This window comes from Euleptes europaea, chromosome 1, assembly GCF_029931775.1.
Source record: "Euleptes europaea isolate rEulEur1 chromosome 1, rEulEur1.hap1, whole genome shotgun sequence".
Classification (NCBI taxonomy): domain Eukaryota; kingdom Metazoa; phylum Chordata; class Lepidosauria; order Squamata; family Sphaerodactylidae; genus Euleptes; species Euleptes europaea.
In genome coordinates, this window is record NC_079312.1 from 134437825 (window position 1) to 134580876 (window position 143052).

Sequence of the window (143052 nt, forward strand, 5' to 3'; positions counted from 1 at the left end):
CAGGGGCGTGATGCGCGCGCAGGCAGGCAATGGCAAACTGCCCCTGAAGGTCTCTCGCCTTTGAAAACCCTACGGGGTCGCCGTCAGTCAGCTGGGACTTGACGGCAGACAAGCAAACATAAAGGGAGCAGCGGGCAGAATGGGTCACATGACTGGTTGCTCACGTGACCGTTCCGGAATCTTTGAACGCGGCTGTTCCGTGCGGGTCGCGGGAGGAGCCGAGCCCAGGTCGCCGGGGGGGGGGGGAGGAGTCTCGCAGTGACGTCAAGGACGCCGCCTCCTTTAGGCTCGCTTCCTGAGGATTTCCTGCTCTGAAACCCCGATGCTCACATTTCCCAAAGAATAGCATACGGAAAAGAAATGTGAGTTTCCAAGGGTTGCGAACTTTAGAGAACTGTGGAGTCTCTGTACCTTTAACAGCTGCATGGTAATTCCCAGTGGGTAGCCGTGTTAGTCTGTCTGCAGCTGTAGAAAAGGGCAAGAGTCCAGGAGCACCTGAAAGACTGACACAAATATTTTCTGGTAGGGTAGGAGCTTTCGTGAGCCGCAGGCTCACGAAAGCTCCTACCCTGCCAGAAAATATTTGTGTCAGTCTTTCAGGTGCTCCTGGACTCTTGCCCTTTTCTACAGCTGCACGGTAGACAGAAATTCAAAAGAGGAAACTTTTCTTATTGTATTTCCCTGCTGAGAAAACCTGCGCCTGCCGGTTTCCCCCCAGTCTGCCGAATGTATTTGAAATATGTACCATGCCCCGCTTTTCCTCCGATGCCAAGTCCTAAAAAGCACCGAGCTCCGCGGAAAAAAAACAGGTAGCCGATCCAGGAACTGGCGCTTGGAGTCGGTGACATGCACAATAAGGCCAGTTCCCTTTTCTGTGGCGCGGACAAAGCGGAAGAAGAGAGCAAGAGGAACCGACCGAGGCTCAGTTAGAGAAGGGTTCCATTCTAATGTAATTATATGTTTTGGGGGGTCGCCGAATGAATCCGAACGCGCTGAGACCGTGCAGTGGCTTTTAGGGTGCTTTAATAGGGACAACTAAGGGATGCGAAGCAGGGGAAGGGGGATTCTGGGTATGGTGTAGGGTCGCCTTGGCCATTTTTGCCTGGTAATTAGCGGCGCGTTCCCGGCTCGATGGTTTTGCATTTTGCACGCGGAACCGGCGCAGGCCTGCTTCGCATTGCAAAAGAGCCCACTTAACTGGACCGTTTGTCTGTGCTCCGCCGCCGCCGCGAAGAATAGCCAGAGGGAGCCATGCAAAACAACAGCGGCGCGTTAGCCGTGCACACGCTGATGGCTCTGCAAACGCACGAAGGAGCAGGCGAGTGGAGGGTGGGTGGGATTTCTCCTTTTGCATCGGAATAGCCTCTTTTTTAAGCCTCATTTTTAAGAAGCGCTTTGAGCGAGCATCAAAACTGACCGTGCGTAAATGGCCCATGAGTCGGAGGCGACCTGACGGCACTTCATGCATGCACAAACACGTATGTATGGCTGGCCTATTGAATCCTGATCTCAGAAGAAAAAGCTGAAATGGTGAGAAGCTGCCATGGGTCCCAGGCATACAGATAACGGGCAGCGCTATCTTGATGATCGGACCCTTGAGCAATTGAGTTGTTTGTCTGCAGAGCCAAACAAGGCTGAAGATGGTTTGCAGTTCCTATTTCCTTATTTGATAAATCCAACTGTAAATATTGATGATGAAGAAGAGTTGGTTTTTATATGCTGCCTTTTGCTACCACTTTAAGGAAGAATCAAACTGGCTTACAATCCCCTTCCCCTTCCCACAACAGACATCCTGTGAGGTAAGTGGGGCTGAGAGAGCTCTAAGAGAGCTGTGACTAGCCCAAGGTCACCCAGCTGGCTTTGTGTGTAGGGGAAACAACCCGGTTCACCAGATTTGTGTCTGCCACTCAAACCCAGTCTTCCAGATTAGAGTCCACTGCTCCAAACCAACACTCTTAACCACTATGCCATGCTGTGATGATGCTAACAGTATCTGAACCCCAAAATAGGCTTTGGACCACCACAAATAATACATTCCCCATGTTCAGGTGACTGTTCCTTACAAAGAGACCTATTCTGTTTCCCTGATCCAAAGCCTTTTATTTTATTGCTCACTGCTCCCATGTGGGTTGCCCCCAGGAAAGAGGAAGACACTGTGGGCAAAATAAGCTTTGGCCACCCTAAGCCATACACCCCCAGACTTTGGGGACTGTGCCCTACAAGATGACACATACTGGTGCCCAGTCCAAAGACTGGTTTTGCTTTCAATTGAGTTCCCTCTGGGAAGCCTACGTTATTATACTGCGAAGATGCACTGAATGAACAGCAAGGACTTCAAACTCTGGGGCTGTATGATTTGAGGGAGCAGAAGGGGTGCAACTGTCCCACTTACTTATTCAGGACATCTTAGAGAATGCTGGAGGTACCCAATTTTCAAGCCCTGGAGCTGGAAACCAGACTTTGGGCTGTCATACAGTCTGCATCCTCTTTCAGGACACTGTCCCCATAGTCTGTGGGTATATGATTAGGGGTAATCCAAAGCTTTTTGGGGGGGGCACTCCACTTTGGAGCAGTTAGCACAGAAACCAGGCTTTGGACCAAGGAATGGTATAGATCTCCTTGTAGGGCAGAGTCCCCTGAACGTGGGGAAATATGATTTCTAGCAATCTAAAGTTGGGGTGCAGAATTTTTAAAGTCTTATCAGTATTTGTGTTTGGACTCAGAAATAAGGCACTAGGAACTGCTGATAAGGAACTGAGAACCAGCTCCGTGAGCCTTTGTGCCTTATGTGTCTATTTCTGCCTTTTGTCTGCAGCTGGCTGCATAGATAAGTCCCACACCTGTTGAAGAGGGCGCGCTTGTCTTCTCCTTGCTGGTTGCAATGGCAGTGATTGACAAGACTGAGCAGAAGAGGCTCTGCATGATCATGAAGGTTTTGGCTGTCGTTGCAGCGGTTACTGTGCTCAGTGTACATGGCGCCCGTGGCATTGCTTTGGCAATCATGAGCCCTACGGCCGCTTCCCAGGTACAGGATGTTTACAGGGGTGAAAACAAAGGCAGAGAGGAAGCAGTGCAAGAAGAGGAATTTGTAGAGCGGCGAGAATCCTCCAAGGGCTCTGTCTTGCCCCCTACAACCTGTGACATCCCTCCAGATAGGCGCTTTGACTGTTCCCCGGAAAAGCTGATCTCTCAAGAAGAATGTCGGGCTCGGGGCTGCTGTTATGTCCCTGTTTCTCGCCAGGATTCTGCCATTGGGAGGCCGTGGTGCTTTTTCCCTCCCAGCTACCCTAGTTACAAGATGAAGAACCTGACTGCCACTGAAACGGGCTATACTGCCCACTTGACCCGTGACACGCCCACTTTTTTCCCAGATGACATAATGAACTTACAACTGGATGTGATGTTTGAGACGGAGGGTAGACTTCGCTTCACGGTGAGTATTTTGTTTATATCCCTTCTTTCTTCCCTGTGGTTACCCAAAGCAGCTTACATTGTTCCCCTGCCTCCTGTTTTATCCTCACAACACCCCTGTGAGGCAGGTTAGGCTCAGTGTGTGCGAATGGGTCCAAGGCCACTCAGCAGATTTCTGTCGCGCAGTGGGGATTCAAACCTGGGTGTCCCAGATCCTAATCCAACCTGGGACTCTGCCTCAGAAACAATAACACCAAGACAGTCTGTTATTCTGCTGTATAGCAGGCTCTATGTATCCTAGCTTAAGCCCCATTCATATGGAGCGGAGCTTGCTCATGGGCCAAGCAGTCCACCATAACTTCTTTGGGAAATGCAGAAAAACACAGAATGTGATTCTGAGCACCGGACAGCTTCTTAAGAACCCTGTTTGTATTGTTTTAAAACATTTTCGGCCACTATGGCTGCGAAGATAGGTTCCAGATTGTATGTGCGGTAGCTGCTGAAATCTCAACAGCTAAAGGAGTAGCCAAATAAAAATTTCCACTGGTGGGGAAGGTTGTCGTGTCTTGCGTACACAAAACCAAAATAAACTTATGCAAACAGGAAAAACTGCAGAAAAGACAAGCGCATTAGGCACACTCTCTAAAGAAGCATAGTTTATGTAGGTTGTAAAGTTCAGCCTTAACTGGCATAGAGCAGGGTGTTGCCTGGCCGTAGCAATGAAGGTTGCAAGGCTGTACATGAGAAAGTCCCACTGATCTCACTTCCAAGGAAGCATGTGTAGGATCAGGATGCAAGCACATGAAAGCTGTATATCAATCCTTGATTATCCTTCTGCTCCACGTATTCTTTAACAGCATTTTTCTTGGGAGAGGACCTATTAGTCCACAAAAACATTGAGCTGAATTGGCCTGAGTATCTTTGGTCCTAGCTACATCAAGGATCTCCTTCTTTGAAGGACTTTCTGTCTGGATCCTGAAGAAGAAGAAGAGTTGGTTTTCATATGCCGACTTTATCTACCACTTAAGGGAGAATCAAACTGGCTTACAATCATCTTCCCTCCCCACAACAGACACCCTGTGAGGGAGGTGGGACTGAGAGAGCTCTAAGAGAGCTGTGACTAGCCCAAGGTCACCCAACTAGCTTCATGTGTTGGAGTGGGGAAACCAATCCAGTTCACCAGATTAGTGTCCGCCGCTCTTGTGGAGGAGTGGGGAATCAAACCCCGTTCTCTAGATTAGAGACCACCGCTCTTTACCACTACACCATGCTGGTTCTCTGAGTCTGTGGAAGCCTGACTTGAGTTCTTTGATGTACAGCATCTGCGTTGGTGAGCTAGGAATATCTCTGTAGACCCCATCTGACTCTGAAATTATCTCCCCCCATTTCTGTTTGGTTTTTTTTGGCCTTTTCACCACAGCTTAAAGATCCAGCCAGCAAGCGCTTTGAAGTCCCTTTGGAAACTCCCCAAATGAGCAGTAAGACATCCTCAACTCTCTACTCTGTTCAGTTCTCTGCTGATCCCTTTGGCCTTGTTGTTGTTCGGAAATCTAGTGGACAAGTACTGTAAGTGGCTCCTGATTTCCTATAGCTAAATGTTCTTGCCTTCTGGCGTATGGGTCTAAGCAACGCAGAAAAGATATATGAAGTTCCTAGAGTGAGAATGTCTAGGGTCGACTACTTCATCAGAGCCCTGCACATCTTTCTAATGTGTTCCAGATGTATGAGGATCATTCCACACATTACATGCCAGTGAATCCAAATTCATGTCCAAGTATACACCAGGCAGTTTGCTAATAGCGGTACTGGAAGTCTAATGATCCATATGATGCACATTTCCAAACATGTATTTGTCTCAGTCACACATTCTGTTTTTGAGCATAGTTTAAAGAATCTTAGATGTACATCTTAAAAATTTAATAAGTGGAGCAGGTTCCAGTATTCAAGGTTGTAGCCTGTAATTCTGAACACCCAGTTTAATCCCATCCTTAATCATGGGCTGTAATTATAGCTCTGAACTAAAGGTGCTTACTCCTTTTGGCTTTCTTTGTCCTACTGATAGTATGAGCAGAATAGTGTTTTTCTACATCTGTTGTGTATGTAGCAAAATCAACAACTGACCATAGATGTGCCTTTGTTGTGGCCTCCACCTTATGGAATGGCCTGCCTGAGGAGGTCAGAAAGGCTCCCACTCTCCTGGCTTTCTACAAACTATGAAAACCTGAATTATTCAAGAGGGCTTTTCTATGGAAGGTTGTGTGTGTGTAAAGTGCTGTCAAGTTGCAGCCGACTTATGGTGACCCCTTTTTGGAGTTTTCATGGCAAGAGACTAACAGAGGTGGTTTGCCAGTGCCTTCCTCTGCACAGCAACGCTGGTATTCCTTGATGGTCTCCCATCCAAATACTAACCAGGGCTGACCCTGCTTAGCTTCTGAGATCTGACGAGATCAGGCTAGCCTGGGCCATCCAGGTCAGGGCGCATGCAAGGTTACACTGTACAAAATTATTCACAAAATTACTTGGATAAATTAGGGATTGTAGTTTGTTCTACTATGTATAGCATGCAAGGTTACACTGTACAAAATTATTCACAAAATTACTTGGATAAATTAGGGATTGTAGTTTGTTCTACTATGTATAGCTTGCTGTAAGTAGGATGTGTGTGTAAAGTGACCTCAAATTGCAGCTGACTTATGGCAACCCAGTAGGGTTTTCAAGGCAAGTAATTAAGAAGAGGTGCTTTGCCATTGCCTTCGTCTGCTAAACAACCCTGATATTCCTTGGCGGTCTCCCATCCAAATACTAACCAGGGCTGACCCTGCTTAACTTCTGAGATCTGACAAGATTAGGCTAGCCTGGCCTATCCAGGTCAGGGCAAGAAGGATCCTACTATGTAATTTTTTGCATCATTTAATGTGTCATGTTAAGTTTTACTTCAGTTCTGTTTTTAGATTTCTGGTTGGTTCCACAACCCTAATCCTATTGTATTATTTATTGATTGCCCCATCCTATTGATTGTGTTGACTTGCTCTCTGTAATCCACCTTGAGTTCAAGTGAGAAAGGCAGACTATAAATAACATAAATAAAGCTGCACATTTGGAGGTGTAGTAGAGAAATGGGAACTGGAGATGTAAAAAAGGGCATAGTTCCCTTTCCCCTCTTTAGTTGGAAAACCAGATTCACAGGCTCTTTTCTCTTTGGATGATTATAGTAAATTTAAACAATCAGTTGTCACTTACAACGCACCCATGTAGGAAACTGACCAGAAGCTGAAGAGGAGGGCGGTGAAGCTGGGGTATAAAAACAGAGGAAGGGGAAATGGCAGGCTGGCAGGAAAAGAAGAAAGGGGAGGTAGGAGGCAGGCTGCAGTGTTGTTGGTCTTCTCCTGTGTGTGATGTAGTGTAACCCATGGGTAGGTAAAGTGAACCACGGCCCCATCCAAAAATCACCATTTGCCCGAGTTTCACTTTAAAACAGCTTATTAAAGATTTGGAGTACCAGCGAGTTTTACCGGACGCTCTAGGTCGGATCAAACCAGGAAGTATTCCGGAAGTTGATTTCGCCGCGGACCTTCTACCGCCTCTTCTCGATGGTTGTTTCCTTCAGGAATTGTTTCTATGTTACTCGAGTGCGACGTGTATCCGGTCCTACGACTTACTTCCTGTTGTTGTGGATCAGATGATGGAGAGGGTGGTATAGAGGGTCTTCCGGTCCAAGGGGTCCCTTGTTATGCAAACGTGGCAGGAAGTGCTTTTTCACCGGAAAATCAGAAAGTAATTCTCCCTCCCCTTCCCTCAAAGTTGCTTCTCATTGGTAAAGATTTTAGTCCATCTCATAAGCGTCCTTCTAACTCTTTGTTTTGATTTAAGCTGATCAACTTGATAAGGCTCCTGTCTCCAATCCTGGTGGATTTTGTAAGTCAAACTTATCCGATTCAGTTAAGGGAGGAGTAAGGGTACTGGGAATATCTTCATCTACCCCCCCGGTTATTCGGTACGCCAGTAAGAAACGAAGGATTCTTGTGTACTCACTTGGGCATCTAGAGGTGAGGTTCTTATCTTAAAGTAGTCCTTATGTTGGTTATAAGGTGGTGGAGGGTAGAGTCTTATGCCGAAGTTGCGTTTTGGCGATTTCTTTCCCTCAGTGCCCAGGCAGGACCGGCATCCAAAACTCCGGGGGACTTATAAAAGCTCCCTCGGAGTATTTAGGAGGTCAAACTGCAAAAATGGGCTGCAGGGAGTTCCTGCTATCCAACCCACTTGCAAGGGTCGGGTTGGGGTATATAAAACACCCCAAGGTTAACGCAAACTTGGATTTCCCCCAGGAGAGCCTGGGGAAACGTGGCACTCACCCCAGCAGCACCACCAGAAGCCTCTAAAGTTAGAGGAGGTTTAGCATTACCTAATTTTCAACTTTATGCTGAAGCGGCCGCTTTAGTATGGCTAAAGGACTGGATGAACTTATCTAACTCGCGTTTGTTAGATCTGGAAGGTTTTAACAATATAAGTGGATGGCATGGCTATTTGTGGTATGGTAAAATCAAGATACAAGCATCATTTCGTAACCATATAATCAGGTCCTCCTTATTTCATATTTGGATGAGATATAAACATATTCTTGAACCAGTAACACCGATGTGGATATCACCTCAAGAAATGTTGACATTACGCCCCCTTAGACTGGACAAATTTATCACCTACCAAGAGTTAATTAACTGGGAAGGAATGCTCACTAAAAGACTTTCAGTTACTTAAAGACGATTTACAATGGCTTCAATATCATCAAATTAAATCAGTATTTACACAGATATGAAGAATGGATTTTCTAAAGAAAAATCGCCTTTTCACAGGATGTTATTAGCTAATAATACTCAACTGATCTCTAAAATGTATAATCTTCTTTTAACAATATATTGTGAGCAGGAAATAATTAAACCAACAATGATTAACTGGGCTCAAACTGTGGGACATGATATTGCCTTAAACAAATGGGAAAGATTATGGTCGAAAGACCTGAAAGGAATAAATGTGCAGTCAATTCGAGAAAATATATATAAAATGATGTATAGATGGCATTTAACACCTAAGAAGATTGCAAGGATTTATAAAGTGACATCCCCTAAATGTTGGAAATGTAATAAAGAAATTGGTTCTTTTTATCATATGTGGTGGACCTGTGATAAAGCTAAGGAGTTTTGGGATATGATTTATAATGAAGTAAGACTGATAGTACAAAAAAATATACCCAAAACACCAGAAATGATGCTACTAAGCATGATACCTGATGACTTGTTAACACAAAGGACTTTTCTGATTTATGCTACAACAGCGGCAAGATTGCTCTTTGCAGCGAAATGGAAAGGGGCAGAAATCCCAGGGAAAAAAGACTGGATTATGAAAATGTTTGAACTGGTGGAAATGGCAAAACTTACAGCCATTTTAAATCAAAAAGACAATGCATGATTTACGGGGGAATGTGAGGCTTGGATGAAATATTGTGAATATGAATTAGGACTGGGGAAAATGGAAGATTACCTTTTAATCTGATCTAAATGATACTATTAATATCAAGAACTATAATTAATTACATTAATAGAATATGCTATATGAAATTTAACTGAGTTATAAGAATAATTAAGATCAGACCAATCACGACGGGTTAGAATACTTTATCAAGAGGCGGACGGAGGTGATGGGGAAGTCGAAGAATTTTCCGTTATTTGGTAGTTTATAATGTATATAAGAAATTACAACAACATCTAGTTAGGATTTAGAATTACATGTTACCATTATTGTTGTTTGTTAATATGGAAAATTTGTATTATAAAATCCAATAAAATTTTAAAAAAAATCACCATTTGCCCGGTGGGGGGGAGCAGTGTTCCAGCGCTAGCTGCCGGCCTTTTCCAAAGAGATATGTCTGATAACTGGGCTCCCATTCTAAGCCTTTATGGGACCCAGCTGACAAATAAGGATGTGAGGCTTTATACAAGGAGATCTTGGGGGCAGATGCCACCATTTAAAGCAATATTTTGCAATGCCTACACCATGTGGTGGGGTGGCAATGTTTATCATCCAATCAGGCTGTTAAGCAGATGTTTCTCCTCTTTCTGCTTATAAGGATTTCTGAGGCCCCCTTCATTGAGGTCGACCAAACTGTAGGAGCTGTTTTGCTGTGGTCCTGTGCTCCCCAGCTGTTGGGTGTGTGGATTACTTGGGTCTTCCCATCTAGTGGCTCTCTGTCTTGCCCATATGGTTGCGCATATCAGTCACATAGGAGAGCATTACAGGGAACCGGCACCCAAATGATAACATGAAGGAGATCTGTAGAGTAATGGTAACAATACAGAATCTGCTATATGACTGGGTACTTGCAGATAACCTCACATGGTAAATTTTAAAATTATTATTATACAACTGCTGGTCATGTGAACCCACCTTTAAGTGTCCAAAAGTTCCTACATAATAATTGCAATTTGTTTGCTGGGATCGTGTGCTTTCTCCCCGACAGGCTCAATACCACAGTGGCTCCCTTGTTCTACGCTGACCAGTTCCTGCAGATCTCCACCTCCCTGCCATCAGGTTTTATCTCTGGACTGGGTGAACATTTGACCTCGCTCATCCTTAATGTTAGCTGGACCAAGATCACCCTCTGGAATCGGGACATAGCACCTGTGGTAAGGGGTAGGAAATGGTAGTTTTGTGCACTGCCGTTTCCAGAAGTGTTGTGGCTCATAGGTGCTCTGTTAACCGGCTTGTCTATCTGCTAAAGACTGAACCATCATGAAATCAGCAGAGGCCAATACTATTGCCTGATTTCAAAGGACATACTCCATGTTGTGCCAAACACTGACCTGCCTGCCACAGAACCATCAAATCCTTAATCTATTTATTTATGTATTTACAAAATGTACATCCTGCCTTTCTGCCCTTACCTGTGTGTGTGTAAAGTGCCGTCAAGTCGCAGCTGACTTACGGCGACCCCTTTGGGGAGTTTTCATGGCAAGAGACTAACAGAGGTGGTTTGCCAGTGCCTTCCTCTGCACAGCAACCCTGGTATTCCTTGGTGGTCTCCCATCCAAATACTAACCAGGGCTGACCCTGCTTAGCTTCTGAGATCTGATGAGATCAGGCTAGCCTGGGCCATCCAGGTCATTCCCTTACCTATCTAAGCTTAAATCTATAAAAGTTTTATTCCTTGTAAACTAAGCATCTGCCAGTCACATGCATGATTCTTACTCCCTGTCCATGTCACATGGTGTTTGTAGAGAAAGTATTAGGGTGTTCTTCATAGTGATCTCTAGACATTCTTGTGCTCTTCAAGCAAGATTGACTTAGAAGTTACTATGGGAGAGAAGAGCGAGGGAAATCCTAGAGGATTCCCCCACCCCTTTTCAAACTCTCTTAGCTTGGCTCTGGTTTACCCCTTAGTTCAACCTTTAAATGGGGATGTTGAGAAGCGTTATTAAGACAGGAGTATCACCATGAAGCAACAGAATAGTGGCTTTCCATCCTCCAGGTGTGTTCCCCTAGCTATAAATGAATACCCCTGAGTTATGAACAGTTGACCTTTTCTGCTGACAGGTGAATAAAGGCAATGCAGTGGTAAAGGTATGGAGCATTTGTTTATTATTTTATTTATGTAATTGTTCATTTATTAACATCTTTAAAAGATACCGTGTTCTAGAATTGATCTGAAAAGTCTTGGGAGGGGGTTGTTTTTTGTTATTTAAGTAAAGGGAAGTGTATGAATACTTCTCTGAACATAATCATACCTCTTTAGTTGTGTGCACAGCTTTGTCCTCCCCCATGCAATTAAAATTCAGCACCTCGACTCCACCCACCTCTGTGACCATATCACAGAATGTGTTTTTCACCTATTCTTATTTCTCGGGGGGGGGGGGAGGGAGAAAAGGTAACTCCATGCACCTCCTTAGCAAAATGCTTTCCTGGAGTTCAGTCTCTGTGTGGACTGCAGCATCTCAGCAGTGGTGCTCCCACCACTCGGTTGTGTTTCCTCATTGTTGCCCACCTGCAGCTATTTAATTTTGTTTCCCCTGGGTGTGCCCAGGCTGACCACCTTGAAAAGCACCTAAGTGCAAGGGAAGGCATAGTGACCTTCACTGAACGTTTTCATGTTTCTGTCTACACAGCCATTCCACAGGCTTAAACTGATTCTTTTACTAATTCCTGTCTTGCCAGAAAACTTTGGGAATTACAGTTCTGTGATGAGATCTAGGGATCTCTGGCAGAGAATCCCCAGCACCCTCAACAAGCTACCATTTCCAAGAATCTTTGACAAAATGTGACAAATTGGTATACTTTTGAAAAAGGTTTGTAGAGTTGATAGGACATCTCAGTCTAAATCTGGGGAACAGTGATGGTCAAATTGTTTTCTAGACTCAACTGCTGATGAGATGACACTTGAAGTTTTTCTCCTGATTATTGAGAACAGGATGCCATGTTGGAAGAATCGTTCGTTTTATCTGGTTTGGCAATGATCTTTATTACTCCATGTCCCAAGCGTGGACTCTTTGCTGTAGTCGTCTGCCTAACTATACTATGCTTGAGTGTGAAATACGACCTTGACTTTGTGTATTCACACTGTGTTTTCAGCCCTCCGCGAATCTATATGGCTCACACCCTTTCTACTTGATGTTGGAAGAGGGTGGCTTGGCCCATGGAGTCTTTTTGTTGAACAGCAATGCCATGGGTAGGTGTCCTTTATTCCGTTTTCCACAAAGCCAACATGAATGTAATACAATACCCCTAGCATCAGGCTGCGCACACTCCAGCAATAAGCACAGTGTACTCTAACCTGAAGTTGGATTCTTTGCTGTTACGACACAAATTCTGTTCTCAGAATGCAAATTACTTTAAATGGGCATTGTTCCTGAAAGCCTTTGAAGCACTGTACAGAAATCTATTTTGATATACGTTAAGGTTTTAAAAATGACATATGTTCAATGAGGGAGAGAGGCAACATTTTGGTATATCATAAAATGTAAGAGCTACTATGCTGGATCAGACCAGCGGTCCGTCTAGTCCAGCATCTTTCTTTTTCACAGTGACCAGCCAGATTCCTCTCAAAAGCCTGCATGTAGGGCAAAGAGTTCAAAGTCCATATTGTTGCCCCCCAGCACTGGTATTCAGGGGTTACTGCCTCTGAACATGGAGTCATCATCATGACTAATAGCCACTGATGGATCTAGCTCCTCTGGACTTATCTAATCCTGTTTTAGAGCCAATTAAACTAGTAGCCCTCCCCACCCACCATGACAGTAACTTCCACTAGTCTGAGTGAAGAAGTGCTTCCTTTAGATAGTTCTTTCTAGTATCCAACAAATTTATCCTCGACTTTTTTTCCTCAAAGGACTGAAGAGTCAAATGCATGTAGCAATACAGATTATTTCAAAAATAGTGAAACAAGTGGGTGGCTGCAATCTGATATTGTTGGCTAAATTATAATCTAGAGAGGGGAGAGTTATTGGTGAGGCAATGTGTGGGCTTAAATGAAAACTCTTTATTTCTATGGCTTTACAGATGTGATACTGCAGCCCAGTCCAGCCATAACATGGAGAACAACTGGGGGTATCCTGGATTTCTATATCTTTCTGGGCCCAGATCCAAAGAGTGTGGTGGGCCAATATATGGATGTCATTGGTAGGCACTTACATTCTTCCCTGTGAGATGGTAGCCAATAACTCAGTGAAGTGCTTTCTCCCCAATGCCAGCCTTGTCAAGAAGACTGCCTTGGCGATCATTTGTGGCCATCAGTCAGGATCTGTGCTTTGTTCTTCATGCCTCAGACCAGCAGCGTCCAGTGTTGGCGTTGAAAGCAGTTCTACTAGCGTGGTGTAGTGGTTAAGAGTGGTGGTTTGGAGTGGTGGAGTCTGATCTGGAGAACCGGGTTTGATTCCCCACTCCTCCACATGAGTGGCGGATGCTAATCTGGTGAACTGGATTTGTTTCCCCACTCCTCCACACGAAGCCAGCTGGGTGACCTTGAGCAAGTCACATTCTCTCAGTTCACCTATCTCACAGAGTGTCTGTTGTGGGGAGGGGAAGGGAAGGTGATTGTAAGCTGGTTTGAGTCTCCCTTAAGTGGTAGAGAAAGTCGGCATATAAAAACCAACTCTTCTATCTAAGCCTGTTCTCTGCCTTGGGCCTGTGCCACTGCTTAGGGCTAGAAAAATGTTGCACAGGGCAATTTATATCCATGTAAAAAGTGTGTCCAGCCGAACTCTTGTAGGAATATATTTGGGGGGTGGAGGGGCTTCCTTCTTAGCTGCACCCACCAAAACTTTGTCCTTGAGAAAAAGAGAGAGATCTATGTGATCTAATTTTAAGCCACCATTTTAGGGTAGACTTTACTAATTGTGAATGAAGTTTGGGTTGGAAAAAATGCACCTTTTTAGAAACAACATGCTGAGTGTGGAATTTTATCCGGGTTGGGAGCTTCAGGAGCTTGCAGGAGGGCCTTTGAAGCAATTTTTTTTTTCTTCCCTCAGGGTACCCCTTCATGCCCCCATATTGGGCTCTGGGATTTCATCTCTGTCGCTGGGGCTACATCTCCACTGCTGTGACCCAGGAAGTGGTCAAGAACATGACAGCGGCACAGTTTCCCCTGGTAGATGGTTTCTTTCCCATTTTATCCAGGGCAAAGCTTCTCTTTGATGCCTGGGAGGTGTGACTAGCTGAATAAAGGTGGGGAACAGAAAGGGACCTGAACCCTCACTGATGCCACATTCTTGGGCCCAGCAGGATGTGCAGTGGAACGACCTGGATTATGCTGATGCAAAGAGGGATTTTACCTTCGATAAGGATCGGTTCCAAGGTATGCCAGACATGGTACATGATTTCCATCGTGATGGCCGGAGGTACGTCATGATCGTGGTAAGTTAGTGAAGCCTGAATTCTTTCTGAGCCTGCAGAGCCCCCTTCACTTCACTGTAAATCGTTGGAAATATTGCATTACAGCGGCTAATCCCTTGTTGATCCGCCCTACGTGCATTAAAGGATAGGTCTCCTGTGTCTTTAGCAGTCATGGAGGAATGCCAAAATCTGGATTCCCTGCATCTAAATAAAACATCCTCTGTCTGCTCTGCCCCGTATGGCATTTGGTCTAGTAAATTTGAAACTCTTCCAAAGGGAGGATAAAGCGGTTGCTGAGAAACTAAATGAATTCTTGTCATCTGTCTTCACTGTTGAAGATACAGGGCAGATACCTTCTCCTGAACAGATGTTTTGGGGAGAATGGGGAGTTGGGGCAAATAGTGGTAACAAGGCAGGAAGTTCTAGAACGTCTAGACAAACTTCAAACTATCAAGTCACAGGGACCAGACAGTATTCATCCTAGAGTTCTTCAAGAACTCAAACGGGTAATTGCTGCACTTCTAACGATATGTAACATGAGCCTTCGATCAGCCTCTGTACCAGAGGACTGGACAAATCCTCTTATGGATTGAGAGCTGGCTGAAAAATAGGAAGCAGAGAATAGCAATCAATGGTCAGTTGTCACAATGGAGGGATGGGAGCAGTGAGGTCCCTCAGGGATTTGTGCTGGGACCGGTGTTTTTCAACCTGTTTATCAATGACCTGGAGTTGAGGATGAAAAGCAAGGTGGCCAAATTTGCAGATTACACCAAATTTAGGGTGGTTAAAACAAAATCAGACTGTGAAGAGCTCCAAACTGAAGGAATGGGCATTAAAATGGCAAATGAGATTCAATGTGAGCAAGTGCAAAGTGAAGCATATTGGGGCAAAAAATGCCAACTTCACACATACACTGATGGGCTCTGTGCTGGCAGCGACAGACCAAGAAAAGGATCTTGGGGTGGTAGTGGATAGCTCGATGAAGATGTCAACCCAGTGTGTGGCTGCTGTGAAAATTCCATGCTACCATAATTAGACGAGGAATAGAGAGTAAAACTGCTGCTATCATACTGCCCTTGTACAAATCTATGGTGAAACCACACTTGGAATACTGTGTACAGTTCTGGTCACCACACCTAAAAAGGGATATTGCAGAGCTTGAGAAGGTGCAGAAAAGAGCAACCAAAATGATTAGGGGACTAGAGCAACTGTCCTATGGGGAGCTGTTAAAACGCTTAGGGCTGTTTAGCTTGGAAAAAAGGTGGTTAAGGGGAGACATGATAGAGGTCTATAAAATTATGCAGAATGCAGGGTCATCAGCTGAAATAGGTGAAAGATTCAAAACAAATAAAAGGAAGTATTTCTGCGCACAATACATAGTTAAATTGTGGAACTCCCTGCCCCAGGATGTGGTAATGGCTGCCAACTTGGAAGGCTTTAAGAGGGAAGTGGACATGTTCATGGAGGATAGGGCTGTCCACAGCTAATAGTTAAAATGGATACTAGTTATGATGCATACCTATTCTCTCCAGTATTGGGGAGCATGCCTATTATACTAGGTGCTGTGGAACGCAGGCAGGATGCTGCTGCAGTCGTCGTCTTTGTGGCTTCCTAGAGGCACCAGTTTGGCCACTGTGTGAACAGAATGCTGGACACAATGATCCTTGGTCTGATACAGCATGGCCTTTCTTATATTCTTATGAGGACTCTTCACTGTGTTATTGTTCTTTGCCTTTTTGTCCCCTGTCAGATCCATTACATCTGAGTATCTCTCTCCTGCTTGCATCCCTTTTAGGACCCTGGTATCAGCAGTTCCAGCCCCCCTGGCAGTTACAAACCCTATGATGAAGGCCTGAAACAAGGTGTCTTCATCTTAAATGCAACAGGGCAACCTCTGATGGGGAAGGTGAGTCCTGACTTCAAATTGTCAGCCTTGGAAGATAGTTCAACAGCCATTAGCTGAAACCATAATCCCAATTGTAGTAGTTCTTGAGCTGAGTTGTCCAAGAAAAGTAGATCGAGTTAGATGAGTATCCATGTGTTAGTCTGCAGAAGCGAAATAAAACCGGTCCAGGGACATTTAAAAACCCGATAAAGCCTGTTTTAGCATGAATTTTTGAGATTCAGAGCTTGCTTCAGCAGATGCATGAAGTATACGTCCACAGAGCTGCTGAATTTATATTAAAGGCTGCAAAACAGAGAGGTTGGTGGGAGAGGAGGGAGATGTTACTAAGAGGCCAATTTGAAGCAAGATGTAATCAATACACTAAGAATGGATGAAGACCACTCCCAACTGTTGCATTTTCTCCTTTGTAGAATAGTGACTTTTGGATCAGCAACAGAATATTCAGATTGGAATGTTGTTCCAGGCAGTGTTCTTGTATCACACACACATACCTCAAGCTATGCATCTTAGTCTTCCAGTAGGCCAGACAATGCCATCTTTTGATTTTGGGTTCCAGCCTCAGTTTGTAGTCCCAGCTATACCCTGAAGCATGCATTTTTATAACTTGTTTTATTGGGAAGAAATATAAACATTGAGAACCAACAGAAAAACAATATACAGGAAAATACATTCTGAATGTGCCCAGAACATTTGTTGCCCCACCTTTGAATTGGTATCTAGAAATTAGGGAGGATTTTACTTTCTCACAAGACTGGCTGTGCTTCTTTAGTTTCTTATTTTTCCTCTTATCCCATCTTCCCTGAAACCATAAACAAAGTGTGTTCTAAACATAGATAATAAATACAGCCTACTGGCACACTAGGAACCCTGTGGCGCAGAGTGGTAAGCTGCAGTATTGCAGTCCAAAGCTTTGCTCACGACCTGAGTTCAATCCCAACGGAAGTTGGTTTCAGGTAGCCGGCTCAAGGTTGACTCAGCCTTCCATCCTTCCTAGGTCGGTAAAATGAGTACCCAGCTTGCTGGGGGTAAAGGGAAGATGACTGGGGAAGGCACTGGCAAACCACCCCGTAAACAAAGTCTGCGTAGTAAACATCAGGATGTGACGTCACCCCATGGGTCAAGAATGACCCGGTGCTTGCACAGGGGACCTTTACCTTTTTTACTGGCACACTGGCGTTTCTTGAAGGCTTTGGCCCTTTCTCTTTCAGGTTTGGCCCGGCCCCACTGCCTTCCCTGACTTCACCAACCCACAGGCCCAGCAGTGGTGGCACGACATGGTGAAGGATTTCCATAACCAAGTGCCGTTTGATGGCATGTGGATTGTGAGTCTCTCTCTCATGCTGGGAGGTGGTGCTGCTGTCCACAGCTACTCTTGCAAAAGAGATAAAGCACACAATTCCTTTGTTCCTGCCAGGACATCAGAATTCTCATATGTCACCTGCCCCCCTTTTCTTTTTCTAGGACATGAATGAGCCGTCCAATTTTGTGGAAGGTTCCTTGGATGGCTGTCCAGACAACAATCTTGAGAACCCCCCTTATGTGCCAGGTAAGAAACAGTAGCCAAAACATGGGCTGTTGGGGAAAATATGAAATTAATCTTGTATTGGGATGAGACAATTGAGGAACTTGTGTATCTTAGGAATTTAAAAAATGGCCATCAGTCCATACTGTTTGGATCCATTCTCTAGTATTAACTCAGCTATTTTAACAAAAGTGTAACTTAATTCCCTAGCCAATACTCTTTAATAACATTCAAGCTGAAGTAGGATGTTTAAGAATGTTTTCTAAAAACATTCCTAGATCTATAGGAGCCCTCCTCCATCTTGCTATAGGAGTCCTGTGCCTCCCGATATATACGTGTAGCATTGTACAGAGACCAGGGCCATAGCTGGGGTGGGGGGCAGCTTCCACCCTTGTGGCATGCAGAGAGGGCGGCAGAACTGCCTTTCCTACCCAGCTGGCTCCTCCTGTAGAAGAGGCAACTCTGCCGCCCTCTCTGCATGCCACAAGGGCAATAGCTGCCCTCCCCCCACAGCTATGACCCTGACAGCAAACACTCCTTACCAGTTGACTTCACAGTTATCCTTTGGGTTGCCAACCTCCAGGTACTAGCTGGAGATCTCCTGCTATTACAGTTGATCTCCAGCTGATAGAGATCAGATCACCTGGAGAAAATGGCCACTTTGGCTATTGGATTCTATGGCATTGAAGTCCCTCCCCTCCCCAAACCCTGCCCTTCTCAAGCTCCACCCCCAAAACCTTTCGCCAGTGGCGAAGAGGGACCTGGGCAACCCTAGTTATCCTACAGACTCCAAGCCCTGGAAATGTGGATCAGCATTTTGACTCCGTGAGAATAGAATAATTTAATGGATTACTTCGGAACCAACTGTGAAGGTATTTTTCTAGTAGCATGGAAATTCTGCCAGTTATTAGAGCAGTAGCAGTACTTCACAAATTAGCAGCTAAAGCTATGAAGGAAAGAGGAGCAAGCCCTGAAGTCTTTTGATGGAATTTATGCATTTTGTGCCAGCAATTCACAGCATTTTTTTATTTTCTGGGTTATGCCTGAGAAGTAACCATATGGTTAGCACTCATTTACCTTAACCATTTCAAATTGTGTGCATGATTGCATGATGGCCGTCACAACCTCTCCAAAAAGAGCAACTATCGATTAGGGAGGGAGCTTGCTTGAAATTTCCCCCCCCCCCAGTTCCGTTCAACAGTTCCTTGAGTAAGAATTCACAATCTTTGAATTAGCATTTTCGTAAGCATTTTTAATTCAGCTATTGGGGGCTCAGTTATATTGGTGATGAGTAATGAAGAACAACCAGGTGAGGCTAGCTGAATGCTCTTGGTGTAGTTTGGGTGCTCTGATAGAAGGCCTGAAATTGACTCCTCTGTGACAGACCAGAAGCATAGAAATTTATAGAAGACTCTGAATATAGAAGATATTGGCTTGGATCCTATGCAGTGCAAGCAGAGTCATACTGCATGAACAGAGAATTTTTCACTTGTCATCCCCCACCCCTGAAATCGGGCTCCTGTGGGTCAGTGCTTCCCTCAGAAACATCATGGGGGTCAAAGTAGAGGGCTGCAGTGAGAGGGAGGAGATTGGCAAAAATTGGCCCCCTCCTCTTCCACATGTGCAAGGGCCAACCGTGAGTGGAAAGGGCTGTTAGAATCCAAGCCGTTGCTTTTACTGTGCCCTGAAGAGCAACTAGTGATTCCAGTAGCCTTGAGACCCAGAATGTTCATTGCGGCAATCCTGCACTCATCACCAGACATCTTTGTCCGCACATTTCCATTCACCCTTCCCGTTACAGGTGTTCTGGGGGGCTCCCTGAAGACACACACAATCTGTGCTTCCAGTAAGCAATATCTGTCCTCCCACTACAACCTGCACAATCTGTATGGGCTGATGGAGGCCATTGCTTCACACGAGTGAGTATGCTGTGGAGCAGTGCAGGCTGAGCCATTCTCCCTTGGCAGCCCTGCGCAGAAGGCAGAGTGCACCTTGGAGATGGACATTGGGGTCTTCCTGGTTTATGAGGGCTTGTCTTGGGTGTTAAGATGGAACACTAGTGCAGGCTGGCAAATCATGTTCTAATTGTGAGTACGTTCTACAGAGCAGAACATCATTTTCACAATGTACAGCCTAGTATTTATCAGGTTCAGCCCTGGTTAGTATTTGAATGGGGGACCACCAAGGAATACCAGGGCTGATATGCAGAGGAAGGCACTGGCAAACCACCTCTGTTCGTCTCTTGCCTTGAAAACCCCATAAGGGGTCGCCATAAGTAGGCTGCGACTTGACGGCACTTTACACGCAAACATTTATCAGGTTGCTCTTTCACAAAAGCTGTGTACTTGGGAGCTTGAAAAACTCAGTCCCTTCCTGACCATCACTGACTTTCCTCTCTCCTGTTACCAGTGCTTTAGTGAGAGTGCGAGGGAAGCGCCCATTTGTGATTTCCCGTTCCACCTTTGCAAGCCATGGTCGCTATGCTGGCCACTGGACTGGAGATATTGCAAGCACCTGGGAACATTTGTACTACACCATACCAGGTACAGATATTTGCAGAACCAACCCTGGAAGCCTCTCTAAATTCTGCTTTGCTTGAGTTACTGTGTTACTTTTGTGTCTCCATGAGAAGAGAATAATGCAAGCCGGAGAAGTGGGAATTCTCTAGCAGAGGACAATCCTGCCATGACCACCAGATTCCTCCAACACCCAATTGTAGAATCTGTCATGATCTGTCTTTGGACTTGCTTATTAGTGTTGTTCAGAGCCAGTTCATTCCATGTATCTTACCTTCTCTGCCTCCAGCGGTGCTGCTCTTTAACCTCTATGGCGTGCCATTGGTTGGTGCTGACGTCTGTGGCTTTGTGGGTGACACTTCGGAAGAGCTGTGTGTCCGCTGGACCCAACTGGGTGCCTTCTATCCCTTCATGCGAAATCACAATGACCATGGAAACAGGGTAAGGTGATGGCAGCTGGGCAGGCTTGCAATTAATATAGAACGGGAGTGGTGAGGTAGGACTGTGATTCAATAGTTCCCGGGGATTTTTATTACTGTCACCCCTCTTGCAAAGCCTGAAGGCCAGTATTCCCCCTGTGTGGTTGTAAAAACAAGAAAATAGTGCTTGTTTGGAAGTTTTGGCTTCATGCCATTAAAAGAAGCAGTTTCAATGTGTGGTGTTCTTTTCCTCTTTATTCAATGTTGAACAGGAGCTAAAGGTTAAAGTTTCCTCCTAACTTAATTGGAACTGTTCCCTGATCCAGTTGTGCACATAGGAAGGGAAGTGAAAAAAGTGCCGGTGTGCAGTGCTGTAGGAGTTAAACCTCTGGCCAAGACTTTCCTTAAGAGTGAGGTTTAGGGCACTTTCCAAGTAGAAAAGACAGGAAGTGCAGTTCTGAGTTGCTCAACAAGGGTCAGCACAGTTGTGTTTCTGCTATTGTGTGAGAGGCAGTGGAGGCCTTTAAAGCCTGTGTATTATAACATAACATATCTGTAAATCCTTCATTTATTGCCCACCTTTCTTCCTTCATGGAATTCATGATAGTTTACATGCAATTCTAAGGAGATCTCCTATCCAGACAGTGGCCAGATTCAGACCTCCTTAACTTCAGTAAGGCTGGTGTATCTATTATGTGTCCTTTATCCATACATATTGCGCAGAGTATCCTTATTGTGCAAAGAGAAAAGCTTGATTCTGTGTTAATATAAATTAACACAGGGGAGGGGCTGTGGCTCACTGGTAGAGCATCTGCTTGGCATGCAGAAGGTCCCAGGTTCAATCCCCGGCATCTCCAGTTGAAGGGACTGGGCAAGTAGGTGATGTTAAAGATCTCTACCTGAGACCCCGGAGAGCTGCTACCAGTCTGACTAGACAATACTGACTTGGATGGACCGAGGGTCTGATTTAGTATACAGCAAATTCTCTAAGGTGTTCACTCCCACTGATGGCAGTTCCACTCCTTAGAATGTGATTGGGTTCCAGAGAAAGAAGGAACACGGGAGTGATCCCTGGAAGTTGGGGAGTCAAGCGTAGTTTTCTGAATCCATCCTTGGCAAACTTGGGGGGGGGGGGCAATGCACTTTCTGGTGCAAGAGCTCTGCAACGTGGCGTGCCTTTCTGTTTTGCAGCCCCAGGAGCCGTACTCCTTCAGTCAGGGAGCCCAGAAGGCCATGAGGAAAGCCCTTCTCCTGCGCTACTCACTTCTTCCCTACCTCTACACTCTCTTCCACAAGGCCCACTCTGCAGGGGAGACGGTTGCCCGCCCTCTTTACCTGGAGTAAGTCAGAGAGCTGAGTGGACTGTGGTGATTCAGGCAGGGTTTCATCGGGCATTTGACTTGGGGCTTTGGAGCAGGGGCTGCTCCAGAATTGGGAATCTCTACAATCTTGGACTTCCATAGTCTTCCATCAGATGGAGACTGAGCACTACGTTTTCCATGTGATCTGCTGGCCTAGCACAAGAAAGTGGAAGGCACAGACTCAGCTTTGTAATAGCATGTATGAAGACGATAGCTGACTCAACACAGCATCCCTGGACTGGGAATATGGATGCAGTATTTAATTTAGTATACAGATGCATCATTTACTTTAGAAAATGTATATGCCGCCTCTCCCAAAGCTAGTAAAAAGATTAAAACTCTAAATTAATGTAACAATTCAATTAAAACTAACCTCCTTAGCAATATAACCATCATAACCTAACAGTTGTAAAACAAACGGTCCTTCAACAGCATAAAGCAACATAAAAGCAAGCCAAACGTCAAAATAGGCAGCATACGGGCCATAACATCAGAGAATAGTACTAAAATGGACAGCTATAATGTGGGTTTAAACTTCTTCGCTTGAATACCTGGGCAAACAGTAATATTGTAGCCTGGCATCTAAGTGTTAGGCAGGCCTCAGTGGCAGGGTGCCCCTACTGAGAAAGCCCTGTCTCTAGTTGCCATCCACCTTACCTCAATGTGCGGGAGCACAGAGAACAGGGCTTGGGAGGACAATCTTAACTGGAGGGCTGTGCTGTACAAGAGGAGACATGCAATTTTGCTTTCTTCAGTTTTAGAGAATGCAGTAGGAGCAGGTGCACTGGATGTGCATCCAGCTCTTGTAAAGCGGCCCATGCCAATGTACCATTAGTAAAGTACCCAAAGAGGCTGTATTCTAAATTTAGATCTGTGTGTGTTTTGGACGTGGATTCAAATCCATGCTCAGCCACACAACAGATTTCTGCGATTGCTCAGTCTAATCTACCCTTCAGAATTGTTGTGAGGGTAAAGCGAAGGAGAAAGTCAGATGTGTCATCCTGAGCTCCACAGAGGAAAGACAGGATACAGCTGTGGCCATTAAGCAGTTGAAAGACTCGTTCTGTTTGCTGTGGTCTTTGCCCAAGAGCCCTGATATCCTTCCCAGTGTCAGCTGAAGGAAGATGCTCTGAAGCTGGAGAATGTGTTCGATGTGGTGGATGAGAGGGAGGGCTTCCTGACCAAAACCAAAGCTTTGAACCAAAGCGTGGGCTGGATCCAGCAGTAAATTTCTGCTGATGGAAGAGTGGAGCAGATTTTTGCTGATTTCTCCCTGCTACTACAAACCCCCAATTTGCTCCTCGAGGAGGTTCCTTGTCCCTCAGGAACAGCATTTTCAGAAGCATTTCAGGCTGCATAGGGGCGTGGGTGGAGAACAAAGTCCCATTCCATTGACAGAAATCCCTCCCATCAGCAGAAGCAATAGCTGAATCCAATCAATTGTATGAATGCCTTCTTTGCAGGTTCCCCGAAGACCCCAATACGTGGAACATTGACCGGCAGCTCATGTGGGGAGCAGCACTTCTTATCACCCCTGTACTGGAGGCAGGGAAGACAAAAGTCAGCGGCTACTTCCCTTTGGGCACATGGTACAACCCAATGGCTGTGAGTGTTGCTGCTTCCTCTGGTAAAGATTCAGATTGGGTCTGTGTGGTCATTTGACAGAAGGACAGTCTGTAACTGTGTGTGTTAAGTGCTGTCAAGTCGCTTCCGACTCATGGTGACCCTATGAATCAGTGTCCTCCAAAACGTCCTATCATTAATAGCCTTGCTCAGGTCTTGCAAGCTGAGGGCCGTGGCTTCCTTTACAGAGTCAATCCAGCTCTTGTTGGGTCTTCCTCTTTTCCTGCTGCCTTCAACTTTTCCTAGCATGATTGTCTTTTCCCTTAACTAGTGGCTGCCATTTATTTAAATATGCATTGTCTGCTTTTCTCCCCAATGGGGGCCCAAAGCAGCTTACAACACTGTTCTCTCCTCCTCTGTTTTACCCTCATAATATCAGCCCTGTGAGGTAGGTTAGGCTGTGTATGTGACTGACCCAAGGATGCCCACAAGCTTCCATGGCAGAGTGGGGATTTGAACCTGAGTCTCCCAAATCCTTTTCTGACACTCTAACCATTATACCACACTGGATGTCCCCTTTTCATCTCTGACAAATGCAGCTTTCCACATCATGCCAGCGTTCCTAGATCAAAAGCACATCCCTCTGTTAGATGTCTGTAAATTTTGAATTCAGACGGGACACTGGTCATGGCCTGGTTGCCATTTTGTTGGCATATGGGTGCCCCCTGCATTTCTTTCCTCCCCAGGTTTTTGGTTCCCTTTGCAAGGAGACTAGTAGTTCGCTGGTACTTGAAGCTCTTCCATGTTTACGGGTCCCAGAGATTGTCCCAGTCCCATGCGTGTACCCTCTTTGCTGCTGAAGGTGAAATGTTATTGTTTTAAAGTGGCAGTGATCTGAATCATCCAGTTTTAAGCTAACATGATGTAATCTGAAGTTAACATGGGTTTTGAAGGTAGCAGGACATGCTTAAATTAGCAGGAGTTTGCTAACGTTCATATTTATTTTTAATACAAAACATTGGCTGAACCTTACTAAATAGCGGCTTGTTGCCTACAAGCTCCAACAGTGCGCTGTTCTTCCATTCCCGCACATAAGCAGAAAGGAAGGAATAATTAAGGGGTAGTGAGTCATCTAGAGGACAGGTTCCTTTGGTGACCAATTTGGCCTGAATATTGGGCATCTTTTGTGTGTTCTTTCGGTCTGTCCCCTCCCAGCAAGCACATCCCATAGTGTATCTATTTTTCCTGCATCTTTTCAGGGATCCACCATTCACAGCAAGGGGCAGTGGATTCTCTTACCAGCTCCACTTGACACAATCAATGTCCACATACGTGCAGGATACATCTTACCATTGCAGGTGAGTCACCTCTACTGATTTCTCTTGCACATCATCACTACTACATGCATGCACATAATACCCACTCAGAGACTTTGCTGGTAGAACTGGGGGGGGGGGGGGAATCTTCAGGATTCTCTTGATGAGGGTATCTTGGTTGGTGTGTGTATGCGTATTACTAAAGAGGAACTAAGACTTTGATGCTAGGATGTATCTTCTTTCTTCAGGAGCCTGCCTTAACAACCACAGAGTCCCGCAAAAAGGGGATGACCCTGGTGGTGGCTTTGACACCAGAAGGGGTGGCTAGAGGTGACCTATTCTGGGATGATGGTGAAGGACTACTGACTTTTGAGAAGGGTGACTATACACAGATCCTCTTTCTGGCGAGAAATGTGAGTTTCTGGAAAAAACAAATCTGATCCAAAGAATGGAGCAGTAGTAGTAAAGAGATTAGCCTTTAGCTACGCCTTTTATAACATTTGCCTTTTGATCATTTGTTATCTACCTTGAGTCTCTGGGAAGGAGCAAGTTCTAAAGTCAAATAAGACCCATCAAATGGGGGGGAATAGGGCTGATCTTAAGAGAATACTGCTAGATCCCTTGAACAGTGGTATGTGGCCTAATTATTACTGTAGATCTGTGAAGAAAAGGCACACTTTGTCTTCCTCTCCCCCCCCCACCCCCTGGGCAAGATGTCGTAAAACGGAGGGCAGCCAGTGCGTCAGGACAAGGAATTCAGTTTCATAAAATTAATCCAGATTGGTCTAAGCAAGTAAACCCATGTGATACAATCAAAGATGAACACAGTCCCCAAGTGTACTGGTCCATCTGTCCTAAGAGCAAACATTACCAATTGTTTGGCCTTGAGTAGTAAAGGAATGGCTATCCAATGTGCCCCATCTTCAAATTGGAAGGCTACCCAAGAGATAGTCCAGTGGTTCCCAAACTATGCTGCACAGAGCACTTGGTGCTCCTCGAAACATCTCCTAGTGCTCCGTGAAGAGATTGAAAAGAAAAATACTACTGTCATTCAGGTCAGTGTATGGGTGCTAGGTGAAAATTAGTGCTCTGTGACGAATTTCTCTCCTGAAAAGTGCTCCATGACTCAAAAAGTTTGGGAACCGCTGATTTAGTCCATTTCTTCCCACCCAGAAGTATTCCTTGAAAGAAAAGAAGATCAAAGAAAGAGGTCCAACAACCTCCCTAGGTAGTTCAAACAATCAATACAATAAAGAATATTTACATAGTATTTAATCTGTGTATTTCTATCAATTTAAAACCATGCCCTTTGCTCTACCATCACTGAACAATTGTGCCCTTTATTCTTTCCCCCAGAGATTGTTTTGATTATTTAAATGCTCTTAGTTCCCCTCTCCCTAATTGTCTTTTCACCAGGCTGTACTGATTCAGTTCCTTTCTCCTGTTTCCAGGGAGATTTGTCTTGCCAACTTTTTAGTGCATCTGTAGCTCTCCCCTCATATCCTTGCCTTTTGTACTGGCTAGACCAAAACTCAGTGCATCAAATAAGACCTTGCAGGTGTAGAGTAGCAAAATGCTATTCCTCTGCCATAATCTTGGCATTGGTACAATGCAAAATGGTCTTCTGTTAAGAAAATGCTGTAGCCCATTTGAACAAGTATCCAGCCCACTCAATATCTAGCTATGGCTTGTCTCTGCTGTCCTGTGATGCCCCTTTATGTTAACAAAATGTTGTACAGAATGTAAGTTCTGATAGCAGTTCTGATAGCACCACAGGATCTCCTGAATGTACAGGTCACCCCTTTGTGGAATGTGACTGCGAGGAGACCGGGTCTGCTCTCCAGCAGGCCGGTTCCTCTTTAGTTCAAAGTCACCAAATGTTTTCCTAAGAAAACCCAAGTTCCTTACTGAGCTCCCGGATTCCCCCGTTGAGCGCAATACAGGTATATTGCCACCAGCTCTCAATTCCAAAAGGCTGGCTTTCCGGGGATGAGCTGAGAGCTACTCTTCCCCAGCCAGTTTCCCAAAAGTCAAAAGAGGCAAAAACCGTCCCTGCAGAGTAGAGCTTCTGCCAGGGGAGGCTTGTTGCCACAAAACACTAAGGTAGGTGGTTTCCCACACACACACACACACTCAGGCACTTGGATTTAGCCCTGAGACCCAAAAAAGGTTTCTCAGACTTCAATATAAAGTCTATAAGTTTATTTTAATAAAATGTGCTCGTTACAGAAAGGAAATTATTCGTGAGACAGGTAGCATAAAACAAGAAATCTTAGCAATCTCTAACTTCACAGTAATTCTTTAAGTTTCAGGCAAAATAGGCAAAGTTTCCAAGAGAGTAACAAATACAAGGTTTTAGTTGATTTATAGTTACCAAGAACCAGGTTTGGTCCTAACACGCAGAGTGTCAGTCCTTCATGGTTGCCAAAAGGTGATGATAGCTCGGGGACATGGCCAGCATGTCCCCCTCCCAAGCTTCATGATTAGAACAGAGTCCATATTTATCTCTCCCATCTCATCAGGTTATGGCCATTCGCCCTATGAGATGTTGAGAATGCAATAAACTTGTAAGATTTTTGGCATGACACCTCTAGGCCTTTTGAAGTTAAGGATGTATTTGCATTTCTGCAGCAATGCAAAACATCTGGGCTCTTTCAAGCTTTTGAGATGTCAGGCTTCTAACAGGATTGTCACCAAAAGAACAGATAGCTGATTTACAATAGGAAGGCATTGAAATGGAGGTGCTTTGAAGTGGAGGTGATGGTGCCTCCGGTCTCCACACCTTTCTCCCCAAAGTGAAGTGGCTTCCCATGGGAAATGGGAATGGTTTCTCACGGGAATGGTTTGTGAGAGAGCTGGTCATCAGCTCCCAGAGTCTGATTTCAAGACATTGAAGACATAGAAGGCCGCAGCCTGAACCAAAGTTTGGTGATCAGAAGAAGAGCAAGGCTGCTTTTCTTCAGTGACAATTACCTGTTATGCATTCCAGACTGACCCACAGAAAAACACTTGGTGGTTTCCTCTGAGCCCTTTCACCATGTGAGAATTGGAAGGTGGAAGCCCTTGCTGAGTATTCACAGAAAATGTATGGATAAATTCCCATTTCTCAGTTCAAAACCGAAAAACATTTGAAAATTCAAGTTGCTTTAATTAATTAATTATACATTTTTGAAAGAAGTTTCTGATTATCCTACAAATAACTCAGATTTACTAAGCACTTTGTTTCTTCTTTTTTTCTAAGGATGTGAAACTACATATTTGGAAATAATCAAATATTTTAAAATTCTAGCTTGTAGAAATATCCTAGGAAATAACCTCATTGTGTGTGGATTAAGTGCTGTCAAGTTGCTTTGCTTCTGACATGGTGACCCTATGAATTAATGATCTCCAAAACATCCTGTCATTAACAGCCTTACTCAGGTCTTGCAAACTGAGGGCCAGGGCTTCCTTAATTGAGTCAATTTGGGTTTTTTCCTCAGAAGATCCTTTTTTCTTTCTTTTGGCTTGCTGCACTGGCTGTTAGGAATGAGCTGTTAGTCTCAGACTTTAAGAGGGGGACTGGAGAGAGAGAGAGATGAGTCAGACCCTGAACATTCTTCCGTTCTGCTGCTCTCATGCTATCCCATTGATGTGTAGATTGCTACACAGGGAATTGTCCTTCCTTCCAGCTGACACCTTCTCTCAACACATTCTTCTCCATCTTGGCACCATGGGAGCAGAGCATGCCTCGTGCATCTCCATCCATTCTGGTTAGTTAGACTAGATTAGACTCTTCTCTCTACTGCATCCTGTCTGGAATGGAGTTCCTTACAATAAAGGACTCATATTAGTTTTGCAAAGATAAAAAGGCCCTCTGTGTAACCACACCAGGTAAACTCTGCTGTGACATGTGCCTTGAGCACTCTGCTAACTCAATATTCCTTCATTGTTGAGGCATGCTTAATTTGGTTACATCCAAACCGCCATGATGTCCAACTGCTCACATCCTTCCTCTGTTTCAGAGCATGCTGGTAAATGAGATTGTGAGGCTCAATGGCCAAGTCGATGGGCTGTTGCTTCAGGTAGTGTCTGTGTTGGGTGTTTCCAGCCCTCCTCATCACGTCCTGGCAAATGGCATCCCAGTTGCAGACTTCTCTTACCGCCTAGACACAAAGGTAAAGTTGTCTCTGGACACAGAGGGTGAGGCATGTTTCTGTTTGCATTACAAAAAGCTATTCCTTGAGACCAGCATACAAGAAAATATGGAGAAACTTCAGTTGTTTCAGCAAGGAAGCATACAGTATATTTTGTAAAGACTCAGAAGACCAAGGTCATTTATGCATGGGTACGTACACTCACGTTTGCCTCTGGTCTGTCTCGGTTGTTCCTTGGAGTTATGCATGAGTTTTCCATCCATTAGAGATGACTTCGCTGCCAGCCCTCACAAATCCCGTTCCTTTGTTAACCCAATTCTTCCTTCGCCCCTAAGCTCAGCCTGGGTGAAATCTCCATGCATAAGGCAAAGTGTGGGACATGGAAGCTTGGTTTCTCTCACAGCCAATTACAAAGCAGCATGTAAAGAGGCGGGGATTCAAATGCTTCCTGTTTCCTCTGAGCTCTTTCTGAGGAGAAGAAAGGCTTTTTAAAACTGAGGCTTGGATTTCTCCCTCCCCCCCTCCTTTCAGATTTCTCCATTTTTTGTTTTTGTTCTTAAAATGCTTTTTTATGCAGCAATTGGGTTTTTTTGGGGGGGATTTTCTCTCACAGTAAGCTCTACAAAGTAAGCCAATTACAAAGCAGCGTTTTAAGGGGTGGGGACTTGATTTGAGCTTGAAGACTGCTGGTGCATAGATTTCCAACAGGAAAGTGTGGGTCCAGGGAGCAACGAACCTCAGGTAAAACTCCCATGCATAAACGACCAAAGATGGTCAGGGAGTAGGGAGTAGCTCTGAAAGGTTGAGTCTAACAATCCATCAGTAGAAAGCACTGACTGTCACAGGTCTTTCCTGCATCCCCTCCCTGTGGTCCTTTCAGACTGTGGGAAAGCTTATTCCTGGGGTCATGGGACCTGCACGGACAAACAGCCATGCAGGTGTGGAGGCTGCAGGAGGAAGGGGATGAGATTGGCCTTTCTGCCACTTCTGTCAATGCAGCTCCACTGACGGAAGAGGGAGGAGAGGGGCAACGTCTCTCCTTTCCTCCTCCCCACTGCAGCCTCCCTATGCACATGGCGATTAGACCACACGGGTTCTACAATCTTGAGAAATAAACTTTGCAGGGCTCGGAAAGAACTGCTGTGGGGAGTGGAATCAGGGAAAGATCTGCAGTCTTTGCATTCGTGTATTGCTGGAGCCAACCCAAAGTGTCCAGCTCTACTCCTTCTTCACTCCCATCATGCTCAATATTTGTTCCATTGTTATCTCTCTTTCCTGTCTTTCTTCTGAGGAGCTTAGACCAGTATACATGAGTCTTCTTTCCATTTCATCTTCACAACAATCCTGTTCGGTAGGTAAGACTGAGACTGAATAACTAGCATAAAATCAGCTGGTGAGCTTCATGGCCAACTAGAAATTTCTCCTAAATCAAGTCTGATACTGTAGCCAGTCCCACAACACTGCCCTTCTGCTGATACTTTCCAAATTATGTAAAAATACAGATAAGGGGAACTTGTGCATCTTGCCATAATTCTTGATACTTGGTGCAAAAATCTTGTGGTAGTTCAGTTTTAAACATGGGTTTAATCAGGAAAATATTTAGAGACTCTTTCTGTGTGGAGCATGTATGATCGCTTCTTCTAATGCCTGAAACAAATGCAGTTATGTACCTAAACCAATGATACTCACTCAGCGTCTCTTTGACATGCCACCTGTGGCTCCTTTCAGCACTGTTCCCCAATGTGCCACCTGCCCCGTTTCTGGAATGTGAGCAAGGCCCTTGGCTGGTGGGACTTCTGACTGACAGGTAGTTCCCATCTTAAAACAGCTGGTGCCAGAGGAACAGGTGAATTGTGAGCCTCCCTGAGGTGCAGGCCTCTCACCAAAGAAGAAAGTAAATGTGACTCTTTTGGTTGATGATAACTGTGAATGTGGCTGTGAGTGGTGGAGAGAGTACCAGCAATCTAAAAAAGAAAAGCAGGCTCCTGCTGCCACTTGCACCTGGGGTTTGGGCAGCTGGCTTCTAGCAGCAGTGGTGGCTCCTGCCCACCTTGCATGGAGTGAAGGCCACTCCTTGCTTGGCCCTGGTCAGAGAGGGTTGGCAGTGATTCTGGAGCCCCATTCTGGACATTTGCCCTGGGCCCCAGAATCACTAGGAATGCCCCTGATCTCAGCGACCACATGTATAGAAACCCCCCCCCCCCAAAGACAAGACAGTTCATACAATTTGTGCCTCCATCTCTTGGGCTGTGAGCCCACCTGCATCCTCTTATGCTCCAACAGGTGATACCATCTGAACTAGTCCATCGTCCCTCATTGTGATTCCTGACTGTTGACTGAGAAGCTGTCGCTAACGGTCTGTTGTTCCTCCCTCAGATCCTTAACATCTCCCTCTCTCTGCTGATGGGGGAGCAATTTGTCATCACCTGGTCCTGACCCTAGAAGGGAAGCTCATCGGTTTTGCAGAACCATAATGAGAAATGGGAAAACTAGTGATGAATGCTCGTGTTGTCTTGATGGTTTATCTAAGAATGGTTCCCTTAGAAGAAGCTGTTTCTTCTGGAGAAAGAGGAGGACCCTGAAGTTTTCATTTAAGAAAGATGCTTGACCACTCTTGCTCTGAATGAGACTGAGCTGTTCTATCGTGACACTGTTTTCCTGTGTCATTTTTGTAATGTTCTTACTTTCCCGGAGGAGAAAAATTGTGGAAAAGGAAGATGGCTGCTGTTTGGGTGTGATGAGCGCTCCCCTAATGATACTCCCAGATGTAGGATTAAGCCTGCACAGGTGTTGAAGCAGGAGGGAGTCATCTTCATGTGTACCATTTTAGTTACCATGCTCCATACCTCTTGGAATCAAGGCCCACTCTCCCAGTGGCTAGAATAATCCTGGATGGAGCTCTGAAGCATTAAGGGAAATGTAAGTGACGCTGTTTTGGAGCAGGCATGGAAATGCTCAGGGAAAGACTGCAATGTTTCAGAGCAGTCGAATCACACATCTCACAGCTATATTTTTCATTTTCAACTTGTTAGTGCAGCTGGGGCAGGGGGCAGCCAAAGGCATGCCTTTGATACAGTTTGTGCCAAATATCCCTGTTTTCAGAAACGGGCTTCAGGGGTGGAAGTGGGTTATGCTGCAAGAGCAATTCTCACAAAGGAAAAAAAAAACACCCTCTGTTGGGACAGATACAAGGTGGAAAGAGCCAGTTGCAGAGGAACTTAGGGAGGGCAGGGCGCATCTTTGCTTTTGAAATTTGCAATGTGTCTTCAATCTGATCAAAAATGGAGTGTTTTTCCAATAAAGATTTGTCCTGAATATTGTACGGTTATCTTAAATGGTGTTGGAGCTACTTCATAAATAGGAGAAGGATATGGCAGTGCTCTGGTACAGGAACCAATGGCAGAACATGAATCTTGATTATCTCACTTTTGCTCTTTTACTTCTTAATTCATTGCACTCACCTTCCCTCTAAGAATCTGGGAACAGGCCAAGTATTTTCCCATCTCAGTGCTGGCCCAGTTTAAACAGGTTTAGCTTTATTCCCGGAACTAGGATGAGGTGCATTCAGACCATTCCTTTGTTGACTCAGCAATTATTACCAGCAGTCAAATGATTAGTGATCAAAACACCTAAATCTGTTTTTTTTTAATAATCCTGTGCTGTTACCCTTTGAATTACACACATACAAAAGAATAATGATCAGGAAGTAGGAAGACAGAACAATAGTAATAAAAGCTATACAATTATGCTAGATGCAGTGATCATGTTAAAAGAAGGGGCAAAATAGAATTACAGCTACTGCCGTGCTAAGGTTCTACTATTAATTCCTAATAGATAGAACTTTAACAGGAAAGGAGGAGTGATGTGTACCTAGTGATACTGGAGGGGGGCATAGGAAATAAATACTGTGGCTAGCATGTAAGAGGGAAATGCAGGCTTGATTGAGTGTATATATATATCCCTCCTTTTGTTGAAGACCTATTTACTTTTAAGATTTAAAGATTAATGCTATACAGGACAGAATGATGTAGTCCTCATAGGGTATTTGATGAAGATCTAGTTGTAGGCATGGATTATTGATTATGTATAAGGGGTGTGTGTTGTGTGTTGTATGTGTTGTTTTATGTTGTCTGGAAAATAACAATTTTTTTTTTTTAAGGAAATGCAGGCTTGTCACTTCCAGGGTGGGGGGGTTATATTCTTCAGAAAAGCATGCATTTCTAAACGTTAAACTAAAGTTAAATGTAAATATTGTCCACATTGCTAAAATAGGTAGAAGCTAGCAAAGCATAATAAAAGGGGTCACAAAATTGAACTATCCCATAGTAATCAAAACCTGTTGAGGTCTCTTGCTTGAGAGCCCATGTGGTATAGTAGTTAGAATGAAAGACCATCATCTGGGAGACCTGAGTTCAGTTCTCCACTCTCCCATGGAAATGTGTCGGGTGACCTTGGCCAGGCTCACACATTTACCATAACCTATCACTCAGGGTTGTGTGGATAAAATGTAGGAGAGGAGACTTGTGTAAGTCACTTGGGGCTTCTGTTGGGGAGAAAGGTGGGGGTGTGACTGAAGTAAATCAACAATGCCCAAATACGGGATGGTAGCCTAGAGAGCATAAAATTGATCTGGGTCCCTCTGCCCTTGAGATTAAAACTCCTTCACACATGAAAGGTAAAAACAGATGAGGGGACTGAGAGAGACTACTCTTCCTCTAATGAGTTCTCTTTTCATGCTTTCACATAATAACATAAATTAACATTGCTGTGGCTCTCAAGCTAGAGCTAGCAATTAGAACTGTGTGTTAGATTAGAACCCTCATAGCAGGTGGCTAACCCCTTTGCCCTGGACAGCCCTGCCTGTACAAGTAACTCTATTTGCCTCTAGTTCCACTGGGTTTTGTTGCCGCCTTCTTTTATCTGTATGCAATCATGGGCTTCCAGTAACTTAACTCACCTTCAGGCTGGGTGGTGCTTCAGACTGGGTTTTCCGGTATGTTGACAGGGACTTCCCTGTTTAATATTTGTGGCAATTGCTATCAAAGAATAGGCAAATTCGAAGTGTGCTGGTGACATTCTAACAAAACACACAAGCAATTGAGCGCCAGTGTGGCGTATTGATGGTGTTTGACTAGGACTGGGGAAAACGATCTTCAAATCCCTACTTGGTCAGTCAGTTTAACAAACAGTAAGGAGAATGGGAAGGGAGGCCAGCTATGTTGGAAACCGTTGCAGTAGGGTTGCCAGGTCCCTCTTCGCCATCGGTGGGAGGTTTTTGGGGCAGAGCCTGAGGAGGACAGGGTTTGGGGAGGGACTTCGATGCCATAGAGTCCAATTGCCAAAGCGTTAGGTCCCACATGGCCTTGGTCTCATTGGAGAGGGAGTTCCACCAGGCCAGGGCCAGAAAGGCCCTGACCCTGGTTGAGGACAGCCGGACACTCTTTGGGCTGGGGACCACCAGCAAGTTGGTATGTGCTGAGCATAACGCTCTCTTGGGGGCGTACCAGGAGAGATGGTTCCGCAGATACGATATGTGATTTATGTTTATGCATGTGTGATTTATGTTTATTTATCCAAACCCACCTGAACTAGGCACCGTATGTTGTGGTAGGACATTTCATAATACATGGCACAACAAAGCAATCTGTCTTTTTCTGTCCCAAACCTACTGCTAGTCAACATCATGACCACACTGTATTCTAGTAACTTGAGAGGAAGGGAGAGAAATGCCCCTCTGTTCACTCTCTCCATAGAGCCTGAAGTAAAATTTTAACAGTGTTTTGTTATCATGGTTTAATTAGAACTTAAAACAAATGAGAAGTCTAGAAGTCTGAGGGCTTGCATTGTTTCTAATACACACTTTTCTAATACACACTTTTCTGTTTCATAAGGCCCTGCAAGTCTGATTACCGTTAGTGGCCATTGATTTCTATAGCACTAAAACTTATCCTCATTCCGTTGTCTTAAATGCCTTTACTTAGGAGTTAGTTCCATTGATTTAAATAACCAGTTACTTCATAGCAATCATGCTTAACATTATAATTATTTGATGTCTATTGTGACCTTCTTTCAAGAAGCTCAGAATGACAAAAATGGTTCTTTTCTCCCCCATTTTATCTTCACAGCAGCCCTGTGGGGTACGTAAGGTTGAAAGAGAGTGGCTGGATCAAAGTGACTCAATGAATTTCTTGGCAGAGTAGGGATTTGAACCCAGACCTCCACAGTTGTAGCCAAGCAGTAATCATTGACTCCAGACCAGCTTAACGTTTCCCACAATTACTGTCAGGTATTGATATTCTACACACTGTAGAGGGGATAAATATATCCACATTTTGTCATTCCATTCACAGTTGGGAAACTGAGTTTGGACGACAATCACTTCCCAAAGACTGCCTGAAGGTGTATTTGAACCCAAGGCTCCTAAATGTCAGCCATGGGGCAGAGTCTTGAAGGAGATCTGAGTTGCCAGGTAGCAATGCCTTGCTGTGCTGGAACACAGCCAGACACCTCTCCTGGGTTAATGTGTCTTTAGACCTGGCAAAGTGCCCAGGAGGAAGAACTACTGTTACATTAAAATCTCCCTGGCACACACAGAGAGCGAGAGCTGGGCCTCCTGAAAAACTTGTTTAGCTGCACTCTTCAGAGATCACCGTCGCCTTCCAAGACATGCAGCATCAATATCCGCTCAACATTCTCCGCTGCTGATCAACAGGGACAGGTAAGCCAAGCAAGTGGGAAGTCTTCTTTTGCTTTCAGGTTTTTGCTCAGGGCAATAGATTGGTCTGAAGGGGAAGGGCTGTTATCATTTTTGTGAGAGAAACCTTAGGCCTCCATCATTTTGTCCAGGGTAAAAGAGCTCAGGATGGTGGTGGTGGTGAGGCAAGGTCAGAAACTGATGCGTTTTTCGCCCCTTTCTCACCAAGGTTCCTGATCCCACAGTTATAGAATCCTGGACTTCTTGTTTCCTACCTTATCTGCAAATGTAACCTCCACTTTGTGTCTTTTTTTCTTTGTTTTATTTTGAACTTGTCCATAGAAACATCATTTCAGTCTTTCTAAATCCAGTCTTCAGTCTTCATTCCCAGCTGCAACAGTCAACATATGTGTAACTGCGTATGTTCTCAATTATTCCTTGTTAACCCTTCATCTCTTCCCTCCACCTTTCCAACCTCAATCTTATTTTAAATTGCAAGCTCCTTGGGAGAGGAGCTTCTTGTTTTCATTTGAGCTATAAAGGCGTAGCATACATTGATATCATTTGTATGAATGAATTATCAAATGTGAAAAGAAACCTGACGTCTTGATTCCCAGCTCCCACGTCACCCTGCTCCCCCCCTCATTGTCCTCTGTTAGCTAGAGAGATAAAATCAGAATTCTGGCTTCTAGCGACTGCCCCCTTCCCACCAAGCTTCTGGGGGTATTAGACCTAATTTATATATCACATGATCAGCAAGAAGAACTGACCTGATGAATGGTATATCTTATCAACCACTTTATTTTGCTGTGTTCGCACATGCAAGAGAATGAGGTGGCAAGGAGGTGGTAGAATAGATTGCCGGGTCCAGATTGCAGCTTTGTTTGTTCCTTGGCATAGAGGGGAAAACTCCCTGGGAACAGAAAACTAGCAGAGAAGACAGTTTTTGCTTCACTTGTGGCGCTGTTTTGCTATTTATGGGATTTTAAAAAAAACTCAGGGAATACATTGTCCTCCAGGATCTCCGCCTCTTATGCAGTGCAGTCCATCCTACCACCTAAGGTAGGGATGCCAGCCTCCAGGTGGGCCCTTGGAATCTCCCAGAATTACAGATCATTTCTAGACTACAGAGATCAGTTTCCCTGGAGAAAATGGATGCTCTGGAGGGAGATCAGTTGTAATAGCGAGAGGTTGGCAACCCTACCTCCCTCCTTCCAGGAGGAGGGCATGAGGTGGAGTCTGGGGGTGGGCTTTGGTGAGGGAAGGGAGTTCAGCGGGGACGTGATGCCATACAGCCCATACTCCAAAGCTGCCATTTTCTCCAGGGGCACAGATTTCTCTAGTTTGGAGATCAGTTGTAATTCCAGGAGATCTCCAGGCCCCACCTGGAGGTTGGCAACCCTAGTTGTGATGGGGCTTTCCTGGGCCAGTTTTGGCAACACTAGCTGTGATGGGGCTTTCCAGGACCAGTTTTGGCCTCCCAGTCTGCCCCACCTCCCTCCCTCTCAATCTCTGGGCCTTGATGAAAGATCCAGTTATTATGGACTACACAGGTTATTGTAGATCAAACTGTCAGGAGGAGGAAATTGAGTGTTATTTGTTTTGATTTATGTAGCACAGGAAGGCAGATTAAGATTTGCGCCCAGGTGTGGATAGACTTTGTCCTGTCAGGCAGCACAGATTTCTATTCAGCTTCTTGCGCAATATTACATTTTCCCAGCTAGCTAAGAACTTCAGGGCATGCGAGGGATGTGTTTACTGGCGAGACTGCTTGCCCAGCTGTACTTTCCTTGCTTGGCAAGTTTAGCAAAGGTGTTGCTCTCTGCCACTTCCTTCTAGGTGGGAAACCAAATCTGATAGGTTGAAACTGTCAGAGTATCAAGTTGATTGTAATAATCTGACAAGTAACAGCTGTGTGAGAGCTGTCAGATTTTGGAGATCTGAGAGGCCAAAGATGATGTCAGCAGAAGCCATAGCCTTGCTGGTACCAAAGGGAACTGCAGTAATCTGGATCTGGGCAGTTTGCTGATGTAATGCTTGGAAAGGTCCACAGGTGGCCTAATGCAGATCAGGTGCAGTGGTTGTATATAAGGCTATGTAACTGTGCTTCTGTAACTCACTCAAATACAAATCAATTACAGCCTGGAAGTAGTAGTGGAGAAGTGTACGTGATGGTATGTTTTATCTGTGCACTGTAAATAAAGGACACTGTTTCTTATAAAGCAAGACTGCTGGTGGTTATGTCCTGGAGGAACTCCTAAACCACTTGCTTCCACGTCAGAAACATGGAGGAAGGAAGAAATGTGTGTGTGTGTGTTGTGTCTGGATAGGATAATGCTCTCATCCCTGCATTCTCATGGAGTTTTCTTGCCAGTGTGGTGCAGTTGCTAGAGTGGTGGACCAGGCTCTGAAAAACCTGCGTTTGAATTACCACACTGCAATGGAAGTTGTTGGACGGCCATGGTCCAGTCGCTCTCTTTAGGCCTCAGTTCTGCAGGGTTACCATCCTCCCCAGTGGGGCCTGGAGTTCTCCCAGAATTACCCATGATCGCCAGACTACAGAGATACGTTTCCATGGGAAAAGGGCAGCTTCAGAGGGTGGAGTATATGGCATCACATCACCGCTGAGTTGCCTCCCCTCCTCAGGCTCCTCCCTCCCTCAGCGCTGCCACCAAATATTGCAGAATTTCTCAAACTGGAGTTGGAAACCCTACCTCATAAGGCGATTGTTGTGAGAACAAAATGGGGGAAGACAGAATGAGTTTGTAAGCTATTTTGAGTTTCTGCTGAAGAAAAGATGAGGTAAAAATCTAAACACATAAATTTTGCCTTGATTTACCTCTAGTGTTATTGCCTCTGGGCATACAGGGGAAGGATGTCTCCCTATGGGCAACGGGAGGATTATTTTTGTCGAAAAACTCAGTATAGTGTGGAGGTTAGTGAATTGGTCTAGAACTGGGCAGATCTGGGCTCCAGTCAACAGTGAAGGTTTTGGGATGCCTTTGGGCCAGTCATACTCTTTCAGCCTAACCTACCTCACAGGATTGTTGAGATGATCAAATGGGGGAGGAGAAAACCATCGATGCTGCCCTGACCTACATCATAAGAACTGTATGATGATAAAAGGAGTAGACTATAAACTTCTTGAAAGGAGAGTGTGGTAAAGACGCGATAGATAGATGTTGTTCTTACATAACTATATATGTATTTATTTGTTTAATTTTGCATTAAAATATTCCAACCCAGACTCCTCTTTCCAGAAAAAGGAGACTCAAGGCAGCTTTAAAATATAGCTTAAAAGATATACTAAAAAATTTCAGCAACATCAGGACACTACTCTTAAATGAACACAAAACTGACATGATCCCTGAAGACATGAAGTTTCATTATTAATATAAATGTCCGGCCTTCAGTCATGAAAGATGCAGTGCAGAGTTCTGCAGCACAGATGGCCTATAAAAATTATTTCAGAGGCCTTTCTTCTGAACCTGGCAAAAGCATATATTGTAAATGTGAAGGAGTATACAGGTGGCTTACATTTAAAATAAAAAAGATACATTCCTATAGATTACATTCCTATAGATTACCTCCTAAATTTATGTAGTGCATGGGAATGGTTTTAGTAAACTATTCCCTGTGCTCTGTAGGCATTTATAGCACATTTGTTTGTGTTCTGTTTATAATGCACTATAATCAAGTCTCTGTGTTTTCTACATTAAAAAAGAATTGAGACAAAATCATTGAATTATATGCAGATTTGTTTGTTATATAATTAGCCTGTACAAAGTATCCAAACTTCGTATATAATTGCATACCTGGTTGTTTCTGCATAGGGAGGATAAAGCGTGAGAGGACAATAAAGTGCTGTACCACTAGATAGTTTATCTGGATGCCCTTCTGAAGTTTCCCTAGGGATTATTTTCACAATTTCAGGGCTACTTTAAATTAAAAACTTACTGTCCAAGAGAGAGAAAAAGATTATTTGGGTGCAATATTCCACACTGAGTACCTAAATTGTGGTTTTTGCTTTGCTCGTGTTTGTGGAATATACATAGCTGAGAATATAGTCTGGGTTATATAGGTCTGTTTGTAATGGCAGGAATTAATTTGTAGCTTCGGTTTGGGTTAACACTCACTTTAAAGTAGTTGGCAGAGCTAAATGACTTCTCAGGATCTTTTCAATCCTATGATTCTGTACAATGCCACAGTCTCTGGGTTAGAATTTGGCTTCTGCCATGCTGTATCTTTAAGGTCTATAGAACTTCATAAAGTACACCTTAATTTACTGTCCTCCAATGAACTACCAGCCTTCTTCTTACTCCCACAGGTTTCCGTTATGGCAGGGGTAGGAACCGAGGACCCCAGCTTGGATGACACAGAGCTCCGTGATATGGATGAGGACCGATTGTGGGAGATGGTGGAAGGCCATCGGTACCGAATTGTGCGGGGTATTTGCCCAAGCCGGCTGACCCCTTACTTGCGACAGGCCAAGGTGCTGGGCCGACTGGACGAGGAAGAGGTGTTGCACAGCCCACAGTTCACAAACAGTGCCATGAGAGCTGGTGAGCAGTCTGGGTGTGACACTGTTGATGGGATGTTATAAGATGCATTTCCCCACATCTATGGTGGATGGAATGTGCCTTACTGCCCCTAGGGTTACCAATATCCAGGTGGGGTCTTTACACATGATCTCCAGCTTATAGAGAATAATTCCCCAGAAGAAAGTCGCTGTTTCAGAAGATGTACTCTGGCATTACGTCCCTGCTGAGCCCCCTCATTCCCCTCCCCAAACTCCATCCCCTTTTAAGCGTTGCCCTCAAACCTCTAGGAACTTCTCAACCTGGAGTTGGCAACCATAATTGCCCCTCTTCCTCTGATAGAAATAGGAAAAGGAGGTAATGCAGCACAATGCTATTGCACCTACACTGTAAACCCAGCTGCACCCCAAGTTTCATGAAATTACTGTAAGTGGGGAGGAAGACTTAATTTATACCAATTTTAAGGGCAATATTAGTCTTCCTTTGCCAGGATAGGCCCCTCTGCAGTGTTGAATATGAAGGACAGAGTACCCTCTATCTCTTATAAGAATTGACTGCAACAGTTTTATCCCACAAAGGGAAGCTAGCCACTGACACAAAAATCTGGATAGTTATGTTAATTGGTGGTTAGATGAAAAAGATGAATACTATATGGGAAGACATGTCTTTTATGCCAAACAAAAGAGTGCAGAAAGGTGAATTAATTGGTATATTGGCTGCTGATGTTTCAAATGGAGGCCACACATGACCTGCCTTTCCATAGACAGACAGGTCAGATATTCCCACAAAAAACAGGATGAGTGGAGGCTGGAGAAGGCTGGGCCTTGGCAAGCTGAGAGAATCCATGGCTGTGTTTTGTTATGCTTAAAGGGCACTGCAGGCTGCTGTCATGGCTTCTCTGAGATAGAAAATGGGCATTTTTGCTCTATATAATGCTGTTATTAACTGAAGAAGGAAATGTGACATCAGCAATGATTTTTTTATCTGAGTAGGCTGGAAGTTTGGTATCTTGTCCATGGGGCTTCCCATCACCTCCATGTCACATAGCCTCTTTTCCCAATCTACTTGCAGGTCACATGTTGGATCTCTTGAAATCCCGTGGGAAAAATGGAGCACTTGCCTTTTTGGAAAGTCTGAAACTCCACAACCCTGATATTTATACGCTCATCACTGGCTTGGAGCCTTCCATAGACCACAACAATTTCAGTGGTGAGTTTCCTAGTATCCCTCTTCTACAGACCCCATAGACAGAGCTGGCTGTTATAGTTACAGAGCTGTTGTTGCGTGGGATGCCATAGTTGACTGACAAAGGCAGGACTGACCCATAACAGTGTTTTGGCATCTCTGTTATCACCTCCCCCATCCCTGCCCTTGCAGCTGGTCTCTCATGGCAGTAAAAATATAATGAGCAACGGTCATGTGCTGTGCTTCCCTGAGCTAGAGTTGCCAACCTCCAGGTACTAATCAAAAAACGGCTTGCAAGTGCTAAGTAGGGAGTGTGGAAATCAAGAAAGTAGCACAAGACAATTCTTTCTATAATAAGAAGACCAAACTATAGCAATTAGTGCTATTAAGAATATGTATTGGAAACATACAAAGAACAAAATTCTGGAGCAAAAAAGTATCACATAGGTAATTAAGACCCCAACTTTCAATAAGGGCTTTACAATACAAATATGAGCCCAAATTCTCAATCCTTATTCAGTCTACATAAATTCATAAAGTGCATGAGTGAACCACAGGAACAATACTCAGTCCTTATAGAGTCCGCATGAATAATTTCATAAAGTGCATCAGTAGGTCGCAAAAAAAAAAGTATGTGATACTTTTTTGCTCCAGAATTTTGTTCTTTGTATGTTTCCAATACATATTCTTAATAGCACTAATTGCTATAGTTTGGTCTTCTTATTATAGAAAGAATTGTCTTGTGCTACTTTCTTGATTTCAACCTCCAGGTACTAGCTGGAGATCTCCTGCTATTACAACTGATCTCCAGCCAATAGAGATCAGTTCACCTGGAGAAAATGGCCACTTTGGCAATTGGGCTCTATGGCATTGAAGTCCCTCCCCAAACCCCGTTCTCCTCGGGCTCTGCCCCAAAAGCCTCCCGCCAGTGGCGAAGAGGGACCTGCAACCTTACCTGAGGCCCAAATTCTGTCACTTGGATGGACTACCCCATAGTGCCTAATAGTAGGACCAGTCCTGTATAGCGGCCTAAACATTCCGTTTCCACCCTCCTAGGCCTGATTGAGAGTTCCCAGCTCACTGAGTGCTTGGGCAAGGCTGTGAGCAGCCTCCAGGAGGAGCTGAGCCAGGAGAAGCGACAAAAGCTATCCCTGCTACAACACTGCCGTCAGCTGAAGGAGAAAGCTGCTCGACTGGAAGCCCAGGCCGAAAGCCTGAGGGGCATTGAGGCTGAGTGTAACCGCATGAAGCGGGAGCTCAGTGCTCACTTCCACGAGGCCCTGAAGCTGAAGGATGAGCTGTACGGCCTGTCCTTGCGCTACAGCAGTGCTCTGCAGGAGAAGGACCTGGCTATTACCCGCTGCCAGAGCCTGCAGGAAGAGGTGTGGCGCTGAGCTGGGTTTGTGGCACATGTCAGCTGCCTTCGGTGATTAATGTGGGTGGTATGTTTTGCTGAAATCCCCACAGTCTTTTGCTAATACTCTGTATTTGTGTATTAAGTGCCTTAGTGATTAATACTGGTGGAATGTTTTTGCTAGAATCTTGTAATGCGTTTGCCAGTAACCCACAGCTATTGCTTCCTGCCCATTTCACAGAACTGGGTGCAGTAGAATTTAGGACTTGTTTTGCCATCTGGACTGCCTAGTATCCTGTTTCCAACGAGGACAGCAATTTATGCTGCAGGTTCTGAAATACCAAGCATTCCATCCACTCAACAGACAATTGAAGGGAGATAATATTGCCCCAATTCAGCTCCTAATAGAAAATAATTGTGTGGATGTAATATAAAAAAACACAAAAATTTACTTTTGTGTATTAATCCAAACTGTTGAAGAATGCATCTAAATAATAAGGTCCCTCAACACCCACTTGCTGGAAGATGGTATGGTTTGGAACTCTCCTAAAATGCCTGGATCTTCTCACATTTCTCCTAATACTTTTGGCACTATCAGCTTAGCTAATAGAAATGTCCTGTGGGTAGGATAAATCTTGGCAACAGGTCCAAGTCTTGGGCCCTGCCTTTTGGGGAGGCCTTATTCTTCCCTGAGGAAGCAATCACTGGGAGGGCAGTATCTGTGTGAGGTGTGAGATCTACTTCCCAAATGACTGGTGATAGCTTGGGGCTGAAAACGCACAAGACATCCTTTCAGCCCTGAGCCACCACCAGTCTTCTGGGTGATAAGAGTGTGTTGTGGTTTGGGAACAGAAGTTTGATGAGGCTGGGGGAAGGTGGTGGGAGGCTTGTCCTGGACCTCCACCCCCCCCCCCCAGGAAACAGCCCTGATTAGCTGTTAGAGACTGGATAATGGGCTACAACAGGGTTGCCAGATCCCTTTTTGCCACCGGCGGGAGGTTTTTGGGGCGGAGCCTGAAGAGGGCGGGGTTTGGGGAGGGGAGGGACTTCAGTGCCATAGAGTCCAATTGCCAAAACGGCCATTTTCTCCAGGGGAACTGATCTCTACCGGCTGGAGATCAGTTGTAATAGCAGGAGATCTCCAGCTAGTACCTGAAGGTTACTAAGGGAAATAAACAGCACGAGGGCTCCACGTAATGTACCAGTGTCTAAATAAATAACACTGCATTGAATTAATACAGAATTTAATTAGCATTAAGGCATGCTCCAATCCTATGAAAATAACCATCAAAAAACAAATTATGTGCACATCCTTGTGCTACAGTGTAACATCAATACAACAACTTTGTATCAAAAAAACCTTATGCAACTAATTGCGTCAAAAGTTGCATGTACAACCTTCCAAAAAGGGTAACTAGTAAGGTGTAAGTCCATATGAGGTAAATTGCAACTTTGTCACTCCGCAATGCGGTCCGAAAAGTTCACTGCAAGAAACGTTCAAAAACCGATCAGATACAAAGTTGTTGTACTGATGTTACGCTGTAGCACAAGGATGTGCACATAATTCATTTTCCGTTTTTTGTTGGTTATTTTCATAGGATTGGAGCATGCCTTAATGCTCGTTAAATTCTGTATTAATTCAACCCAGTGTTATTTATTTAGACACTGGTACACTACGTGGAGCACTTAGTAATGCTAATTACAGCACAGGTTGTTTTTCTGTATAGTACCTGGAGGTTGGCAACCCTAGGCTACAACCTTTGGTCAGTCATTGATTTCCTTAGGTTGCCAGCTTTTTTTTCTTTCAACTGGCACTGTCATTCCTTTCCACTTGCTATATTTAACTGGTGCTGTTGTAGAACATTAATGTGTTTGGAGTGCAGTAGCTCACAGTGGAGTGCAGTAGCAGAGAGGATGGTTGCATCTAGTGCTTGTAGGTGTGTTGCCTTCTTAGACACCAGATGACGTGTTTCACAGTGAGCACCACAATGTGAACAGATGTTTCACTGTTCTTTATAACTGTGTCTGCCTTCTCTTTTGCGTCCCGTGACAGCTCTACGTGATGAAGCAGGAATTGCAGCATGCCCGGGTATCATCCTACTGTGAGAGGGAGCTATCCCAGAGGGTGAATGGAGACATGCAGCCACAGGCAGATGAGCTGCAGATGCTGAAAGAAGAGAATGAGCATCTTAAGTCACTTGTGGATCTGGAGACTTTCAGTGTGGTAAAATAAACTTGTAAACTAGGTCCAGGAATGCATTTGTGGGGCATAGAGTTACACTACAGTCATTGCTCTCCTCTGGGAAGCCTGAGAAATGTAGTTCTGTGAGCGATGGATTTTTGATGCAGAATTCTTTACCTGTGCAAACTACCTCTACCTTAGCAAACTACAATTCCCAGCATTCTTTGGGGGCAGCCATGGAGGTTAAACTGGGATAAAATACATGTGGGGTTGTGGCATAGCTATGGTTTGCTTGCCCAAGGAAATTTTTTTTTGCCAGGACTGGATTGGCCATTAAGGACGCTAGGAAAAGCCCTGGGGGTTGATGGCCAGGGGCCATCCCATCCCCAAGTGAGGCAAAATTCACCTTATACAGGATGGCCCTGTATGAATTGGGCCTGGTCATCCTCCCTCCTTCTTTGGGAGAACAGAGTGGGAACCTTTTCCAGGACTGTTTTTGCCTCCCAATCCACCTCTGCTTCTTACAGTCTTAAATCAGAGACAATGTCACTGCTATCTTTTTTGCAAATTCATGTTGAAAACTTGCGGTGGCTTACATACATTTTATGGACACACAAAGCTGCCTTATTCTGAGTCAGACCACTGGTTTATTAAGGTCAGTATTATCTACTCTGACTGGCACCTGTCTGAGGTCAAGGTCTTTCCCATTACCTACTATCTGACCCCTTAATCTGGAGATGCTGGAAGTTGAACCAGTTTAAATGAGCCACAGCCCTTCCCCCAAATTGTGCAAAATTCAAGGTTGTTTTGCACAGGTCAGCATAATGTTCTGTGTGTTCATAGTTTAACTGCACTGGCTGTAGCTTGGGGAAGCAAATTTCCATGTATCTAATCTCCGCAGAAGGGGTGCTGCTTCTGTCTGCCCCTCTTAGGGAAGGAGGGGAGGAAAGTGTCTCTCTAAAGACCCTGTTTAATTTTGCCAGGTACAGAAGGACATTCTAGAGCAGACCCTTGATGAGGCTCTGGAGGGCAAGCAGGAGCTGCTGAACCGAATCCACTCGTTAAGGGAGCAGGCAGCGCTTGCTGAGAATCAGCGCAAGCAGGTGAGTGCTGTGTCACCCGTGGTGGCCTTGACAGACATGGTTTTCTCATGAAACTCACTGGGTGACCTTGGGTCAGTCACTTTGTCTCAGTCTAACCTACCTCACAGGGTTGTTGTGAGGTTAAAAGGGAGGAGGAGAGAGAACCATGCATGACACTTTGACCTCCTTAGAGATAGAGCAGGATAAAAATGTATTGAGTAAATTAGATCTTAAGAACTGGGATAATGAAAGATTGATGCTTTGTGGTTCTTTGTTCAGCTTCAGCAAATAGTTGTAGCTAGGGTTGTCATATGCCCACTTATGATGGGCAATTGCCCACCAATTAACCAGGCTTCCCACACACCCCTCAGCTGGCCGGTGAGCAGAAGTAGGCCAGCTGAGGGGCGGGGTGGCGATCTGTGTGTACAGTGCGCATGGTGTGATGCCAGCGACATTCTAGTACTCTCCCCCCCAAAAAAAAACCCCTCTATGGTTTCTATAGAGTTTTTGGAGGAATGCACTAGAGTGTCCCGCACAATGCCTGCTTCTGGGTTAAACCCAGAAGTGACGTCACAGCGCACATGGATCTTCATGCCCCCCCAGCCCCGATCCAACGAAGCTCCCGCCAGTTGTGTTAGGGGACCTGGCAACCTTAGTTGTAGCACACTGGTTAAGAGACTGACCGATGAAGAGTCCCCAAGCCTCATGTCAGCTATGAACTTACTGCATGGCCTTACACAAAAGTTCAGCAGCATCTTAAAGACTAACAACATTTATTTCAATAGGAGCTTCTCTTCAGATATGTGGAAATGAAACTGGGAATCCTACTTAAGGGGAAGAATGGGGCGGGGAGTTAAGGCAGAGAGTGAATTCCACCATGAATCTTTGAAGGGTACATTCTGTGTGAGATAAAGGTAGAAAGGTGGGAATCCGATCATAAATCTTCAAAGTGGGAGCTCTCTGTGTGCCTGAATTAGCAGTTTACAAATAATGGGTGATGAAAGGTCAGAGGTTCAAACTAGGGTTGCCAAGCCAGGTGGTGGCTAAAGATCTCTTGCTATTACAATGGATCTCCAGGCGACAGAGATCAGTTCACCTGGAGAAAATGGCCCCTTTGAAAGGTAGATCCTATGGCAATTTACCCCATTGAAGTCCCTCCTCTCCCCAAATCCTCCCCTCCTGAGGCTCCACCCCCAAAATCTCCAGGCGTTTCCCAACACGGAGCTGGCAACCCTAGTTCAAACAGATAAGCAATGAGTAAGTGAAAATGTACAGATACTGCTGCAAGGTTGTTACTAAAACACATTAGGAACAGCCAATCAAAATGAGTCTTTCTATAAAGTGGGCTTCAGACATTTGTGATGTGCACTATGGTGGAAAGTGTTTTGTAAATGCTAAGTACTGTTGTCATGCTCCCTTCATGTGTCTCCACAGTGCTGGGAAGAAAGACAACACACTCTGATCGAGTGCCAGAGGATGAAGGTGGACTGTGAGATTTACAAGGAGAAAATTAGCGCCCTCCAGGCACAAGTGGATGACCTGCGGAGAGAGAGAGATCAGGTATCAGAGGTCTGACTGGCAAGGAGAGAGGCCTTTTAAACACAGGAGATGAGGACGTTGCCAAAACATGGGAGGAGACTAGCTGGCAAATTAGCAGGGACACTAGATTCCTGCAGTCACAGAATTTGCAATTGTTACAGAAGTCCTGCATCAAATAATACCTGTTATTGCATAGAGTCAAGCACTGGGGCTCAGAAATTGTTGCTAACAGTGAGATTATGGGAGGCATCTACCATCTAGCTGTTAAAAAATATCTGCAGAATGCCGCTGAGAGCTACTCTGGGGCCCCAGGCACTGTGGCTCAGTGGCAGAGCATCTGCTTGGCATGCAGAACGTTCCAGGTTCAATCTCCATCATCTCCAGTTAAAGGGACCAAGCAAGTAGGTGATGTGAAAGTCCTTTACCTGAGACCCTGGAGAGCTGTTGCCAGTCTGAGTAGACGATACTGACTTTGATGGACCAAGGGTCTGATTCAGTATAAGGCAGCTTCATGTGTTCATGTGTGACTCCTTCTGCCCCCTCCATTAAGAAGATTATGTTGGATTAGAACAAGAATACACATTCCCTAGAGGTGTTTGATGCTTCCCAGGCATTTATTGTGTTTTGATTTGGTCTAGGGAGGGGCCATGGCTCAGTGGCAGAGCATCTGCCTTGACTGCAGAATGTCCCCAGTTCCATCCCTGGCATTTCCAGTTAAAAGGATCAGGTAGCAGTAGATGAATAGATCTCTACATAACGGGAGACCCTGGAGAGCTGGTGCTAGTCGGAGTACACAATACTGGCCTCGATAGATCAGTGGTGTGACTCTGCATAAGGCAGCTTCTTGTGTTAATCTTCCCTGGGTTACAGCCCACAGATTTTGGATGCTGCTTTACTAGTAGCCCAGTATCCAGCCATCCTGAGAAAGTTTCCTAGCCTGATGTCTGCTTTATCTGTGCAATTTATACTGCTATCTGCAATTTAAATATGTTTTTGTCCTCTTTCTTCAGGCTTACAGTGCAAGAGATGCTGCCCAGGCAGAAATTTCCCACAGTCTACGTGAGAAAGATTCACTCCGTCGCAGAGTCTTTGAGCTCACTGAACAGATCTGGGAATTCAGGAAAGAGGCGGGCCTGAGCGGCTCAGCGTTGGCGGTGAGGTGTGGGAAGGAGGGGGGGGCATAGAGATGGGAATGCAGAGCCAGAGATGAAGTTGATTTCCCCTGTGACAGGAAACATTATGTTGCCTCACAGTTCTGGGCTCATAGAAAAGTGTTTCCCTTTTCTGGCAGATCTTGCCAGTGTTCCCAATAGTATGATGCTTGGATTTTGTCTTGACCTGTCATGTATCTTAGTCTGGTTTTCCTCATCCAAACTTTGTTCTTCTTGTGTACTACTTTTAACAGTGCATCAGCAGCAGTGTTTTGAATCTATAAGTAGAGACTTGTGTCCTTGTACTCCAAAAAAGCTCCTGTTTTGAGCATTAGAGAGCAAGAGCTGCCCAGCTGTAGCTGAGTGCCTCCCCTGTGTTTCTGTATGAGTCAGCATGCTAGATATGCAAAGCTCAGCGCAAGACCCATGCAACAGGCAGCCTCCGGATGTCTGCATCAGGAGTAGTTGTGATCCAACCACACCCACTCTCAGGGGAGGCCATTTGGAAGAAGGCAAGGCTACAGCAACAAATCATGCACAGATATATATACCAGGCAATGAGTGGGCTCACAAGAGCCATCCATAATTTAGTTTACCCTGCACCATACATTTTGGAAATGACTGATGCAGTAGAGAAGTTACTGTCTTTATTGCTCAGGGCTATGGGGTTGCTCCCTTCTAGGGTTCCCCCCCCCCCCCGTATAGATATCATAGAAACAGAGTTGGAAGGGACCTCCAGGGTCATCTAGTCCAACCCCCTGCACAATGCAGGAAATTCACAATTACCTCCCCGCAAAGTGGCGATTGACATTACCCTGGGCATATAAGAAAGGGTCATGAGAGTCAAGCACTGGTGCAACCCTTTCTGCCCTCTCTGTCATGATCTATCTAAATTCACAGAATTAGCATTGCTGACAGATGGCCATCTAGCCTCTGCTTAAAAACCTCCAAAGAAGGAGAGCCCACCACCTCCCAAGGAAGCCTGTTCCTCTGAGGAACCGTTCTAACTGTCAGGAAGTTCTTCCTAATGTTTAGCCAAAAACTCTTTTGATTTAATTTCAACCTGTTGGTTCTGGTCCATCCTTCTTGGGCAATAGAAAACAACTCTGCACCTTCCTCTATATGGCAGCCCTTCAAGTACTTGAAGATGGTTATCATATCACCTCTCGGTCATTTCCTGTCCAGGCTAAACATACCAAGCTCCTTCAACCTTTCCTTGGTCTCCAGACCCCTCACCATCTTCATTGCCCTCCTTTGGACACATGCCAGCTTGTCTACAAGCATGACTGACCTTGTGCTGCTTGATGTCTTGTGAGTAAAGGCTGTCTTCTGAATGCACTCTCTGTGTGTTTCCTTAGCAGGTTCAGAGGGATGGGCCTTCCTGCTCAGAGTCCACGCAGTATTGTCCAAAGAGGAAGCAGCCGCTAATGCGCATGCATGCAGTTTGCCTCCGGGATGACAACCAGGACAGCCTCTTGAGCATATCTGAGGTTTATAACTCCTCCCCTCCTCTTAACGCTTTAGACTCCCCCACCCAACTGCATGGCAGTGTAAGGCATTGCAGGATGCTGTCTCAATGGCATGTGACCCAGTGAGAGCGCAGAGCCCTCTCCTGCAATGCCCCACTGTCTGGTGTGCGGAGCTTGGGGATGAGGGTCCCTAGTAATGAATGAGGAAATCTGACTATGATCTTGTTGGGGTGTTCTTATGGCCTACCTCCTCCTTCGTTTTGCAGCACTGGTTGGATTTAAGCAGCCGGTCAAGTCAAGAGCTAGCTGAGAGCTTCCGGTCCTGCAGCCCTGTCCCACCTTGCAAGGATTCCCTGCAGAGGAGAGCCATGCAAGAGAGGTCCTTTTCTAGAAGGTGAGTATGCCAGAGCATCTCAGAGCATGCACATCTATGCACTGCCTTTTCCCATCTAGACCCAAGTACATGTAAAATATGTGCTTCTGCATTGAAAGAATTCAGCATTTTGCTACACACATAAATTGTTCACAGCAGGCAGATCTAGATATATTGACTTTGTTTTGCTAACTTGTTCCCGATTTTTTTGTTTTGCAAAATGTTAATAGGATCTTAGGATCTGGAAATGCATGTATTTATTTAGTGCATTCGTTCATTCATTCATTCGAAAAGTCCATATAGCACAATGACATTGAGACAGTATAAGAAAGACAAGGTTAAAATTCATAACAACAAGAAACCCTGCTGTTAAAAAGATGAAAGGAAAAGGACATGCACAATTTTTAAAAAGCCTTTTCAGTTGGGCAGCCGTGTTGGTCTGCAGTAGAAGCGCAAGATTTGAGTCCTGTAGTACGTAAAAGACCAACAGGATTTCCAGGTATGGTTGTTAGGTGCCCCCCCCCCCCCCCGGGCCACCGGCTGTGGTTGGGGTTCCAGGGTATAAATTTTCGAGAGTCAAAGCTGACAAAGGGAGCTCTAACTCTCAACAGCTCACACCCTGGAAATCTTTTTGGTCTTTTAGGTGCTACTGGACAAATATTTTAAAGGAGCATATATTAAAATCTAAACTTTTAATGAGTCACCAGGTTTACTCCTGGTTATTCCAAGGCTGAGGAAATGGTATTAGTTCAGATTTTTAAAGCTACTGAAACGTATTTAGCTGCGGTGAGAGTATTAGTTTTCATTCCTGGTCAGGAAATTGAGTATATATAATCGTCCAAAGGTGGAGGGGAAAGGGGTAGGATTACTCTTTTTAGTGATTAACATAGTAATTTTTAAATTTGCAAAACTATATTGTTTTTATCATAACAGCCCTGGTAGATTACCATTACCTTAATTACACAAGAGCGCTCAAACAATGTTGGGTAGATTAGGTTTCCCAGAGCCCTTCCCCACTCTTAATCCGGTGGATCATATGTCCCTCTGGAGTCTCCTGCTCAGCAAAGGGAGAGACAATGTATCCCAGTGCTAGAGTAGATCCTTGCTTGATTCCACAGCTCTTGGAGTCTGGTATGTTCTTGCCAGAATTAAAAAGCTGGTCAGGGCTGGGGCCTAGGGGCCCTTTCTAAAGTAGGAGGTGTGAATTTAGTGTTGGCCTTAGATATTTTCACACCAGATGTAAAAAACTGATCTGGAGCTCAGTTTCTGAATAACATATGATAGAGAATGGAGGAATAGAAATGATGCCCCCTGGGAATCTTCTGTCTGAGATACGTGTTATAATTTACTCCATGTTATGGGTAGGTTTGGGAGGATTTTCTGTCTTCGTTTATGCACTTCTGTTTCTCCATCACTTACATTTCCTGCAGCAGTTCGCAGGAGTTTTTGGAGGAGGATTTTGCTCTTCTGTCTGAGGAGAAAGTAGAGGATCCCACTTCTGAATATGAGATGGTGGGGAAAGATGGTATGTTTTTTTCCCCTACGTGCAGCAAACCTTTGTTTATGTGTGACTCTGTGCAAAAGGAAGGAGGCTGCAGTCCTAAGAACACCCTTCAGCAAGTAAGCCCCATTGAATAAAATGGGACTTCCTTCTGAGTAGACCTGTTTAGGATTGCTTCCGGAATAATCTTTTCTAATAGAGAAATTGTATTGATATATTTGATTTTGCCTGATGTCATGGCTCAGGACATACTTACAACACTTTGACCCCACATGGTGGATTTGTTTCCACAAGGGCCCGGAATATAAGTGGGATTTTCATTTGGAAAAGCCCATTAGTATGAAATTATTTTAAATAACCAGGACTTTAAATTCATTTCCATATTGGAAGTAAGGGAGAAAGTGCAAGTCATAAAGTTGCTGGATATGCTATCTTGGTGGAGTCAGACTATCTCTGAAGGCATAATTGTAGCCATACACAGGGCATTAGCAGTAAACAATGTAGGCCTTGTAACTGAGGCCTCCCTATATTATAAATATTCATCAAGTCTGGTTTTCGAGAATAGAGATTTCATGCAATATTGCAATGATTTCTACTGACAAAGCTATCGTTTCAAAAGACAATGCTTGGCCTTTTTTTTAGTATTCCTTAGAGGTCTCCCATTCAAATACTTCCCTGGGTTGACCTTGCTTGGCTTCTGAGATATGGTGAGATCAGGCTAGCTGGGCTATCTAATACTAAAAAACAAAAACAAAAGCCCAAGCATTGCCTTTTTCACATAAAATGAAAAACAAATGATTACAACCCAGATTCCATAGTTGTTGGAAGAGATTCCATTGTTGTTCAGGTCAGCCTGACAACACAACGTTTCTTCAAGCTCAGCATTCTGGGTCCATGCTCACAAGCAAGATGTGAAGAAGATGTGTTACACGTGTTTATTTCCAGGATCTAGTTCCAAAGCCTCACAACAGAATTAAAAAGAAAATCAAAACCTACTAGGATAAAAACAGTTCCTGTTGTTCAGCCTATTACTGAAACACTACTTAAAGCACTGAAAAATCTCTCAGAAGGAATAGATATTCACACTGCTTGTTATTAAAAGAAAAAATAAAGGTGCCAGTACTCATATATAAGGTTTCACCAATTTCCCACTTAGGGACTTGGGAGAGCCCCAAGAAAAAGTACTCAGGATCAATGAGTACCATCACAAAAAATCCCTCTGTGTTCGTACATTTGTCCACAAGGGGTTGTAGTGCTCCAGAAAGAGACTTCCATGGAGATGAATCCGTTTTTCCAGCATAAGAAGCCTTCTGATGCGAGAAGCATCAGTGGTTTCATCGAGAGAACACTGAGCATATCTTTTTGACTGAAATAAAATGGAAAGGAACTTTGACTGTATCATGGCCAAGAAGGTTAATAAAGATTGGACATTAAAGAATTAGAGAGCAGCCTGGAATCTTTCTTTCCTTTTCCCTCTAAATTCCATCTCGGCCAATAGTGCTCTCTACATGTTTTCTCTCAGACTTTTCACTTTTCCTAAAGTTCTAAGCATATCCTCTCATCCTCAGTCCCCATGCAAAAGAAGACTTGTAAAAGAAAAGAAATCTAGATCTCCCCCTCCCCCATTTTTTTTAAAGGACTGGACATTCCTCAAGCCTAAAGAGACTGCCTCCAGCTTAAGAGGCTCTTGAGCTAGAGGAAGTCTGCAAATTTTGCTAAGCAAAACAGTAGGATGCAGGTTGGTGACTTCAGTGGTATCACCCGTGTTCTTCCTTCTTTTCTCACTCACAGAGCAGTTGCTTGTTTAAAAAGAGACATATGGAAGCTGGTGGACCTTTCCCATCCATTTCATTTACCATAGAGAAAAGCATTTGATTTTTCAAGTCTTTTGTTTACATTAAATATGAATAATTTGTTCTGTGATAATCAATGTTTGTGTGTTCTACAACCAATTAAAATGGCTGAATATGACCTGAAGTCACGGGATTAAAATATGAGCTCAGCAGAGCAAGATCTCAAAACTGGCTATGAATTCAGTGGAAACTGCATGTGACGAAGAGTTGTGTGCAGTTTTCCTCGGTTAATTTTTTTAAAAACAAACAAAATGCAGCACAGAGGAAGCAGGGGGAGTCTTAAACCTTACCCCTCTGATTTTATTGCTGAAGGTTGCCCACTCCCTGTGCCCACCTGTCCCATGTGAGAAAAGATACATGTCCCTGTATCCATCAAGGCAAGGGAGGTACACTGAGCAAACACGTAGAGTATCAACCTAGTACTCAGTGGCTGCTGTCTCTTGTTGCAGTTTATTGGCCCTTTTTGATCAGTGGGTGTGTTATTTGCCCATTATGTTCATGTTTGGGTTGGAGATAAACAAGTGAGTTACCCCATTGCTCCCGTTTAATAAAATGTTCCTTTGTTAACAGATGGCACCTCCCAGTTGCTCCACATGGATCCCTGCATTTCAGAGAGGTAAATGTTAAGGACCAGACCACTGGCAGCTTTGGTCAGAAGTATCTATGGGCTCATGTTAATAGTCAATGGTATGGACTTTGGTGTGGTTTGCCTCAACAGGATTACAATTGAAACCTGTACCACAGGGACAAAACTCAAAGACCAAGGATAGATAAGTTGAAGTTACAAACGGAGTCCATCTGCAACAAGATGCAAATGGATGTCAAGGACATACTGAGATGATTAGCCAAGAAATCTGTCTGAAGGCAAATGGCAGGGGAAAGCATGGTACTGTGCAGACACATGCAAGGCAGGAAGTGAAGTGGTCATTTTGGTAGGGGTCTGCTGAGACAGTTTAGCATTGCGGCTCATTGCCTTGCTTACTTTACCATCACTTCACCTGTGGGCAGTTTTGAATGAATAGGACTATATGTCACACCACTGTCTAGATGAGAAACTTGACTAACGATTCCAGCACCAGATGGCAATTCTGCATCTTTCTCCAAATGTGTAAGCATTTTTAATATACAGTATGCCTATACGCTGTTTTACTGATCATATGACCTTTACCTATTCATTTTCAATACAGAATACTGGGGTGTGCTGTTGATAAAGCAGTTTCTGGTGATTAAAACTTCCGGTCCATAATATCCTACCTTGAGCTAGGCATCTTCTGATTTTTGCATAATGGTTCACATAATGAATGGTCCAGATGCATATACAGAAGGAGCCAGCGCAGAAACCCCACACCCACCCCTCTTTTTGCTGTTTCTCCTCTCCTCAGTGTACCCATGCGCCGGCGGCTTGCACAGCGCTTCCCAAGCCGCATCACCACCATTGCTTTCCAAGCCAATGCTCTGCTGGATCAGATTAGTGTCATTGGAGGCAACCAGACGGGCATCTTCATTCACCAAGTCACGCTAGGATCTGCTGCTGATGAGATGTCCATATCACCAGGCCAACAAATTGTGATGGTAAGATGGAGACAACTTTTTTTTTATTCATGTACTCCAGCCACATCTTTATCCCCCATTCTCAGGCAATAGCAAAGCCTACCTGCAGGGAATGACCATTTGGTTGTAATATATTCTTTGGCCATTCATTGCTGGAGCAGGAGGACACTGCCTTGAATGAGAAAAAGTAAAGGCATTCAAAGTGGTGCTGATAGGCAAGAAATGCGCTCCCGTTGCTTCCTGCAGTAACAGCCAGTAGGTGTCCATAATGCTACTACAACCACTGTCCCCACAGCATTAACACACACAGTACTTGCTGGAGAAAGAAATCCCCCAACAGTTCATCTCTGAGTGTTGGGGACTGTGATTCCCCTGCATTGGAAGCACATGGTATTTTGTCTGTGAAAAATAAATTCATGATGGCTGCATGGCTTCCAGAAAGGCAGAAAAGATAACATCTGGAGAGGCTCAACATTTAAACAGCCCTTGTGTGGAAAGTGTGATCAGACTGTAAGTCACTAGCAGCAGAGAGCATGAACTGCCCAACTTGGGACATTTCAGGAAAACCTTTAGAATGGTGAGTTTAGGATCCCATTACCTCAACTCTTCCTCAACAACTAAAAAAGAAGAAATTGCTGTGGATCATCGGCCCATGTATTCGGTGTTCTTGAGTACAACTGAAGTGTAAACCACTCTGTGTAGCTTCTGAATCCTACAGAAGCTTTGGTGCCTCTTTCCTCTGCCAAACTAGTAGGGCATTAGGTACTACATTTATTTTATGTTTGTTATGTATAGTCCGCCTTTCTCACTGGGACTCAAGACAGATTACACGGAGTGAGTCAATACAATCAACATTCAATAAACACTGCAACTGGATTTGGATTGTAGAAATCTGGAACCAACCAGATATCCAAAACCAGAACTGAAGCAAAAGTATTAGCACAACAAATTAAATAATGCAAACATTACAGAGTAGTACAGCAACAAGCAGTACAAGCTATACACCATCGTCTAGACCAGGGGTCTCAAAACTGCGGCTCCAGAGCCGCATGCTGCTCTTTGGCCCATTGAGTGCGGCTCTCCGAACTTGGTTCGGAGCCCCTGCTCTTGTGCCCGCTCACCCCGGCAGCCAGGCTGCGGAGCCGGCACGCCTGAGAGAGAGCACTGTCTCCCCCCCACACCGTGGAGAATGGCCGGGTCCCCCTTTCCCTTGCCCTCAATGGTTGGGAGGCTAAAGCCTCCCCTCCCCTCCAGCCGCGCGATTGCTGGGCGGGCAGCTCGGCGGTTCCTCGCCCCCCCCGCCTATCAGCTGTTGGGCGGGGCGGGCTTCCTTTGGTAGACCTGGCCTCTGGCTGAGTCCCATTGGGAGGCCATGTCTACCCACTGGCTTTCTTGGCAGTAGACCTGGACTCCGAGGAGGGGAAAAAGTCCCCCTTCAGAGGCCAGGTCTACCAATTGGCTTCTATGGGCCTCCAGAGGCCAGGTCTACTGCCAAGAAAGCCAGTGGGTAGACCTGGCCTCCCAATGGGACTCAGCCAGAAGCCAGGTCTACCAATAGGCTTTTATGGCGGTAGACCAGGCCTCCAGACGAGGACTCCGGACGGGGAGGGGGAAATGGCAGGGACTTACAATTTAATTTTTATCAATAAATAAGATCAGTACTAAGTATGATATCAAGTTTTATTCAGTGTACCTATAGTTTAATTAAGACTTAAAGCTTTAATTAAAGTTTATTAAGTTAATAAACAGTGTATCTACCTATATAGTTTAAGAAATTTGGCTCTCAAAAGAAATCTCAATCGTTGTACTGTTGATATTTGGCTCTTTTGACTAATGAGTTTGCTGACCCCTGGTCTAGACCACTGTCCCTAATAATTTACCCAAATAATTGGAGAACCATTTTGTACAGTGCCACCCTTATACCTATGTAGAAAAGCCCTCTTGGACAATTCTGTTTTGCACAGTTTGAAGGAAGCCAGGAGAGCGGGAGCCCTCCATACCTCCTCAGCAGGCCATTCCACAACAGAAAAAGCATGTATACAGGCAGTTGTTAGTTTTGCCCATTTGCAGGTTGGTAATTAAAGAAGGCCCTGCTCAGATGTGCAAAGCTGTTGTAATACATAAAAGTGTCATTCCAGTCTGAATCTGTGCCCGAGGTTGGTCAGACTATATTTTCCCCCCAGGTTGCACTGTGATCTCATCCCCCAGGTGAGCATTTTATGTCTAAAGCTAAGATTATTTCTCTTTTGAACCCTGAACTACCCGTAGGTGGACTATGGAGTGATGGAACCAGGTTTCAAGGCTGTCCTAGAAGACGCAACGCTTGAGGAGGCTCTTTGGGTCCTAGAGAGGGTGAATGGTTTCTGCTGCCTGTCTGTGAGGCCCAACATGGAGGGTAAGGGTATCTACCTACTTTGATGCCTCCTTTCTGCCTGGCTGGAAAGGCAAAAGGTCATTAGTAATCAGTGGTATTCCCAAGGAAGCCCTGTCGTAAAGCATGGCTAGGCAGCGGATTTGTTAGCTAGAAGTAGCTGAGTGGAAGATTGATGGACTTGACCCATAGGTATAGTCTCATGGGAAGTTCTCTTGCACAAGCCCCATTGAAGTGAGCAGAAGGTGTAAAAGAGCATTTCAATAAGGCTTATACTGGAGAACTTTCTGCTAGATTGTGCCTCATGTTAATGTGAGAAGGGTGCCATTTGAATTTTCCACTTCATGCATCAAAAAGACTTTGGCCTGGTTTGGGTATATCACCATTCATGAGTATGGGGAGCAGGACTCTTATTCAAGAAGTAATTGCTGCTGTGTTCTCTTCCTACTGTGTTACAGCCTATGCTACTGCTGCACATACACAAGCACACAATTCCTTATACCATCTGTCCAAACAGGTTATAAGAAGCTGCTGAGCGACTTGAACTCCAAGCTGGTAACATCTGGTGACTCTTTCTATGTTCGGTCCAATCTTTGTCTTGAGAGGCAAATGGCCAGTCAGCTTCAAGTGGGGTGCCATGATATTCTGCATGTTACCGATACAGTGTGCCAGGGCCGAACCCATTGGATTGCCTGCCACGTGAATGCCTACACCACGAAGGACATGGATGCTGGCACTATCCCCAGCTACTGCCAGTGAGTACCGTGACTTGACTAGACATGACGGGAGCAGCGATCAGAGTCTTGCCTATCTTGAAATAGTTGTTTCCATGTATGATAGTCAATGGGGAGATCCCATTATTGCTCCTTCTGCCTAATGTGTTCCCATCCCTTTTTCCCCACTCCAGGGCTCAGCAGCATCTCATTACTCTAATACAGGAGCTGGCACAGAAGAGCACCGTTTCTCACAAGGTGGGATTCTATAGCACAATTTTAGTAAGGAGTAGCTATGTCTGTCCTCATGTGGTAGTAGATACAACAAGTGTACAGGTAGATGTGGAGTAAACACACAGGGTTAAATCCTAAGAACTGCAAGTGAGAGGCCTCACTTGTGAAACAGATTTTCTCACCTCTCCCTGATTTCTGCAGCACCCCATGGTACCCAAAAAGTTCATGGTTGAGAGAACCTTTGCAAACAGTGTGGGATACAGAATGAAGGGCTGCATCGAAAGTGGGAAATCTGTGAAAAGCATGTCTCCCCCTGCATAAGCTGAAATGCTTTCTGCTTCCACAAGTGCACTTCTGGATCCAACCCAGAGTTTCTTTGTTCAGTCTCTGCCAACTCTGTTCACCAAATATCATGGCTGATAATGCCAGGGTGTCATCCTGGTTCAGTCCTCTCCCCCCTTAGTTTCTGGTGAACCTGTATTGTCAATGAAGCTAAATTTACAGGCATCCGTTTCTATGTTCACTGAGCATAGAAACTGAACATAGAATGCTAATTATTTAGACTGTAACCCCTAGGTCAGGTCTTCATGTTCAGAGATCATTCTTTCTACCTTGTAGAATTCTGGGGCACAGCCCAAGTTGGTGCGTATCGTTAGCACAGACAATAAGAAGGTTAATCCACTGTGGTCATCCATGGACTGCAGTCTGTTGGACTCCAGCAAGCCGGATGGTGAGTTCAAGCTGGCAGAAGGATTGTTGCTATGAGAATTCTCCTGTTATTTAATGCTGGGATGTACAAAAGCATTATCTTGGAGCTAGTCTGCTCCTGAACAGTGCACCTGGCTTATTTCTCTTCAAATTGGTAAGTGTGGGCATGTGTTATTATGGACACATGTTGCTTTTTGGTGCCCATTTCATAATCCCTTTCTTGGACTGGAATGAATAACATAAATAAAAAGGAACTAGGGCACACTCCTGCCCCAGCGATTGTTCCATCTCTGCAAGGGAATTGTGTTTCATTGCTTCATCGTGCTGGTTAGAGGATGCCTTCCTTGTAAGGTACTCCTTAACATCCAACCCACTAAGACAACTTCACTGATCCCCAGCAGCATTTTATAACTCCTTACTAACATTCTTCCTTCAACTCTCAGCATTCTAACATTCACCTCCTACCTCTATTTATGTTTCTATTTCTATACATTTATTTATTTATTACATGTATGTGCTAGATGCTCAGAGCTCAAGATGGAATACATAGGTTTTCCAGGACATCTCCAATCTAGACAGATCCCAGAACCACTTAGCTTCATCCATGTCACTACATCACATGGCCTCCAGCTCAAGGAGCCCTGCACAGTACTCTCCTCCCCCATTTTATCCTCACCAAAATCCTGTGAAGTACCTTAGGCTGAGAGGTACTGGGTCACCAGCCAGCTTCATGGCTGAGTAAGGATTTGAACCCAGGTTTCCCCAGCTTTAGTCCAACACACTGTTCACTATACCACACTCTACTTCTTGTTCTAGCCACATCCTTCTTGCCACCTCCTAAGTACCAATCCAGAGTAGATACACACATGTTTATTTATCTGAAGGCTTACAAGGAGTTCCCAATATATATTCAACAAACCTGAGAGAAGGGAAGTCAATACCAGATGAGCTGTTCTTACTTCAAGTAAAATAAAGAGGCTGTTTACTTCTGGCTTTCCCCTCTTGTTACACTTGCCTAGATGCAGAATTAATGTGCTATGTACAGGGATACATGGGGAAAACAACTGCATAACGTCTTGTGCAATAGCTTCCACTTTCTGTAAATTTCCATTCCATCGAGTGCAGGGCACAGGAGCAGCCCCCCCCCCCCCCCGCTCCCATTTTGAATATCACGGGATATGCAGGGAGGCATTTGTTTTCTTTTGTTTCACATAACTTAAGACCCATATACGAGGATAAACCAATTCCTAACCTCTGCACCAATCCCATACTGAGCTCCTGTCTTGTTTTGCATCCCAACAAGAATACTGAAAAATCTTGAGGCAGATTCCCTCATTTGTAAAATCTATGGTGGGACATTCTGAAGGATGCCTCCTAACTCCCCTTTCTGAAAACAGAGTCAAAAGGACATGCAGTACATGAGATGCTGATCTCCTCCATCCTCATTTCCTCTTTTTCTTCCTCTAGTGTGCCCCAGGGTCAGCCTCCACACCAGAAGCTGTGTTACTCTGATGCCCTACACTCTGGTCAAGCCCTGTAGGCCTGGCCGGCCACGGCCAGTCCTCTTGGTGCCAGCACTTTTGGGGAGAATCATGGCCGACAAGCTTTGTCTGTCCAAGGGCGTTGAGAAATGTCCAGCAGGTAGGTCACAGATCTGACTAGACAGACCTTGTTGGTGCTTTCAGTGGGACATTGTAGCAGCATTACTGGATGAGCCGTGGGTGAGTGAGCAATTCCCTGGGACCTCTGGCCCTGTGGGCCTGGGCTCACTGAAAGACTAGGCAAGTTAGGGTATGGAATTAGAAAGGGAGCACGTGACTGCCATTTCCATTACACCAACTGCCTCACCCCAGAACACACTATCCATCAAATCTTCACAGCCTTGCTCCCTTTGCCACTTGGCATTTCTCTTTTTCACCACTGATTACCGTAGATGTCAGGGTCAAACAAACCCAGTCTGGCATCACTCCAGAATAGTTCAGAGTTAGTTAATGAGTAATCATAGTAAATTCAGACTCTAGAGGAACTTCAGGTTGGAAAGAATAATCATCTGGATGTCATGGAAAATCTGTAAAGGATCATCAGGTGTTGAGTCACAAAGAAGTAGGTTTACAATTTTGGGATAAACCACAGTTACTTCAGATCAGACATTTGGCAGTCACGTTGAGCAATTATATTGGCTTAAGTGCAAAAACAGACTTTGAGTTTATAATTAGTGCTGATCAGTTACCTAGTGGCTTGATTGCTAAAATCTATTCCTTGTTACTAAATTTAGAAAGTGCTTCTTTAATTTTTGTTAGAAAATGGCATAGGGACTTACAGATCAATATTAATTCAGAGGAACTGAGGTGGATTTGGAATTGTGCAGCACCTCAACTTATTTCTATGAGTTTAAAAGAAAATTTCTTTAAGAAATTTGTTTCTTAAGAAGTTTGTTTCACTCTGAGCAGGTTAGCTACTATATGTAGAACCATGCAGGATCAGTGTTGGTGATGCGGTTCATCTATGAAAGATGTTTTTTAACATTTTTTGGGGGGGTCAGGTTCAAAAATCCAACCATGCTGGACATTGGTAGTTAGGGTTGCCAACCACCAGGTACTAGCTGGAGATCTCCCGCTATTATAACTGATGTCCAGCCAATAGAGATCTGATCCCCTGGAGAAAATGGCTGCTTTGGCAATTGGACTCTATGGCATTGAAATCCCTCCCCTCCCTAAACCCCGCCCCCTCAGGCTCCGCCCAAAAAACCTCCCACTGGTTGCGAAGAGGGACCTGGCAACCCTATTGGTAGTTCAGTGTATTAATGAAATGTTGTGTTGTAATGTACCCCTTGATCCAAAAGTTATTCTGTTAGTCAGTGTAAAAGGCACATCACCTTTTCAGATGTAGAAATAGTCTTCAGCCTATTTACTACTGCTAAACTGGAAACAGCAGCAAAATGAAAAAAAGTTAGAACTTACCTCCAAAGGTGATTGGTTCTACTTTGTGTGGAATACTGTCTTGTTAAATAAATTAACATATTCTCAAAGGAGCCAGAGGAATAATTTCCAAGGTTTGGATAAATGCATTGAGTGCTAGGCATTGTTTACAATGTTTTGGAGGAAGGTAAGGAAGTGTTTGCGTATATATTTTATGTTAGTATAACATCTTTTTTTTGTAGTTGGGAGTATGAAATATGTTATGTTTTGTGTTATATTTTAAAAAATCTAGTTTAAAAAGTTCACCATTATGTCATTTGACCAATCTCCTTCCTGCTTCTGCAGAGCCTCAGAATGAAACACAGAGCAGAGATGCACTCCCTGACAAGAGACATACAAACAGCAGCTGTTGCGTTCCACACCAGGCTCTGGAGGTGCTAATGGAGAAGGTAATAGAGATGGGGCAGATTTGTCTTGGGGTGAAGATAACAATTGTCTCTAAGGCACTAGATAACCATCCTACCCACCCAATACCGGCAATACAAATAATGCTCACTGTAGGACAGCAGTGAGAAGCATGCATGCCCTTGAAACTCTCTCCTTGGCCACCTCTAGAACATCCATGGCTGGCTGGACATGGGCCTGGAGAAAGTTCAGGAACTGTTGGCTATGGAAATCTATCCCATCATTATCCTGGTCATCATCAGTGAGAAGAATGGCAAGAAGTTCAGGTAGGTGTTGCTGCTCAGAAGAAGCCAAAGAGCAAAGCCTCCTTCATTCCAACTGTGGTATAATCCCTGGGCATCCCCGTCCCTTTGGAGCCAAGGTTCAGGGATCCAGTGTTACAGGTCAGGTATGTAGACTTTTACATATTTGACGGCATAGGGATAAGCTGTAGGCAATCACACCACGCCACTGAAAGGGAGTTGGCCAACAACTGTGCCAGTCACCCAAATGGGCATGTGCATGCTTTTCCTCCATTGAGATCGCTCCTTCTCTAGGATACCCACTGTTCTTCTTCTTAACAGAACTAGCTAGGACAAAGTTGGTCCTTTGCCTCACCTGACACTACACCCTCTTTTCCTTGTATTCCTTGAAACAGACCTAAGCATGGGAGGTCTGGATTTTGACTTGCTTTCTTCCAGCGTGGTATAGTGGTTTGGAGCGGTGGACTCTAATCTGGAGAACCGGGTTTGATTCCCCACTTCTCCACTTGAGCGGCAGAGGCTAATCTGGTGAACTGGATTTGTTCCCCCACTCCTACACATGAAGCCAACTGGGTGACCTTGGGCTAGTCACAACTCTTTTGGAGCTCTCTCAGCCCCATCTCCCTCACAGGGTGTCTGTTGTGGGGAGGGGAAGGGAAGGTGATTGTAAACCGGTTCGATTCTTCCTTAAGTGGTAGAGAAAGTTGGCATATAAAAACCAACTCTTCTTCCACCTGTAAATGACTTCTGTTTCAGGAAAGCCCTACAGCGCCTTGGAGCAAGTGAGGAACAGCTTTTGGAGAGTACCCGGAAAGAGGAGGCTCAGCTTGAGAGAGTGCCCTGCCTGTATGGCACCATCACCCCTGATGCCTGGAATGACCTCGATGCACTTGTCAGTTGTGTCCGTGCAGCCATCGCTGATGAGCAAAAGAAGGTGGTGTGGGTGGAACAAGTGCCTCATTGACTCTTTCAGGAGTCAGGCATGCTTGAGGTAATCATTTAACTCAGGCCAAGGAAAGACTTGAGCAACTTGGGAGACTCTGGATCAAGTTAAAGGATATCTGGGGTGGGTTCTAGCCCAACTAGCTAGGAAGGGTCAATAAACAAGCTGTTGACTCAGTGAACAAAGAAGCAAATTCTCAAACTTTCTAACCTGTCAAGGCTTAATAGTAGAACATATTTTTTACATGCAGGAGGTCTCAGGTTCAATCCCTGGCCCGTCCTCTTAAAAAGGTCAAATAATAGGTGATGCGAAGAACCTCTGCCTGAAACACTGGACAGGCACTACCAGAGCACTTACTACTCTGAGAGCTAGCGTGGGGTAGTGGTTTGGAGCAGTGGACTCTAATCTGGTGAACTGGATTTGTTTCCCCACTCCTACACATGAAGCCAGCTGGGTGTGACATTAGTCACACACTCTCAGCCCCACCTACCTCACAGGGTGTCTGTTGTGTTGTGGGGAGGGGAAGGAAAGGTGATTGTAAGCCAGTTTGACTCTTCATTATGTGGCACAGAAAGTTGCCATATAAAAACCAACTTTTCCTCTCCTTCTTCCCTTGATAGATCAACTCGGTATAAGGAAGAATCATGTGTTTACCTTTTACAGCCTGCAATAGAACACTAACTCTTAGAGGGGGAGAATGCAGAGGACTGAACACAGCTGTGTACACAATATGTGAGTGGTGCTAAACATATATTTAAGTGAGGAATACTCCCATTATCCCTACTTTCATGGCTAACTTCAGTCCTGCTTGCTACCAAGGCAGCAGTGCTCCAGCATTCCCTTTTACAGATACCATCCCAGGAAGAACCTCAGAATTGGGGGGGTGTCTTTCACCCTGGTCCCTCTTTTTCCCACCCATTGCCTCTCACATGGCTTCTTGGGAGTGGTCTGGCCTAGTCTTTCCTGAGCCAGCCTAATAAAAGATTTTATGGGGGTGAGATGATCCTAGACTCCCCCAATGCTCTCTCTTTAGGGGTGGCACCCTGTTGAGTGAAGGGAATCTGGGCCAATGGCCTCCCTGGCTGGGCCCTCCCTTCTCCTGCCTCACCCTCCCGAGGTTTTAAGAGGCTACTCTGCCTGTTTCCACAGACCCCACCTGCTTCTGACCTCCTTCTCTGGCCAGTTCCCAGGTCCAGTCTGCTGCCTGAGCTTACCAGGCTCTGAGGCAAGTGCATTTCTGGGTATGGTCATGGTCTTGCTTCCTTTCCACAGCCCCTGGCTGGGCTGCCTACCTTAGCAGTGCCTTGGGTGAGGCCATCCCCTGCTGGAGTCTTCTCTGGAGCAGGTGTGTGTGGGAGTTGGGCCACCAGCCCTGGACACTAGACTAGTACTGATGCCAGCACCAGAACTGGCAATACTAAATGTTGAGTTGTGGTTTGACCTTTCGTGTAGGTCTTGTGCACCCCATAAGAGTCCAAATATGGGGCTGGGCATAGAGTTTGAGAACCCAAATACAAGAAATGTGAGCTATGTTTGCACAGTGATCTCGAGGGGTAAGGTTGGCACAATGCCTTGTGAGAAATGGGAAGGAGGTATAAAAATAAATGGACAGAATTCACTGTCGTTTTACTACAAAAGATTTCCTTAAATTTCAGGGTGGAAGAAGGCATAAATTCTTAAAACATTTTGAGCAACTAGAATGTAACTAACCAGTTAAGCTAGGTTTTGGCAAAGGTATGTGCTGCGAGAAACATTACTCTGCCAAAATTTGAAATCCATGTTCAGGTGGTCACCCCAATTCTGGTGTCATTACCTTTGCTGTGTAGCCAAGGATGGCATTTTTGGGAACAAACTACGCTTAAGCCAGAATGTCTGTATTCGCACGTCCATAGTTAAAAACGAACTGTGGTTAATAAACCATCTGCAAGGTTCCATATCCCAGTTTGTTAGACCCTAACTATACTGTTAGTAGAGTGGCCCACCTTTCCACTATTGTACTAACCATAGTCAGTTTAGTTAAACCATGGTTTTGCATGATGTCTGAATTTATTCAGTCTATTTATTCAATAGATTGTGCAACATAGTTAGAAGTTTAAGTCGCATTGATTTTTAAGCATGGTATGGTTTGGTAGCTTGCACCTCTTAAGACTTTTCTTAAAATGAAAAATTTTAATACATATATTGCACGTATTAAGAAGGTACTTTAAGATTTCATCTGAAGTACCATTGGATATACATTATAATGTACAAATAGTGAATATCCTGTGTTATTTGCACTGCTCTGGCTTTGCAGTCTCCTCAAATCCCTGAGGCCATGTGGTCTCTCCTTTATTGTACTGGGTATCCCAGAATCTCTCTGCCTGTCAACATCTGGCTCTTCAGAATTTTGTAGTTAATATCCTACAGGTGTGAATACCAGAAACGGCAGACAATGTACAGAGAGAAAACAAACAAGTTTTATATTTGTCACTTATTTAGTTCCATTTTCTATGTATGCTATCAGTTTATTTTGACAGATCAAGCTTATAAAAAATAAGTGTCAGATTTTATTTCATTGTAAATAGATGACTCTATTTGAATTATAATGGTGATGAATTAAAATTCTTGGTAATATTGTTGCATGTTTCCTGCCTCTTGCTGGTGTGCACAACGGTAACCCTGAGACAAAAATCTGAGGGAGTTCCCACCTTCTCTGTAGAAGAGGCAAACAACAGGAGTAGGGAAGGAATCCCCAGCTCTTCTAGTTGATGTTGCTGCTTTCAGGAAAGGAATGACTCAGTGAAACAGTCTACTCAAAACCAGCGGCATCAACATCGGAACCGCTCGCTTCCCCATTTGTTCCACAGACAGTGGTTTTAGCTACACGGTTGCTTATTCTTGGATTAACAGCCCAATTGAATATATTGTTTTTAATATGGATCAGCTGTCTTATGTGCCTTGACCACCCCAGCATACAGAGAGGGAACTGCTTATTTTTAAGCTCGCTGCCTCTCTGTTCACTCGCTTTCCACAAATGCAAAAATTTGGGGAGGCAGTGCTTTCAAAACGATGCTCCCATGTGTGTGCTCTAAGGTGGTACAGACCATTCTGAGAGGACTGAGACATGCGCTCCTATGAAGTTTTGAACTAGCTCTGAACCATCCTAGAAAGGTGCTGTTTCTGACAAACAAGCCACAGCCTGGATAGGCCTGGCCCATCTCCTGTTGATCTAGATGGGGTAGTGTTGTCTGCAGAATGTTTTGTTCCATTTGGTAGTTGTGCTATCTGTTAGACAGCAACTATTTTGGAAGGGATGGTCTGTCTAAGCTTGTGTATAAATTGTAGTACTTAGAATATTGGCAGGCACTTCCCATTCTGTGGGCAGTAACCACGCATTTGGCAGCAGCTCCTTCCCCAAACTGCAGCCTCATAAGTATTTAGTTCTACATAGTGCAGAGTTTGCAAGTTAAAACAGAAGCCTTATTTCGCTGTTTTCCTTTTGCCTCTGTTTCGCATGAGGAAGCAATAGCAACCGCAAGAGATAAGGAACTAAAATCACAGTTCGTTGTGGAGAGGCCGACACTGGGGGCTGGGCTTATCCTCCAGGACCCCATCAGGCACGCACACCCAGGGGTCATCTGTTTCCCACTGCCACTTCAGCAGTAGCCCTTGCAGCTCCTGGAGAGCCTGAGCATAGCGAGGATTAGAAGCCAAGTTCTGGCTCTCGGTGGGATCCATGCTGAGATCGTACAGTTCCCAGCGTTTTCGGTAATAGTAGCCATGCAACGTCTTGTTCCAGTGGGTGGGCTGCCCTACCTGAGTCCTATTCAGCAGGTCTTGGAATGTGGGTGAAACATAGAAATCTTGATCAATGGGGAAGGACATGCGGTTCTGCAGGTTGTGGATGAGGCGCAGGGGGCCACGCTGCACAGCTCGCATGGGATAGTGCATGGTCACCTCGTGCAGGCTCTGGCTTGCAAAGGCAGTCGCCCACGGTGGCTCTGACCACAGGGCTGGCAGCAGGGACTTCCCCATGAGTTGCACCCTCTGCTTCCCAAAGAGGCTGTAGCTGGGATATGGCACGGAGAACCAATCCAAAACGGTAGGGGTGATATCTGCAGAGGGAGGGAGAAGAGGAAAATATGAATGCAGGTGGCAGGGCTGGAACCCTACCCACAGGAGTGGCCTGGTAAAGATGGCGCTGGGTTGGATACCTGGTAGGCATCAATGAAAGCCCTTTACACCATCCCAAGGCTATTGCATATACCCTTTCTTTGCCTTGAAAGTTATCTTTTGTTTGTGGATCTCCAGGAATATTGACCTAGGAGCTGGTTCTAAACCCTGATTCTTTCCCCTTATTGCCACTCAGTGCAGCCTCAATATTCATTGCAGCCTCCATACAGTAACAAGTACAGTGAGAACTTTGCTGCTGCTCCCACCTAGGCTGCCCCCCCCACTGCATACTTCTCTCTCCTGCTGCTCATGAGAATGGGAAACGTGGGCATGAGAGCCTGCACTGCCATCCACAGAATGTTTTGCATGCAGCATACATCATCCCATTCAATCACTGTGGCAGCAAGAAGAACGTGATGGCATAAGGGAAAAGAAAGGAGCAGGTGCTCCATAAAACCTGGAGAAAAACACCTTTCTGCCTGATTCCACAAAGGCCCTTGACTCCTTTACTATGGGTTCTTTACTTCCCCACCCACAATGTAAATACACAAGTAGGTTTTTGAACAGCTCTTACCCAGAAGGCTGGCGTAGGCATTGCTGACCTGTCCCCAGCGTGAAGGGTGCTCAGGGGAAGAGATGAGGAGGGGTTCAGCTGTGCCTGACCAATACAGGTTGGTTCTTCCACTGGGGAAGGGGATACCATTGTCTGACGTGTAGACCACAAGTGTATTGTTGCTGAAGCCAGCATTGTGTAGCTCCTCCAGGACAAGGCCAATGCCTGCAAGTCCCCCCCAAAAAAAGAATCAGTGGTGCTTAGTAAGGATCCTCTGGCTTACGCCCATTTCTACCATTTACTTTGCCCAGATGGCAAGGAAGAAACACCTTTATCTTCTTCATATCTGTCTCACTTGTAGACAGACCTTCACTGAACATCCACACAGTAGCTACAGACGAACGAGGAAACCTCTACAGCTATTTACCATCAACTGATCAGATGTCACTAGCTGACACTTCCACCTACTTGGGGGAGTGCTCTTGATCATAAATGCTGGAAATAACAAAGCACTTCTTTACCCACCTGGAAGACCTACTTCTTTATTGTTAATTTTGTACCTAAAACCACATGAGTGACACACTTCTTTAAAAGCTGAGGTTCCAAGATCCATATGTGTGTTAAGTGCTGTCAAGTCGCCTCCGACTCATGGCGACCCTATGAATGAAAGTTCTCCAAAATGTCCTGTCTTTGACAGCCTTGCTCTGATCTTGCAAACTGAAGGCTGTGGCCTTCTCTTGTCAATCCATCTCTTGTTGGGTCTCCCTCCCCTCCTGCTGCCCTCAACTTTTCCTAGCATGACTCTTTTCCAGTGACTCTTGTCGTCTCATGACGTGACCAAAATACGATAGCCTCAGTTTAGTCATTTTAGGACTTAAAGACCACTGCATGCCTGTATTAAAGTCTCACCAAAAAGAATTTGATTTCAATCCTTTCCCTTAGAGCAGACATTTGCCCAGAATGACTGCTTTAGGTTTAACAGCTTAGGAGTAATCAAATGTGCAAAACTCACTAAACTCTTGGGATTCTGTTCTACTTCAAGTGCACTGCAACTCAAACCTTCTCCCCCCACTCCCACAAGCAAGATTCCTCTGGTTCAGTAATGGTTTACCTTGATCCATGCGCCCGATGGTTGTGTACTGAGCAGCCAAATCTGAACGAGCAGCTGGTGTATCCTGCACAAAATATGGGACCTGAGAGGGCAGAAAAGAGAAGCCGCTGTTAACCAGACGTTTGAGCTGCAGAGTGAGGGACACTAAGAGAACACTGGCAAATCAAGCTACCGAGAATCTGCAACAGCTAAGTCAGCATTTGGGACGCAGGTAAACCTCCCTTAGTCTTCTGTACTGATCCTGCAGTGGTGAAGACTAGAAGAAGAGTTGGTTTTTATATGCCGACTTTCTCTCCCACTTAAGGAAGAATCGGACCAGCTTATAATCCCCTTCCCCTCCCCTGTGAAATAGGTGCGGCTGAGAGAGCTGTGACTAGCCCAAGGTTACCCAGTTGGCTTCATGTGGAGGAGTGGGGAAACAAAACCCGTTCCCCAGATTAGCATCCACCGCTCTTAACCACTACACCGCACTGGGTTTGTAGTTTTCTGCAAAATGCAAGTACTCTGGGAATCCACACCTGCACTTGATCTGGGCTGTAATGCTGGGGTTTCCAGTCTGGGATCCGGCCCATTCCAGTCTCTCCATTGCCAAATTTTTCACAAAAGGCTCCATACTGGGGTTGAGAGTGGCCACAGCGATGAGGATCATGGAAAGCAACATAGAGGAAAAAAGGCCTGAAAGTTGAAAAGGCAGATGTGAATGTACTCAGAGGTCATTCAAATACAGTCTCATGGTGCTGTATACTTTCCACCCCCTTTTAACAGATGTTCTCTGGAGGACCTCTCTCATCCGCCTTACATCTGTTCTATGATTGCCCACATCCACCCATTCCAATCTTAATTCTGCTAAATCACTCCTGTTCCTCTATTGTCCCTTGCTGGATCTCCAGCAGTCTTAAACTGCAGTTCCCCAAATCTGTTAGCTTTGCTTCCCAAAGTCCTACTGTGGTCTCTCCACTTTATATTGCTCCCAACTGTGTTGGCAAATGCCTCCTTGTATGTGAATCCACCATCTGCCTGATATGCTATTGCTGGGCTCTCCCAAGAAATGTCACGAATGGACCTCAACATCCACCTGTATTCCCATTCTTGGGCTCATTTCTCCCCTTGAAACTAACTGCATTCTCAGCCCAGTATCTGCCAGTTCTGAAGATGCCCCAAACCACAGCCACCAGATAGCCACCCCCCACATGGTTATGTTCTGAATTGCTACCTCAATGTCAGTCTGTCCCAGTCACAAACTCTCCTTGTAAACCCACCTTTCTATGATCCGAAACCAAAGGACTGCCCCCAGCTTTTCCAGGGAATCTCTTCTCCTAACCACAGCCCTTGGATTACCCTAGTACTTCTGCACTTCCTCAATGTCTAACCAACTGAGCCCGGATGCCTTGATGCAATGTACCCAGATATTTAAGGAAGCAACTCCGTTATGCAATCTTAGCCCCAGATGCTGGGATCTTACTTCTCATCTTGGCTGCGGAGAAATTTCCGAACGAGGAGCTTGATCCGGGTGATATTCCTCCCCACCTGCAAGACAGAGCCGTTCTCCTCAGTGTAGGCAAAGTCAAAGGGATACACAGTCTCTGGTCCAACATGCTTCTTTCCGATGATCCCTGATGCAGACAAACAGTCAGTCAGAGATAAAAACGGAAGAAGCTGGTGGAGCTCTCTGAAAATGAGACCAGGGCCCTGCAGGACTTAGCTCAATTCCGCAGGGCCTGTAAGATGGAGATGATCCGCCAGGCCTACAGTTGAGGACAGTGACAGCTCCATAATAAATTGGCCTCCCTGTTCCACCTTGTTCCATCTTTAGTCTACTTTTTATATGCCTACCTGCTCCCTACCACTATTGTTATGAAGTGTCATTGAAGTTATTGGCTCCTGGATTTTTTTTTGTTTTAAATTGTTGAATTATTAGATAATATTATAGTTTAAATTATTGTTATATTGTATGATGTTGATTTTATCACCAATTGCATATTTATGTTGGACGTGAGCTGCCCTGAGCTTGAACCTCATAACCAAATCCCAAATTACTATTATTTTAGGGAGTACCACTGTGCACATAGCACTTTACATAGTAGTATAAAGTAAATCACAGATCCACCCCCCCAACGGCCTTACAAACTATATTCTGACTGAGAGGCTGGGATAAAGGCACGTTACAGAGGTGAGCAAATGCAATCACTTGTGCTTGAGCTTTGCTTTGGTTGGAGAACAGCAAGGGGTGAGCCACTGCCCTTAAACACACATGCAGAATGAATTTTATTCCTTCACAGGTTCCAAGCTGGAGTCTCTGGCTTAGAAAACTTGGTAATAATTTCAGTCCTGGTGAGCCTTGGCTCCAATTAAGCCCTATTTTATATACATTCCCTCCTTTTCATACCGAGTGCATTTTATACACAAAGTAGTATAATTTTATATATGTTATTCACACAAAAAATACATGAATAGTGTAGTATGCATCAATACTAAAAACTCTGCCTTCCATTTTAAGATTCCAGGAAATACTGATCAGGAAATGGACAGAACCTTGAGAGCAGAATTGGCAACTTGTACAAATACAATCTTCATAAGCAATGCAATACATTTTGTAGTTGGGTATCCATACCTGAAGTTTTGTACAAGAAGACTCTCTAAGTGAAAGTTAGTCAAGAATAGCGTATGTTCAAGATGCTGTTCTACTATGGGATGGGCATGCTTTACAGCAGAGCTGATTGCAGCTCCTGCCTTATCAATGGTAGAAAAATACTGGAGGGAGTATGGTGGAAAGTGCCATCAAGCACAGGTGTCTTATGGTGACCCCATAGGGTTTTCTAGGCAAGAGATATACAAATGGTTTGCCATTACCTGCCTCTGCATAGCAACCCTGGACTTCCTTGGTGGTCTCCCATCCAAGTGCTAGCCAGACCCAACCCTGCTTAGCTTCCAAAATCTTACAAGACTGGGCTAGCCTGGGCCATCCAGATCAAGGCGGAGGGAGCACAGTGGTGGACAAAACGGAAAGACTCGATCTTCTTTCCCTATTGCTCATCTCTGTATAATCATGAAGTGCAGACTTTAATCAAGATGTGTTATAAACAAGGGACTAGAGCAGGGTACCATCTTGAATTCCAAATGAATTTGGGAGCAGAAATTCTGTTTCTCTAGGCAGCTTACCTGTCCGGATCCCTGCCTTGCTGAGCAGTAGAGGAAGGCTACGAACACTGTCAAAGGAGTTGAAGTGATGTACATCCTGATGTAGCCCATACATCCCATTCTGGTGCTGTAGATGATAAGATCATTTGCAGTATCAGTAGAATGGGACCAATGGTTAGGGTCTTCCTCAACAGACTTCCAAGGTCACACAGGAAAGGACTGAGCCATTCACTCACACTGCAAGTTCTCCCCCCTCCCCATCTGACAAGCATTACCTGGGGCAGGCCTGTCAGGAGGCTGGCTCGGCTGGGAGAACAGCTGCTGACAGAGGTGAAGGCATTCCGGAAGATCAAGCTACGTTGGGCCAAGGCGTCCAGGTTTGGAGTACTGATGGCTGTGTTGTTGTACACACCGCTCTCAAAACCACCATCATCAGCTGTCATGGAGGGGTGAGAGGTCAAGTTGTAAGATCAGGATCTCCACTGTGATGCCTTTGGCATATCTGAACCCATTCTTATGTGGTTGGGAATAGGTCTGAATTCTGTAGCTCAAGTTGAGTTTGGCTGAATGAAGATCTCTGATTCAAATCCCTGTAACTCACCCAAACTTTATGCCGTGTCTGAAGCACCAGTAAATTCATCCTACGTTAACTACATTGTTCCCAGACGCTCTCGTGACAAAAACATAGTCACAGAACATAGGACTCTGGAGTCTGAGTCACCTAAAGGTACCACGAACACATAGGTTCCATTGATTCAGTCAGCAGGATATACAAGAAACTACAGAATTAACAGAATAGATGAGAAAATACCGCAGATCTTACAGTTCTCAATCAGTCACAATCCTGTTTGCTCTGGCCCCACCCACTAAAGCATATGGGCTCACTCACCTCTAATTCAATACCATCCACGCATTTTCTCCTTATGAAAGTGGTTGAAACCTTCCACCCAAGAATAAAGCCTCACAAGTGCTCACTGCGCAAGTTAATATTCACAGGCAAAGCTTCACCTTTTTCCTGACAGCTCTAATCCAGAACAGTGGTCTGCCAGCAGGCATAATTCAACAAGCAATGGCTTCTGCGTGACTACATTTAGATGCTGGGGGAAGCAGCACCGGTTGGATTTCTGCCCATTATACCACTTTTAATGGGACAGTCCCTGTACCAGCAGAAAAGATGGCAACATAGCCTGATTGCTTGGTGTCCATGCTGCCTGTTGAGATAAGGGAGTGAGCAGCTGAACGCCCATTCAAACATGACTCAGTCGCCCTCCATCCCACTTGCCAATCCAGAGGAAAGACAGCTACGTGGACTGTATCAACAGAAGTGGCAGGCAGTCCACTTTGGGGTCTGGCCACCTTCTATCCTGTCCTCCAAGTGGCCCTGCAGTAAAACAAGTTGCTGACTCTGTGTGAGTGTAAAGTGCCGGACTGATGGAAACCCAGTAGGGTGGTTTGCCATTACTTTCCTCCCTATAGCGACCCTGGTATTCCTTGGTGGTCTCCCATCCAAGCACCAGCCAGGACCGACCAGGTTGCTGATCGGAGTTCTAGACTCTGATCTGGAGAACCGGGTTTGATTCCCCGCTCTTCCACATGAGCAGTGGAGGCTAATCTGGTGAACTGGATTTGTTCCCCCATTCCTACACATGAAGCCAGCTGGGTGGCGTTGGGCTAGTCACACTCTCTCTGCCCCACCTACCTCACAGGGCGTCTGTTGTGGGGAGGGGGTGATTTGGTGGGATATCCGATTTGATTCTGCCTTAAGTTGGTAGTGAAGTGCCCTGGTTGTCTTACAGAGTCCAATGAAGACAACTAGGAGGAGGTTAAAATAAGCAACAGTTCTTTATTTAGCTAAACAGAGACCCTGGGGGTGAAATAACCCACAAACAAGATGCAGAGTTACTCACCCGAAAAACAAAGGAAAGTCAGTATCATTTATGCATTCGCATGGGGCAGGCCCATGGCTGCTGACAAGCAGATGGATACACAAAAGCACCAATGCACATTAAATGTCTACTTCACTCTCATTAGCATAACCTATAGATATTGGCCGAAGGCGTCACTTAATGAGTGCCTGATCTTGTGAGCTCGGTAACCAGAAACCACATTCCTGAAGATGAACGTAATTCAGAGCTCTCTACTGGTGAAAGGCCGTACCAGGCACAGAGAGCATGATTTGTTGGTTCATGGCTCCCGGATGCCAACTTCCCAAAGCTTCCATGTGTGTGCGTATTAATACATAGTGTTCTTTTATATATATATATATATATATATATACACACACACACACACACACATATACATATACATTATATATATATATACACATCTCCATACCTTTATAATTACAATTTACACTTTTCTTCTTCCAATACAAATTCCCCCCTTTCCCTCCCCCCACGGACCAATCCATAACACCATATTTTCAGCCATGAGCATAGCCTCTTTAGTTTTACTAAAGCCTCTTCGTTGGCTTCTCCTCTTTTCACCCAGTTAACGCATGGGTTCCCACTTCGTCTTCAGTTCCATTTCTTCCGTTTCTCCCATCGCCTGTTGCTTTAGGTATCCCAGCGCATCTGTTTGCACATAGTGTTCTCAACCAGCCCTTATAGCTGGGCATCACAGTAGAGGAAGCCGACACATAAAAACCAAGTCTTCTAGATATGGATCTACCCCGCGTGACGCCTCCTGGGTCGGCCTCGGTGCAGGAACAGCGAGGCGCATCCGGCCCTTGATTTGCGTGCATCCCTACAGAGCAACGCCCCCCCAACCCCAACCCCTCCCTCGCTTACCTACAATAAGGAGAACATGGCGAGACCCTCTGCCCGGCGGCTTCGTCGCGCCGCAGAACCCCAGCAGCAGCAGCAGCAGAGCCAGCGCGCAACTTGCACCCAGCGCCCGCTGCATGCCGAGACCGGAGCCCCCTTCCCCGGGCGGAGGGGGCACGGAGCAGAAAGGCTCCTAGACGCCGCCCAGCAAGGCGGCCGCAGCCTCCAACCTCGGCTGCAGCTCCGCCTCCGGGTCACACGAGACGCGTCATTGGGTGTGTGTGTGTGTGGCTGCGCGGACGGGATCTCCCGGGTTGGAGTGTCTTGCGCCTGCGGGGGCTGCGGTGAGTCCGAGTAATCTTGGGGGGGGGGGGGGTTCAGCAGGAAAAGAGGCAGACCCAACCAGAGATGGACGGACTCCATAAAGGAAGCCCCGGCCTTCAGTTTGCAAGATCTGAGCAAGGCTCAGATGTCAAAGATAGGACATTTTTAGTAATTTTTAATACTGTCAGAAAACTTCTCCGGAAGTCCGGTGGTGGTGGGAGACACATTTAAGGTGGGTGGTGGGTATGGGCACCGTTTATTCCATAACGTTATAATAGAAGATATAAAGATATAAAGAACAAGTGCTCTTTTTGTATTTTCCTTTTTAGTTATTTGTTTATATGATTTAGAATTTGTTATGTGATTTTCTTTTCTTTTTTTTGTTATTTGCAAAAACTAATAAAAAAAACATATAAAAAAAATAGGACATTTTGGAGGGCTTTCATTCATAGGGTCGCCATGAGTCGGAAGCGAGTTGACGGCACTTAACACACACACACGGGGGTGGGGGAGGGATCGGGTGGAGGCCGCCCTGGGGGCGGGGGGGGGGCAGGTGGCCTGGCGGCTTTGGAGAGGCCCATGGGAAGGAAATTGGGCTGTCGGGCCGGTGAGCACCAGGGGTCGGTCCTGCTGCGGTCTCGTTTTGCCAGACTTGGGCATTTGCAACTCTTCTTCGTTGTTTGCTTTTTTTTTTATTTTTTTTGGGAAACCTGGCCAGCTCTGTGTCTAAAACCCTGAACTGCCCTACATTGGTTCTAAGGCTGCGGGGTTCTGGTGCTTTATTTCTGCCCTTAGAAGGCTGCCCGGGGATAATCCGAGCAACAGGTTGGCCACAAAATCTGTTTTAGGCTTTAGTTCTTCCTGGAGCGTGTGAATAGCGCGTAGGCGTTTGAGCATATGCAGAGTGCGCCTCCCTTGCCGCTGAGAAGATAGAGAGCCTGCTCATCTAGGATAAGAGGAACCTTTATATGACCTTTAGCCATATAGTGCTTCTTAGATGCTGTGTGTGTGTGTGTGTTAAGTGCCGTCAAGTCGCTTCCGACTCATGGCGACCCTATGAATGAAAGTCCTCCAAAATGTCCTGTCTTGGACAGCCTTGCTCAGATCTTGCAAATTGAAGGCCGTGGCTCCCTTGATTGAGTCAGCCCATCTCTTGTTGGGGCTGCCTCTTTTCCTGCTGGGAACATCCAATTATTTTTAAAGGGCAGTGCTGCAGTCATCCTCTGTTCTAGAAAGTATATAACTGAAGCTTGAGATTAGGGGTATCCTATCCAGGTCTTTTCTCTGGGGATGTTATTTCCAAAGTTTTTATGCCATTTTTCTGTTTAATGACTATGCAAAGCGCTGCATTATACCGATTGCCCAAACCTATGCTGGTAATAAATGCCGCTGCAGTCAAGGGGATTTACTCCTGAGTAGAGTCATCAGTAATTAGAAGGAATTTAAACTGTTATAGTTCCCCCTCAAAAGAAGGTGTTACTGGCAGTGTTGTTGGTAGGGCCTGGCCAATCTTTGGTGCCTTTTGTTTACAGCTATAGCAGCTACTTTGACCCTGGCTCGCTTGTAAAAGTAACAGCGGATCTGCGCAGCGTTATTTTTTTCAGGGTAGCCGTCACGGACCGAGGGGAAGAACGTCCTTTCAATGAAATTACGTCTGTCAGAAAGGCTTGGTGAGGTAAAAGTTCAAAACAACAGATTTTATTAACAGCAGCAATGTAGGATGAGGATTTAAACAGGCAAACTTGGGCTGTTACCGCACTAGGTATTCCCAGCGATGTATCAAGCGTTTGGAAATGTTATAAAAAATATCGCTTTAAAAGGGTTTTTGGATGCCACGGCTAAAAAATGGTTGGAAGACGTCTTCACAGCTAAAGGGGCCAAACAAAGTGCGAACAGTATTTTTTATAACAGTTTCAAACTCTTAATACAGCGGTGGGAATACATAGAAAGTGTGAACAGTCTTTTTAATAACATTTTCAAACTCTTAATACATTTCTGGGAATACCTAGTGCGGGAACAGCCTTAGTTTCAGAACGGTCATAGGATGGTTATAAACAAATAAAGAGTAAGTACTTCACACTTAAATATAAGCAAAAGAGGATTGATTGTTTTCAGGTGGTAACACCAAATTCATTTCAAAATGCTGGATACTTGTTTTCACTGAGAGGCTTGCTTTAGTTTATCGGTTACTCGTTCAGATTTCACTCGAGTTCACTTGAAACACAAGGTTGCTTCTGTTTTCTGGAGTAAGGGACTACAGAAACCACTTCCCCTGTTTAATCCTTAAACTGGACTGGGTTCACTCTGGGCTCCGGAGGATGATTCTCCTCAACCCTTTAGGGATCCCTCAATGCACCTGAGTTGGCTTCCCTCTCCCTGGTTTTTGGAGAACTCTCTTTCCCTCGGGGCCGTCTCCCAATTTCAATACCAAGACGCACTCTGTACACTCAGAGTTCGCGTCCTTATGCACCAGTTGCTGACCCTGTCTCGGTCAAACAACTTAAAATCCTTTGATTTTAACGCCTGGGGACAAATCCTCCTTAGACAGCCCACACCTCTCACTAGCTCTGTCCGTGCAGAACTGACTCTATCTCCCTGCCTGAGTTCTGAATGTTACCCTTTCCTTAGCCAGCCCCAGAAGTCCTTAGCTGTCAATCAGCTGGCTCCTAAGCTAAAACAACGTCCTGGATTCTTGCATTCTTCACAATAGCTTCGAAACAGCAGAGCAAGCTGGAACCTGGGCCCGCAGAAATCTCTGTGATAGGACAAGAGAGGTTGAGAAGCCCCCCCTCCCATGCGGTACAGCAGTTTGGGGGTAACGCAGCCAGCGTGGCCTTGTGCTATCACCGGTTGACACACAGAGAGATTTCCTTTTGCAGTCTCCGGAGGCAAAAGAGGAGAGAGAGAAACGATTTACGCGGAGGCAGAGTTCACCTTCTTCCTAGCTCATAAACTCAAATCCTTTTTGCCAAGCCTGGTGATTCCTATTGCATTCTGTTCTGCATAGAGGTGTTCTCCCATTGTAAGAGTTTCCCATTTGTGTGTGCAGTGTACTGATATTGAGCACTCCGGGATGTGATTTTGTATTCTCATTACCCAGTTTTCAAGAAATGCCGCTTCATACATATGAAGTAGCTGAAGCCACAGCACACAGTGTACCTGGGTCTAGCTCTGAGCCCTTTCCCCCCAAATGCCTACTGGTGAGGACAGAGAAAGAATCCAGGCTATAGTATATTATGTCTGGATTCAGAACTCATTGAGAATCATCCCCAAGCACCATTCTGCTATACTGGTTGTAATTAATGTAAGCTGCTTTGGGATCCAGTTTTTTACTAAAATAAAATACAGTACGCTCTCTAGACTCTAAGTGTTGATATGCTGTCAACATTTGAAACAGAGAATTGTCAGAATAACCATGGCTGCTCCAATTCCTCTTCTCAGGTGTACCTATACCCTTCTCGGTGCCAGAATGGGATGTTTTTTGTGTTTTTTTGGGCAGTGACCATTTCAGATGACACCTTCTCTTTCACTGCACTCCTGACCTCGAGATGCCTCCAAGGTGTTGTTATGGCTGGACCCACAATGAATTAGTCTGAACAACTATAAGTCCTGCCATGGCAGGGAGAAACCAGGGGTGCCGGGATCGATGGTACCAAATGGCCCAGAAGAGATTGCCGGTGCTAAGATGGCTTCCCAGGTATTCTCTGCAGTGGCTGCAGCTCGATATCATTGCGGGACTCACTGTGGGGCTGACCGTTGTGCCGCAAGCTCTTGCCTACGCTGAGGTGGCTGGCCTCCCGATGCAGGTGAGGCGGTTGAGCCAGGAGTTTCTGTAAGGAGCTTCTGTAACCATGTTTATTAAAAAAACACCATTCAGTAGCTGAAAATAATATCTGTAAAGCAACCATCAGGATCGAAGTGGACCATAAAAACAGCTATTTATTTGCATCACTAAATGAATTGGTGCAGTAAATTTCCTCTCTTTGTATGAAATGTAAGTTTAACTGTAAAATAAAGATAAACCTGTGATATGTTGTGTGGGGTGTATGTGTATTGTATTCTGATAGCAAGAACTACCAGTTTCTCCAGACTTCTTTGCTGTTTTTTGATTCTGGTTCTACTGCCCTCTGTTATAGTATGATACGTTCCCAGACATACTATTGAAAAATTCCAGCCATGATAGTATGTTGCAGCAAGAATAAAGTGACATAATTCTGTTAGCCTTTGAAGTATCACTAGATGTCTGTTTTATTAAAAAGTTTACTAATTCCATGAAATTCCGTCTTTGAAAATGGATTTATTTTGGCCATTTCTGGCCTTTGTTCCTACATCACTATACTTAATACCCAATGTTTTCCCCCCTCCCCCTTTTCTTACAGTATGGCTTCTATTCCTCCTTCATGGGCTGCTTCATCTATTGTCTCTTGGGGACAGCGAAGGATGTGACATTGGGTCCTACAGCTATCATGTCACTACTAGTTTCTTCCTATGCATTCCATGACCCTGCTTATGCCATCCTGCTTACGTTCCTCTCAGGCTGCATCCAGTTAGTCATGGGGCTCCTACATCTTGGTAAGATGTGGTCAGTGGTGTTTTGGATCAATCAGTCATTTGTCAAACCCACAGTCAACCTAGCCAGAGCAAGATGCTTTAGAAAACATCACTGGAAAGAGGACGGGGCAGAAGAAAATCAGTTCCTGCTGTCTATTTCAAAGTTCTCATAAAAAGGACACTGAGATGTGAGGATGCTTCCTTGGTCCTCCATGAATTAGTGCCATTTATCATTCCAGCAATTAAGAACATAAGAATAGCCCTGCTGGGTCAGACCCATGGTCCATCTTGTCCAGTATCCTGTTTCACATGATGGTCAACTAGTTGTGATGGTGGGTCAGCAAATAGACCAAGGCTTTCCCATAATGTTGCCTCCTAGAACTGGTACTTAGAGGTTTGCTGCCTTTGAATGTGGAGGGTCCCTGTAGTTGCCATGGCTAGTAGCCATTGATGGGCCTATCCACCATGAATCTGTCTGATGAACTCTTAAAGAAATCTATGCTTGTGGCCATCACTATGTCCACTGGCAATGAATCCCACAGTTCATTTACTCATTGCATAATTATCTGTTACTGTCTGCCTACAGAGGTTCCCAAACTGTTCTCCAAGGAGCACTTGGTGCTCCGCGAAACATCTCTTAGTGCTCCGTGAAGGAATTGGAAAGAAAAATACTACTGTCATTCAGTTTAGTATATAGGTGCTAGGTGAAAATTAGTGCTCCGTCATGAATTTCTCTCCTGAAATGTGCTCCATGACTCAAAAAGTTTGGGAAACTCTGGCCTACGCTTTTGCTATGCCTGTGCATGTGTGCCTTGATCAGTGAGTGTACTACAAGGAAGACTAATGTGCTTATTTGAATAGTTAGAGTGTTGGGCTAGGTCTGGGGAAACCTGGGTTCAAATCCCCACTCTGCCATGAAGCTCACTGGCTGATCTTGGGCCTGTTATTCTCTCTCTCAGCCTAACCTACGTCTTGGGATTTTGGGGAGGATAAAATGGAGGAGAGGAGAACTCCTCTGAGCTCCTTAGCTGTATAATCAAGCTCTCTCATGATTCTTTGCTTTAATTTGATGGTTTCAAGGCTAGCTTTACCAGATGGTAAACATGGATTTCTGCCTGGAACCCTACTTCATGTGTGAACTTTTGATGTAGTAGAAAATGGGTCTTCTCTTCCCAGCATCTCAGTTGTCCGTTGCTGCCCAGGAACATCAGGAAGCCAAGCAAAATACTGAGAACAGGATGACATGCGATTGGTTATATTGGGGCCTGTCCTCACAAAGCTAAATGAGGTTCTCTTCATTTCAGGTTTCCTCCTAGATTTCATCTCATATCCTGTCATCAGAGGGTTCACTTCAGCTGCTGCAGTCACCATTAGCTTCAACCAGGTCAAGGTAGACTCTTCCTTGCTCAGCTGGTTCTTGTTCTAACAGTCCTGGTTATATGGGCTGTTGATCTGACACACTTTTGTTAAACTTTCCCAGATGTTCAGCTGCTAAATATGTCTTCCCAAAATGTGTCTCATTGAGTGAATGGCTTAGTGGGAGTTTGTGGGGTGAGGTTAACGAATGATACTGGAAGTTGGTTGATTCAAATTTTTTAAAAGATGTATAAACGGCCTTGCATAAAACTAGGGAAAATTGCCCTTCATTCTGGTGTGCTGTTCTTTATAAAGGGGCTCTGGCATTTGTGAGGAGGAAACATCTTAAATTTTACACATTCAAAGCAAACAAGCCTAAGCATTAACCTTCATATGACGTAGAAATAATTTTAGAAAAGAGCAAGAGTCCAGTGGCACCTTAAAGACTAACAAAATTCAGATATCTGAAGAAGTGAGCTGTAGCTCATGAAAACTGATACCCTGCCAGAATTTTTGTTAGTCTTTAAGGTGCTACTGGACTCTTGCTCTTTTCTACTGCTGATGAGAGACTGACATGGCTACCTATTGTGATCTATCTTGATAGATACAATATGACATAGATTCAATATAAAGACCTCCACTTGTCCTCCTATACAAGGGTGGAAGGCCTGTCTGCTCCCCATTTTATGTCAGGTCTATGCAATTATTGTATTGAGCTCTATCTGAAAATGGAATGAAGTCTGTCTGTGATCTAGCTAGCAATCTCTGTTGCTTTTCTTGCTGATAGACCCATTGATTGATGTGGTGAGTTGAGGCACTTTTGTGATATGGTTCAAAATGAAAAGCACTCAAATATCTGAGTTATTGGGTGGCGGGGTTAACTGGCTTTTTTAACTTAACCAATTATAGAAGAGATCTGAGGAGCAAACATGCTGAAATTATTGGGCTATCTGTAAATGTTGATATTTGCATTTCTTATCTGTAGTCCCAGATGTTTCCCTGTATCCCACCTAACTGTAAATGCTGCTATTGACTTGTAATACTTGGAAGTGTGAGTGGCTGAACCAATCTGGCTGATTCCTGTCTGTGTCTTTAAACACTGTTGGATCTGATGTGACAGAAATGTTTCCTGTGTGGTTGACCTCAGCCAGCTATTTACAAGAGGATGCATAAGGGTTGCTGGTTCCAAGAAGCAGTTTTGAGCTGTGGGTAGCCACTATTTCTTTTGACACAGGTTTCAGAGAGGCTCAGGCAGGCTAGAAAACAGTCCTTGATGAGCAAGTACTCTAGCAGAGGTTGTTCAGGAGGAGAAGCTAGGCATAAAAAGCAATTTTATTTTGGCAGGGGGATTACAGAGTTTAAAAGTTCGCAACGTAAATTAGATAACTGAATACGTATGTGGGGTTTTTTTTGTCAAAAAATAGTCAAAGCTATCTATTCATACTTTATAATGGTACATCTTTGTCCAATCTAAAACTATGAACAAAATTTTACAATGGGAATTAAGTGGTTATTTGTGGATCTTTAATATTTATTAATTAAAACTTTAATATTTATTGTTCTTTAAAAATGTGACATTTTATAAATGGTATGTGAAATATTGGCACGTATGTGGACATTGAAATGTATTTCTAAGGTTAGTGCAAACAGAGCTGCTGTCCAAAGCATATTTTGATGCAATTTCATGTTCCATGTAAATTAGCATACTTAAGACTGAGATGTGAGGAAGATAATGGGAAAAGCATACGGTACCTCATTTGTTGTCTATAAGTTTGCTGACAAGTCTCTGCTAGCAAGTACTGTCAATGCATATTTTCCCTTAAGCTACAGGCCTCCCTTAAGGTACAGGCCTCTTGGTTAGCCTTAAGGGGCTGACAGTCCCCTGTTTCTGGCTGGGGAAAGAGACAAACCTCTAGCATTGCTCTGAGATTACCAACCCTGCTTTGTTTCAGATGGTCTCAGGGTTCCATGCAGCATAGTTCCTTAGACTGTTACTCTTCTTCATCTACATAACCTCCTTCTGTGTGATGTAATTACACCAACCTGGTTTGTGGGTTTTGTTTGCATAGGCACTCCTTGGCTTGCAGAATATCCCACGGCAGTTTTTCCTGCAGTTGTATTACACCTTCTCCAGAATTGGAGAGACAAGGTAAATGGATCTCTCCATGCCTGTCTTCTCCCTTCCTTTTTAATTCCTTATTGTCAGGTTGTCTCAAATAATGCATAAAAGTAGTATCTAGTACATGGCTGGGAAGAATAAAACTTCTTGGACTCTGCCAGGCCTAAGCAGTTTGTTTCCCAGCATCCTTGCTTGGTTCTTGAATTTCATGAAACTTGGTCTCACCAAGTGTGTTTCTTCAGGAAGCCTATATGTAGGCACCTATGATAGAGTGGAAAACTGGGCTGTTAGTGAGAGCGTGAGAACAATGTGCTTTTAAGCTATAGCCTCCTCCGTAAAGGCTAGAGTCTCCTTTTAAAATAAGGCTGTGCTGATTACTTGTACAGCTACAGAAATCAGAAGGATTCCTAATATGTAGCCTTGCTGTGCTTTGTACTGGATTGGAATATAGATGCAGGCATTGTATTACATATATCTGGAGCATGCAGAATCTGGCATGCAGTTCCCATGAAAGCAGAACCACCCAAATATACTTCTGGCGTATTCTGAGCAAGGATGCTAAAATACACATACTTTTGTAAAGGAGTGGACCTCGATAAAAAAACGTGGACCTCGATATAACCAAATCTTCTGATATGCATAACTTATTTAACTAGCAAGAAACTAGTTTGGGTTTTGGCCTGTTGGGTGTCTATGACTAGGTCCAGTGGCTCTACAGGAAGGAGCCATTCTCAGAAGGGGATTGTGATTGATCGGGGTTCCTTTCAAGCCAGTTACTAATATGATTATAACTTGTGTGCAGAGCAGGGGATGCCATTCTTGGGCTGATCTGCCTGATCATGCTTGCAGGACTGCACCAAATGAAAAACCACATCCCCAGGGTGTACTGGATGGACAGGTTGTCTGTCAGGATCAGCCGGCTTATTGTCTGGGTAACAGCAACAGGTTTGTCTGTTCTGTCTTGCATGCTAGTTTTTAGCTCACCCCTTTCCTTGCAGAGTGCTGCATTGTATTGCTCTCGTGGTGGCAAAGTCACTGGTGTTGATTGGCTGTGTTGGAATGATGGCTCTGAATGTTCAGTTGCTCAAGGAATAAAACAATCTGCAGTCCAGCTTCTGTGAAGGAAGTCAGTGTTATGAGCTTTGCTGGGCTTTAAACTTCATGGGATGGCTGAGGACTGAGAAGAAGGGGAGAGGCTAAACAGTAGAGAAAGATGATGCAGAGGAAAGACTATAAGAAACAGCAGTCTAAAGGAGGGTGGGTTGACAATGGAGGCAGTGATTGGAAGGGGAACAAGGAGTTGAGGCAAGATCACATGGGGATATGGGAAGGAAGGAATGTTAAGGAAGGCTGAAGTTACAGGATAACTAAAGGACCAGGTAGCCCATTGCCTTATGGGAAAAGAAGATGGAGATATGAAACTGAAGAAAAGCCAGGCTGAAAACAGGACTGTGGCAAAACTATAAATAGGATGCAGAGACAGGAAGGGTTGGGCACTATTGGCAGGCAGGAAATGAGCAGTCAGGGGAAAGAGCAAAGACCAAATTTCGGAATCTAGAGCCTAGCAGAGGGATTCTGCCTCCTATTCCCACAATGTCATCAGCTGGCAACCCTTAAGTGACAGCAAGAGTGAAGCCACAATAGGGGTTGGATTTCACATACTGACTAGAATTAATCAGCCAATTTTTTTGGCTGCAGGCTTCTGATTTTTCATATTTTTAATCTAGAAAGTGTGATATTTCCATGGGTTTATGATGGGCTGTGATGCTTCCCTGAAAGCATCAATCTAATCTAAGTCAGCCAGGCTAAAACCAAAGAATCCTGGATCCTTATCTGTCCGCTAAGTCACTAACTGCCCACTCTTTTCTTGGCTATGTGTGCACCCTGTAGCCTGAACACTCCCTTCTTTCAACTACTGCTTTCCTGTATTAGAATTAGATTCCAGGAATCCTGACTTTGTTCTCCGCTATAATAACTTGCTATGTATTCCCTTTCTGCATTTGGGTGTAGAATCTAGGAAGCTCGATTTCCTTTTCCTTGCTTTAACATGCTTGGCCCCCTGACCTCCAAAAGGTATGAATCCTGACTCCAGGTAGCACAAGTCTTGTCTATCTTCTCAAAACATGAACCTCGGAGATCATCCACTCTGGGCTTTTTAGATGTCTAGAGTATTCACTGCTCAAAATTTACCCATATTGACAGTTGTGAATCTTCTCCCTTGCAGCAGGATATTGAGAGGAACTGAACTTCCTCTGGAGCAGGGTGGGGTTTCCCTGTTTTTCTTTTCTTGTGATACAGAATCAAGCAGATAACAAGCGGAAGATACGCAGTGAGGTGAAAGCAGTAGTCCTTCATCCCACCAGCTCCCATGTACAGACTTGGTGGCAATCTATAAAACCTTTTTCACACTGATGAGACATGATATTAAAGAGCTCACCAAGAGTGCAGGGGATAGGTAACCTTTGGCATGTGTGCTGAATGGTGGACCACCAGACCATTTTGTTCTGTATACAGGGTGGGTCTCCCCCCCACCCCAGCACCCAAGGTGCTCTTCTGAGGTGTTGGCTGACACCTGTCATTTCTTCCTGGCTACCAGCTGTGTCTGAGGCAAGCCCCTGAGGCACTGGCGATGCCCCCGGGGCTCCATTTGCTCCCAGTGTCAGACTAAAGTACAACCCTTGTTTCTTCTCCCCCTCCTTTCTGCCGTACGTTTTCTGGCACACCAATATCTTCACAGGTACATGTTGCAATTTGTCTACTGGCACTCAAGTCAAAAAAGATGTATGCCTTGGCAACACAGTTAATCTTTATGCTTGCCACCTCAACCATCATTGGCTACGTTCAGATATAATGACGAACAGAGGCTTGTCTGCAGTGTACACCAACATAGCGTGTACACTTGCCTCCTCCCTCCTATTGTGCGTGAAGCACAACTGAAAACTTCCTGGTTTCGGAAGCCTTAAATCATGCTCTGATTCTCCATGACTGCTGAACACAAGGACCTTGGAATTAGGATCCTAAACTGGACTAAGTTGAAGATTAAAATCCTAGGACCTGGAGAGCAAACTTCAGTTTTCCTGGGCCCGAGTGTTCAGATGTTCTGGCAAATTGGAGCAGAACTGGAGGCTTCCTAAAGCAGGAAACCTTCAGTCCCCCTACATGAATTAGGGGAAGGGTGGGAAGAGTGAGGGAGAACACACAAGCACAGCAAAAGCTGTGTTTGTGCCAGTGGCAGACAAACTTTTGTTTGTCATTTTATCGGAGTGCGGCTTCTGCCCTTAATGTCATCACTGACATTTGGAAATGCAGTTTTGTTATAAGAATCTCTTCTCTTTCTTACAGCTCGTAATGCTCTGGTGGTCCTGTTTGCTAGTCTGGTGGCCTACTCCTTCCAAGTGACAGGCTCCCAGCCGTTCACCCTCACAGGGACAATACCCCAAGGACTCCCTCCTTTCCAGCCACCACCATTCTCCAAGGTGACAGCCAACAAGACCGTCCACTTTGGAGAGATGGTGCAGGTGGGTATTTGGTTTTTTATTTGTGTAGGTGTATATGTCCCCCTGGACAAGGGGGAAAAATCACAAGCTTTTTATTTAAACTCTTTAAAAACAACAAAACAAGCATAACTAAATCAGTAAATCCTGGAGTGGATCATACCCCTGTTCCCTGACTCCACTGAGCAAAGTTTAAAACCTTCCTCCAGCCTAAGGAGACTGCCTCCCTCTTAAGTGGCTCTTCTATTGGAGGGAGAGCCACCTAAATTGAAAGAGGCCTCCTTAGGCTGGAAGAAGGCTACTTGGAGGATGTTTGGATCTACCTCCCTGACTTTCCTACTAACATCATAGTGCTGATTTTGGCAAGTTCTTCGTTGAGTTAAGGGGATGTTGGTATCCACTTGGAATTGCTTAGCAATTTGTCCATTTTCAGCGTTCAATGCAGGTAGAACCTTAGCTTGGACTTTGGGAGTTAGCCCTTTTATTCCTGGGCAGTCCATAAGGCCCACCTTCTTCTGCTTCCATGGGTCGGGCTGTGCATTTCATCCTTGCTCTTCTAGGTTACAGTATGGTGACTCTTACAATCTTGGGAGGTATCAGGTCTGATTTGTGGGAGAGGTACTGATCTATGTTGTAGTGGGAAAAGTTTGGTTTGGAGGGAGATAATTTCAGTTCCTGCGTAAAGATAACTAGGGTGCCTCAGGAAAATCATGATCGCTTTGCAAGCCAGTGTGGTGGTTAGAGTGTTGCACCAGGTTCATAGAACAGTGCTGTTTTCGGTTAATTAAGTGCATCCTTTTATGTCCCCTTTACAGGCAATGGGAGCTGGCTTAGCTGTGGTACCACTCATGGGGCTACTGGAGACGGTGGCGATCGCCAAGGCATTTGGTAGGGTCTGTATGGGCCCCAAATGATGGGGAAAGCTGTGTTTCTGAGACTTGCAGAAGGAGGGCTTATTGCTCTCTAGGTTTCCAGGCAGTTACTTGAGGAAAGAGTAAGAAAAGATTGCATTTAAACTGTGACCCTTAGATTCCTGACATTTACCATGTTAGCTGGGTGGCAATCTCCCCCCACCCCGCATCCAGCTATGTGGAAATCACAGGGAAAGATGCATGCAGTCTGCCCCACTACTGCAATCTCATTTGTTGTCCATCAGCCCTGCACCTTGGTGACACAGTATTGGATAATGGTTACAATGTTGGACTAGGATCTGGGAGACCCAGATTTGAATTCCCACTCACCATGGAAGCTTGCTTGGTGACCTTGGGCCATTCACGCCCTTCCACCCTAACCTACTTCACAGGGTTGTTGTGAGGATAAAATGCAGGGTAGGAGACCAACATAAGCCGGTTTGTATCACCATTGGGAACAAAGGTGGGAACAAATTAAGTAAATAAATATTGCACCACACAGAAGCCTCTCCCACAGTGTCAGGTATGACCGTGAAATGGGCACAATTTCTGTCAGAATCATGAATTGAAGTAAGGAAGGTTCTCCTAGGTTAATACCTGTTTCTGCACCCTACCTTGGAAGGAGAAAGCATAGCATTATCCAGTGAGAAAGGTGTGTGGGGGGGTAGGAGATGGAAAATGGATCCAGGATTGGTTACAGCTCCTCATTCCTTGTTAGTTGTTGTGCTCCCTTTTGCTTGCTGCAATGTATTGTGGGGCTCTTAGACAGGGGAACCCATAACAAAGCGGGTCTAACCTGCCTCTTAATTTCTCTCTTTCCTTGTAGCTTCTCAAAATAACTACCAAATTGACCCTGATCAGTAGCTGTTAGCCATGGGTAAGAATTTTGTATGGATGGGTTGGATGCCATTGACTGGATCCAGCTGGGCCTTATATTTTGAGGGATGCCCAGACAGAGTGGAGGTATGTCTGAGATTAAGAGGCATGTCCACACAGGAAAAACATTTCTGAAATGTCTGGCAAGGACTGTTGATCAGATAAACATGTAGGAGAAAAAGGCCTTAAGGACAAATGGGACGCATGAGGAAAACAACACCCTCACTCCCCATCTTGGCATTGTCCTTAAAGTCATTGTGGTGAGCCCGGGACGTGGGACTCTCCGTCTTTAATTTCTTAACCTCTCTTCTTCCATCTCCAGGTTTCACCAACCTCTTTGGATCATTTGTCTCATCCTATCCCGTCACAGGTAGCTTTGGCCGGTGAGTAAAAGCTACAGTGGGTGAGACCACCTTCATGTGACAGGTGCATCAACTGTACTAAAGGTGTGAGCTGGCTTGAGGGTAGTAGAGTCAGTTCAGTTCAGTTTATTTACAGTCATTTGACCAGCAAAGTAGTAGAGTCTAGCCCTGTGATTCGCTGCAGGTCAGTGCATTCTCAAAATCACTTCCCAGTTAAAACACTTTAACTGCCCAGTTGTGTACACCTGCTGATTTGAACCTATTTCAGTGATCACGAATAGAGGTGGGGCCAGCTAATTGATGTTTTAGGTTCTACTGTTTAGTTGTGCTTGTTTTTATTACTGATGTATATTGTAGGGCATTTTGAAAGCCCAGTATAGCTGGTTTAAGTAAGGCATACATTTTAATAGAAATAAGACCCCTAGATTAATTAACATGGAGTACAAGGGGTAGGTGGTGGTTGAGGCTTGGAGGGTAGCAGGAAAGCGCTGGGCTGACCTCAGGCTTCAGAAGAACTGCCTGCTGGACAGTCAAAAACCAGTATGTCTTTGAATCCAGGTAAATACTGCAAAGACCTTGTTCTTTTTAACCTGTCCACTTTTCCAGCTTCCCCTATGTCTTAATTGTTACGATTGCTTCTCCTAATGACGGGGTTTGCTTGTGTTACAGTACAGCAGTGAATGCGCAGACTGGGGTGTGCAGCCCTGCAGGAGGACTAATCACAGGTAGGCATGGTTAATGGCTATTACCTGTCAGAACTACCATATCATTAACTGTTCTTCTTACCCCTTTGGAGATGAAACCTGGACCACATTTGGGAAGAGATCATAGAGTAACCTGTCCAGAAATAGATAGTTATAGCAAGTAGAAAACCTGCTACTATGAATGCCATTGAAGAATTTTGTGTATGTTCATATTGTGTGAAATTTTTGACTGTCCAGCAGGCAGTTCTTCTGAAGCCTGAGGTCAGCTCATGCTAACCTGATGCCCAGTTATTTTTGGGCTACTGGTGTTAACAGGATACTGTGTAAGGATGTGTTAGAAAGCCTCTAGTGGGTTTCAGAACAAGGCAGGTGGGAACCCACAAGGACTTGGGAGAGGCATCTCATTTCCTCATCCTCCCGCTATTTCCTCGTTCCTTTTCCCGAAAGCCCCCATAGCCTCTCCCCTTTTTCTGCTTCCTTCTCTCCTTCCAATCCAACATCTAACCTACATTTATCTGCCCCTCTGTATTCAGCTTTCCCTCTTCCTGCTGGCAGCCACTACCTAGGAAAAAGTATGTCCCAGTTGTGTGGTTCTGCCCACAGGGCCAGGCCCACTTACATGGTAGGAAACCCTCAAGAACTTGTGAGGGGGCACCTCGCTTCCCTCTGTTTCCCCTCCCCACACTGTTTCCTCTTTCCCTCTTCCTGGCAACTCCACATCCTCTCCCTCTTCCCTGCCTCATTCTCTCCTTCTCAGCCATTCACTAACCTACCTTTTATGTGCCTCTAATCTTCATCTGTATTTATTATTTATTTACTTCATTTATAACCCACCTTTATCCTCAGTGGGGGACCAAAGCAGCTTACATTATTTTCCTCTCCTTTTTAATCCTCACAGCAACTCTGTGAGGTAAGTTAGGCTGAAAGTCTGTGATTAATCTAAAATCACCCCCCTGAACTTCCACAGGAAGATGGGAATTTGAACCTGGATCTCCCAGACCCTACTCCGAAGCTCTAACCGTTGCACCACTCTGGCTTTCGTATGGGTGGCTACTGTTGAACAGTAGCAAGCAGCTAGGCCTAGTTGTGTCATGCAGATCGGGAGGTATCAAGTAACCTAGTGGTTGGTGCCCAGTACTTGCCAAGCCTAGGGTTGCCAACCTCCAGGTGGGACCTGGAGATCTCCCAGAATTACAACTGATCTCCAGATGACAGAGATCTGTCTCCCTGAAGAAAATGGCTGCTTTGGAGGGTGGACTCAATGGCATTATATCTCGCTGCAGCCCCTCCCCTCCTCAGACACCATCCTAAGTTCTGCAGGAGTTTCCCAACCTGGAGCTGGCAAGCCTAGCCAGGCCTGGCCCCAATGAGTCCTCCCTGAAAGGCCGAAACAGCCCTGGAAGGGACCCTGCCACTTCCCCTGACTTTTACTTGCTGAAACCCAGCATGGGATGCTGCGGTTGTGGTTGCCTAGCAACAGCCACTGAGGGAATCTGTTTGTTAAAGCTACAGGTACTTCTTTTATAATTTGGGTTTTTTCACCCCCCAAAATGTTTTTTTTTTTTTTTGTAAAGATTTCAGATTTTTCTGCAAAGCTAGAGCATTGTTCAGGTTTGTAGAAAGATCTACCTTGCCCATTCACTGCTCCTGTCACCAGATTTAAGTATCAGATTTGTCGACTTCGCTATTAGAATATAAGATGCCTTCATTCCTAAGGAAGTGATTCATACCAGTATTAGTTAAAAATGGGTGCATCAGAGGAGAAGGTGACTTGAAATTTCTTAATAGGAATTTGTTAAGTATTCATTAACAAACACTTTGAAGTTGCTATATTAAAATTAAACAAAGATCAGTAGCCACAGAAAAATCCCAAAACAAAAGGGAGAAGCAAAAGAGGTGTTCCAAGCCATATATTGTATCAGTTATTGATCTTTGGTGATTATTATATTTCCTGTTGTCAGGATTAACCTTCTTGCTATGAAGAGGCAGCCCACTAGTGAGGCTGGGTTAACTTTATTCTTAAATTCCAGGTTGGTAGTAATGGAGTGTTTGTAATGTAGGGAGCAATCCTGTGTAGGTCTACTCAGAAGGAAGTCCCATTTTATCCAATGAAACTTCCTCCCAAGAAAGTGTTCATGGGATTGCAGCCAGGGCCTCCTGCTTGCCTCATACAGTGATGTGTCTCGTCCATCCAACCCAAATGTGTTTTGTTCTGCAGCGCCACATATTCCTGTCTTGGTGTGATGCTTGCATGACTGAGTCACTTCTTCTCTCCACAGGGGCCCTGGTACTGCTGTCTCTAGCTTACCTTACTTCTCTCTTCTACTACATCCCCAAAGCTGCTCTGGCAGCTGTCATCATCTGCGCAGTGGCTCCGATGTTTGATGCCAGGATCTTCCGCACATTATGGCAGGTTAAAAGTATGAGCATGGATGTCCTATTCCTTTCAGAATGCAAAAGTTGGGGGTTCTTGCATTGCTTCCTTATGATATTTATTTGGGTTCTTTGAAACATGGCCTGACAAACGGTCTGTTTTTTTGGCTGAAATGGAGACAGCAGGAAGGCTGGTTGCTCAGGATGGGGAGAAGCCTGGAATGTAAAAGTTACTCCTCCCTCCCTGCCTTTCCCCTACTTGTTCGATGTTCTAATAATTTCTAGAAGTGGGGAGACCTCTTGTTGCCCTGGGATGTGAAGAGGTGGAAAGAACAACATGCTGTACCTGTGGCACAAAATGTTCACTATTCATGCAGAAATTGTAGGTCATTGTAAGAAAACTAAAGTTTAGAGTTGATATTTAGACTCTGCAATAGTCAGAACGTTTTTTTGGCATACTATTTGGAACTCATGACTTTTATCTTTAAAACAGTTCTGGCAGCACCTCCACTGATCCATGCAGTTTTTCTGGAGTTGTTATCTGTGAATGTCAGCTGCTTGGAACTGAGGATCCTTTTCCATATGAAATCTGATTTGCCTCATTCCATATTTTCACATGGAGGCACTTGCATTACCTGATGTCTTCAAGACACTCTGTCCATGAGAAACTTTCCCATCCTCACAGTCTATACTGATTGGTGTGGAAACCCAGTGAACTTTCACAATGACCAAGGTCAGCGTTACTGCTGAAGATCCTGGGATAGCACCCTCAGTCACCTGCCCTGCCTTCTGTGGCCTAGCATTGCCCTTAGAGAAATTTACTGAAGAAATGCACCTCAAATCCAGGCATTCGTCTTCAAAGGATTCTTTACTTCCTCAGACAAAAATAATGGCCTGACCCCACCAGGCACTGATCTGGTTTCTTGTCTTATAAAACCTGCATCCCTTTGTAGATCCTACAACATCACAGCTTGCCTTGGAATCTGCTGACAGTCATCACAGCCACGTCTACAAGGCCCTTTGAGTTTGCTTAGCTGCCAACCTTTCCCTCCTTGGTTGTGTGTGTGTGTGTGTAAAGTGCCTTCAAGTCGCCGCCGACTTATGGCGACCCCTTTTGGGGTTTTCATGGCAAGAGACTAACAGAGGTGGTTTTTGCCAGTGACTTCCTCTGCACAGCAACCCTGGTATTCCTTGGGGGTCTCCCATCCAAATACTAACCAGGCCTAACCCTGCTTAGCTTCTGAGATCTGACGAGATCAGGCTAGTCTGGGCCATCCAGGTCATACATAGTTATATGTTGGTTATACATAGTATTTATTTCTTTATTTGCTTCATTTAAAGAATACTGGCATCTGGTGGACAAATGGAAAATTTACCATAGGAGGCTTTCTGATAGTAAATGCTGTGCATTTTCTAAAACAAGGCATAGTCACATTTCCTTTAGGAAACGCAGTCAGCTTTTTACTAGTAGAAAACCACCTATGGAAGGTTTCCCTGTTGTTCATCCATATGATACTGGAATATAATGTAGGCTTCCATCCAGCTTCTCCACCCATTTGATGGTGGTAGCCCAAGGCCCTTTTCCCACTCAGTGTTGATAAAACGAACAATACAGAATTTGGTTCTTGTAGGTTATCCGGGCTGTGTAACCGTGGGCTTGGAATTTTCTTTCCTGACGTTTCGCCAGCAACTGTGGCAGGCATCTTCAGAGTAGTAACACTGAAGGACAGTGTCTCTCAGTGTCAAGGGTGTAGGAAGAGTAATATATAGTCAGAAAGGGGTTGGGTTTGAGCTGAGTATTGTCCTGCAAAAGTATTGTCCTGTAAGTATCAAGATAATGTGCTAATGAGGGTATGGTATGTTAATATGGAACCATTGTATCCTGAAGTGATCTGTTAATGTGTGTAATCCAAAGCTAATCTGTATGGCTATTGTTGAATGTTGTCTTTGTCTGGAGGTTTTTCAGGGCAGGAAGCCAAGCCTTATTCATTCTTAAACTCTCCTCTTTTCTGTTAAAGTTGTGCTGATGTTTATGAATTTCAATGGCTTCTCTGTGCAATCTGACAAAATAGTTGGTAGAATTGTCCAGTCTTTCAGTGTCTTGGAATAAGACCCTGTGTCCTGTTTGTGTCAGTCCATGTTCAGCCACTGCTGATTTCTCAGGTTGGCCAAGTCTGCAGTATCTTTCATGTTCTTTTATCCTTGTTTGTATGCTGCGTTTTGTGGTCCCGATGTAAACTTCTCCACAGCTGCAAGGTATACGATATACTCCTGCAGAGGTGAGGGGGTCTCTTTTGTCTTTTGCTGATCGTAGGCCAACCTGAGAAATCAGCAGTGGCTGAACATGGACTGACACAAACAGGACACAGGGTCTTATTCCAAGACACTGAAAGACTGGACAATTCTACCAACTATTTTGTCAGATTGCACAGAGAAGCCATTGAAATTCATAAACATCAGCACAACTTTAACAGAAAAGAGGAGAGTTTAAGAATGAATAAGGCTTGGCTTCCTGCCCTGAAAAACCTCCAGACAAAGACAACATTCAACAATAGCCATACAGATTAGCTTTGGATTACACACATTAACAGATCACTTCAGGATACAATGGTTCCATATTAACATACCATACCCTCATTAGCACATTATCTTGATACTTACAGGACAATACTTTTGCAGGACAATACTCAGCTCAAACCCAACCCCTTTCTTATATATTACTCTTCCTACACCCTTGACACTGAGAGACACTGTCCTTCAGTGTTACTACTCTGAAGATGCCTGCCACAGTTGCTGGCGAAACGTCAGGAAAGAAAATTCCAAGACCACGGTTACACAGCCCGGATAACCTACAAGAACCAATGAACTCTGACCGTGAAAGCCTTCGACAATACAGAATTTGTTTGCCTTGATGTCAACAATCCATGTGTCTGTCAGTATTTCTTTTTGACCACACTTCAAATATTGATAGGAAACTCAGCTTCAGATTTTGTGGAAACATACTTTGAGGCACAATTATTGACTGAATGTAGAAAGTGGAGTTTTGCTGTCTTCAGGAGCTTCAGTGATCCTTCCTGCTGCGTGAGTGTGTGAGCATTTCTGCATGTGTCTATCTGCACTTTTGTTTCCTATAGCTACTCTTGGATTCCTCCCTCATAGCTATTGGCTCTCACTTGTTTAATCACCCTTTCCACTGCTGTTTTCACTGGAGCTGTGCTGGAATTAGCCACATGTCATACAACAATAATGACATGGCTGTAAGGGGAAACTTCTCCTTAGGAGCGTTTGCATATTCCTACTTATCCTGTGGCTGTTGCTTTATAGTATAGGGTGGGCTTTAATATGGTCAAATGTCCCATTGCAAGAGCAGGGAATACTGAGAGAATATTAGGACTGGAATATACACGGTGTGAACATTGTCTTGTTTTGTCCTTTCCTTCCTGTTGCCTCTTACGTCCTTCACTATTAGTCACCTCAGTGCTCCCTTTGTGAGTTGCAAACTCTTTAGCAAAACCTTCATAGTGGGCAAATAAGTTTAATCTCTTTCATTATCCTGTTTCTGTCTGTATTAGCCACTTTGCTGGAGGAAGGGAGTGACTGGGAGTTGTGTGTTCATTTCCCTCAGGGCTGGACCTGGTGCCACTATGCGTGACTTTCTTGCTCTGCTTCTGGGAGATGCAGTATGGTATTATGGCAGGCGTACTGGTCTCAGCTATTCTTCTGCTCTACCCCATTGCCAGGCCACAGATAAAGGTTTGTCTGTCTTGATTTAGCTCTGGGTGGGTATGTGACTAAAAAGAGCCGTCATAGAAGAGCACTATGTCGTTTCCTCCTAGCTTCATGATGCATCTTTTCCTGCTTCTCCTGGCCTTCTTCCCATTACTTTCCCTATTGGCCTGGGGTCACAATGAGTTTCAGTGGTGACCTTGCGGTGGAAGCATGCTCACTGCTGTGTAAACGCATCTATAGAATTTTTTTTCTTTTGAGGAGTGTAGGGATATGTGTTCTTTCATTTTAGAACAGAAATTGGATTTTCACAGCACTAATTGACCTTTATATAAAACAAATCGCGGAGCGGTATTCTCCCTCCCTCTCAGATCCAGGCTCTGCAAAGCACTGATTGGCTGGCCATTGTGTTAGTCATGTTAGTTAGCTCCATCCATGTTGGGGCAAGTTCAAGGTTTAAATTGACAATGGGGGAGCTTTTCAAAATAGAATAAAGCATAAAACAAACATTAGAAGGGATAAAAGAGTTGGGCACTTGTAAAATAAATAAAGAAGGCACCTCACCTTGAAGCAAGAGGGGATCAGGAAGAGATAGCTCTGGGGCTGAAAGCCAGGGGAAAGCAGAGTTCACCCTGCAGCTGAAAAGTGTGTACCTATTCCTCTTTAAAGGTATGTGTGTCTTTACCCTTAGGTTGAAACCGGTAAAAGTTGTCCCAAGCAATGCAAAGCATTAAGGGTGAAATTTCCATTTCATGTATGTCTGTTTCTATCACCAAGCCAACTTTCAACATGGCTGAGATTTTTCATATAGAGAACAGATACAACACATTTACTCATGGTGTAATAGTTAAGAGCAGCATACTGCTCCAGTGTGGCGTAGTGGTTAACAGCGGTGAACTCGTATTCGGGTGAACCGGGTTTGTTTCCCCACTTCTACACATGAAGCCAACTGGGTGACCTTGGGCTAGTCACAGTTCTTTCAGAACTCTCTCAGTCCCACCTACCTCACAAGGTGTCTGTTGTGGAGAGAGGAAAGGAAGGTGATTGTAAGCCACTTTGAGGCTCCTTAAAAGTGGAGAAAAACGGGGTATAAAAACCATGTCTTATTTCTTTGATTTTAAAGAGTACAAGGATGGAAATCACTGGACAGTAACAAATGCCATCTTATGTTCACACCAAAACCTTCTTCCAACTTCTTCTGCAGGTTTCTGAGCAGGAGACGATACTTTTACAGCCTGCCAGTGGCCTGCATTTTCCAGCCATTGAGTTTCTCCGTAACACTGTGCACAAACAAGCTCTATCAGGTAAACTGTATAATTAGGTACCCTTGGATACAGGTGCTAGCTGTGATTAACTGTATCCAGAGGTAAAAATCTCTCAATAAAATCACCTGAGCAAAATGACCAAGCATCCTTAGTATGGGAGAACGGTATTTGCACAGAAACTGTCCCTTGAGGCCTGGGGAGATAAAACCCTGTTCAAGAACAGCTTATGTTCTTGGTCCCCAGTTCCTTTTAAAAAGAGTTGGATCCAACCAGCTTTTCTGCTGATGAAAAAGGAAGGAGGTATCCTCTTTGACCATCCATAAAGACTACACTGAGAATTATGAGACCTGCATGTACAGAAGTCTCATGGGATGAGCACTGTAGTATGGGTGGGAATTAGACTGGGTGGAAGAGCTGGCTGGATTGAACCCATTGTTTCACTGAATACTACTACATGGGTTTCAAGCAAGAAAAGAGTGTTGTACAGCCAAGCATCCTGTGTCTGAGATGGCACTTTGCAGGTCTTATGAAGGGAACTCGAAGAGGCAGCTCCTGACAGAACATCAAGGTCGCTGAGGAGCCCATCTTGCAGTGTGGAGTTTTCAGCCTTTCAGGGCTTTGTGGAGCCACTAACCTGCCCTTTTGGCATTGTCCCATTGACAGTATTGCAGATGGAATGAGGAGGCTGTTAATGGCATTGAATTGACAGTGGCACTAGGGAGTCTTCATATAGTCTCAGCCCTCTACTAAGGAAAAAGCTTATCCTTAGATATGCTGTCTTGGTTCTTCCTACCACAGTGACTTCCAGACAGCCCTCTGGAATTTCATGTTGGGTTGTGGGAAGAACTCCAAGCTGAGAGAAGGCAATGCAGCTCATAGGGGCTGGCTGAGGGTTTATAATAAGTCTTAGTCAGCCAGAATTATATCATTAGAAATAGCTGCGCTGCCTGTATTTGCCTTTCCTGATTATACCGTTGTCTGCCTTCAGTGTCTCCACTGCGCACAGTCATCCTGGATTGTACCCATGTCAATAACGTTGACTATACGGTGGTGATGGGGCTGTCAGAGCTACTTCAGGAATTCCGGTGCAGGAGAATCTCCCTGATCTTCATTAATGTACAGGTGTGTAAGAGCTCTGGCATGGGAGAGAGGTGCACACATTGTGGCTGGATAGTTATGCAGGTTTAAATGGATAGTTATGCAGGTTTAACCAGGCAGGCTTATACCCACAGTCTCAACACGTTTCTTTCCATTACTTTTAACACCCCAGCTTCTCTCATTTTAGAAAATAAACATATGTGAAAATACTTAAAAGGTTGAAATTCTTGCTTTGAGAGAAAAGGGCATCTTCAGCTCGGGTTATTTCCTTCTCTTATTCAGGGAAGCAGGAACAAAAAACAACCAGCCTTCCTGTCTCCTGGAGGAAATGACCCCTCCCCTCTCTTAGACTGCAAATTTGTTTCCTGCCTTTGAGAGGGAGAGCAGCTTTTTCAGTGCTCTGCTAGCTAGGTTTTTAGGAAACTAGTTTGTGAGGAGCCTGTGTTGCCTGAAGGGTACTTTGCCCCTCCGCCATCTTGGAACTGGCCGCTACCGGGGTTTTGCTTGGCCTCAGAGCTGGAGTTTGAGTCAGGTTGCCCCTGCTCAAACCCCGAGACCGGCCAGTTGCCCGTGATGCCTGGAAACGGACAGTCTTCTTTCCTCCCTGGCCTCCACTCCTCTTGGCCTTTTATCCTCCCACTTCCTCTTTTTCCCCGCCCCCTTTTAGTTGATAAAAGACCTTGTCTTCAGTCCTCTCGTCTGGCTGCACCTCCCGCTTCCGCCTTCCTTTTTCCACCCCACTCCCAGCTGGCAAACTTTTCCTCAGGCTCCCATCTTCTCGCCCCCGCACCATGTCCCTCCCCAGCTGATCGGGCGTCCGTGATTCTTCTGCGGCCCCAGCTGTCCTCCTGGCTGGTTTCCCAGCACTCGCCGGCAGGTCTTCGCCTGCCGCGGTGTGCCCGGGCTCGGGGCTCGGAGGCAGGGCCAACAGCCAGCTGAGCAGTGGCGGTGAAGGCGGCCGTATATTCGGCGGCGCAGCCAGGCCCCTGGCGTCTTCGGGCTTGTCTGGGCCCTGCTCATTCGGGAGCAGCTCCCCGGGTGGCCCGGCTTCTGCGGCGGACTCCCAGGTAGGTCTGGGCTGCGGGACAAGTCCCGTGAGTGCAGCAGTTGGCCGTGTCTCGGGACATAGTTTTTTAGTAGATTCAGTTTCCCTTGGAGCTTCCATATGGTTCAGTTTGGAATATGCTTGCCGGTTTGTGCTGTAATGTCTTCCTGTCTAGTTCTTCCTGTTATAGCTTGAAAATTACTGGAGTCTAAGAGAGGGGAGGGGTCATTTCCTCCAGGAGACAGGAAGGCTGGTTGTTTTTTTGTTCCTGCCTCCCTGAATAAAAGAAGGAAATAACCTGAGCTGAAGATGCCCTTTGTCTCTCAGAGCAGAAGGAGCCTTCACGGTAAGTAATCCAAGGCTCGTTCTCAGAATGTCATTTTAGAATACAGATAATCTATTTAAGATATAAGTGGCTGCTTATACAGATGGAGCACCATTATTCCACCTAACTCATTGCTCAGGCCCCCCTTTTCCTCCTATTCCACAGGCCCATGTTCTCCAAGTCTTGCTGGCTGCTGATCTGGAAGGATTCTGTAACTTTTCCAGCCTGGAGGATGCAGGTGGGTAAGGCTGGAAGGGAACCGAAGAAAATGGCTAAATCACAGTGATAACCTTGGAATGCTTCTGCAGCAAACATGCCTGCCTCCTGTCCCCATATTTAATTAGAGCAATCACATATTTGTGGGTAACAGGCTGGATTGGTCTCACAAAAATTAAGATGTATTAAAGAACCTCTCTTTTCTTCCTCAATTGCAAACACATTTTAAGATGCTGACAAAGCAGTTCTCCAAAACTACTTTCTACAAAGCATTGCATTGCCATGTGTTTCCATGACTCATTGTTCAAGTGAATGCAGAGGATAGCATTTTTGTTTAGATACAAAACCCAGAGACTTATTCATACCTGAAACTCAGTAGGTATTCTGAGGCAAGCCACTCCTTTTCAGCCATACCAATGCCCAGGGTTTAAAATGAACACAGAGTGCAATTTTTCATTTTTATTAAGTGATATCGTAGAGCATGCTAACAGATTAGGAGATGGAAGTGGGAAACGATGAAGTTAGTTTAAAATAGTAATCAGTTGTTTCAAATTAAAGTAAAGGCCACCAGATCTACCAGCTACTTTGTGCTCTCTTTATTAATGACAGTTTGGTGTCTTCCTTCCATCCATCATATACTCTTGTTATGGGTGGTCTGTGAATCAGAGGGAGTGCCTCTGCTGAATCTTTCTTCTAAACATCCTTTTATTTTTCCCTTTTGCAGAGAAGAGTTGTGAAGAGGAGCTGCGCAGAACCAGTGAAGCTTTGTTTGATGGCAGGGATGGCATACTGCCAACATCTGGAGTCATTCAGTGAGGATGCGGAGCTATTAATGCCTGTGTACAAATTCCCAAACTGAGCATGGAGACGGGTTTCAGATGCCCTGTTGATCTGTATTGTTAATCTGTGCACTTTAAGGCATGCTGGAATTCAGAAGCGGCTCAACAGCAGGGATAGTTCACTGTGAACTCTTGAAGAAATGAAGATGAAACGTCTTTGAAGTTCTAGGTGCAAGGGAAGTCAAGGGTGCCATTATTCTGGGACGCAGTGCCTCCAATTGGAAGGCTTCTGGTGTTTATAATTTATTTCTAAAGTTCATTGCTCTCCAGTAATATTGTTAAGGGAACACTAATCTGGAAAGAGAATTAATAAATTTATTATTTTTGAAATAAATGATGGAAATAAGGCAGAACGAATAAGAGAAGGGCCATCTGTCTAGCTTTGACATTTTGCTGGGAAAGCGTTCAGTTATATTGTATGCTGATGTTGCCTATTTTGACTGGAGGGCTGCCAAAACCAAGTTACATTTCCCTTTTGAAGTCAATCCACCTGCCTCTTTCCACTCATTGGTTCTAAGCTACTCTGCTGTTGTTCACACACTTCTGCAATTGTTCCACATCTGTGATATCTATCCAGATGGAGAGGTATGTGAAGAGCAATACCCCTTGCTCTGTATTGGGCATTTTCAGAATGTGACTGGGAGTATAGAAGTGTATTTGGGAGAGGCAGATCCCTTTCTCCCCACTATATATCCAGCCTTGGAAGCAGACGCCGGTGAAGCTGGATGTGCTGCTTAGTACTGGGAGGTTACCATTAAAAGGGTAATGACATCTCCTGCTTTGGTGCTAATCTTTATTTTTCTGTATAACTTTCCACAACTGCCTCATTTCGCTGCTATATGCTCCTTTGTTCCATTTTCTAGAGCAGTGGTTCCCAACCTTTTTTTGAACCAGGGACCACTAGGACTTTTTTGTTCGGTGCAGGGACCCCAAGGTTCAAAATAAAAATTCAGAGAATTTAAAAATAAACTTTAATCAAAACTGTTAGTTAAACATTAAATATTTGAATATATTTTTTATAATAGAGAACTTTTAATTGAAAATCAATGTGATTTTTGAGCTTGCATCCTTTTTACAAGCTGGGCAATTCTGGGGCTAATACTGTTGCTCAAAGCTACATGAATATCATCACTTGCTTCCAATCGATTTCTGGTCTTGTTCTTAATTATAAGCAAAGCAGAAATCCTTGTTTGCATAAATACGTTGTGGAGAAGTGCATAAGATATCGCAAGGCGAATCCCCGAACTGTAGGATATGAAATTGCTTTTTTACACCAGAACTCTTCAAGAGAAACTGATTCAAACGCATCTTTACAGTGCCTATCATTTTGGAATTCAATGAGCTCTTCCTGGATTTCTTCTGCAACCTCTTCAACAGCAGTACCAAAAGGATTGTGAATCAGCTTTTGGGTATCTTTTGATTCGGTCTGGTTATATTCCGGGAACTTTATAACTTTGTTTCGCGGACCTTAATTTAGTTCTCGCGGACCCCTGGGGGTCCACGGACCCTCGGTTGGGAACCAGTGCTCTAGAGTATCACATTCTTCAGCAGTCAAAGAGACTATTCTTCAGGTTGCCTTCATTTTCATTCTTTTTCTGTATTGCAGAAATTTCCACACTTATCTCTTCATCCTGTCTAGTTAACAGCCAGTGCCTTAAGAGTGGTAAGGAGAGCAACCCACAAGTTGTGGGTTAACTTATTACTAAGGTCCTATTTCTACTGGTGCTTACACACTTGAAGACTAAAAATAAGATTTCATATTCTGTCTCCTGAAGTCACACTTTTAATACTTTTCCTACATCCTTTGTTTTTCTTTAGTCAGCGTGCAATTCCTCCCTTGCATTCGCCAGCAGCTTTCTGGAAATAGTTCTCTCATGCTAGTTTCACCTTTAAGGACATGCCCTATCTCTACGGTTACCTCCTGCTTGGAGAAACACCCTCCTGTCTCTTTAAGAGAGGCTTAGTGGCATTTTATTTAGCAGGTGATATTATTTAGCTTGACACTATTGAAAGCTTCATCTGCCCATTTCCACACATTAAGCCTCTACAAAATGGATGGGGCATTTTTCTTTGGACCTGTTGGTGAGAAAGACCTGACTTGACTGGGCACTCTATTCTAAGGTCGGCTCAATGTGGCTTCAGTGGAACTTTTTTTGGAATAAGATGCTTAATCCTTCAAGATTTGTTTTGAGCTGCAAAGCTAGTATGTAATTTGTCCTAGAAGGCTACAGGGATATGCATGTACAAATCCAAACAGGGCTAGGGCAATTCTGTTTTCGTGGCATAGTCTACTGCCCTTCAGAAGAGGGGGAAATAGACTCTGCAGGTTTGCTTCTGAGGCCTCTTAATCCCCACTATGCCTTGGAAGCTTCCTGAGTGACCTTGGGCCAGTCACTCTTCATGTAACCTACCTCACAGGGTTGTTGCTAGGTTAAAATGGTGGGTGGGAGAACAATGTTGTAGGGTACGTTATGTCCCTGTGGTACATATTTCTAAACATATATGGGAGTATCATCAGGGAAGCCCATCACTCCATGGGCCTCATGAAGCAGACAAAACCACAGAACAGAGGTTGCTGGGGAAACATAGCCAGAACTAATGCTTCCCCCGTTGCACGTGATCTTCAGGTCATTGTAGAAAGTGGTAAAGCAAGTGTCCCCCTGTTATCCTAGCCCTGTTCACATGTTACAGTGAACACATGTACCTCTGTTTGTAAGAAAGAGTCCACGTCTGTTCACTTTACAAATGAAATCAGGGACCAGTACCAGGATAAATATAGGGTCTAAATCACATGTGAGCTATACATGCATTGACTACAACATGAGAATTACTCCATGTACATATTATGAAGACTGAGCCAGTCTTGTACCAGCAGAGTAACCAAAACTCTGGGTTAGGCCAGATGTAAAAAAGCTTTGTTAATGAGAAAAGTTTCAAAAGTAGATTAAAAGGCAGGTTACTGGCGAGGAAAATAATAGTCAAGCTGGCTACATTATACTTACTAAAATGTTACATAGTTGCAGGTCTTAATAGCAATAAAGCTGTTGTTTCAAGCAACAGAGTGCCATGCTGCAGTTGAGGTATAGAGGAAGAGTGACCACCATAAGGCATAGCCAAACTTATGGAAAAGTGGTCCTAGGTCAGATGACCTACAACTCCCAATCAAGGTGGATTCTAGGGAGAAGTCTCTAGAGCAGTGGTTCCCAAAGTGGGCAGTACCACCCCCTGGGGGGCGGTGGGATTACCTAGGGGGGCACTAAGAGGCAAGATGGCAGCAGGGGGGCACTAGAGGTAGGCTCCTTCAACTGTGTTTTTCACTAATTTCACTAGATCAAGCTATGGCACCATGCTGGCAAATTTGGTAGAAACTATTGGAATTTTTTTCCAGACTTTGAAGAGTTTTACCACTGGATCAAGCTCATCAGTTTTGCCGAATAAATATCAACTAAAATGTTTTAATTTGATTTTGAATAGATATGTAATTGTTACTGTTTCGAAATTTTATTGTTATTATCTTCTTTAGTGAGTCATGCAAACCCCTATTTTAAATAATGCTTTTTATAGGATAGGGTAGGGGGGCGCTGGGGTTGAGTTTGTGGAATCAAGGGGGTGGTCTGAAAAGTATGGAAACCAAGGCTCTAGATGGTTCTAGCCGGTTCAAGCTGGAATGATCTCAGGAGAAAAGAGTGATCTCATCCCCCTCCCATCTTCCCACAGATGTACTGATTTACCAAATAAGATGGAATGAGCAACTGACCTTGGAAACTCGGCCGTTACTGTAACAAGGTGCAGGTGTTGTTTGTGAGACAGTGTGAGCTAGGCCTATGGAAAATTACTGAGTGGTTATACTAAGGCATACAAAATGGAGGAAGGTGATGTATCAAAGAACAAAAATGGTTCTGTCTTCACACATAGAAAGAGAAACCAAGCAAACACTGCACAGATTGTACATGTGTTCATTGTAACTTGTGAGCACAATGAGAATCAACAGATGAGGAGCATAGGTCTCCTGGTTAGGATATTAGGGAGCTTTAAAGGACTGCCAGACCACAACATGGAACGATCTAGTTGTAGGGCCCTTCCTTCCCCCTTTTAGATGGGGAAATATCTGAAGACATGGCTTTGACAGCCCATTTGATAGCAGGTGAAAAAAATCAGGATTGCAATTCTTTTGGGAGAGCTCCCTCAAAATGGCAAGAGTTGGGGGTGAGGAGGAATCTCTCCAAGCTCCTTACTAAACTCACAGGTTTCTACACGTCACCTTCATTGAGCTTTAATGGTTGAAGTTCACTAGGTGACACTAGAACCTAGAACAGCGTACAGGCTTTCAAGTTCTACAGAACTCCTCATCAGGGTGGAAGTAAAATAGTGGGGGCCTCAAGAGATATTTGAGGTCATGATCATAAACAACCTATCGCCCTTTAAAAAACCATCAAACATCTAGCCTAATTATGGGTTCTGGGTAACTTTAAAATTTGCACATTGTATTATGTTATTTTTGTTGATCCTAATAAAGGGTATTGCATGACTTTTGTTTTGGGATGTTGCTTTTAACCAGGGTAGAAGGTGAAACAACACCAAAATTGTTCCGTGAGATCTGGGAGAACCACTAGAAGGGTATTTTTTACATATTCTGTAAAAATAGTTTGCATGGATAGTCAACAAATATTTTTTTTAAATAATAAGTGTAGAGACTTCGTTGAAAGGCATATTTCTAAGAAGCAGGGTTTTAAAGTAAATGGCAAATAAATTTTTTTAAAGAGGGGATGGTGCCACTGTGTTTATATCTGTGCATCATGAAAAATGAAAAACTACATGTTTCCTCTGGCCCTGCAAGGACCTCAATAGAGCATTTCAGTCTCATGAAACCTCCTGTCTCAGAATGCCACAATTCCACTTTGTTCCTCCAGACAGCACCAGATCTTCAAACTGTCTCTGCTGACGCTAGGTTAGTAATCTTCATGTGACAGTTGTAACAAAACATTTAAAATTTTTGCAGGAAAGACTAAACTCCTTTGTTCTTATGACACAGCTTAACTAACCTAAGAAATGGAAAATGAAAGTGATTGTGTTCCTGGAAAATTTTACAGCCCCACCCAGATGCAGTTTACAGTAGCAGTGAAGATTTTATGAACACAATTCATAGTTGTGAAGTTCTTGAGCTGCCCTCAGTAATCCCAAAAAGCAACTTGCTCAAACAGGTAGCGTTGAAGCAGGTAAATCTTTATTGAGAAGTCTGCAGGTACACAGCATGAGCAATTCACGGATTCAAAGCTGCTAATGACGGTCGACACTACAAAGCATAACTTTAAGCATGACTCTATTCCAGGTGCGAAGCTAAGCGGCTTGGGAACTGCAAGATAACGGGGCTTGGTACAAAGCAAGGGAGTATACCAGCCATAATATTGAGAGGCCCGTTAGGAGCTCAAGGTCGGAGCAGGGAGGGAGGATGGGAGAGTGGACTGCTGAAACAGTCCCAAGAAAACGAAACCCAAAGGAGATGTGAAAACAGCAATGAGCCTGACTCATGTCAAGAGCCTGTCTGACTACTTGACATCAGACAAAGCAACGAACCGACCTGGCCCGCCACTCAACAGAACCAGACAGGAGACAGTCAGGACCCTGATGAGACAGTCAGGATCCTGACAATAGTATAATTTCTCTCATGTAGGAATTTTTTAAATCTCTGAGTATAAGAGAACCAGGAAATTAAATGGTCAGGGAGGATACTCCCATCCATGAAGAATAATTAAAATTATTATTTTTTGCTGGCAGGTTTTGGATCCAATGAAGGAGCAACAATTATTATTTATTTACTTACTTCATTTATACCCCACCTTTCTCCCCATTGGGGATCTAAAACAATTTACATCCTCCTCCTGTCCTCCATTTCATCCTCACAACAACCCTGTGAGGTAGATTAGACAGAGAGTATGAGGCTGGTTAAAGATCACCCAGCAAGGTTCCACATCAGGGTAGGGATTCACACCTGGGACTCCCAGATCCCCGTCCAACACTCTAACCACTACATGACACTGGCTTTAGGTTTCTTTTGTTGTACTTTTTTACTGCAGGCATCACAGTATAATTTCAGCTGGCCTCATGTGAAGTAACGTTTATCTCTATTGTAACCCAAGGTAGGGTGTTAATGTCTTTGTGTGGGGGGGAGGTTAATAATGTTTCACATCACTGTCATTTTTATTAGCTATGATTTTTTAAAAATGATCTCACATATATTCTGGCCACAGTTTAGGTGTGATTGCTGGTATATACTTAGTATTGCTGGACAAATCCTAAATTAGACATGAAGGAGAATGAGGTATAGTGAATGGAATGTCAGACTACGATCTGGAAAACACTGTTTCAAATCCCCACTCTGCTTCAATTAGGAAGCTGGCAAGATCACACCATTTTGCAACACCTAGTTTGATAAAGCTTGAAAGCTTGCACAGTCTTTTGTGCTAATTTGGTGGGACCAATATTTACATGGATTTGTTTGGTGTGTATGTATATTAAATAAGGCCTAAGACAAGAATGAGAAAGAAATTAAGTGGATATATGTTGGGGATTCAATGCGAGTTCCATTTCTGTCAGGGCAGTTAAAGGGTTAACTTGTTTATATCAACAGTTTAGATAGTCTCAAGATGATGATGGAATAACAGATGTCCGTAGTCTATTGGCTAGCAAATCGCCACTGCAAAGGTGCCAAGAGTCACCGAGTTAGAATGGTCTTTATTGCCCTGTTCCTTTGTTAAGGTTGTAAAACTTTAGGGCAGGATGTTCAGTTGCTTTTTGAATCTCACAGATGCAAGATGTTTGTTTCAGCTCTCTTGAGCTGGGACACAGACAAAGGGATTTAAGCCATAGTACCTGCTAGAATCTCTAGCAAGTTTTATAGGGAACTAGATAGAAAGATTGTTATTTGTTTTCATCCCATGTAACCTACCCTGTTTAGGAAAGTAAAGGATTTTTGTTTGATTAAGTCTTTGACTCTGTTTTATTGTGTGCTCTGACCTGACACTTTCTAACCACAACCAGGATCCTGGGGCCATCAATATCTAACGTGGCAGCAGGCTGACAATACAAACAGCAGCAAATAGTAATGACATGCGGTCCCTATGCCACTCACTCCAGTCAATATCCTGGCTGCAACATTCTGTACCAATTGAAGTTTATAAACTTTTCAAGGGCAGCCCCATGTAGAGCTGCTTGCAGTAATCTAAAAGTTTTTTTTTTTTTTTTTTTTGGATAGTAAAATTTCCAAAATGACGAACACCTATTGACCTTGTTAGTCAAGACAATTTAGCCCAAAAGTTTTCAAACTTTTTGGATGCCTTTTGATGATTCAGATGTAACAACATACACGGTTTCTCCGCTTTACAACTTGGACATATTTTGTCTCCCATTGTACTTTTTCACTTACAGCGATGTTGATTTACTTTGTGTTAACATCAGCAGCATTCCAGGCAGCTGCGGCCTCAGACAACTCCCGTTGGCACATTTAGCTCCGGGAAGAAGACTTTAGAAGAGTTCAGAGAAATCCTCCTGGCCGCTTCTCGCCCGAAGACCGAAACCCCGTCACCTGCGCAGACCCCTGGAATCCCCCCTCCTCCGGCCGCCGGCAAGAGAGATGGGGGCCGGGCGGATCGCCCAGCAAAGATGGACGAGGGGGGTGGGGCCGGGGAGTGACCTGCGAGAAAACGAAACTGCGCATAAAGCCAGGCGAGTTGAAGGGAAAGTGGAAGTTGGGATGCTGGCATTGCTAGCTGCCGGCTGCGTCTCAGGCAGAGGAGCGGTCCTCCTTTCGGGCGGCGGCACCTGCGGTTCCCGAACTGGGTTGGGGTGAGTAACTCACGCTCTTTAGAAGATGCATTGGTGCATTTATAAAAATTAAAAATTATATAAAAAAAGAATATGCATTGGTGCATTTATAAAAATTAATAAAAAATTATAAAAAAAGAATATGCATTGGTGCAAGCAGTCCATTAGATGCGCGGCCCTCGGTTCCCAGGGGGGTCCGTTCCAGCCTTTTGGGTCAGGGGTCAAGGGGAAGTTAGCAGCCTAGCCGCTTACGGGATTGTTACGCGGGGGGGTCATCGTTTTAAATTGCAGGAAAGAGCCGCTAAAGTTTGTGCACGTGAGACTGTAGCGGACGGGGTTTAGTTTCCCGACTGGAGTCGTTTGAAGACGGGGAAGTGTAGTGCCGGTATGGTTTAAAAAAAAAAAATGAATGTTTGCTGCAAGGGCGGGGGGATGCATGCCTTGCAGCGTGGTTTGCTTATGGGGTCCACATATCCCCGCGTTGGAAACACCGACCTTTGCCTTCTCTAGCCGACGGACGCGGCATCGATCTGCGACGGGACCGTTCTCGTGCGGACGGCATTGTTATCCCTTTCGCCCCTCCCTCCGGCGATGAGAGGAGCGAGAGGGTAGAGATCAGTGATGCGGTGGTGGCTTGTTCTAGCCTGCCCTCGTCTTCCTGGTGCGCCTAGATTTGCTTCGGTGATGAGGCGCAGTTGCAAAGGAAGGTGTAGCATAGATGCCGGCAATTGCTACTTCGGGCCTTTGCTTTAAAAATATAATAATGTGATTTTTTTTTTTTTTACGCATTCTTGCCCAAGCTGCTCGGCTGGGAGAAATGAATGTTTGTGAGGAAATGCGCTTTCCGTCCGAGTGTTATTTCTTTATCGTCGGAAAACAGGCAGGGTTGTGCACGTAGTGGCGGAGGGTAGCTGCTGGGGACGCGGGCAAATGTCCCTTTGTGCCAAGCGGCGCCGGTATTGCAAACCTATTGAAAAATGCTACCGAGAGGAATTCTGGGTTTTGTAGTGCAGGAAACGTTCTTTGCTTTCTGATTGGTCGAGGGCGGGATCGAGAGACAAGGGCGTGGTGGTGAATAGCGATCCCCGTTATTTGCATAGCGGTCGCTGATTGGACTCTTATCTGGTCGGCCCCTCCGGGGAGAGAAAACAGGGAGGCGGGGCCTCAGCCGCCTCTCCCATGTGATAGGCTTAGTCATTGCCGTTGAGGAGGCCTGGAGCCTATGGAGGAGAGGCGCATAGTGTGAAATCCCTCTTTGTAGGCAGGGAAGTGACTTTTATATACCTCTTCCTTTTGTCCAGGCAGTCTCTGTGCTGGGCTGGCAGATTGGGTTTTGTTACTTCAGTATATCCCAGTTTAAAATTACTACTTCAGTATATCCCAGTTTAAAATTGCATCTGGTATAGTTAAGAATCCCAAGTGTCAAGTGAGGGTTTAGCTCTTGTGTCCTCACCATTATTTGCTTGTGATCTACCGTAATAGCCTCCCACACTTTTTAACAGCTGCATGGCAGGCAGAAATTCAGGAACACAATATGGCTCTGTTGGGAAAGTGGCATCCAGTGAGCATCTATGCAGCAGAAAGTACAGGAAATGTGCGCGGGTGTGTGTGTGTGGGGGTAGTACTGGCCAAAGAACATCTGCTTTGCATACAGAAGGTCCCAGATTCAATCCCAGGCATCTCTTAACTGCAAGGTGCTGTGAAGGTCCTCTACCTGAGATCCTGGACAGCTGCTGCTAGTTGGAGATGATACTCACCTTGATGGATCAGTTATTGGTGGGATAATATAAGGCAGCATCGCGGGGGGGGGGGTGGCTGTTTGATATCTAGTTGTTCAATTTATGAAAAAGGAGGGCAATCCCAATTACCAGAGCAATGCTTAGTGGTTGAGTCTGTATCTCAAGTGAGGGCTTCTCAGGCGAATTCTCACTGGTAGAATGCAGAATTTTTGTGTGATTCCTTGACCTGAGTATATGAAAGCACCAGACGTTTATGTTCTAGCTTTCTAGTCTCCCCACCCAATGTGTTTTTTTCCCCCTTTGCCCATTATGGATATGGAAGCAGAGTGGGATTTATGCACATGCTAAGTAAAATACAGTTTAGGCCCTCAAAGTAAGAGGTGCCTCTAAACACAAGACAATTACTAAAAGTACCACGTTTTTGGTAATGCTATGGGGCTTCTCAAACTTGACATAGCTCAGGGCTTAAGCAGGTCTTAATCAGCCCTGCTTGCAACCTAAACGATCATTATTCTAGTATGTTCAAACAACTGTGCACATATAAGGTAGTAATACAAATTGTTTAAACAACATGGCAGACACATAAAACAAGGATATAGATTTTTTTTTAGCAAGTATGCTTGAGTGACCACTGATTCCTGAAGGATGATATATGATATAGCTTAACTCAAAAGCACCCTCCTGCTCAGTAATGAACATGAATGGGTGTGGAGTAGAGGCTTATGGTGTGGTGGTATAAAGGAGTACCTCTGTACATCTTACAGATTTCATAACAACTTTGGGACTATCCTCTGACAGTCATCCAGAGAGATAGTGGTGGTAAAGATGACACTTAAATCTTAAAAGGATAAATTCCAGTGCTGAGAACTGCCCCTTAATTCTGTGTATGCAAGAGTAAAGATAAGCTGTAGTTGTTCATGGGTAAGAGAGGAGTTCTTTTGTCTGTGCTCAGACATAGTTCATTGCATCATTTATGCTGAAGAAAGGGACATATCCCTAGATGGGGTGCTAAATGGGTATGGTTAAAACAATGAGAGCCAGCATGGTGTAGTGGTTAAGAGCGGCAGACTCTAATCTGAAGAATCGAGCTTGTTTCCCCACTCCTTCATATAAAGCCTGCTGGGTGACCTTGAGTCAGTCATAGTTCTCTCCAAACTCTCTCAACCTCACCTGCCTCACAAGGTGCCTGTTGTGGGGAGTGGAAGGGAAGGTGATTGTAAGCTGCTTTGAGACTCCTTAAAGGTAGAGAAAAGCGGGGTATAAAAACCAACACTTCTTCTGATGGTGGGATTACAAGATTCTGTTACAATTGCCCTGCTTCTCCAAGTGATGATTAGTTCGTTGGCTAGTCCCTACCCAGGTTGGTTTCCTTACAGGAGAAAAACCTTAACTAATCAAAAACCAAAATATGAATATTTAATATTATAATTTTAACTACTTTGTTTGACAGCCCATTCCTGAAACCTGCAATGGCCGGGGATGGCGTGGCTGTGGCGCCGCCACCGCACCTCCACAGAGGATTCATGGCTGCTGCGGGGGTTGGGGGGAAATTTCAAAAAGGGGGGAAAGCCCCATAGAGAACAGCAATGATGCGCCAACAAAAATCTGGCGCAGCACCGCTGTTATGAAAGGGGGCATTCCTGGGCTGAAAAAGATTAGGAAGCTGCCTACCTGTAGCTCTGCCCCCCAAACGCCTTGGGAATGCCACCTGGGATGCCAGCGTGAGGTACTGGTGGGAGGCCAATCTGGCATCCGAGGGCTGTGCTGCCATGGCCATCCAGGGGGGCCGGCACAAGTGTCCCAATGCCAGAGCCCATGCCAGTTTGCATGGCGCAAGTGGCATGGATGCTGATGTTGGGATCACGTCACCTCCTAAGGCGATTCAGCCCCCTACCTCAGGAATGTGCTTATAATCTCTTGTGTGTTTTATCTTTATGACTGAGAGGGTTTCCTGAGGCTTTTATGTAGCATGTTTGAAAAATATAGTGCCTGTGTTCTCCTGCATTGATGAATGAATTTGTACTACATTTATTTATTCTCCTATAACAGTATGTGAAATGTTGAGAGATTAATAAACATGACTTCCTGAGCTTTCAGTTTCTTTTTTCTAGAGAGTGAAACTTAAGCGTATGTCATAAGATTAATTTTGTGCCCATTTTTGGTGTCATCTTTTCAATAGGCGAGAAAATTTTTCACCCTGGGGCGGCGGAAGCAGAAGAAGGGCATTAAATGCCCCAGATGCGGCAACAACTCTCAAAATGTGTCTCACAACTTTTGCAGTAACTGTGGAGAAAGACTGGCTTCTTCTGCCAGCACTCAAAGTAAGAAAATATACAGAGGTATCCTAATTTATAAAATCACTTCATGGAATATAGCTGCATGCTGTTAGACATCATGGTTGCCATGGAAAAATGTCAGAGGTAGACTAATGAGTTAGTCTAGGGCCACGGATGTATCTTAGGTTACCATTACCTCATGACCACGAGATTTTCATGTTGGTATGGTTGGTGTTGTAACTATTGTTTTGCTTTATCTTGTGTTTCTATAATGTCTATACTGGAAGTAGACAGAATCAACATGGTATTATGGAAGTAGACAGAATCAACATGTTAATCATTAAAGCCGTTCTTTTAAGGCCTTCGTTCCTTTGTCTGCCTACCAGTAGTTTGTTGATCTATTTTTTAGCTAGCTCTCTCAATTTTTAACCTCCTTCCCAATTTTCATCCTTTTTTTCTGATAAACAGAGGTAGTGCTTAAGGCACTGTTGAACTCACTAAACTCCCTTCCTCCCAGAAATCTCATTAAATATACACATCACACACCTTCTTCCTTTCAGCAATTTCTTCTCCACCTGGGCAGGTCCTGCATAATACCCCTTACACTCTGTTCTGCTCCTCCCAATTCTTAGTATCCTTCCTTCCCCCTTAACATCTTCTGGTCCAAAGTGAGTAAGCCCACAGCAGGTGAGAATCTGTGAATAATAACAACTGCAAATTGTTTGTGCCCTTCCTACTCTAGTTTGAGACACTCTGTATAAGAATTTTAATGATGCTGATCTGTCTTTGTGTCTTCTGGTCTAAAGTGGAGAGAAACTTTATCCAATAGATTTATGATCTAACAAAATAAGAATACCACTGTTGGCAAACCAGCTCCTAGAAGCCCTATTATGTGGTTATGTACATTTCTCTTAGCAGTTTTTGTTAAAGAGGATAAGCTGCTATCTTGAAGTGAGGGTTAGGGTCTAGAATCTGAGGAATTTATGTTGTAAGTACCTGGGTGTTTGTTAGAAGATGAATTTGATCCTAAATCGTACTTGCGCACATTTTTTTTTCTGTCAAGTCACAGCTGACTTATGACAACCCCGTAGGGCAGGGGTGGGGAACCTTTTTTCTGCCAAGGGCTATTCGCATATTTATAACATCATTCGGGGGCCATACCAGACATAGATCTCCCGGGAGGGGGGGAGAGGGTAGGGTTGCAAGGCTCTCTTCGCCACCAGCGGGAGGCTTTTGGGGTGGAGCCTGAGGAGAGCGGGGTTTGGGGAGGAGGACTGCAATGCCATAGAACCCAATGGCCAAAGTAGCCATTTTCACCAGGGGAACTGAAGAGAGGGAGGGAGAGAGAAAGGGGGAAAGAAATGGAGTGAGGGGGAGAAAGAAAAGGATGGAGGGAGAACGAGAAAGAAAGAGAGGGAGAGAAAAAGGAGAGTGACAAAAAGAGGAAGAAAAGAGAGAAAAGCCTCCCTCCACAGACACACACACACACACATCCAGCCACGCACGCAGCCCTGTGGCCCGGCACAACCAGGCTGAAGCCTTTCCGTCTTACACACACCTGGCCACGCACGTGGCCCGGTGGCCCAGTACGACTGGGCTGAAGCCTTTCCGCCTTCCCCTCCCTCACCATCTCGTCACTACCGGGGCCATCGGGATGGCCACCCCTCGAGCATTCCTGCCCTCCTTCTCCACCAGCTCCTCCCGGCTGTGGCTCCGGCCGGTGGAAGGAAGCAGAAGAGACTTGGGAGAAATGGTCCCACAATCCCCTGCGCATGAAGGAGGCTGCCCGGCCCTGCCTCAGAGCTGAGCAGCAAACAGAGATCGAGAAGGCGATGCTTCAGCGGTGGCAATGGCGGCGGCTTCTGCGGGAGAGTCTGTGGGCCGCAGCAAATTATGTCACGGGCCTTAAATGGCCCACGGGCCACCATTGGCTACTTCCAGGTCATGACCCTGGTATTACTTGGAGGTCTCCCATCCAAATACTAGCCAGGATCAGGGCCGAGAGTTGTGTAACTGGCCCAAGGTCACCCAGCAAGCTTCCATGGCACGAGCTGTGATTTGAACCTGGGTTTCCCAGGTCCTAGTCCAACACCTTAACCGCTACACCATGGTTTGTACTCATGAGGGGGTTTCTATTTATTTATTATATTTCTGAATAAACCGGGCCCTTCCTTACTAAAGCCAGGCTCAGGATGGCTAACAACATAGAATTACAATTAATTTAAGTATCATATAATTAACTAAAACATTAGATTATCAATAAGCAGTAATGGCGCCCTGATCATGGCTTTCAGATGATGGTGTCATTTCCAGGTTCGTAGCAACCGTGCGTACCCAGCGTGGGGAGCCACAAGGGGTTAAGGATGGGCATAAGATAGGGTTAGGAAAAAACAAGTAGGGAGGGAGGGAAAAGAAGGGGGGAAGGGGAGGCCAGCTAAGAGAGCTGTCCTCAACCATAGTATCCTAGACCCTTAGATATATAAACAAATTATTATATCATGCCAAATAATTTTTGTGAAGGCCATGAGGTCAACACTTGCACTTTAATTCCAGCATTTAAATCGTAGTTGTGTACTGCGGTTAGGTTTTTCTTTTGGAGAGCATGATTGACAAGCTGTTGATTCAAGTTCATTAACTGGCAGCGAGCAGTCAGTGTTGAGATTCAGGGTGTTTTTCAATTTTGGTGACTTTTCTGACCTTATAGATTAATGAAGGTCTCTGTTTCAGGCACAAAGAATAGAGATTCAAGAATGACTTCAGTGGAAGAGATGGAGACCGGGGGAGAACTGGAGGGAGAATTCAGCATCCCCTCTTTGAAACCTGATGGTGATGAGCACCCACCCACTGAATTGGTGCAGAAGGAACAGGAAGATTCTCTGCCAGAAAAACCTGGGGGTCAGAATTGGGTTTTGCCAAAGAAAGTGAGTATACTTAGGCACAGGTTGTTCGCTGTGGCTTGGGCAACTTTTCTCATTCTCTTAGTCAAGAGAGCAATAATGACTGATGTCCCTCTTCTGGTGACTGGCATTGTGGAACTATTAGCAGTGTTCTTCTAGCTATTCTTACTGACTGTGTTTGTATAAGGTAAAGGTCCCCTGTGCAAGCACCAGGTCATTCCTGACCCATGGGGTGACGTCACATCCCGACGTTTCCTAGGTAGACTTTGTGTACGGGGTGGTTTGCCAGTGCCTTCACCAGTCATCTTCCAGTTACCCCCAGCAAGCGGGGTCCTCATTTGACCGACCTCAGAAGGATGGAAGGCTGAGTCAACCTTGAGCTGGCTACCTGAAACCAACTTCCTGTGGTTTGTAGTAACACGTTTTTGCTTTTGCTTTCTGCTGTGGTTTTTCAGCAGGCAGTAGAGAACGATGTAGCCTGGGATGAGTTGGATGATAACCCTCCTTCCAGAAAAAGAAGGGAGAAACCAGGCCTATATGAGGGTTGCAGACTTTACTCAAGCCCGCAGCAGGTAGTTTTTCCTGTGTGTGGTATGCCCTAAGCAAATGTGCACCTGTGGAGCAATAGTTAACACTGAATTGTCTTCTTGAAATCTGGGAGAAGGCTGTATGCATTGAGGTTAAATCTATAACCAAACTACTTTGAGCTCTAGGAGAGGTGGTTTATAAATATATTAAGTGAGCTACCAAGCTGTGTGAAAATGCAGTGCTGACATAATTGCTAGAGTTTTACAAATTTCACTCAGGGCTTAATTGAATCTGCCTATAGAAAAATAAGAATTTGGGGCAACATAGTTGACAAAATATTAAAAACTTTCTGTGAAAATTGTTTCCTGAAATTGTAGCTTTGCTGTATTGCACTAAGCATATGAATGTTCTGAACATGCCCTAGAAGTAAACCAACAGCAAGGAGGGAGTTAATAGTTAAGATGGGCAGGGAGTGCTTGTTCCTAGCTAGAATCTGGCGACAGTAATAGCTGAGGAGAGACCAGGATAGTGGTGGGAAATCTCAAGCACCTGTCAGGTAGGCAAAACCTTACACAGTCCATTACTAGAGGCCTCTTCTCTGTTTGCTATAAACAACTGTATTGCAGAATTAGATACATAGGCAGAGTCTGGTAAGCAGAGTTGTAGGAACCAGAGCTCCCTGCTTGTGGGTGGGGAGATTGGAGGGCTGAAGAAGAGGGAGAACTACAGGCTCTAGTACCTGTAAATGTGGTAGGGTGTAACATTGTGCTCATCACTGAGTCCTTCTGATCCTTGCCTGAAGTCTTCCCAGTCCCATTTGAGAGCACCAAAGTAGTGTAAGGGGGAGGTTTTCTTAGGCATGTAGGAAGCTGAGTGGTGCTGCTTGTGTTAGATTTGAGTGAATATTAAAGGCTATAGTTTGCAACATTGCTGAACAAAATTAAAAACTACTGGCCAATGTAGTAATGCCTATTCTATTATCTTCAAAATCTGACTTTAAAACGCTCAGCCGAAATGATCAGTGATTCTGTTCCATTGTTTGCACTGCATTTTACCGATGGTTTCTTCATGGTTTGCCTTCCCACTCTTTCTGTGCTAACTTTGCATCTAACAACTATTCTGTGCTTGATATCTTATAGTTTGAGTGCAAAATATATGTGCATTCCATCAGATGTAATCTTTCCCTACATACGGTGTGTTCCAAAGTCTGTCTCAATTCCCTGGTTATCGGGACTGATGCATGTATGCACCCTTTCGACCCGTACATCAGATATACATTCATTTTAAGCTTGAAAACCAGCAAAATTTGCTCAAGAATCCCTCTGACTTACATAAATCTAAATGCATTCTCTCAAAATGTCCACAGAATGGGTCATACAGTCTTCCGTCTTTGTCTGTAAAAATCATTTATAAGATTCCCTGTGTATACAGTAAATCATTTATAAGATTATTCCAGCAAGGAGTCTTTATGTAGAAAACCATGATTTAAATCAAATCCACCCAGGCAGCCAGTCTAGCATAAATAATGCAAGAGATAGTGACAATCAGAAAAGAAGCTGAGTAGGAATCTTGGTTCTGCTGTGGAGGCCCAAGTAGGAAAATGCAATAATGGCAGCTCAGATTTTGGGATTTAATAACTGCTTACAGCTTGGCAACCAGGGTTTTGCATGTATCTGGATTTTGTTCCACTAGAATATTGCAAATGACCTTTACAATAGCACCCTCCACTTTTATTGGGGTGTAATTCACTTTGGAGCCATAATATATATTGTCTTTTCAAATGATTGCTGTGTAAAAGGCAGGCATCTCCCCCCCACCCTGGTTTGGAGAACATACTGGTAGTTTGAATTCTGATTGTTGGCAGTTTAGTAAAATACCTTATCTCAAATGTTTCACAGAGCACATACCGTATATACTCGCGTATAAGCCGAGTTTTTCAGCCCAAAAAAAGGGCTGAAGAAGCCGGCCTCGGCTTATACGCAGGTCAGTACGGTAGGGGAGGGCAACTTACCATCGCCGCCGTGCCCGCGTGGCTTCCACTGGCCAGGAGCGCCCTGGGAGGGCCTCCTGTGGCCGCTGGAAGGGCTTGCCGCCGCTCCTGCCGGCCGGCACCGGCCTGGGAGGGCCTCTGAAGGCCCCGTCGCCGCCCCCACCGGGCGCAGCGCGGCTCCTGCTGGCCGGCACCGGCCTGGGAAGGCCTCCTGCGGTCCCGGGGGTGGCCGCCGCCTTCGCCGGGCCTGGAGCGGCCTAGGAGCGGTCTACGGGGCCTCCTGGGCCGCGGGGGGCCCCCGCCGCCTGCCTGCGCACCTGGATTAAGGTAAGACTGCTGGGGGGGAGGGGTTATAAGCCGACCCTCGGCTTATACGCAGGTGCCTAATTTTTCCCCATTTTGGGGGAGAAATTAGGCACCTCGGCTTATACGCGGGTCGGCTTATACACGGGTATATACGGTACCTCTATTGTGGTCTTTTTCTTTCCAGTTCCTAGTTCTGGCTTTTCCTGCAGTTTGTGATTTGAGCTTGCTTGTGTGATTCATGCCAAATGATTTGCTGTCAAATTTTCTGCAGTACAGCTGCTGTTTGTATATATCACAGTGTGGTCTGGAATGAATAGCCTGGTCTGTGGTAGGATTGCTCACAGTAGGGCATAGGATATATGTGACTCCTTTCCAACTCCAGTTCTTAAAGCTGGGCATGACTGAGAATGTGCTTGAGAAGGTTAATTTATGTTTGTATCTAATGAGGACAACAGGATGATTTCTGTGATTGAAAAGTGTGTAACTCTATTGTTTCCTCTCCCTTCCATCACACAGAAGAAGAAGAAGAAAAATAAGAACAGGAATGCTTCAGTCTCTGAGCTCCAGGATGCCTTAAGTTCAGCAACAACCACTCTTGATTGTTTTTTAAATGCTGAAACGGCAGGTGAAAATAATCCAGCAGAACAATGTCAAGCTGAGCTAGCTAAAGCGACCAAATCAGAAAGAGGGTCCACTGAAGATGATGGGCATCAGGATAAAAGTTGTGGTCCCTTGGACTTGGATCAGAATCCAGAAAATGGGGCCGCAAATCACAGTGGTACCACTGATATCACACTTCATTCAGACCGAGCACTAGAAAAGGGCAGGAAAAATGATGCAGCAGCTACAGGGGAGAAGGTGGAGAAGGAAAAAGCCAAAATAAATGTTGTAAGTGATGAACAGCTAACTTCTAGTGGAGAACAAAATAATATACATTCTCCTGCAATTGAAAAGTCCCTGGGAAATATAACAACGGTGCCTTCAGTTTGTGATACAAATCCACCCATTTCCTCGGGAGATGCAGAAAACATATCAGACCTTCACTTAAAAGTGACGTCATCTGAGAATACAGGTGCAAATTCCAGCTTGGAAGATCAAAATTTTAAGATGCCTTTACAAGAATCTGAAACAAAACAGACTCGTAAAACAAAACTTGAAAAAGAGACCAAGCAACAGATAAGTGATTCTGACACAAAGGTAAGATATCTAATACAGCTTAATTGGTTTTATGATTGTGTAGGAATGTTGTGGAGCAATGGATATTTTTTTCTCTTGCTAATATGGTTGCTTCTCATATGGGGCATTCAGACTGCTATTGAAAATCAGTAGGCTGTAACGCCCAAATCTGCAATGGATCAAGTTATTGGGCTTTCTCCTGTAGAACTAGAAATGTCACAAGTGAAAATCTGCAGTGTGAAAGTGAGCTTTGACATGGCCCAACCTTTCACACTATCTGGGTCTAATGAAACCAATTCTTTCTTGGCCAACTTAACCAGCTTTTAAATTGGATTTGCAAAGTAGGGCTTATAACTTTGTTATGCTTATGTGTTGCAAGTAGGGTTTATAACTTTGCTATGTTTATGTGATTATTACTTTTAAGCATATATGAAACATACATTACAGAAAATGAAGCTGGAAGAAAAAGCAACTGAAAAGGGAGATACCTGTGAAAAAGAAGCAACTCAAATACAAGGAACTGAGGAGAAGGGAAAAGATGCTGCATCAAATCAGAAAAAGGTGGAAGAAAAATCATCTGAAAAGGGAGATACCCGTGAAAAAGAAACAACTCAAATGAAAGGAACTGAGGAGGAGGGGAAAGCTGCTGCATCAAACCAGAAAAAGCAACAATCAAATCAGAACAGTAAGAAGGGGAAAGGTGCTTCATCAAATCAGAAAAAGGTGGAAGAAAAATCAACTGAAAAGGGAGATACCCGTGAAAAAGAAACAACTCAAATGAAAGGAACTGAGGAGGAGGGGGAAGCTGCTGCATCAAATCAGAAAAAGCAACTATCAAATCAGAACAGTAAGAAGCAACAGAGAAACGGAAGGTATGGCTCTCGCATTTGTAGAAGTGGTATTTAATGTAGCAAGGATCAGCCAATAGCAGTTGGAGACGAATTCCTTTTCTTTTCAGAACAGGATTTTAAAAAAAAACTCAAAGCACCAGTAAAGCAGAAGCTGCCTAATCAAGTAGGCTGCAGGTGTTGTGGGTAATTTAGGGGTTTATTGTACTTTGTTTTAAACTTGGATTTGTAAGGCATCTTCTAGTATTCCTAAAGGTAAAGGTCCCCTGTGCAAGCACTGGGACATTCCTGACCTATGGGGTGACGTCACATCTCGACGTTTCCTAGGCAGACTTTGTTTACGGGGTGGTTTGCCATTGCCTTCCCCAGTCATCTTCCCTTTACCCCCAGCAAGCTGGGTACTCATTTTACTGACCTCGGAAGGATGGAAGGCTGAGTAAATCTTGAGCCAGCTACCTGAAATCGACTTCCGTTGGGATCGAACTTAGGTCGTGAGCAAAGCTTGGACTGCAGTACTGCAACTTACCACTCTGCTCCACGGGGCTCCTCTAGTATTCCTAGACACTTCAAATATCAAAAGGTGCCTCTTAAACAAGGCAGGGGTGTGTATGTTTGTGTTTTTAAAGCCTGCAGTGGATAAACCTCACAAGTCGGTTGGTTGTTGGGTCGGTCAGGAGTTTTGTTTGTGGTTGTGTCTGGGAAAAAGAATTATGTTCCCCAAAAGGAGTAACTGGGTAATGTGTGTGTGCGTTAAGTGCCATCAAGTCACTTCCAACTCATGGCGACCCTATGAATGAAACTCCTCCAAAACGTCCTATCTTTGACAGCCTTGTTCAGATCTTGCAAATTGAGGGCTGTGGCTTCCTTTATTGAGTCCATCCATCTCTTGTTGAGTCTTCCTCTTTTCCTGCTGCCCTCAACTTTTCCTAGCATGACTGTCTTTTCCAGTGACTTGTCGTCTCATGATGTGACCAAAATACAATAGCCTCAGTTTAGTCATTTTAGCTTCTAGGGTCAGTTCAGGCTTGATTTGATCTATAACCCACTGATTTGTTTTTTTTGGGGGGGGCAGTCCACGGTATCCATAACACCACATTTCAAAGGAATCTATTCTTCCTATCAGCTTTCTTCAATGTCCAGCTTTCACATCCATACATAGTAATAGGGAATATGATGGCATGAATTAATCTAATATTGGTGGCCAGTGACACATCCTTACACTTCAAAATCTTTTCTAGCTCCTTCATGGCTGCCCTTTCCAGTCTCAATTTCCTTCTGATTTCTTGGCTGCAGTCTCTGACGCGGAAGCCAGCGGATTGGCAGTCTGTCCAGGATAACACCACCAGAAAAGTCCTCTGCTACTTAGAAAAGTGTAGTTTATTTCACAGTGCAAAGATATAATACAGATAATTCTTACACACTCTCCACTCATAGCATCCCACATAGAATTTCAGTTCCATTCCATTATATACACCTAGTGGACGCAGCCACCAATCACAGTAGATGCCTAGTCATTCTGACATGGCTCCTGTATTGCATCAGCCTCCTGGTCATAACCGGATCAGGCCAGCTCCCTCTAGCTCTCCAGGGACTTTCCAGGCTGATTGCATCATTACTAGATCCATCTGATCTAACCTGCACCTGTCAAACTAATTGACAGCCTTGTAATCTCGACAGTCTCCCTTTTGGTTGATGGTGGAACAAAGGAATAGAAAATCTTCAACAATTTCAATTTCCTCATTGTCAACCTTAAAGTTGTGTAATTACAAGTGGGTAATATCAGACCTTAAACTACCCTGTCGGTCTTCTTCAGTGACATAAGCCAATTACTAAAGTTGAAGAGAAGAAATTCCTCAGTTCCATACTCATTGTAGTGTGATGTACAGCAGGACAAAGTTTTCTGTCAAGCTACTAGAACTGAGCTAGCTAATGAGCTAGCAGTGTCCTCTCCCACACTTAGTGTGATGCTCTCTCGAGATATGAAATAAGCACAATTTCTGCCCAAATTGTAACTCATTCAGCATACTGGGAGGTATAGCCTTTCCCACTCTGAGCAGCTATGACATGCAGGCTGTGTAATACTGGAGATGGGGCCAAGGTAATGGGGCCTTAACTAGAGAACTCTTCCTACAGCTTTTGTCCCAGCCTTTCTCTGTGACTTAGGTGTCCAAAGTATGCTATTGTTGTTCTACGAGATCAGTATAATATTCTTCAGTAGTTGGTTGTACTAATGACAGTGAACCCACATCCAGTCTTTTTTTTACATTTTTATTTTTCAAACAAGTAAAACAAAACATACAAACATACACATCAAATTCTTACATTATACTGGAACTTACTTTATCGGTTCTATTCTAAGTCTTTGAATTATGATTTTAACGTATCTGACAATACACCTCTTACTTAAATTCTTACATTCTATTATTTTATTAGTTAATGGCTATATAGTCAAGAAATACCATTTTCATGGAATTCAGAGGGTGCTCTATTATTCACTAAAGACATTAACTGAGCCATAATTGCATCTTCTGCCACTTTATCTGTCCATTCAGTTACATCTGGGTAGTCTTCTGCTTTCCACTTTCTTGCAAACTCCACTCTTGCCACTGTCAACGTGTACTTAAACAATTTGCCCATATGTTTGGTATATTATCTGGCAGATAATCCAGTGTTAAAGTGGTACAGTACTTGAGGCTTTTATTTTGGAGGAAGAAACTGGCTGTTCATTTCCAGCAATCCCCAGTCACAAGGCTTTTGTGGTGGGTTTTGTTTTTTGTTTTTTTGCTTCCCCACAGCATCATGGTACATTCACGCACCTCCAAGACATGGCTTTTCTCTGGCCTTTTCTAAACTGGCTTTGATGTGAAGGATTAGGAAAGGGTGCAACAAAGCCTGGATGGCTCCCATGTGGATGGGAAATTTGTATTTTTCTGGTCCAGCCCACAAGGTAGCTGTTATCTCAGCCTTGTTGCTCCGGTGAAGAATCTGCCCTGTGGAAGCCCTGCGCTGTATCAGCAGGTGTAGCGGCAATGGGGAAACTGCACAAACCTGTCCCCATGTGGAATTCAGCTATACTTTTGAATCATTTAGGAATCTGATTGCTGTTGTTTCACAGAATGAATATCTGTTTCTTTTTGTAAGAAAAAAATCCCTTTATTTTATTATCTGAATTTCTGCTAGAGTATTCTGGTAGCTTCTGGAAGTTTATTGTCTGTTTTCCATATCATGATACTATATACTTTCTCAGAATTTTTGTCCCCCCTCCTGAAGTATAAAGTTTTAATATTAAATTCCAACAATTTGTGACAATTCTAGTGAATTATTATCCATATGTTTACCCAAACTGTTTTACGTATCTGCCAGAACAAATTATGCTAACTTTTTAAAACTTGCTGTTGCAGCCAAGTAAACTTTGGAGATAGTATTACAGTATACTTTCATGCCATACTGTCTAAGGACTTCAAACTGGATCATGAGAATCAAAAAGTGTTCGTTAGGGGACAAGGCATTTCTGGACATTTGAACTGGAAAGAAAATATCTGTGAGTTGACTTGCTCAAAGTAAGTACAGTTTTGTATGTTCAAGCATATCCAGGATTTAATAGCAAAAAGTCAACATTTAAAAGATTTGGCAAGGTGTATGGTCTCTACTACAACTGTTATTGTTTTTTTTTTTTAGTGCCTCTGTCTAGACTAGTGTTCTGCCTTCTGTTTCAACTGTGGTGTTGCTTAAAATGTAGTAGCTAACGTTTATATTAACTTAGATAACCTTGACTGGCATATACAGGCTTTTTGCTAAAGCTGACTCATGAGAAATACCTAGAATAGCCTTTGTGAGTAGCATGTTTAATTGCTGAGATCTTTGGAAGGAGCATGTTTCAACACCATTCCTGAGATGAACTGCATCTCCCAGGTTGTGAATGTGGTCCTTCTTAATATTTTCCATAGAGGTGAATAGCTGGCATTTTGTTCCTAGGAGGAAAAATGAAGCACAACACTTGACGATAGCCTTGCAGTGGGAACAAAACTTTCCCACCACTTGTTGTTCTAGATGACTTGGTCACAAGAAGAACCTACTGATTGTTGATAGCATTTATTGTTATGCCTCAAAGATTTTTCTAAGCAATTTTATTCTGTTTTGATTTTAAAAACTCCACAAATCTCCAAAAACACCATAAATCATAGTATAAAATCCTGGTACATAACTTACAGTATATTACAAAATCATAATCACAGTTTAAAACATTAGGTGCAGTAAAATGGTTGTGTTTAAAAAGAGCCAACCCTACATCTATATATCTAAAAGCGAACCTCGCCCTGTTTGTGGATCTGTGGATTGGGGCCAGGGGGAAAGAAGGGACATTTTCCTGCAAACTTAGGGGACTTCCCCCCCACCCAGGTTTGCAAAAAATCTAAAAACATAGCCAAAATGGAGGGTTGGTTACTATTTCTTGCAAAAACAAAAAGCTGGGGAAGGGGTAGAAAAAGGAGAAATATGGGTAAAACTACATATAGGAGAACACAAGCATTGGGCAGCAGTCAAGAGGAGAGGAGACAGGGTAAAGTAGAGAGAAGACGGTCTTTGGAGTAATAAACTTTGAAATTTTAGTGATACATAAAAGTTGGAAAGGACAGCTGTATAGAAAAATTACTAAGAATGGTAAAGCTGGAAGGAAGATAAAAAACCATCTTAGTTTTGGGTAAGTTAAGCCTTTCATAAGAAGGTAGATAGAAGGAGTAAAGTGGAGCTGCATGTCATTATCATAAAAAGTGAGTGTTAAAATATGAATAACAGGATCTGGAGGACATGGAGAGAAAAGAGAATAAGGATTTTTTTTAATGTTTGTTGCTTGCTTTGCTTCCCCATCAGTGGAGGAAGTTATCCTGAAATGGGTTAAGCCCCCTACTCAATCCACAGGTAGTGATCTTTGCAGTGCGTCTACTTACAGCTAGGGGCAAACCCCAGTCCATGCTCTGCCTTGCTCTGCATTGGACAAACTTCTACAGCTCCCCCACCCCCCAAGAGACAATATAGTTTAAGCAAGAGGAGGAGTAATTAACAAGATGCCAGAACACTCCAAAAAGTCCTTGAGCATACCAATTTCACACCTTGGCATTTCAGTTGCAGACCACGAGGACATCTTGTCCAAGCCGGGAGAGCTTGGCTGCATACCTAGCCACCAGAATGTTTGGAGCAGATACCATGCCCACGCTGGCTCCCCAGGCCAGAAAGGGTGGGAGCCTTTCAAACTGCCACTGCTCCCTCAGTAGCAGCTTCAGAGGAAATACTTTTGGAGCAAATGGGCTGTGCTTTCAATTCAGGCATGCCAAAACCCTCCAACTCAAGTGGCCCGGAGAAATTCTGAGGCTTTGGAGACCATAATAATTGGTGGCAGTGAGATTTCTTACCTTGTCATCTCCCCCTGGCAAGAATACACTGACACACACCAAAATAAAGTTAAAAATAGTCCTGGGAGCCTTAAATCAGACTCCTGATAGTCCCAATTACTCCTGAATATTTTCGGAATTGTTTGGGACCCATTTATTGGTATCACAGATACCATCTGGACACCCGAATATATCTGGAAAATACTGATAAGGTATTTTTGGATAAGTATTTGGACTGGAAATATCTGAATGCACATCCCTAGTGTAAACTATTTCATGATACCTTCTTTTCTTCTGAGAAGAAATCCTAATGGTAAGACCAACATTTCAATCTCTTTGTTCACCTAGTATGCATTTTGGCCCTATAACCTATTTTTGGTACCCTTTTTTCTGTTTAACTTTGGGCTGTGTTTAATCTTTTTAAAGAGATGTTTTCACTTGTAAAGAGGAAGACGCTTTGAGATGCTTAGGGTACTCTCCTTCCCATAATCCATGGAGGCAGGAAGTAGGCTGCAATTTTCCATTTCCACTAGGGAGAGAGTACCTACCACTTTCGGGGATTTTCCTGCCTTGAGGCAAGCGCAGGGCTTCCAGACGGCTCTTCAATTTTTCATTCCCCTTGAACTCTAGGGTTGCTTTTTTTACTTCATGTCTCTCTTCTGTTTATCTGTAAGCTCATGAAAAAACTCTTGTTTCTGCTTTTTCTTGGCTCTGCCCTTGCCAGCTGCTCCTTCAGCTGTAAAAAATGGCTTCTGCCAGCTCATTGGGAGAAGCCTCAGAGCAGGTCATTCCCAAGAGAAGGGTTGGAAGACAACTCTGGCATGGGTGTCCCACTGTGCCTCCATGCCTCTCTCCTGAGGAAGAGCCCTTGCTCACGTTCTCAAGAGGATGGGGGCAGCCATGTGACTTTTGGCATGAAAAGCTAAGTGTGCCCCACAAAAGCTTGCTAAATTACCAAGGCTAATTTAGCTACTTGGCTGTTTCTAGAAGGTAAACTTTTCAGAGGAAACCTTGACAAGAAGAAGACCATTCCCTTCTTAAATTAGAGAGGGGACCAGAAATCTAAGCAATATTATTCCCAACCCTTTTGCACACACCAGTCCTTACCCAGATTTCATAATGACAACAAAAAGCCCTTCTGGTTCAGATCCAGACAGGTATGGGCCATCTAATCAAGCCCATTCCACCAGTCAAAACCACAGTCCAGGCAAGTTAAATGTCCACATACCAACTGATGCCAGACAGCTGCTAGTGGGAGGGCATCTACAGTTCTTTATCTGGGCTCAGAACTCAGCTTCTAACAGATGAGCTCAAGAGACTGTCTCCAATGGATACTAAATTGAATTAATCTCAAACCCTCAGGACAGATCGGCCACTGGTGTCTAGGTTCAAACTTTCTAGTAATACAATAAAAATACTTATTTGTTTTGCTTTGCTTTTGAATAAATATACCTAAAAGGATATTACTATACTTTTATTATACCCTTCCTCCAAGGAACTCAGTTCTATGCTTTTTTGAGGGGTGGGGGCTACATATATGTAAAACTGGCAAACTGTGCATTAAGTGCATGGTCCTTTTTAATTTTAATGATAATATGCATGTTTATATGATCTGATCTGGAAGCACACTTCACTCCAGCCCATTATGTTTTATGGCAGAATACTGACATTTTAGATGACGAATGAGAAAGGTTGTGTGTTTTTCTTTAAAGTTTTTGTCAGACCAGTAGAAGTATTGCTTATCTTTTCATAGAGCATGTGAACATAATGTATACATCCATTCTGTTTTCAAACAGGGATCTTGGAGAGCACGGTCACTTATTTGAAGGCTGGGTTAACATTTCTAAGGATAACATGAATAAACCCATTCCCTATAAATACTATGTTTTGCATGCCAAGGGAGAACCGTTCGAATTCATTTACAAAGTTTCTCAAGAAGGGATTGTTGTGAATCGTTGTATGTACATACAGTCAGATGAACTAAGTGGTACAGGTAAGAAATTGTTCCTGGTATACATGTGATTTTGGTAATAGAAACAGACAAGTGGGAACCTGCAGGGAATTGTGGGAGACATCTCATTTCCCCCTCCCCCACTATTGACTTTCCCTTTCATGAAAGGCCCCATTGCCTCTTCCCTTTTCCTGCTTCCTTCTAGGGTTGCGAACTTCCAGGTGGGGCTTAGAGATCTCCTGGAATAATAATGGATCTCCCAACTATAGAGATCAGTTTCCCGTTAGAGGTGCCAGCTCCAGGTTGGGAAATTCCTGGAGATTTGGGGGTAGGTCCTTCAGAGGGCAAGCTTTGTAGAGAGAAGAAATGTCAGCAGGATATAATGCCGTAGAGTCCACCCTCCAAAGCAGCAGTTTTCTCCAGGAGAACTGATTTCTGTCACCTGGACAGTAGTTGTAATTCTGGGTGATCTTCAGCCTCCACCTGGAGGTTGGCAACCCTGGTTCCCCTGGAGGAAATGGCTGCTTTGGAGGGTGTAGTGTATGGTATTTTACCCCTCTGAGGTCCCACCCCTCTGAGGTCCCTCCTCTCTCCAAACCCCACCCTCAGGCTCCACCCCCCATATTTCCAGGTATTTCTAACCTGGAGTTGGTAACCCTATTTCCTTCCCACCCAACAGCCAACCTTCCTTTATCGCCTCCTCTGTCTTCAGCTCCCCCATCCTGGCAGCCTTGACCTTGGAAAACTTCTTATTCTCACAACTACCCTGTGAGGTATGATAGGCTGAAAGTATGTGACTAGCCTCAAATCACCCAGTGAGCTTCCACAGGAAAATGGGGGTTTGAACCTGGATCTTCCAAACCATACTCTGAAGCTCTTAACTGCTACACCACACTGGCTTTCATAGGGTGGCTGCTGTTGAAGAGTAGCAAGCAGCCAGGCTTAGTTGAGACATGCAAGTCGCGTGGTATCAAGTCACCCAGAGGTTGCTGCCAGGCCTAAGGCTGTCAGTCTCCAGGTTGGAGCTGGAGATCTCTCAGAATTACAACTTGAACCCTAAATGACACAAATCTGCCCCCTGGAGAAAATTTCTGCTTTGAAGGGTGGACTCTGACATTATATTCAGCTGAGGCTTCTTCCCTCCGCAAACTGCTCTCTTCAGACTCCACCACAAAATATCCAGGAATTTCCCAACCTGGAGCTGGCAAGCCTAGTGAGGCCTGGCCCCAATGAGTCCTCCCTCAAAGACTAAAACTGGCCTGGAAAGGGTCCTCCCCCTTCCTCCTGCCCTTTTCTGACAGAACCAAGCCTGGAATCTGTGGATGCCTAGCAACAATCTGTTGCTTAAAGCTTCAGGAGCTCCTTTTAGCATTTTGGGTTTTTAAATCCCTCATTGTATTATTATTATTTTTTAAAGATTTCACATTTTCTGAAAATCTGTCTTGCCCATTCACAGCTCCTGTCATAGGATTTAAGTATCCTCAGATTTGACTGACTTTGCTATTAGAATATAAGATAGTGGTCAGTACCCAGTAAATGGAAACTGGAAAAAAACAAACCAAAATAAAGCTTTTGCATGGTATGGCATACACAGTTAACATGTCATTGAAAAAGTGGTTATTTTTTCAGTGTAGCCTTCGAGACAAGATCCTAGTTGATGAACAAACTGTGTTAATGAACTGTGTAAAATTACTATATTCTGTTTTAATTATTGTATCTCTGAAAGATCTGTTGACTGTGTGGTAAACATTGCTGTATAAATAAAATTCAACCTGCGAGCAAGAGAAAGGTCTAATTGTAGTATAGAAGTTCTGATTTGTTAAGGACAGAATATAATTGTCATTGATATACATAGGAAAGGTGTAGCCCAGAAAGAGTTTGCAGACATCTGGGAAAATTGTATATGTCTGTTTGTATGCATGTTGGTACACACCTTGAAGACCAGAAAGTGTATTAAGCAACTGTGTTGAAATTGTGACTGGAAGGTGGTGATATGGGTGTTAGTTTTGACGGTCGTGGACTTTTTGACATGTCTTCCTGTCTTGCATGATGGAAACTTATGAACTTTGCAAGATAACAGAGTTGGATCCTCCTACTCTGCTCAGCAAGTACAGGACTTTCCACTTGTGGAAAGGAGCCTCTTCTACTGCGGGGAGGGTCTCTTCCACCAATGGCTCTTCTTTTAGCTGAGCGGAGTTCTGGTATCTAGCCTTATGTCATAAAATCTGAATGAAATGTTTGTTTTACCAGAGTGGCATCAGTATGACGATATAGTATGCGCTAAACCTGGCGGTTGGTGGAAATATCTGATAGACCATATTCCAAGAATGAAAAATTCAGAGCGAAATGTTGTGAAAGGGAAGCAAATAGCAGCAAAAGTAATGTTGGAGGGCCTCTTCAGTATGCTTCACACCTGGACTCCTATCAATGTCAAGAACTTTTTCCAACAGTTGCATCAGTTTTATTTGGTGAATAAAAAACCAATGATACATGAGGGGAGACCAATTGAATGGACAGCTTTAGAGTTTGGAGATAAACAGGTAACTGGACTAAAGCTTTGAAGAAGCATTACTTCCTTCTTTTGATGCCTTTCTTTAAAGTTGATTGTCTCCCCCCGCCCTTTGAATTGAACTTAATAAGTCAAGTTCCTGCCATACGCCATCTCTCCCCTTCTACCATATGCAGGTTAAACAATCCTATGATTGTTGTCTTTTGAGCAAACTCACGGACCAGTTCCCAGCACAAGGAGTGTGCCAAAAAAAATGTTCCCCAGTAAATTTCGGGTTTATTGGGCCTGATTTTTATCAGTAAACCCAAAATAAGCCGAATACACACACCAGTAAATTTTGGTATTTGGCTCATTTTCGGGTTTCCTGGAAAATTTGAGCCCATTATAGTCAATGGGAATGTTTTTGAAGCTCCTGCGGGGTATTTTTGGAGGCAGAGTCCCCAAATTTGCAGTGTGGCTGCAAGGGACACTCCTTCGATGATCACCAAAGTTTGGTGAACTTTGGGACAGGGGGTCCAATTTTGTGGGCCCGCAAATGAATCACCCCCATCCTGCAGGCATTTGCGACCCAAGGTGTTTATTGGTTTTCAGGTTCAAAAGTTCAGCGTTGCCGAGGACTGGCAGAAAGAGGTGATTCCAGGCTGGCACCTCAAAGTCTGGGGTCTGCCTTTGTTTCTGGGTCGCTTTGCGTGATGTTCATGCGAATGAGCTTCCAAACAGAGGAAAAAGGCTTAAATGCAAGAGAAATAAGGCATGGAAAACATTCCTTTTGGTGGCAAATGACATCCGGTGCTTCTTTTGGAAAGCAGGTTTTCATGGGAGGTGAGATCGGAGTCAACTGAAATCATGACAGCGGGGGCTGTCTGAAGGAGATTGCTCATCCGTGTGGATGAAGAAATCTCCTTCGGAAGCCTGGTGGGTGGCTGTTGAAGCCAGCTCTTTTAGTTGGAGGGTGTATCCCTCCGGATAGGACTGGGTGACCCCGTCTTTTAAATAGCCCTATCTCAAAAGGGCCCCAACTATGGGGCACTAACAAAACCAGTCAAAAAAAAAGAAAAAGGGGAGAAAGTACAGAGCCATTCCTCTGAGCAAAGGCGAATAGCTGAATCTGAAAAGCCGAATATCTGTTCTGCTTTTTCAGGAATTGCCTATTTAGCTTCTGGTTTTGGCATTCAGTAAACTCAAAACCGGAATTTACAGAAACGGCTAATTTCGTGTTTATTTTTGGTTTGGGTTTATTGATATACACAGCCCTACCCAGCACAGTTGCTTCTTTCAGGAGCTACTGAAGAAAGGCAGTACTTGGTAGAAAACTAGCTAAGCAGTGGGTACTGTGAGAAGGAAATGGTCAAGAGAACCTTCTGTGCAAGTTGATACTAGAATCAAGGAGAGTTGGAGTGGATTACTGCTTGTTCCTCCTAGCCCCTTGACCGCTTGTCATGGTAGAGGCGTATGTGCTGACTTGGCCACTCCCTGCCACCAGCATTTTCTGGATTCTTCCTCTTTTCCCAACTTGATTAGAGATGTACGATGTAAATGTTTGATTTGTATACCTTAAGTAAAGGCCTTGCAAGACTGGAATCTTGAAACACTTGGCTGTTATCCTCTACTTGACCTTATTTTCTTGCACTCTCTTTTCAAAGCTGCATGACATATTGCTATATTCACATGAAAGCACAATGTTCAACAATATTTTATATGAGCTTATTTTAACTTTAAGATGTCTTGAGCAGGACTCTGAAGAGTCAGCATAGCAATATCCTAAATAAATAAATATCTGAAAGCAGTCCAAGATGTATAAGCTTCCTCTTCTCAAGTGACCTACTGTTATCTGTCTAGAGCAAAGCTTCTTAAACTGTGGGTCATGTAACTCAATGTGGGGGTCGTGAAAAATTTGGCAACAGTAAAAGGTTTCTTTATGTTTTATTATCAGTAAATGTTTGATTTGTATATCTATTTTATATACCTATATACCTGGAGTCGCATAAAATTTTTCGGGCGAGTGGAAAAAGTTTAAGAAGCCCTGCTGTAGAGGACAGTACTTCAGGAGTATGTACTATTTAAAAATACACTGAGTGATTGTCTCATTAAGACCTTTAGATCAAAAAGCAGAATTACTTCTAAAGAAAGAAGGTCCTTTTGGAATAGGGTTTTATTAATATTTTCCTCTTTTATTTAGGTTAAAGAGTTGATATTGGATTACTTAAAAAAAAGGGCTCTTCAGCTTCTTGACCAGAACAGTACACATTCCACATCTCACAACACAGCAGTCCAGAATAAACTTGGCCTGGCGTTAGTCATCCTTCTGTTAGGAGAACGCTACGGACTTCCAACATCAGGAAGTGATCTGATGCAACTATGCAGAATTCTTTGTTTGGCAAAGCCACGAGCAGATGCATTGAATGAAATCCATTCTATCAAAGATGTGTTTTCAGAATTCCCCCGGTATGTGGTGTATAACTGGAGTTTGACAGTTAAGGGTTTGGGGTTGAATTGTATCTGAAATGATTCTAATTGCATGGTCTTAGCATTACTTGGTTGTGACAATAGCAGTCTTATGATGGACAAAAGTCCTCATAATAGTAGCTCAGTTGAGGTACATCTTTCAGATTTCTGCTTAAGTATCTAGGGTAGCTAATCACTGTGAGATAAAAGTTGATAACCTTTTGAGATATTACCAAAAAAACTAAAAGAAAAAGTGTGGCTCTCACGGCTGCATTTTTAAAGAGATTCTGCAATGGCTGTTATGTTTCTGTGCCTCAGTTACAATGCAGATTCAGTGAAATATACATTAAGGCAAAGTAGTTCTGCAGATTGGCCTATTTGGGAGAAGTTGATAAAAGTAGAGTGGCCATGAATATGGAAGTAGTGTTACTATTAAATAAAGTCCTGTTCAAAGGACCATTATTACTTTTTAGTTCTGGGACTAGATACTACTTTTTAGCCTTTTCATGTCTTACATTCTTTTGTCTCTTTCAGTATTAAACAATGTTTGATTAACTTGTACAACAACTGCATTGAAAAGCAAATCCACGAGTGGCTATGGACAATCCCAGTTCATCATCTCTTCAGTGCTTCTGTTGACTTGGTTTGCGTCCATGTGAATTCTCCGCTTGAATCTGAAGAGAGGTGGGCAGGGTTGGAAGGCATCATGTTTGCTGACTATAGGGATAAACAACAATGGTGGAGTAAGAAGTAAGTATCAATGGATGGTCTGGTTATTTCTTTCTTTCTGGGGAGTTTATGTTCAGTGAGAACCTCAGGTTTCTTGTGAAGTGTGATTATCTTGTCTGTATTTTAAACATGAAGCGACTTCAAGTGGCAGTAATGATTCAGTTTGCCACAGAGGGAATGCCAAGGAAATGCTTGTTCAAAATGTCTTCTGCCTTTTCAGATTGGATCCATCTTTAACCATATCCTGCTACATAGGAACCATTTTTATTCATTTTAAAACTGTACATACCTATTCTTTTATTGTATATCATATTTCTGTTCTGCCCTTTTTCCATGTCTGTTGATCATTCTACTCTTTCTGTTGTCTGGAGGAGAAAAGCTTTTTTAAAGATGAGAAAGTGGTGACTATGATCTTGTTGAGATCTATTTCGGGTTTGTGAGGAAGTCGGGGAGATTGCACAGTAAATACAGTCTACCTGACCTGTTGGAATATTTATGGTTCTCGATCTCGAAAGCCCCTTTTATTCCTGGCATGTGAGCATTGCACAGAAACATAGGCTTTAGTTTCTTCGCTGTGTTTAGGCATAATGCCAGAGTATGATATGTAAAGGAATCTTAGGCTTGCGTATTCCTTGTTCCCCTTACACCCTGCAGTAATTTTTCTCCCTCCCTGTTAGGTGACCAAGCACAACCTGCCCAGTTACCTTTTAATGTAATATCTTTATAAATAGGTATAGTATCATAGAAACCACAAGAATAATGTTAACATGAAAAAACAGAACACTTCATGCTGGTATGTGGTAGGCAGGTGCTCTAGCACATTCTCTCTGCCCCCCTTGGCTCATTGAACATTTCCTACCCAGGACAGGATAACATTTTGATGTCCCTTCCAAAGATACCACCTCCTCTGCTGTCTGAAAATAAACATGGGGTTTACTGTGATGGTTTCTTTTCATCAGCAGATAGCTGAATGTTCTTTCCCACCTAGGTTGTGGCCAAGATTCTTCTAGGAAGCAATCCTGTCCTCAGTGTAAGTCTAGCCAGTCTAGCCAGTTGCACCTTGTACATAGTTAGGACACTGCCCTCAGTTCAGTTCAGCAAAAAAGACATTCTGTGGCTTTACTCTGCTTCTCTGTGATATTCGCTGAATACAGTTTTCTCAACTGGAACTGAGGGTATAATTTTGATAGTTGGGGGAATTTTCCCATAATCCTATGAGGCAGAAAGCAAGTTGCAATACCTCACCTCCTCCTCTCTCTCTAGTTGCTCCTACTCAGTTATTTTCCTGCCCCTGATGAGTCAGCAAGGAAACCTGAGAGCTCTGCTTCATTTTCCTTCTGTGCTGTATGTATTTTTATTTACTTCATTTGTAGTCCGCCTTTCTCAACGAGACAGAAGGTGGGTTGCACAGCAGAGTCAATACAATAACAAAATGGGACATTCAATAAACAATACAGTATTGTTAGGATGGTAGAAGTCTCGAACCCACCAGAAACCCACAGAACTGAAGCAAAGCATGAGTATTAACATGACACAGTAAGTGCAAAAAATTACACAGTAGGATCCTACTTCCAGTACGCTGTCACAGTAATATATACCACAGTCCCTTATCATTTATCCAAATAACTTAAACCATTTTGTACAGTATGATCATATTTCCTGTGTAGAAAGGTCCTCTTGAGTAATTCTGTGTTGCATAGTTTATGGAAAGCCAGGAGAGTGGGAGCCTTCCTTACCTGCTCAGGGAGGCCATTCCACAAGTTGGGGGCCATAATAGAGAAAGCGAATGTATAGGCAGTTGATTTTGTCTCTTTGCAGGTTGGCACCTGCAGAAGTCCTTCTCAGATGAACAAAGCTGATGTGGTGGAGCATAGAGGGAGAGGTGGTCCTGCAGTTATGAGGGACCAAGGCCATGGAGGGTTTTGTATGTGATAAGGCCTGGATATCATCAGCATATTGATGACAACCAACCCTCAAGCTATGAATTATTTGTCTTGTCTTTACATACAGATTGAAAAACGTGGTGGTGGTGGGGGGAAGAATTGTGCTTGTGGAACTCCACAGGATAGGCCCCACTCTGATAACTGGTTTCCAATAGCAACCATTTGAGTCCAATCCATGAGGAACGATTTGAAGCAGTTCAGTGCACATTCCCTGATACCGACTTGTGCTTCCAAGCACCTCACCAAGAATACACAGGCTGCAGATAAATCCAATAAGGGCAGCAACAAGGTTTGGCCTTTGATGGAGGTCATCAGCTAAAGTTAGCAGAACCATCTCTGCCCCATAGCCTAGCCTGAAGATATAGCCTGGCTTGGGAAGGGTCTAGAGCCAATGAGTTATCCAGGAAGACCTGGCGTTGTTCCACTATAACAATAACTTGGCCGAGAAAGGGCAGGTTAGAGACTGGGCGATAATTGGCCCCATCATTTTTCTGTAGGGATGGATTTTTAAGTAGTGGATGGATAACTGCCTGTTTGAGTGACTAAGGGAAGATGTTGTGAGTTAGTGACTGATTTACAATAGATACTAAGGGTTTGTTGATGTGGTCCTTACCTGATTGTTGCAGCCAGGGTGGGCAAGGATCCAGGGTGAAGTAGTGGCCTTTACAGATCTCAGGATCTTGTCAACATCCATTACAGAAACTGGGTCAAAGTGGTCCATTAATAGACCAGTGTAAAGGAAATACACCCTGCATTTCCTTTTGCTACAATACTGCACAACATTGGCTCAAACTTTAATTCAGGCTGCGGCCTAGTTACCCCTAGCAAATGCATTTCAAAGCTCCGTTTGTAGTCTGTGAGAGCGGGGGGAAGGAACTCTCTCAAACCCCCTTCCCTTTGAAGCTTGCTCACTGATGGCCCATCTGTCTCCAAGGTGATACATCCTGTCACACCTTAGCCCTCGCTGACTCTTGGGGTCTCCTGATCATTTGCATTTACTGCAGGAATGCAATTTATCCCTTGTCTTCAAAGAGTTGGCTAGTGACATGACATATATGAAATTGGTTTGTTGTTTTCCTGAGGAATTCATTGGCTGCTTGATCACCAGCTGACGAATTCAGAAGGTATAAGAATAAACTTCTTCTGATATAGTTTTCATGAAGCTTGGGAGGGAGACATGCTGGTCATGTCTCCAAGCGATCATCATCTGGGAACCATGAAGGGCTGACACTCTGCGTGTTAGGACCAAAACTGGGTCTTGGTAACTATACATCAACTAAAACCTTGCATTTGTTACTCTCTTGGAAACTTTGCCTATTTTGCCTGAAACTTAAAGAACTACTGTGAAGTTAGAGATTGCTAAGATTTCTTGTTTTTATGCTATCTGCCTCACAAACAATTTCCTTTCTGTAACGAGCACATTTTATCAAATAAACTTATAGACTTTATATTGAAGTCTGAGAAACCTTTTTTGGGTCTCAGGGCTAAATCCAAGTGCCTGAGTGTGTGTGTGTGTGTGAGAAACCACCTACCCTAGTGTTTTGTGGCAATAAGCCTCCCCTGGCAGAAGCTCTACTCTGCGGGGACGGTTTTTGCTTGTTTTGACTTTTGGGAAACTGGCTGGGGAAGAGTAGCTCTCAGCTCATCCCTGGGAAAGCCAGCCTTTTGGAATTGAGAGCTGGTGGCGAAATACCTGTACTACGCTCAAAGGGGGAATCCTGGAGCGCAGTAAGGAATTTGGGTTTCCTTAGGGAAACATTTGGTGACTTTGAACTACAGAGGAATCGGCCTGCTGGAGAGCAGACAGAGTCTCCTCGACAAGGTAGCGGAGTCTACCCACATTGTGCTTTAGGGGGAATCCTGAAGCCCAGTGGGGAAGTTTGGGTTTCCTTAGGGAAACATTTGGCAACTTTTGACCCAAGGAGGAACCGGTTTGCTGGAGAGCAGGCCGGACCTCCTTGACATGGTGGCAGCGTGCGTGATCTGAATTGGGACCCTGAAAGGTTTCCTTAAATCAATTTTGTGCTGAGGTTGCAGAGTGGGGCACCTAGCAAGTTTTGTTATTTTTGGAAGTTTGAGTTAGGACAGCAAAGGCAATAGGCAGGCTGTCGTTTGAGAGCCAGGAGGAAAGCAACCTCGAGACGGTTGACCAGGCTGGCCTTTTGGAAGAAATGGTGGCCGAACCCACCATTTGGATTTACCCGAAGGAAGAGTGGGCAAGCCGCTGGAAGGAGAGGCGACTGCGTTTGAATGCCGATAACAACATTGGTGAGCAAACTCTGCCCAACACCTTTGCCCTCTTCTCTGATACCTTGAGGGCCGGGAGCCCTGACCCTCTGGCCAGCGAGCAGCGCTCAGAGATGCTGATGGAGGAATCCCGGCTCCGACAGAGGCAAGACGAAGAGCTATGGCTGGAAATGCGATCAAACTGGGAACGCGAATGGGAGCAGCCTCGGAAACAGAAGGTGACCCATTACAGCCCAGCTGACTACCCCGGTGAGAAGGGGAGGGGGGAGGAAAGGACTTTCCGAGCGGATTCCCCTGTAACCCAACCCCGGGAGCAGGAGAAAGACAGCTGGAAGAGGAAATATGGTGTGCCAGGGAAATCAAGCCTGGCGATTCAACGCGCTGATATCTACTCTGGTGAGATTGGGAAGGGGAGAGAAGGGGAAGACCGAGCCCATTCCCCAATAGCCCAGCCCAGGGATGTAGAAGAGAGGGGGCGGCCCAGCCAGAGAGACTATGTTTGGAGGGAAGAGGAGAGGGAGTATTCCCCTCGCCTCGACCGATCTTACCCCCTGGAATACAGAAGGGCGGGGGGGAGTCCCAGCAGTAGAACGCCTTTCCCAGAGCGGCACCGAGACTGGCGGAGGGGCGGCCTTGACGGCGGGAGGGAAGACTCTGAGCCCCCGAGGCGCCCACAGCGAGGGAGGAGGGGAAGGAGAGACTACTACACTTCGGATGAAGACGAGGATTTTTCTCCTTACCGGGCCCGATCCCAGAGGGACTCTCTTGCAACTTGGAGAGCCAACAAATCTTTGCTACCGCCGTACAAAGATGGGAACGACCTCCTCGCATATTTCTCCCTCTTTGAGGATTTTTGCCTGGATTTTTGTATACCTATGAGACATTGGATGAGGGTTTTGAGGGGTCAAGTCTCTGGGAGTCTCCTCGACCTCATGGGTAATTTGCCCCCCCATGAAATGCAGGACTATACCCGTTTCAAGAGGCTTGCACAGCAACATTTTGCCCTGTCTGCCGAGGCCTACCGCCAAGCTTTCAGGAAAATAGACCAGTCCACAACAGACACTTTCCCAGCCATGGCCTCGCGGTTATCCCGTAACTTTCAGCACTGGATAAGTGCTGAAAATGTGAAAACATTCCAGGGACTTACGGAGTTAATTCTTCTGGAGCAATTTTTTCGCTTGCTGCCGGGAGAGCTAGCAGCCTTGGTGAAGGATAGGAATCCAGTGACTTTAACAGAGGCTGCCAATTTGGCCAATCAGATGTGGATGCACCGACAAAAGGAGTTTGGACAACTTGGAATTCCCACCAGCCCCGTGCACGAGCAGAGTAAGATGGGAAAGGGAGATAGGAAAGCAGCGGCGATCTCCCCTGTGAGAGCAGTTAACCCTCGCATCTCTGTGGAATCCGGCCTGTGCTTCGTTTGTAAACAGAGGGGGCACAAGAAACTTGACTGCCCTGTCATGCAGGAACGGGAGGGGAGGAAATCTACACCCCCCACTCCTGCTCCAAGGATGCGTCTGATTGAACCCAGTCAACAACCTGCGGTGGGAGATTGGGAAGCTGAGATCGCTACAGAGAGCAGGGCGACGGCTTCAAGCGACCCAGTGAGACAGCGGCCTGCCGGGAAACAGCTGCCAGAAACTGCGCCTGCTGGGACATCTAGAGACTTAGAGACTGTGCGGATGGCGTTTATTGATTTTGGTTGTGAGTTGAAGGGGAATGATACTACGGTTGGGAGGGCATGTAACCCTGTGAGAAAGGGAGAAACAAGGGAGGTGGGGGGGAGAAATTCTTCTCCGGTGCTGACAGCCAGCTCTTCTCCTACAGCAGAGGCTGGTGTGAATTCTTCCCTTGCAAATGCTGATGTTGTGGTTGAAAGAAAAGGAGCGGGGGATCCTTCTCTCCCAGTCTTGACAGTGAAACCGGCCTTGCGGCCAGACGGCCCTGTACATTCTTCCCTTACGGATGCAAATGATACACTTAAGGGGCAGGAAAGGCCGGAAAAGTCTTTACAGCTAAAAAACCCTGTACATCCCCTGGAACGATGCTATGGGCAAATCCCTAGGATGCTAGAAATATCCTCTGCTTGCCAACCGCCTGGAGAGTCAGAGGAAATGGGGCTAGATCCGGAGGTGAAAGGCTTATTAGCTGCTAGGCTGAAAGTGATGGTGGAACAATTTGGGGCAGTAAATCCCGATCGGTTTGGGAGAACTGCAAGGATTAATCATGTAACTATTGCTGGGGAGGCCTTGCCTGTAAACACACAACCCTGCGAAGTGCCAACCCAACAGGGGTCAATGAAGGCTGAGGGGGGGGAAAGGAGGGGGGACATGGGGCCCCATAAACCTGCCAATTCCCCCTTGCGTTCTAGTGTGGCTTGGACTCCTAATGATGAGGGTTTGACTCAAACCTGCATGAATTCTGAGCAACCTGATAAGCTGATGGCTGCTGACAACTTGCCTGTGCTGTGCCATGGATTAGCTCAACTGACGGATGAAGTTGCTGAAGGACCAAAGCAGTATTTTAATAAAGTTTCTGACACTCTTCCTGGTCCTGTTACTTAAGGTCGTGTTTTGTGAGAGTTCTGAGTTATTTTGTAAGCTAAGAGGTTTTAATCTTGTTTTCCCTTTTGTACTGTGTTATGATATTTTGAGTATACAGTCATGATTCTGCTGTTTACCCTTGTTTTGCTTTCTGTATGTGATTTGTCTGTATCAGTATGATGCCATGAGTGTATGTGTTGCTCTAAGGCCTATATGCCTCATATGTGTTTTGATAATAGCTTATGTTCCAATTTAGATGTTATGTGGTTTTACTTGACTGTGGTAGATTAAGCCTTCCTTAAGATGAAACTCAGCTTGCTTCTGTAGTTTCATCTCCCCAAGGGGAAAGATGTAAAGGAAATACACCCTGCATTTCCTTTTGCTACAATACTGCACAACATTGGCTCAAACTTTAATTCAGGCTGCGGCCTAGTTACCCCTAGCAAATGCATTTCAAAGCTCCGTTTGTAGTCTGTGAGAGCGGGGGGAAGGAACTCTCTCAAACCCCCTTCCCTTTGAAGCTTGCTCACTGATGGCCCATCTGTCTCCAAGGTGATACATCCTGTCACACCTTAGCCCTCGCTGACTCTTGGGGTCTCCTGATCATTTGCATTTACTGCAGGAATGCAATTTATCCCTTGTCTTCAAAGAGTTGGCTAGTGACATGACATATATGAAATTGGTTTGTTGTTTTCCTGAGGAATTCATTGGCTGCTTGATCACCAGCTGACGAATTCAGAAGGTATAAGAATAAACTTCTTCTGATATAGTTTTCATGAAGCTTGGGAGGGAGACATGCTGGTCATGTCTCCAAGCGATCATCATCTGGGAACCATGAAGGGCTGACACTCTGCGTGTTAGGACCAAAACTGGGTCTTGGTAACTATACATCAACTAAAACCTTGCATTTGTTACTCTCTTGGAAACTTTGCCTATTTTGCCTGAAACTTAAAGAACTACTGTGAAGTTAGAGATTGCTAAGATTTCTTGTTTTTATGCTATCTGCCTCACAAACAATTTCCTTTCTGTAACGAGCACATTTTATCAAATAAACTTATAGACTTTATATTGAAGTCTGAGAAACCTTTTTTGGGTCTCAGGGCTAAATCCAAGTGCCTGAGTGTGTGTGTGTGTGTGAGAAACCACCTACCCTAGTGTTTTGTGGCAATAAGCCTCCCCTGGCAGAAGCTCTACTCTGCGGGGACGGTTTTTGCTTGTTTTGACTTTTGGGAAACTGGCTGGGGAAGAGTAGCTCTCAGCTCATCCCTGGGAAAGCCAGCCTTTTGGAATTGAGAGCTGGTGGCGAAATACCTGTACTACGCTCAAAGGGGGAATCCTGGAGCGCAGTAAGGAATTTGGGTTTCCTTAGGGAAACATTTGGTGACTTTGAACTACAGAGGAATCGGCCTGCTGGAGAGCAGACAGAGTCTCCTCGACAAGGTAGCGGAGTCTACCCACATTGTGCTTTAGGGGGAATCCTGAAGCCCAGTGGGGAAGTTTGGGTTTCCTTAGGGAAACATTTGGCAACTTTTGACCCAAGGAGGAACCGGTTTGCTGGAGAGCAGGCCGGACCTCCTTGACAACCAGGTGGTGCATTAGGCCTTTCTTCTGGTATACCTATAAACATCAGAGCATGTTCTCAATATTTTGTCAGCAAAAACTTGGCCAAGAGGCCACTGCTAGTTTTCTGTTCGTCGGACAGTAAAGTGTCAGATTTAGGCATCGATGGATGCTAAGCTACCTTGAACAACTGGGATGGTTGTGAACTAGCTGAAGCTGAAGTAGCAGATTAATAACATAGCATGATCTGTCAGATTCAGTACAGGTTCTCCACCAGCACCATTCTAGATATTTCTTAACCTTTTTCAGATCATCCAGCTCTGTGGTAAACTTGAGGGCTGGGTTTATCTCAAGGGTGGGAGAAGTCAACTTGTCGATAGCTTCATGTTCCATGCTTCTACTGAGACCTCAACAGAGCATGTGTCTGGTGTACTAAAATCCTACATAGTTTTGGGGAATCCAGAAGGATTCATAAGCCTCTGTGGCTGGACCATTTTAACTGGGCCCCTTCTCCTTGGGATGTTGGAGCCGCATTCACCTTGGCTTTGAGTAGGTAATAGTCAGACCATGGTTCAGGGCAAATTTCCAGCCCTGAAACCAAACCTTCCCTCAAAGGCTCAGTGGGCATTTTGTCCCACGCTAGTTTAAGGGAAGAAAGAGTAGGAGTCCAGTAGCACCTTAAAGACTAATACAATTTCTGGTAGGGTATGAGCTTTCATGAGCCACAGCTCACTTCTTCAGGGAGGACAGTGTTTTTTCAACA

General features: G+C 44.6%; 4 protein-coding genes across 4 annotated transcripts; 3 read left to right on the plus strand and 1 right to left on the minus strand.

Annotated features, from left to right (window-relative positions):
• The first annotated feature begins 2881 nt into the window (after window positions 1-2881).
• GAA (alpha glucosidase) lies at window positions 2882-31499 on the plus strand. Its single transcript, XM_056854841.1, has 19 exons — window positions 2882-3433; window positions 4832-4977; window positions 9923-10088; window positions 12028-12124; window positions 12955-13074; window positions 13923-14041; window positions 14176-14307; window positions 16082-16192; window positions 17401-17514; window positions 17654-17738; window positions 19516-19633; window positions 20124-20257; window positions 20520-20671; window positions 21841-21989; window positions 23474-23615; window positions 24833-24931; window positions 25138-25302; window positions 28891-29043; window positions 31399-31499. The coding sequence occupies exons 1-19, from the start codon at window positions 2882-2884 to the stop codon at window positions 31456-31458; spliced, it is 2814 nt and encodes a 937-aa protein (XP_056710819.1). The 3' UTR covers window positions 31459-31499.
• A 4201-nt stretch (window positions 31500-35700) lies between these two features.
• Window positions 35701-64154, plus strand: CARD14 (caspase recruitment domain family member 14). The gene is made up of 21 exons (XM_056861794.1): window positions 35701-35740; window positions 40044-40278; window positions 41326-41463; window positions 42496-42821; window positions 44847-45017; window positions 45959-46078; window positions 47492-47617; window positions 48607-48723; window positions 50106-50237; window positions 50483-50610; window positions 52020-52114; window positions 54514-54559; window positions 55326-55515; window positions 57763-57889; window positions 58383-58620; window positions 58773-58836; window positions 59431-59542; window positions 60988-61161; window positions 62784-62887; window positions 63054-63169; window positions 63902-64154. The coding sequence occupies exons 2-21, from the start codon at window positions 40053-40055 to the stop codon at window positions 64107-64109; spliced, it is 2958 nt and encodes a 985-aa protein (XP_056717772.1). The 5' UTR covers window positions 35701-35740; window positions 40044-40052; the 3' UTR covers window positions 64110-64154.
• A 3402-nt stretch (window positions 64155-67556) lies between these two features.
• On the minus strand, window positions 67557-73449 carry SGSH (N-sulfoglucosamine sulfohydrolase). The gene is made up of 7 exons (XM_056860090.1): window positions 73318-73449; window positions 73064-73169; window positions 71367-71431; window positions 70423-70579; window positions 69905-69986; window positions 68815-69018; window positions 67557-68182 (listed from the first exon to the last, which is right to left on the minus strand). The coding sequence occupies exons 2-7, from the start codon at window positions 73160-73162 to the stop codon at window positions 67623-67625; spliced, it is 1167 nt and encodes a 388-aa protein (XP_056716068.1). The 5' UTR covers window positions 73163-73169; window positions 73318-73449; the 3' UTR covers window positions 67557-67622.
• A 6262-nt stretch (window positions 73450-79711) lies between these two features.
• SLC26A11 (solute carrier family 26 member 11) lies at window positions 79712-101405 on the plus strand. The gene is given in 16 exon segments (XM_056853639.1): window positions 79712-79940; window positions 80514-80706; window positions 81990-82075; window positions 84111-84190; window positions 84963-85105; window positions 87503-87678; window positions 88470-88542; window positions 89392-89442; window positions 89764-89824; window positions 90473-90528; window positions 92787-92927; window positions 96506-96633; window positions 97811-97910; window positions 98860-98993; window positions 100505-100577; window positions 101280-101405. Coding segments are annotated over 16 exon segments (1779 nt in total). The 5' UTR covers window positions 79712-79748; the 3' UTR covers window positions 101372-101405.
• Window positions 101406-143052: the final 41647 nt, after the last annotated feature.

What these genes read in the sequence shown, in the direction of transcription:
- GAA (XM_056854841.1), top strand. Translation starts at nt 2,882, where the DNA reads ATGGCAGTGATTGACAAGACTGAGCAGAAGAGGCTCTGCATGATCATG. An exon ending in GGAGGTACGTCATGATCGTG is followed by an intron (nt 14,308 to 16,081) that starts GTAAGTTAGTGA and finishes CATCCCTTTTAG; the next exon opens with GACCCTGGTATCAGCAGTTC. An exon ending in CTTACCGCCTAGACACAAAG is followed by an intron (nt 29,044 to 31,398) that starts GTAAAGTTGTCT and finishes TTCCTCCCTCAG; the next exon opens with ATCCTTAACATCTCCCTCTC.
- CARD14 (XM_056861794.1), top strand. Translation starts at nt 40,053, where the DNA reads ATGGCAGGGGTAGGAACCGAGGACCCCAGCTTGGATGACACAGAGCTC. An exon ending in ACTATCCCCAGCTACTGCCA is followed by an intron (nt 58,621 to 58,772) that starts GTGAGTACCGTG and finishes TCCCCACTCCAG; the next exon opens with GGCTCAGCAGCATCTCATTA. An exon ending in TGGAGGTGCTAATGGAGAAG is followed by an intron (nt 62,888 to 63,053) that starts GTAATAGAGATG and finishes GGCCACCTCTAG; the next exon opens with AACATCCATGGCTGGCTGGA.
- SGSH (XM_056860090.1), bottom strand. Translation starts at nt 73,162, where the DNA reads ATGGGATGTATGGGCTACATCAGGATGTACATCACTTCAACTCCTTTG. An exon ending in CAAGGCAGGGATCCGGACAG is followed by an intron (nt 71,432 to 73,063) that starts GTAAGCTGCCTA and finishes TCTGTCTTGCAG; the next exon opens with GTGGGGAGGAATATCACCCG. An exon ending in TGCCTACGCCAGCCTTCTGG is followed by an intron (nt 68,183 to 68,814) that starts GTAAGAGCTGTT and finishes CTCCCTCTGCAG; the next exon opens with ATATCACCCCTACCGTTTTG.